Raw genomic sequence first — 144,179 nt, forward strand, 5'->3', positions numbered from 1 at the left:
TATTTCAGGCAGAGTGTGCTAAGTCGATAAGGTCATAGAAACTTTACAGAAGTGAAAACAAACTTGTAAGATTATGACATGGGGAGCAAGACTAAGAGAATTCAGGGCCAAATCCCATGAGGCTATATATATATATATATATATATATATATATATATATATATATATAAGAAAGTGAAGAAAGTGAAGCCTCTCAGTTGTGTCCGACTCTTTGCGACCCCATGGACTGTAGCCTACCAGGCTCTTCTGTCCATGGGATTTTCCAGGCAAGAGTACTGGAATGGATTGCCATTTCCTTCTCCAGGGGATCTTCCCGACCCAGGGATCGAACCTGGTTCTCCTGCATTGCAGGCAGATGCTTTACCGTCTGAGCTACCAGAGCAACTATATATATATATTATATATATATATATAATATATATATATATATATATATATATGAGGATGTGTGTTCAAAGAAAATCTTTGAGACTTTTAATGAAGGAGTTAATCTGATGAGATTTGCGTTTTTAAAATAACATTTTAGTTGCTGTGCAAAGAAGACTGGAGGGCAAAAATTAATGTAGGAATGATAGGAAGTATTGTCAGGGAGAGATGACGATGGCTTGCACCAGAGTAGAAATAGATATAGTGATTGATTTTGAGATAGGATGTAGAATCAAGAGAATTATTTGATTGATTAGATTTGGGATAAATGGAGGCAGCAATTAAAAAACTTTGTAAAAATCTGGCTGTGAACAGAAGTAGAGAAAAAGGGTGGTAGCTGGAAGAAGATGTGGTTTCTAAGAAGGCTTTTATTTTTTCAATTACTATTTATTACATGAAGACTTACTATTACATGAGCGACCTTACTAATTCTTTGTATTCTGATGGAAAGGGGCAAGTATAAAGTGAAAGAATAAAGATAGAGAAAAAGAAGAATAGTATTAAGTGCCTGATACTCCAGAGGATGTTGGAGCCATTGCAAAGATGGAATAATTACTTTAGCTATGTGACACCACCAGCATTCTTTCAGAAAGGAATATACAGAGGATGAGTACAAAAGCAGATTTGTAGCATTAGTGGTTCAGTATTATGGCTTGTATTTTCTTAATGAAATAAGCAATTTATGTAAAATTGGGGAATGGAAAGGATGATAAGCAGATGCTTAGAATGAAGACAGTTTGAAGGAATTCTCACTGAGTCAGCTGACTAGTGAAAAGGAGGATTTCTGTGGCTACCACACTAGTGACAGAATTTACAGTCCGTTAAATGTTGTATATTTTTTTCCAGCTTAACTCAGCAGCCTTGGCATAGACATGGAGAATACACTTATTTAGTTCATCCAAATTTGAGGTTATGTCAGGCAGGAAAGATGGCAGGGGTGTCTAAGATGTTGACAAGTGAGTAATTTCACTATTAGGTGGAAGCTAGAGATCAAGGGAATTAGTGATTTCTGAAGTGACTGGTGTGTGACAACAATGGATGATAGTACAGAAGAAGAGAAAGTTATTGTATAGATCTTAAATTGTATTTTCCACGGACCAAATTCCAGACCACAGGCAGAATCAAAATTTATAAGACATTTTACAACTCAGCCAGTGTAAGTTATAAAATTTTCTTTTTTGTATGTTGGAGAATCGGCAAGCCTCTCCTTCCCATTTGAGTTTGCATACCAGCTAGAATTTTTACACAGACAGTGGAACCAGCCTAAATTCAGATGACTGTTTATCTTCTGATAGGAAACCAGAATTTTTTTAAAAATTGAGAATTAAAAAAAAAATTTTTTTAAGACTGTATTCAACAGCTGAGAGAAATTTACGCTAAAGAGAAGCAGAAACAAAGGCTCTGATATAACAAAGTCAGAGTATGTGTATGTTTGTTAACTATATAATGTACTATTATGCAAAACAGCAAATTTGTATAATGAGATAAAAATTTTATGTGCATAGGCATGCATACAATGTCTGTTTCTTTCTGAACCTCAGCAATCATCTGTTACATCCCACTTTAGAGAATTGGCACATCGTGCTGATAATCCTTTAGGTCAGTAAATATTTCCCTTAGTCCTGGACCAACAGCAGTGTTACTGGTGGGTAAATGCAAACAGATCAGTTTGAGTACATAAGGAACTCTACTGACGTGCCATAATTTAGAAACCACCATGCTTGGAAATTAAAAATCTTCCTAGATTTTTCAATTTGCAGACATTAGTGGTGGTATTTGGTATCTGAAGATCTTGGAAAGCTGTGCTCTCCCTTTTTGCCACTCAAGAGGAAGAAAGAAATCAGCAATGTTTTCCAGGTCAACTACTATGTAATAATGTCATTAAGATGGATGATTTGTTAAAATGAAAAGTAATGCTTCCAAAAATTAGAAGTCTTGCTAGAGTTCATATTTTTATTTGCCTCCAAACTTAGGGGCAAATGGAGGGGAGAAACGGGGGGGAAATGAGAAATGAGTTTTAGTCAGGGTCAAGACTCATGACTTCTCATAATCACTTTTCATTCTACAAATGTTGAATGCCTACCTACAGAGTGCAAGAAACAGGCATTGTAAGAAACTGAAAAAAAATTGAAACCATGACCCCTCCTATGGTCTCATTGGGTAAGCAAATTAAAGCTATGACACATAATTATGCACAAATAAATGTCAGTTATTCTTGGTAATATATAGGAGCATTCAAGAGAATGTGATAGATGAGAAGGTGTTATAAGGAAACAAGATTTAAATAGCTAAAGTAGAAAATGAAGGGGTTTAGAACATGCCACCCTGAAATATGCCACAGCAAATACATGAAAGGCTCTCTGACCTCCCACCTTCACTTAAAGGTTTGTTGTAAAACTTCCCATGAGAAATGTGCCCTCTTTCTACCAGGAAGAGAAGAACACTCTTATTACCAGAGATGGGACTGACACTGAAATGGACCTGTATAAACAAACCCACTAAAATAACCCTTATTTTCCATTAGTTTATTCCATATGTTTAATAGTCACCGTCATACAATTTACTGCTCTTAGCCTAAGCCCCTTGTTTTGTCTCATCCTCACAGTTGATTGTTCTTTGTGTAAAATGACATATAAATTTTCGGGCCTAACGAAGTTTTGGATCTTCATTTTTCTTCTGAAGACTCTCATGTACATGTAAAAATAGTAAATGAATTTGTATGTTTTGCTCCTGTCAACCTGTCTGTTAATTTCATTGTTAGCCCCAGCCACAAAATCTAATAAGGTATAAGGAAGTTTTTCCTCTCCTACAGGAGAAATAAACATTTCAAATTCAGGAACCTCCACAACTGCCTGGGATAATGAGTCATTTTGATGGAAGGGTGAGATAATCAATTTGGCTGAAAAACAGGATTCACATTAGATTGCATTTACAAGTAAAATAAAATTATTAAAGACTATGTCAACTATTGTCTGCAATGGTATGTCACTAAAGATTTGTTTGGTCGGCAGTAACGTACAGTGTTTTAGAAAGGTTTACCTGGCTTCCTTAAGTGTCTATTGATGTAGTCTTTCTGAATACACTAAGGGTTGAATGAAGAGCTGAAAAAAATATAGATGTAAAAAATCTTTGTTAAGTGAGAAAAGGACATGAGAAAGGAAAGAGCAAACATGATACCTGACAGAATCATGGAACCAACAAGGACATAGAGCAGGAAACAGGATTACTGGAGTTTTTAGTACCTTTGGGTTAGAACTGACAGAGGTATGTAGAAATATCCAATATCCAACAAGCAGCTGAAAATGTGAACCTCGAATTCACAGGAAAGGTGCAGATTTAGGAATAACATTCTCAGGATACTGTGGAAAGAAAAACAGCAGAAGAATCAAAGACAACCTTTAAGAGTGAGGAGACTGGGTGAGTAAAATAAGTTCAGTGTTCTAGAGGCTAAGAAATCAAAGGAAGGAAAAGGAAGTGGTATTCAATGATGTCAGTTGCTATGGAACTGTCAAGTTCTCTTATAATGACAAAGATCATTTGTAATATCTACGTGCTTTGTAACTTACCATTTCATCCTCCTAAGGGTAACTAGCAAATTAGTATCTTTCCACCACACCTTGGTCTGTAGCTGGCTCCTTTTGCACTTCTATTTTCAAGGATCCCTTGGATTTCAAGGAGCTCAAACCAGTCAATCCTAAAGGAAATCAACCCTGAATTTTCATTGGAAAGGTTGACGCTGCTGCTGAAGCTCCAATATTTGGCCACCTGATGCAAAGGTGACTTATTAGAAAAGACTCTGATGCTGGGAAAGACTGAAGGCAGGAGGAGAAGGGGACGACAGACGATGAGATGGACATGAGTTTGAGTAAGTTCTGGGAACTGGTGAAGGACAGGGAAGCCTGGCGAGCTGCAGTCTATGGAGTCGCAAAAACTGGGACAGGACTGAGCAATTGAACTGAACTTGGTGATCTGTGGAAAATAAGTTCCCCGAGACCTCATTCTCCTACCACTTACTGTAGGTTTTCCTTCAATGTGCAAACAAGCAATGCACCAAATAAAAAATTATAGACAGTCCTTAAAAGTACGGTCTTCTGAATCAAGAGCCAATGAGAGAAGGTTGCTCCATGTCTGCATATGTAGAAGCTTGATGTACACAGATAAATGAGATCTCCAGAAAGCTTAAGGATCCTTGATTCAATCCAGACAAGTCACAGTCCGAGGGTAGCTCGCATGGGAAAGCCGAAAGATGATTAAATTAGATCAGAGACCGACGGACCTGGGCTTCTAACCACGGGCAATCTGGAGCTTGCTGTTCAGTATGTAACACCACCCCCTTTAAATTTATTCATCTACAAGAAGAGGTTTCAAGATAACGGGCCCTTAAAAAAAAATAATGAAATTTATGCACCCTCCCCAAACAAATACGTTTTCTTGCTTGCGTGTTCTGGGAATCTTCAGGGTTCCGCGATCTCAAAGCAATCTCTATTCAAGTGCAGAGGTCCAGGACAGCTGGAACTCTGCACAGACGCAAAAAGCACCCGCGGGGAGTGGGCCGGGGCTTATTGCGCAAATGCGCGCTCCCTTGTCGAAGTACCTCCCCGGAAATCCCGCGTCACCTAGCGTCGGAGTCTTGGGAAGTGCTTCCGGGAGCACAGACGCGGTCACAAATCATGTGACTGCAGCTTTTAGAGGAACCTGTCCCAGAAGTTGTCCCTGAACAACTGTCCCTGACAGTTCAGAGAACCAGGCAGCCCAGAAACCCAGGTAACTGCAGCCACTTTGCCCGGTGGCTTAGGCCGCAAGTGGTGAGGGCGGTGAGACGGAAGAAAAGACGCCGCTTTCGCCTCCTGGTTGAGCTTGGCTTTGAGGGGTTAGAGGGTGGAGTGGGCTGTCAGGCATCTCGATTACCCGCCTGAGTATTTGGGAACTCCGACTCTAATCAGCCTCCCTGGCTGGAGCCCTGGAGCCGTGGATCCTTGCCTGACCCAGCGGAGAGCTGACATTGTTTATTAGGTTGGGGGTGGGGTGGGAGAGGAAGTCTTGAGGGGAGAGTCACCTGGAGTTTCTCTTTCAGGCGTGGAGATTGATCCTGCGGGAGAAAGGGGTTCATCATGGCGGATGTGAGTTAACACCCCCACATAATAGGAAGGGGAGAGTGGAGAGTAGGTTTAGACTACTGGGTGGGGAGAGGTAGCGCTTCCCAAATAGAAATTTGTTTCGTTTTACCGCTTCCCTCCAATTACTTTGTCTAGGATCTGAAGTCAGAGACTAAAGGAGTAATTTTCGGGGCCCTGAGCATAAGAAAGGTTCTGCATATTTACCATTTCAGTTTCTAAATGATGGTTTGCTGCTCTGAATCTTTTTCCAATTATGTCTCTTTGGTTCACTATAGCAATTTCAGATGATTTATAACCATTGCCTTTTTAACACAGCAATACAACTAAAATTCTACATTTAGGAAACTTAATTGTACTAGTTTCTGAAAACAACAGGGAATTAATATTATTAATATTTATATTTGTTTGTATTTTACATGCTGTTATATTTTTACATACTGTTATTTTGCTTATATTGGAGAAGGAAATGGCAACCCGCTCCAGTATTCTTGCCTGGAAAATTCCATGGGTGGGGGAGCCTGATAGGCTACAGTCCATGGGGTCACAAAGAGTCAGACAGGACTGAGCGACTTCACTTTCTTTCTATAGTTCCTTTTGGAGAAGGAAATGACAACCCACTCGAGTGTTCTTGCCTGGAGAACCCCATGAACAGAGGAACCTGGTGGGCTGCGGTCTGTGGGGTTGCAGAGACAGACACGACTAAGCAACACTCGCACATTTTGCTTACATACATGCTAAATATTCTTTGGAACATTGAACATATACTCATTTAATTATTACAATAACTTTCATGAGATATGCACTGTTGTTATTATCACTGTGTTAATAGATGATGCTAAGTCACAGAAGGATCAAGTAACTTCCTCAGATTACACAGCTAGTTTGTTGCTGAGTCAGGATACCAACCGAGGCAGACTCCAGAATCCATGCTGTTAACTACACTAAATGATTATTCAACAGCATGAATCTGATTTTTCTTTTAGGTTGCAGGATTATGTGTTTCAACATTTAGCAATTTTTTATGTCTTTATCCCTCCATTTTTGGATGTCTTCCAGTATATTTTTGAGGCCTTATTCTCCAGGCATAATCAAATCACTAAATTCTTTTGAGCATCTCGCTTGAAAAGATTGTTCTGATAAGGGCTGTAGTAGATATAAAGATAACTAAGGTATAATTTCTCCCCTTAAGGATTTTTAAAGGTTAAAAAAAAAGTACAGTAGGCAAGTGATCATAGATATGCATACATTATTGCATGAAAACTCAGAGAAGAGAGGGATTACATCAGTTTGTCTTTATCAGGGAAGCCTGTTTGGAGTATTTGGTGGTTGAGACTAGCTCTAGTTGATGAGTAGCGATTTTTTTTTAAGTAAGATCCAGAGGGTATTACTATTAATAGTTGGAATGAAAGCACTAGCAAAGTTAAAGATAGGAAACAGAAAGATGTGTGTTGCAGAGCTGTGAATAGTCCATTTCATCTGGGGCTGAGGGAGTGGTAGGAAGCAGGACTATAAAATGAGTTGTAGACTATCCATATTGTAGAGAGCCTCAGATATCTACAGGATTTGTACATAATTCGGTAAACAGTGCAGAGCCATTCAAACATTGGTTCTTGATCTTTGCTGCATGGGGAATCCTCTGGGGAGCATTTCCAATACAGGCGTCAGAGTTCTTTTTATACTCTGCTGGTGTTTTCCATAGCCAGGGTTGAGAGTCACTGCAACTGTCCATTTAGTGAAGGAGAATTATATGATTATTAGCATTGTGTAGAAATGTGTGAGATAGAAGTGGTAGACTGTCATACCAATTGGGAGGCTGGTGTAAGTCATAAGTATTAAAATGAACCTAAATTGTAATGTCATCCGAAAAGGAGAGAAGAACATCAGTTTAAAAATACTTGACTTCACAAGTGGTTTTTAAAGTGACATATATGAGTTTAAGGTTATTATATTACCTTAAGTTTCAAAGCTAAGTAACAGGGAATAGTGGTGCCATTAGTGGACACAGGAAGAGATTGGGGAAATCTAGATTTTGGATGAAAAATGATGAGCTGAGTTTTGTGATTTTGTGTTTAAGATGAGAGCAAAGGTAAGCTGGTGGTGATACCATGAAATAAAATGAACATTCAGGTTTGGAGAGTAGTAGGAATTAGAGGGTCAAAACAACGTGTATCTGATTTGTCTATGTAGAGCTCATGATTGCTGCCTGGCTTGTCAGTGAAATTCCCCAGATGAGAGAGTGTAATGAGACAAAGTAGTCTTCTATTTTTTTTTTAAGTCATAATTATGTTCCATGCTGAATACTTGACACACATTGTCATTTGTCTTTAGTCATGTAAGAAAACTGAGTTTCACGAAGTTAGTCAACTTAGCTCAGATCTAAAAAGTCTGTGGATGTGGAAAAATATAATATATTCTCAAGTGAACTCAAAGTTAGCAACAAGATGTACAGTAGTATGAGACATATGATCTAATATCATAGCTAATATGTATTTGTGTTTCTGCTGCTGGATATGCTAATCACTTGACATGAGTGTTCTCAATAAACTTTAGTAACAGTCTTATAATGTAGGTTCTTTAATTATGCTTACTCAACACATAATGAAACTGAGGCTTAGAGAAAAAAATTAGTCGTTGCAAGTTACATCACTCCTTAAAGCATCAAAAGCAGAATGAGAAAGCATAAGCAAGAATGGTTGTGAATGAATACTTAAGGTATCTGAGATGTGGATAGGACAGTGTCTAGAGAACCAGTTCCAGGCATATTATAATATAATTTTTATACTCTCTTTCAGGATCTAAAACGATTCCTGTATAAAAAATTACCAAGGTAAAAAATTACTCATTTGTTATTAAATAAATTCTGCTTAACGTGTTGATTTTGTTTAGTATTTTGTTTCTGTTTATCTTAGACTAATATTATGTTATGCTGTTATTTAGCACTTTCAAATACCTAACATAATCTTAGGTAGCACAAGTGATACAGTTTGAGTTTACAGATAAACAACATGAACCCCAGAGAAATTATATGACTTGTCTCAAATTAAACAGCTAGTGAACGTGAAGTGCTAGAACCCAGTTTCTTGCCACTTTAGAGTTCTTTCATAGCAGTTTACTGGATTAAAAAACCTAAGAACTTGCCTTTATTTTTAATACTGCTTTTAAGCCTAATTGCTGTGTCTGCATGGGGATATACAGTATAGTGATTCACAATTTTTTTGCAATGCAGGAGACCCAAGTTCAATCCCTGGGTCAGAAAGTTCCTTTGGAGAAGGAAATGCCTACCCACTCCATGGCTACAGTCCATGGAGTCACAGAAAGTTGGATACACTACCACGTTTTGAGTAGGCAATATATTTATAAAGTTCAAGATTCAGACGTTAATTGAAGGACACGGAGTGAGGAGCTTCTTATCCCTGTCCTCCAGCCACACAATCCCTGTCTGAGACACCCATTGTTACCCTCAGAAATATTTTATGCACCTGCACATTAAGTTAATAGTAATACTCCTCATTCCTAAGCTAAAATATTAAGTTAATACTTCTCTTTCTTAAGCTAGTAACAATCATCCGTTTATTCGGGGATATAGTAGGAACAGCAAATGTTGCAGTTTGCAGATATTTTAAGATACAGGCATGCCTCAGAGAGATTGTGGGTTTGGTTCCAGACCACTGCAGTACAGTGAATATTGAGATAAAGCGAGGCACAATTTTTTTTTGTTTCCTGTTACATATAAAAGTTATGTTTACACTCTACTGTAGTTAAGTGTGTAATAACATGATGTCTTAAAAAACAATGTACATTGTTAGGTAAAAAATACTTTATTGCTAAAAAGTGCTAACCATCATCTGAGCCTTTAATGAGTCTTAAAGTTTTGGCTGGTGGAGGATCTTGCCTCAGTATTGATGGCTGCTGACCAGTCTGGGAAGTGGTTGCTAAAGACTGGGGTGACTGTGGCAATGTCTCTTGCAATAGCAGGTGGATTCTTCCACCATGTGGAAACCCGGTGTAAATGATGACGATTTGAATGTTTCCGTATTATAATTTTTAACATTTTAGGGCTCTAGGAATTCTAATAACTTCATATTTAAATTGCAGGGACAAATTATGTTATTCTCAGTGTGTATGGATGACAACATTGATTAATTCATATTTTTGAATATTGTGTACCAGCCACCCTCCACTTTGCATGCATCATTGTATTAAATTTCACAGTAGCCAAAGGCTCAGCAATAAAGAATCTGCCTGCAATGCAGGAGACCCTGGGTCAGGAAGATCCCCTGGAAGAGGGCATGGCAACCCACTCCAGTATTCCTGCCAGGAGAATCCCATGGACAGAGGAGCCTGGCGGGCTACAATCCATGGGATCACAGAGAGTTGAACACGACTGAAACGACTTACACACACAAATGAGTATAAGTATCCCCATTTTCATATTAACTGAGGCTTAGCGAGGTTTTGTAACTGATGCAAGGTAGCATAAACAGTAAGCAGCAGAGCCTGAACAGGAACTCAGGTCTGTCTTACTTCAGAGCTGTGGTCTTGACCATTCTGTTTACTTCTTGTGCAGGCATGCTTGAAAGGATTGCCCTGTGACCTCCATTCTTTCTGTCCTGTTCTCTCAGCTTACAGTGGTCTCCCCACTCCACTTTTTTTATTAGCATAACGTCTCAGCTGAGGTACCACTTCCTCCGGGAAGCTTTCCCTGACCCACCTATCTGAATCTACCCCTCCTTTTGTAAGCTCTCTTGTAGCCTCACACATCTCTTAATGGCAATTCTCACAGTAGTTTTACATTTGTGTGAGGTAATCTGAATGATAGCCACTCTCCCTTTAGATTGTAAGTTGTGTGAAGGCAGCAACTGGGTCTCTTTTTGCTTCCTATGGTTGAAGAGTTTGGCAAACATGTTTTAGGAGCTTAGGTCAGTGATTGAGTTCTCATGGTTTTTCAGAAATATACATGAGAATTATCATTATGATTTTGAAGTTACATATTTTGAGACAATGTTTTATAATATATTAACTTTTTCTTTCTAGTGTTGAGGGGCTCCATGCTATTGTTGTGTCAGATAGAGATGGAGTGCCTGTCATTAAAGGTAAAATGCCGCAATTACATGTCAGTGCCATGTTTGCTTTTGAATAAAAATGTATTTATATCTGAGTAATACAGAAAGCAAGCAAAAAATAACCCATTTCAATACATTAAGGACATAGTTTGGAAGAAAATGTTTGATTTTGTGTGTTGAAGGTTAGGTTGGAATCTTAACTTATTATATATCAACTATATCATGGTAGCATGCAGAGTGTAAGCAAGGATTTATGGAAGGCCCAGTTTCCCATTAAAGACATTTTATGTATAATATAAATGATTATTAAATCTGAGTGATGAGAATGAGCATATATGCAGCTAGCCATATTATACCCACGGACTCCCCCAGCATATATTTTTCATCAGTATTGCTGGTGGTTTTAGGATAGCCAGCCATACATTTGAATTAACATAAATTTATTGTTTTGTTTACTATTTCTTGTTCTTCCTTATTGGAAATAAGATTTTGAAAAACTTTTAACCTCCCAGTTACTTTAGTTAACCAGAATTTAGCAAGAATTTTTGCCTAAAGAAAAGTTGGCTAACCTAAAAAAAAAAGGAAAGAAAAGGTTTCCTTTTGCCTAAGGTTTAGCTCTTTTTTTTTTAAAGTATGTGTGATATGACAGAAAGGTTAAATAACGTTCTGCATATTTTGTTTACAATATATTCTCCACCTGGGGTTATCATATATGTGAGATAATTTCAGACTTTAGAATTCAACCAAAGTTTAGAAATGAGCTAATGTAGTTCTTTCATTTTATTAATGAAAATGGTCAGATGCAAAGAGTACATTGTCAGCTCCAAGTTGCTCATGAGTCAGGGACAAGATAGTCATAGAACCCATCATCTTCTGATATGTGATCCAGTGTGCTTCCTAACCCAGCACAGAACATAGGTAGCCATGGGCAAATCACTTCCTTTTCTCAGTCCCATAATGAGGACTTTGAACAAAATAATCTCAGATTTTCCAGCTCCAGTGTTCTTTTTGAGGATCTCAGTGTTTAAAACCTTAAGCTCAGCACATATGGTACAACCAGCTCCACCTAGACCTTTCAGTGAGTGTACAAAACTTAAATCAGTGGCCAGGTGTAGAATTATCATCATCTACAAATGATGCTTCTGTGGGTTTCGTAAGAGCAAAGGTTTTTGAAGTTTTTTTTCAGTATTCTCACTTTGCTCCTAGTTAACCAGAATATTCAATTTATTAATTGTGCTGATAATCATGACCTGTTTTAAGTTAGATATTAAGAAAATAGAAACATTTAGTATTCATTTGAAATTTTTTGAAAAATTGTGAGAAGCAGCATTTATTCCCTTAGTTGTGATTATTCAACTTCTGATTGAATGGTTTTTCTCACCTAAATTGACAAGACCCAATTAGTGTTACGAACTTCAGTGCTGTGAAGCGTAACTCTTGTGCTGGTTTTTTTCCCTACAAGTTTATGTTTTTTGTTTTTTTTTTAATCTCTTCCCATTGTATATCCTGCATAATTTTTACTTAAATCACTTGTATTTCCAGTGGCCAATGATAACGCTCCAGAGCATGCTTTGAGACCTGGTTTCTTATCAACTTTTGCCCTTGCAACAGACCAAGGGAGCAAACTCGGACTTTCAAAAAATAAAAGTATCATCTGTTACTATAACACCTACCAGGTAAGTTCATAATTATCAAATGGTTTGCTGATGATTTCAACTATTATTATCTCTTCTGTCTAGAATAGTTTGTTTCTATAATTCTAAATTTTGGTTTCCAAAGTGATGGAATTTTAACACCTTAACCTTCAAATTGGTTATGTTAAACTGTAGTGATTTTTTTTCACATTTTACTTCAGGAATTAATTAATATGAGTAATTAGATTAAAAGATTAAATAGTAAAATATATGTTATCCTGAAAAGGGTAAGTCAGGTCACTGTTATTAATACCTCCAGTAGATGGTGCCCTTAGCTTATTTAACAGCTGTGATTTCTCAAATGACGCACTGTTGTTGTTGTGACAGATACAGGATTTTCCTTAAAGTCAAATGATAGTTATTTGTTATTGCTGCTAATCCCATCATTTGGCTTGAAATATATAAATATATAAAATAAATGAGGTTATTATTTGTGGGAAAGAAATTAGTTGCTACAGATCTCTTGATCTCCAGCTGTATTTTCTTTAGAATAAATCAGTAACTTGTTCACAGTAGTAAAGAATCTGCCCGCCAATGCAGGAGACACAAGAGACACTGTTTCGATCCCTGGGTTGGGAAGATCCCCTGGAGTAGGACATGACAACCCACTCCAGTCCTGAGCGACTGAGCACGCACTGCTTTAAAGTGGTGTTTCCCAGGGTGTAAGTCATCCACCACCAGTGACACATGTTGATATTTTTTTATTTTAAAAGTTATATATACTTAATATGTATTTATAAAATATATAAATATATACACATGTGATACTTTCATTTTAAAAGTTATATATTTATAAAATATCAAATTTAAAAGTTACATATTTTAAATGTTATGTAGTGTCTATTAGGCAGAAGATAACTAGCTCATCTAACCTTTAATTTAGTCAGTAAAGGTTAGGTTTAGGCTAAATATTTTAAAAAGATAGCTGATTTAAAGTTAACTTAAATGTAAATTAATTTAAATTATAGTGGCACAGAGGAGGCAAAAGATCATGATGTTATAACCACTTGAATGACTGAGAAATAATGCCTTTAGCTCCTTAATTATCAGATATTTATTGAGCCCTACTATGTAATTGACACTCTGCAGGGCTTTAGAAGATAAAAAAGATGAGGAAGACACAGCCCCACCTTAGAAACTTTCCAGGCTAAGTGGTATTAATGTCTCTAAGAGAAAATTAGTACGTCTGTTTTACGGAAATAATTATTTTCAGCTCTTTCATGACATAATACCATGATGTCAAGCTAGTATCTTACACATTTAAAGTTTTTAGAAAGATTAAGATATTTTATTTGAATTCTACCGCCTTTTCACTATACAACAGTATACTTTAGATCTTTTTCTCTTTTTAGGTGGTTCAATTCAATCGTTTACCTTTGGTAGTGAGTTTCATAGCCAGCAGCAGTGCTAATACAGGTATGTTTTAATTACCTTAAATACAGCTTTTAATCTTTATACTACCGGATCTGAACAGTCTAATATGATAAAAATACAGATTCAGAGTAAGAAAACCTTAATGCATGGCCCAGCTCTACCATCTATTCCTTGTTTTCTGGAAATATAACTTCTCTGAATTGTTTATATATATATATATATATATCTGTATAATGGAGCTAAGAACTGCTTTCTTGATCTTGATCTTGTGCTATTGTTTTTTAGTTCAGATGAGATGATGTATAGGTAAGTGATCATTTAAGATAGAAAGGAAAATTAAATGTTATTTTCACCTCTTTAATACAGTATCTTGCTCACATTACAACAGTTTCAGAAAGCAAAAAGAAAAAAACAGTAGAGAATATAACCAAACAGAACATAAAAATGATCACGGATGAATTCATTTCCATAAGGACCAATCTATAAAATCTTGAACAATAGTGGGCAAGGTAAATGTGTTTGGGAATATAAAGAGTGTGACTAGGATGAATATACTCAATTCTTTTTCAAAGTGGAAGAATTTGAGGACAAACACTTGGAAGCGGTACTTTCTAGAGAGCATTGTAAGATCTCATTATATCCAGTGGTCTTCACTGGATATTTTTGTGTAAAATCATAACAGTATTCAGTATTCAGTTGAATTACAATTTTTTTACTGTTTTAGTTTAAGTGGAATTTTTTAAAGGTCTATCTCCAGATTTCACCACTGTTAGAACTGCTTTTCTTTCCTTTTCTGTTTTTTTCTTCCCAAGACATTTGAGCCAGTTTTGTTTCCAACTGTGTCACTGAGACCTATATTTAGATTGCTCATCTTTAAAATGTGGGGTTTAGATTTAATGAACTGTTGGGTGTCTTTCATTTCTAAATGTTTTCAAGCTGTAAAATATTGTATGTGAAAACTCTTTGTAAATAGGATAGTAGTGGTGTTGGTATTTTAAATATGTTAAACCTCAGTTGTGGTAAATCACTATCATACTATAAAATCATCAGTTGTTATAAATTATGATAATCTCCAGAATTGTATTCTAGTAGTAGAGCATTCCTTGTGAATCCCAGGTGCTTTGAATGCTGTGTGAGACAGGAAGATCTTTAGTTGAGCAAAAAACAAGCAGTATTGAAGATATACAGCCTTCTACCATAGGAAACTAACAAGCTGGATGTGCTGATTACCAGATTAGCTTGCTTCTTTCACTGTGTGTTTTATACTCCTATGAGGCATCTTTAAAAATTTTTGCCTTTGAAATATCCATTTGTGCCTTAGCTTTACTGAATTCATATAATAAGTATCATGATTATTTCTTTGCTATCTATCTTTGATAAAGTTCATTAAAATTGTCTCAGGAAAAAAGTCTTTTTGTTTTTTTAGTAAAAATCATGTGTATTATTCCTGAATTGGTGCAAATTTTGAAATGAGGTTTAAATGAATTAAAGCTTTTCATAAAACTCCAGCAAAATTATAGCACATATATAATTCATTTTACATCTTCTAATACATATAAATAGTTTTATTTATTTACATTAATAATAGATGATGAAAGTAAACTTCATAATAAGTGTGGGTTTTCAATTGTTTTGTTCAGAATTACAGTATTTTGTTTTAAGTGTAGTTATAGAAAATGAACTATGTCTCATTTACTTTTTAGTATACAAATTTTGATAAGCATTTTTCTGATGTTCAAATTTCTTAATCTCTTTGCTTTAGGACTAATTGTCAGCCTGGAAAAGGAACTTGCTCCATTATTTGAAGAATTGAGACAAGTTGTGGAAGTTTCTTAATCTGGAATTTTCTTCATCATATCAGACACAATATCAATCCAGCAATCTTTAGGCCACAGCGACACTTGTATCCATGTACTCAAGGACCCCTCTTTCCACCTTGCTCTAGAAAAAGAGCCTTACAGATAGAATTTATGGGCAGGTTGATGGTTATCTTTTTTGTGTAGGGCTGTTTCTTATTTAGTGAGATTTGGGGATACCACAGAAATGGTTCAGTCTATCACAGCTCCTGTGGAGTTAGTCCAGTCACCAAATATGCATGAGATCCTATTTGGTGGCTCAGAATCAAAATGATGCTTTGATCCCCTTGAGCCATGAAGTGCTCCCTTTTATACCATATGCCAGGCCTGCAGAATGAGGCAGACTCTTTTTATTGTGAATAATGAGGACATATTTTTCTTCATATTATTTTCTTTGCATTGAGCATGAGGAAGATAAAGTGGCTTAGGAAAAGTGAATAAAACCAGTACAATCACTAACTTCGGTTTGTGTATATTATTGTGTACTGTAGGTGAGTCTTAATGACTAATTTGTTTCTTCTCAGAGGGTGCTGCTCTTTAATGGAAATGAAGATGACAGCTAATGGTTTTTTCTTCCACTCTGCTTTCTATAACCAATCAGTGTTTTTTTTAATGTTTGTTTATTCTTTGTAAAATTTATGTGTGATTCATTATTGAATTCTGTTTCCAATATTGGTATGTATGTACACATGGTAGTATACCCCTTTTTTCATACATGAGGATAAATAAAATAGTATTTTTAAAGGTACAGTTTGAGCACTATATAGGTTTTTCCCCCCAGACTGTTTTCAAATGTTTAAACTCTGTAATTTAATTCACTCCTTCAACCACATATATGTGTTTCTTGTCTAGTTTGGAGACTGTTTTACCTAATATAAGTTGTCAGTTGGAAAATAAACCTCATCCAGGAGCTTAATTTAATCTCTGTGTAATTGGTATCACAGTTCTGGCGTGTGCTTTTCATTTTTAGGAATGCAGTCCATCATTCAAGGCTTTAATTTCCTCCTGGGTTCTTTGACAGAGTTCATCACTGGTCCTGGCAATGAGTAGCAAATGTGTGCTGATCACTAGAAGTACCACACTGCAGAATTCTAAGGAACACAGGTGTACATCATATTTCTGTGCTCCAAGGATGCATTTTACATGGCATATGAGTGAATGGGGTCCCTCATGTTGTGCAATGAGATTGGCTGGGCGCTGGGCCTGCCTCCCTCCTCCTTCCTCCCTCCTTCTTCCTCCCTCCTTCCCTTCTTCCCTCCACTCTCCTCCCATCCTCTACAAATAAGAGACTAAATTGTGGTACCTGTCGTTAAAGAATGTACAGCTCAGTAAACGAAACAGGCATAGGAAGTGTTGCAATGAAGCTGTGTACAGGATGCTATAGAAAACACAGTATGAGGCATTAAAATTTAACAAGGACAACAGTCTTTACAAAGAAATAAGGACAAGAGAAATGTTTTACCTGCAGCAGGCTATAAACAGTTGTTACAACCTAATGATGCATTAGACATATCAATAAAATTCTAGAATTCCCATTATCCCGATTTGTATTTAATAGTGTCCAGGAAGTTTTTGCCAGTGCAGTGATGCATGAAACAAGAAAGTCTTTTATAAATGAGGTGACCAAAACTGTGATTTTATCTATATATCATATATTTTGTACACACACACAATGTGCATACATACATACCCCCCAGGAGAGAGAACTAATAAATGGAGATACTTAACCTTTGCATAGTGAATAGTACTACTATTAAAATTTCCATTTTAAGAGGTATAATAGATAAATTATTCTATAGTTCATCTGGAAGGTAAAACACTTAAGGAATTTTTGAAAAGGTAATATAAAACTAGATTATTTTTAAAGATAGTATAAACCTACATCAGACGTATGACTAGACAGATCAGTAGAACAGAATAACCCAGAAACAGACTTTAGTACATACATATAAGACTTAAAAAATTGTAAAGATGACATCATAAGTCAATGGGGAAAGATTCAGAAAGCACAGACATTTTTTATTCCCCACTGATGGAAATGTGAATTATTATGCCCTTTTAAATTGGACAATTTGGCAATCTATACCAAGCTCAAATGCACATTGTATTAAGATTCTCCAGAGAAACAGAACCCACAGGCACAAAATGTTTAATTTGGGCACCCCATGACTGGTGAAGTTGACACAAAAGTCCCCAATTCCACTTCTAGATATTTGTGTTGCCAGTCCGTATGGACGTGTGAGAAGTACATAGTTACAAGTATATTCATTGCAATTTAGTAATATTAAAGGTTAGAAACAGCTGAAGTATCTATCAGATAAGGTGACTTTTTTTTTTTAAACACTGTCAGTTTATACCTGCTGTTCTTGGTGTAATCATTCGTGCTCCTTTCAACTCTCAAGTGTCCCACTTTAGATAAATTATATGTTCACCCTAACATAGAGGATTGGTTAGAGAAATTTCGTCATTGGCTCAATGGAAAAAAAGAATGAGGACAGTTACTGAGATGGAATGACCTCCAAAACATAATATTCAATGAAAAATAGTGTTCAGTGAAATTGTTCAATGCTGCAGTTTATGTATAGGAAGAAAAAATACGTGTGCGTGTTGATACTTGCTTGTATTGATATGATGGTGTCCGTGGAGATACACAGAGTGGGGTGTCATTGATAACCTCCCTGGAGTGGAACTGGGTACTTGGAGAACAGAGATCCCAGAAATGACCCTTTTCACTGTAAACTTTATTGCACTTCTTAAATTTTTATTCAAAAATAATAAAATACTTTAGCAAATAATAACAATATATAATAAAATGATGATGAGGTACTTGGGAAAGGAAGTTGTATCACTCAGGGTTCACCAAAGAAACAACCAGTAGGATATATATGAACTAGATTAATTTCAAGGAGCTGGTTACCTTAGTTTGGAAATTGGCAAACCTCAAATCTGTAGGGCAGGCCAGAAAGCTGGAAAATCTCAGGCAGGAGCTGAGCCCGCCATCTAAAGGGGGAGTTTCTTCTGTATGGAAACCCCACTTTTGCTCTTAAGGTCTTTTAACTGCTTGAATGTGGCCCACCCATGTTATGGAGGGTAACCTCTTTTATATAAATTCAGGGGACTGTAGATGTTATTAAGCACATTCATAGCAACATCGAGATGAATTCTTCCTCAAGAAGGCTCTGGTCTCTTTTCCTTGGCAGTCCACTGCTGTTCTGTTTGTTAGTACATGACAAGTTACAGAAGTTGAGAGTCAAGGGTATAAAAAACAGATATACTATGTCTATTGAATTTTTTAAAATATTTTATCTATTTTTTTGGCTGCACTGGGTCTTAGGTGCAACCCACGGAATCGTCCATCTTAGTTGCGGCATGTAGGATCTAGTTCCCTGATCAGAGATTGAACCTGGGCCGCCTGCATTGGGAGCTCAGAGTCAGCCACTGAACCATCAGGGAAGTCCCAAGTCTATTGAATTGAGTTTTAAAAATAGGATTGTGATAGTTGTATTTTTTTTCTTCAGTTTTCGACTAGCTTAACTAGATTTTACAAAATCCCAGTGATCATTAAAAAAAAAAAAAAAAATCTGGCCCTTTTCCACTGCTAATTTAAGAAACTCCTGAATCGGTGGTAAGCAGTGTGTAAGGCTGGATGTGGCTGGAAAGACGGGCAGAAATACAGGTTTGCTGCAGTTGACCTGACGTAGCAGTAGAGGAAGGGAGCAGAATTTATATTCACCCTGTAATAATTCTCTTGCTCTTTCCTGAAGTCGACAGTGTAACTCCCTAAGCTGCACTCCCAGCGTGAGTGAGGGGAGAGGATCAAAGAGCCCAGTCGTGCGTGTGTGCCACCTGGGGATGGATGAGAGGACTCAGCACTAAGTGTTCCGCCCAGCGGCCCTGGAATAAGGGCAGGTTTCCCTGGAGGCAGTTACAGCCATTCCCATCGTTGAGGGGGGGCTCCCCTCATCCAGAGGCAACAGTGCTGCGTGGGGCAAGATTTTCCCCGGAGGAATTCTGAGAACAACTGCTGATCCTTCGGCCGGGTCTTGAGGTACTTCCTTCACAACGAGCTCGTACTGTTAGTGACAGAGCTTGACACAGACAGCTATAATCTCAAACAACCCCACTTGTCTGCCATTGGCACGAAACATCCTCCCTTGTTCGAGGCCCTTTTCCTGATGTCTCTCAGGAGGTGAAATCACGACCACTTTCCAGGGTTGTGGAGAGCAGGTAAAGCGTCTGGGGTAGGACTAATCACATAGCATGTGTTAGACTGCCCTTTTCATGTCAAAAGCTTTCCAAAGAATGATTTCCTCCATGCTGAATCCTAAAGGAAATCAATCCTGAATATTCACTGGAAGGACTGATGCTAAAGCTAAAGCTCTAATACTTGGAACACCTGATGCAAAGAGCTGACTCATTGGAAAAGACCCTGATGCTCGGAAAGATTGAAGGCAGGAGGAGAAGGGGACCACAGAGGATGAGATGGTTGGACGGCATCACCGACTCAGTGGACAGGAGTTTGAGCAAGCTCCTGAAGATGGTGAGGTACAGGGAAGCCTGACGTGCTGCAGTCCATGGGGTCTCAAACAATCAGACAAGACTTAGTGACTAAACAAGAACAATCATCCTGCTAAAGCACACCCCATCATCTAGCTTTGCCTCACTTTCAGCATGTATCGTGTTTACTTTTATGCATTATTATGCATGTATTTCTTATCTTGCCCATATTCAACTAAAAACTGTTTGAGGACAGGGACTATTTCTTCAACTCTGAATCCTTCAATCCTTAGTAACTCATAGTGTAACCAAAGTGGATTCTTCATTGCTATTTATGATATTAATCAACTGTATTTCTTTTAAATTAGATACTAAAAACACTTTAATAGCAAAATATTACAGACACAGCAAAATCATGCTCTTTTTGATACAACCGAAGGATATAAATAAACAACATATTTTACAAAACATAGAAACAATGCTACCTACACAAACACGTCTGAATCTAAAAAAAACAAAACATGAAACTACATCTGGGTGAACATTTATGTCTAACTTCTTACTTTGCGAACTTGACACAATACATTTTAACTTGACATTTGCTTTATCTCATATGATACAAACATTACAAAATACATTAAAAACCTTGTTGAAACATATAAAATGTATTTTTGAGCCTTAGATGTTCAAATAACAGAAGAAATGTATTCAATCAAAAAAGCTGCCCTTTGGACTGCAAGAGCAATGTCATATTATAGCTTTGCCCCACAACATTTTTATTTGGTTTCTTCCTACACTTTCGTCTCCCTTCAAACTTCAGCCTATTAAAGCATTATTAACAAAGATTCTAGAAGGAGTTAGAATCTACTTAGGAGCTCTGGATGATGGTATCTTATCTCCCAATTTCAACCCCCTTAATCTGGCTTGAAAATGCTGTGTAACAAACACATCATTACACTCCATGTGTGGATTAGTGTTGCTCCCTCAGTAGGCAAAAGAAGTTGCCCTTGAATAAGGCGTAGGATGCTCCTTGCAGTGCAAGATACATCTTATTCTCTTGGGCCAGTACCTACCACTCACATTTTGGAAGGCATTGTTACAACACACTTTCCTTGAGAAGTCTCTTTCAGGCTGTTTGAGAAGTGTGGGATGAAGATAACTTAGTGCTTACAAGTCCTCTCTTATTGTTACAATAATAATTATCATGATGATTATTAGTAAACTAAAAATTACCTATGACTTTATCACTCTTCCTCTATTTGTTTTCTCATTCTTTATAAAATTTCCCCCAAAATGACTAAAAGAGGTGATTTTTTAAGATTGTACCTCCTGTCATCTTTATCATTCTGCCTCACAGCCCACAGGAGATTTAGTTCTCACAGGTTTATCATTAGAAGGGAAAACAGGACCCAGTAGATATCTGAGCTATTTACAAAGAGAAAATAAATATTACAAATATTTTCCATTTGTGTTTTGGAAATTGCTTTGTTTTTTGTATAAATGAGGGGAAAATTAAACAAAACAAAACACTGCCCTCCCACCAATCTTGGACATTTGCTAGTCCAATATACCTTCTGAAGAAGCAGTCTTAAGCTTCAGGCTACATATATAGCCATTTCCCTCCTGGTTAATAGCGCAATCTGGAACTCAGATGAGCTGACTACGTTGCAGAGTGGGACTAATGTCAACCAGCTTGGGGACAACAATGAGAGAATACAGAACCATCTCCTACTGCGTGTTCTAAGACCCAGCACGCCTGGTTGCAGTGGTCTGTCCATTCCCATCAGAACGAGGATGCTTCAGTATTCTCAGGGAGATGGAAAGATCCTGAAGGGCAGGGCAGCAGTTTGCCACGAGTCAGCAAATGTGGTGTCTTCTGGACGGTCCAAATCTGCATCTGCTTTTGATTTGTTTCTACAGAAAAACCCTCAGTCAGTTTTCATATGAAGTGTGCTGTGGATCCCAGCAATGGGAGCATTCCACCCTGCTCCTGAGTCAGGGTCTCCCTCACCGAGGGAGATCCATCTATTGAAAGATGAATGACCGAGATCGGACTGTGCCATCCCCTTGATCGAGCTGTTTTCTTATTTGAGACTGTAAGAAAGCACACCCACCTGTATGGACTATTGAGCAACTTTAAGATAACAAACTTTGGCTTTTAACAAATATTAAATACGAAATCCTGACTGGTAGGAAAACTATGCAACAACAAGTAATTATCATGTCCCCACTTCCCCAAGTTTTATTCTTGTTTTCTGTTTTTTTCTCAGGAGAAATACTATAAAGTGGTTGCTAAAACATGCACAAATTGGGAACTGGCCTAGCACTTTTAGTAACAGCAACACTATTTAATGAATCAAAATGAAGATATAAATCTAAATTTATTGATATGGGAAAATGTTCATGATATATTAAGTGAAGTGAGCAGATTAACACTACAGAATGATTAAATTTTGTCTTAAATGTTTATATGCAAAGGGAGAAATCTGAAATGTTCATTTGCTGTTTTTACTTTAAATTTTCTACAATGATTATGTGTCACTTTCAAATTTATGAAACAGAAACAATAAAAAATAATTCCTATTCAAGCAAAGACTTCATATGGCAAAGTATTTCTCCACTGAATATCAAATACATTGGAACTATCTCAAAAGGAGGGCTATAGTTCTTTGGATCTAAAACTGAAAAGACAACCAAAAGCAAAAATCCCAGTGTTTAGAAAGGACTATTTAGTAAGATTCTAAATATAAGCTAATTTCCTTTTGAAAATTGGAGATTACTGTCTATAGTTGAAAACATCAAGGGATTCAAAAGATGGTATTTATATGACATTTGAGAAAGCTTTGACAAGTTCTTGGTTAACAACTCACTAACTTGCACACACACACATGCACAAAAATTGCATGAGACTAGTATGTTTTTAGAAGCACTTTGTCTTCCTCCCAGGAGGTATATGGAAAGCATATAAATTAAAATACCTTTTGTCCTTGACCTGCACAAAGTAATGATTATACAGGACACTAAGCTAAGTCTTTCTGGCAAGTCCACCTTCTCTGACAATATAAAAGGACTTTTTACCATAGAGTTATGTCAGTGTCCCTCTATCTGTCCTTCTGGTACCACACGTCCTCCTCCAGGCCAACTTGGACCACCCACACACTAACAGGAAGTCTGATAGATATCAGACGTCTGATAGACACTAGGCTAGGCTCTGACGATGAGACCCCAGTGCAGCCTCATTCTTCTGCCTTTACTCCTTTCTTCAACCCTTCCATGTTCAAGAAGAATGAACAGACTCTTCCACAAGCCTGCGTGTTGGCTTCCTATTGGTTTTCAGGGGTTCCCTGACTCTTCCAATAGAAATAAGTTTGAAATCATCAACATGTGATTTGTGAGTACTAGGCATTCAGAGACACAAATAACTCACCAGCTTCCAGCGTAATATCTTGATCCACTCATCAGCTTCTACTCCTGTCTTTGCACAGAGGTAAAATGTCCTGAATGGAAATACTAAGCTGATAAGACAAAAGAAAGAATGTAAGATATTCTAGACAGTTGAACATCTATTAGTTGAGCACTCACTAAAGTATTCCAAGTGGAAAAAGAATTGACATCTAACCTGGGTAAGAACCTCAGGAGTTGGTATATATAGAGCTAGTCCTGCCGGCAAACTGCAGAAATGTTGAGGATGTTGTAGATTCACATTATTATTTTTACAGGCAGATTTGTATATTTTAATAAGTCCAAAGGGTGGGATGGGGTGGGGAAGAGGTCCAGGGCAAACCCATATCCTTTTATTGTTCATGATCTAGGCTGAATACACACATGTGTCTATTCCACTGATTTGTTAAATGACCCAGAACTTGTGCTACGATTCAAAGAACAAGCAACACAAATATAAGAGTTTGCAGAAGGAATTCATTTGTGTTAGCTGGCTGCAACAAGGAAGACAGTGGCCTCTGTGAATGAAGGCAGTTTTAACTTTTCAGAGCAGGCAAAGGAGACAATAAATCTCTTCAACTATTCACTTTGCCTCCTTCTTGCCATGAGTTAATATTTGCTGAAGGGAAGACAAACTTGCCTACTGGCATGAAAGACTGTTCTAGGAATAGGATTAACTCCTCCTTTGACTGTGTCTTGTGTTATACAGACTTCCCTGGTGGTCCAGTGGTTAAAACTCCCAGCTCACAGTGCAGGGGGACCCAGGTTCAATCCCATATGCTGCAACTAAGAGCTTGAACACTGCAGCTAAAAGATTCCACAAGCCACAAATAAGACCTGATGCAGTCTAATTAATTAATTAACTTAAAAAATCATCTGATTTATATCTTACCCATACTTCCTGTCCTAACAGTTGAGACACAAAACTTTAAAAAAAGTTTTTTGTTCTTTTCGTGAAAAAAAAAAGAAAGCCTTGAACTGAATCCATAGTGTTTCTACACCCTAAAACCAAAGTGACGTATTTTGTCTACACCAGTAAATAATATTGAATAGACAAGAGGTAAGTCTCTGTGTATGAAAGGTTATCCTTGATGTGAAGTCTGATTGGGCAATTAGAGAGGAAGTTGGGGAGGGGGTGTGATATTGTGCACACACTGAACAAAACTGATTGCTGGGATTGTCATTGTTTGGTACTCCTTGTGAGAAACATGATTAATTGCCTGTTAATACAGATCATTTTTCCTTTCTTCTTGCTAACAGAACCCCAGGCAATAAATTACGATTAGTTGGAGCCAATTATAAGCATGTGTGCATGCTCAATCACTCAGTCGTGTCCGACTCTTCGTGACCCCATGGACTGCAGCCTGCCGGGCTCCTCTGTCCATGGGATTCTCCAGGCAGGAATACTGGAAAGCGTTGCTGTGCCCTCCTCCAGGGAATCATCCCCACCCAGGAATTGAACCCGTGTCTCCGGCATTGGCAGGCAGAGTCTTTACCACTTGAGCCACCTGGGAAGCCCAATCATGATCATACTAATACCCTTTTCTAGCTTCCCTTCCTGCTGCCGATGGCCATGGAACACAGTCTTGGCCAATGAGATAGGAGGGAAAATCTGATAGAAGAGTTTCTGAGGAAACATCTGCTTTCCTGATAAAATGGGCAGACCTGGCTTATCCCAGCCCAACATCTTTCTTCATGGCTTACATGAAAATATGAGAACTACAGCTGGACTAGCTCTCTTGGACCCTGAAGTAGTAAGCATGAGGAAAAGACCAAAAGAACTGTATAGATATTGGACATGACCTTGTCAATGTAGCTGCCTGCCTCCCAATTGCTTGTTATAAGAGAAATATAAACCCCTGTTAGTGTGTATGGAAACCTTATGTGAATTTAAGAAAGATTTCCATCATTGGCTGATACTATCCAATCATTAATTAACAATAGTTGAGGTTAATTTTCTTAGGTGGAACAATGATATTGTTCTATAGGTGATATTTTTATTCTTAGTAGATACAAATTTAAATATTCACAGGGAAAGTGCCATGATGTCTGCAACTTACTTTCAATTGGTTCAACAAAAGAAAGTGAATAGATAGAGATAAAGCAAATACGCAAAATGTTAATGATTGATGCATCTAGGTGAAGGGTATATGGGTATATAAGTTTCAACTTTTTTTATTCTTTTTTTTCAAACTTTGTATTTTGTATTGGAATATAGCTGATTAGCAACTTTATAATAGTTTCAGATGAAGAGCAAAGAGACTCAGTCCTACATGTACATATATCCATTCTCCCCCAAACCCCTCTCCCATCCAGGCTGGCACATAACATTGAGCAGCGGTCCATGTAAGTCTTTCAAATTTTATATGTTTAAAAACTTTAAAATAATTGTTTGTGGGAAATAAAACACTTTTTTCTCAAGACACTTTACTCCTCCCAGTTAGAAAATTATCATGTTACACTGACTGTGTTAGAATAAAACACTTTTGTGCCATCTGCAAGAATTGTCATAATTACACAAATCACTCATTCTTGGAGTCAACAAAATTATAATTAAAATTAAACAAAACATCTCAAAGGAATGAAAGCTGCCTAACGTGTGATTGGCATCCTGTCATGGGCATCATACTTGTTGCAGTGTACAACATAAAGAATCAAACCCAGCAGAACTGCTTATTTGTTTATACTGCTTTAAATGAATATAGAGCTTCCATGTGGCTCAGTAGTAAAGAATGTGCCTGCCAATGCAGGAGATGTGGGTTTGATCCCTGGGTTGGGAAGATCCCCTGGAGAAGGGAATGGCAACCCCCTCCAGTATTCTTGCTTGGGAAATCCCATGGAGAGAGGAGTCTGCTAGGTACAATCCATGGGGTTACAAAAGAGTCAGATACGAGTTGGCGATTTTCCCAACCCAGGGATCAAACCCCCGTCTCTTATATCTCCTGCATGGCAGGGAGATTCTTTACCACTGTACCACCTGGGAAGCCCAACTTAGAGACTAAACAACAACAAAGGAGATTTTATGTCACATTCAGCTGAAAGGACTCCTAATATGCATGTACTGCCTCAGATCAAAACATCTGTATACATTAGACATACAATTTTTTATTCTGCTAAAGTAAGTGTCTGGCAAGAAGATTAAAAAAAAATTTCCTCTGTAAAACAACTTACCAGAAGCAGTTTACCCTTTCCTGTGAATAATCAAATTGTACAGCTGAACATTCAGTCAAATCTAGGATCCGAATTGGTTCTGGTGACTTAAAACAAAAGGACAAACTAAGTCATCATAAAACACACACACACACACACACACACACACACACACACACACATCTGTTCGCCACTTATTCCCCAAACAAGTTTCCACTATGAGTAACTGTTAACTTTACTTCCACTACAGGAATTGATAATAGAAAAACTTCCTAAGGGAAGCCATATGCTTGTCTGGGGATTGGCTTTTCATGAAATTGGACATTAGGAAGATACTTTCATTGTCAATTCAAATTTGGTGGAGATGGATTTTTAACACATAGAAGAGAGTCATATTTTTCTCCCATGTTTTTAGACATCCACTTTCTCAGAAATTTTGTGTAGGAAAAATGAGAAGAGATGAAACAATTTTAAATTTGCTTAAGGAGTTAGACCTGATAAATAGAGGAGAATGCTGCTGCAGAGACAGTCCACCCAGCATGGTAAGAGAACAATCCCACCACTCTAAACATAGCGGGTGGCATGCCCCAGAGAGCTAGAGGTTAGCCAGACTGAGAACAGTGTCTGCTATACAGGTCTCATTTACGCAAGAAAGCTCTGCTCATATCAGGAATCAAGAACTCCGGTCATTTATAGATGTTTCCTATAAATTTCAGGGATTTTAAAGGCAGATACTCCTTTCGTTTAGAGAGCTCATTTTTAAAGGGAAAATATATGATCATGTTTCTTACCATCTGGTCTTTGAAGTATTTCAGTTCATTCCTGTGCAAAGTAAACCACCGCGTTTTCCAGGTCTGGAAAAAAAAAAAAAAAATGAAACATGTAGGCTTTGCATACACGACTAAAATATTTGGACTGGATAATTTCCTTTTGTGGTAAAAGTACCTAAAAGATTAGATACAATGAAATATTCTTGTGGTGTTATTTCTGAGAAAAAAAACTTTCAAAGTGAACCTTAAAATTTTAAAGTTTAAACAATTAAAATGATTCCATGCCTTAAGCTCATAACAGAGGCAAAGATATCATTAACATTTGTAAGCAAGTAAAAAGAAATAACCTATTATAAATATTCAAGGTGATTTGCATTACAATAAAGCACTAAAATTTCCATCTTAGTAAGACTTAATAATCTTAATAAAACTATGGTAAGAATAGATATAATTTTTGAGCATCTATTGAAAACTTCACACTATCCTTGGAGGTTTATATACATTATAGACAGTCCTCATTCAATGCCAAATATTATTATTTTTGTTTTACAAACAAACTGAGGTTTAGGAACCTCAAACCACATGCTATTCTAAACCTTGCCTAGAAATTCCAGGGCATTGGTGGAAAAATGTTACCCACTGTCTTGTTACCCACTGTCTCCTTTTTTTTTTTTTTGGTCTCCTTCTTCTGTACTAACTGAATGCTCATCATCTTTGGTGGCAATGTTCCCAATTAAATGAAGTAACAATGGATTTGAAAATAATGCTATGAACATGAATACTTTCTCTTCCCAGGAATAATCCACTTGAGTCAGGACAAAATAACTAAATATTTAGGTTAAATTCAAGCAGGCCAGTGCCCTTGAGAGATTCAGTGCCCTGACACTTTAAATGAGAAAGAACAGACACTCCATGAAGGTCTTCTAAGCCCATGAATATGAAATTGAGTAACTTTAAAGGTACAGACACATAGACAGGAAACAGTTGGACACCTCCCAACTAGTAAAGTCCTAAGTTTTGTTTTCTTCAGGATTTTATAAGATAGTTACATTAGTACCATTGAGATGGTTGGACTTTTTTTTTTTTTGTCTACTGTTAGGTAAACATTTCATAAAATTTTGACATTTTTTTTACTAAAAAAAAATCTTAAGCAAAGGTATGTACTAGACATGGAACTCTGCTCAATGTTATATGACAGCCTGGATGGGAGGGGAGTTTGGGGGAGAATGGATACATGTATATGAATGGCTGAGTTCCTTCACTGTTCACCTGAGGCTACCATAACATTGTTAATTGTCTATATCCCAATATAAAATTAAAGGTTTAAAAAATGATTAAGATGGTAAAAAATTACTGCATTAAAAAAAAAGATATGTGCTAGAGTTAACTTGCTACTTTAATCCTCAATTATTGCATCAAAAGGATTTTAAGTTTTGAGTATTATTGTTAGGTAGGCTATTTTCATACATGTCACTTTGCCAAAGAATAGTCAAGATATTTTATAGAATTTTGACTAACATTAGCCATCAAGATGAGCTCTGTAAATGTTATAACTGGGTCAAAATGAGTAGGCAGTTCTGCTTTTTAAAAGTCGAAATGAGGACTGAGCCCCCAGGATGCGTTCTCTCTCTTTGTGGCTGATGCTGGAGGCCAGCACTTCCTTACCTTGACCAGACCACCCTGTTTGGTGAGGTAACCTTCTTTGGTGCCCAGCTGAAAGAGAAAGAAGCACTCGAGTGAAGCCCAGAACTATCACAACTTGAATTTTGTCTATTTCTGTCCTATTTTAAAATGAAACAAGAATTTGCCTTTGATCTGTAAGTAATCGCCTTTCCTTCTTCATCGAGGCACTTGAAAATCCTTCCCATGTGGTGGAGACTGTTTTCAGACCAGATTGTCCGGTGTGATTTTGCAGCAACAGACAGCAGTGCACAGACTCTCCTCCAACGTGAGTTAGCGCTTTGCAGTCAACCAGGTTATGTAAGTTATGCCACTTATAACAGCCTGCATTGGGCAAAGGGCATCTGTGCATCCCAGCTGCTCGGATTGTTGCTGGGGTGTTATGTTCATAGACGTGGCCACACACACTGCCATAAGGTCAATACATGGGCAACTTTGGATAAAGCAAAGAAGAGGGATTTCTGCACTTCCCAGAGTCTGTATTCTGCTAAACTGCTTTGTGAATTAGAAATCGCATTTTCTACAATTTATCATATAATTCTCCAACCCCACCCCATTGTTTTTTCACAGACTATCTCTTGAGACCTATATTCCATGGGATAGACTCTCAAGATTGCATATCTATTTGGACTTGATTCATCCAGAAGGGATTTAAAGTGAGAATGAGTCATTTCTTTTATCTCACCCATTGATAATTCAACAGTAACAATACGACACATAACTGGCACCTATGAAGTATAAGGAATGGTGGGGAAGAGTATGAATAGCAATTTGCATAAAACCAGGACCCTCAGGTGAAAAAATTTCAAAATTCATACATTCCTGAAGAAATTAGATTTGTGGTAGGCTATTTTGTTCTATAATATCATAATACATCTTCTATTAGTAAGAAAAAAATGAATAAAAACTGGGAAATGATTTGGTTGATGTCAATGTTTTTTTCATGGGAGTTTCCACACTATTTGTTCCTGAGATGAATTCTCCCTACCAAATAAAAAGAGGAACAGCAACCATCACACCTATGAAGTATAAGGAATGGTGGGGAAGAGTATGAATAGCAATTTGCATAAAACCAGGACCCTCAGGTGAAAAAATTTCAAAATTCATACATTCCTGAAGAAATTAGATTTGTGGTAGGCTATTTTGTTCTATAATATCATAATACATCTTCTATTAGTAAGGAAAAAATGAATAAAAACTGGGAAATGATTTGGTTGATGTCAATGTTTTTTTCATGGGAGTTTCCACAGTATTTGTTCCTGAGATGAATTCTCCCTACCAAATAAAAAGAGGAACAGCAACCATCAAAATAAAGATTTAAAGCCAGAAATAACATATGACTATGACCACTTCCTTTAAAATTCTTAGGGCATTGAAACAACAATGAGATTCCCAGGTATTCATTTAAATAATGTTTAATAACATTGGTGAATTTGATATTGAATAATCAATTTGATTCATTTTGACATTAAAAGAAATTGAACTGGCTGAATTGAGTTTGGATATTATATTATGGAAACAGAAAAAATTACCACTTTGGATTACTGAGTCTACAGAGGCAAAATAAAATAAAGGTAAGTTATTTTTTAGAAGATACTGATAGAATTGAGATCGCACTAAGGAATCATGCTACTGACTCCATCTTACCTCCATCCAAACAATATATGATGAACCTAGTATTTTTCTAAGGTTTTGATAAATAAGTGGAAGGCTGTGGAGAAAAGGGCTGAGAATACCAATTTTATTCAAGGTCTCAGGAGGTAAGAATGCAAATATCTATATAGCAGCAGATTTATTTTTTAAATCTCCTCATCTAGGAGAAGAGAGTTAATAGCCCCAAATTGGAAACAACCTAAATATTTTAAAATTAAAGCATTAGCCTGCCTATCATCCTGTCTATCTGCCTGTCTTGTGTGTGCTCATGCCCGTCATGTCCAACTCTTTGCAGCCCTATGGACTGTAGCCCTCCAGGCTCCTCTGTCCAAGGAACTTTCCAGGCATGAATACTGGGGTGGGAAGCCATTTCCTACTCTGGGGAATCTTCTCTGATTTAGGGAACGAACCAGCATCTCTTGTGTCTTCTGCATTGTCAGGCAGGTTCTTTACCACTAGCACCACCTGGGAAGCCCTGCCTGCCTTAATTTTAGTCAAAAGCCATCGGGTGGGATAAACTGAGGAAGTGTTTCAGAATGAAGACTACTCAAGAGGCAGGACAGATAAAGGCAACTTGTGATTTTGGATTGCATCCTTTTTGCTCTAAGGAGCCTTACTAAGAAAACTGATGACTGATGCCTAGATGAGATCTGTGGATGGGAGTGTGGTGCTGCATCAATGTTAATTTCCTAATTTGAATGTCTCTGGGTGGTCCTGCAGCAAATGTCCTATTAGAATCTGGGTTTTTCTTCTTCTGTTGATGATTGTCATGATCCCCCTACTACAGGATGAGTTCAGTGAGGGTAGAGCATTTGCCTAATTTATTGCCAACCCTCCAGTGCTTAAAACAGTCCTTGGTGCATTGTAGGCACTTTTTAAAAAAAGTTTTCTAAACAAATGAATTAATTAAATTCATCCTATCTCAGAAGCCCAATCCTATGTTGTGTATGAAATATATAAACAATCATTTCCCCAAATGCAGTTGCCAAAGGATGGTAAACAGTTTTACAGAAGCATCTACATTTCTGGGCAATAGGACACCTATTTTCATTTTCACTTCAAGCAAGAGGTTCTTTTTCCTGTAAATAGTCTATACTTATTTACACTGCCAGTGCCTGTGCAAGAAGGGCATCTCCACAAGAGAAGGCAGAAGCCCAGAAGCTTGTGCAAGAAGGGTATCTCCACAAGAGAAGGCAGAAGCCCAGAAGCCCTCAATCAAAGCTGTGAACACCTGTGTTCAGCCAGGGGCGACAGCCCTGATAAGACGGTAACTGTTCCCCAGCTGGCTGGTCCATCTATTCTGTAGTGAGGAGTACTATGACACAAGAATCCACTAGAAAACCTTTCTAGTTTTCTGTCCATATCAATGCACAAGAAATATCATGGACTCCTCATTATACAGTGTGAGTGAAGACATTTTCAACTTATCCACTCACCATTGTTTCATTGTTTTTAATTAGTTAATTTTGGCCTTGTCCCTGGCTTGCAGAATCTTAGTTTCTTGATCAGAGACTGAACCCAGCCTGGGCAGTGAAAACGGCTGAGTCCTAGCTACTGAACCCCCAAGCTGCTGGACTCCCAGGGAATTGCACCCTTGTTTTTAAAATGCCGTTATGCAGAACCTTCTGCGCATGTTCATTGCTGGATCCTTGGGCAGGTGAATCCATCTGACGCCTGGAGTGGGCAAAGAAGGCAAGCAATAAAGCTTGCAGAATTTGGTCCTAAGAAGGCTGTTTCCACCTAAGTATGCCTGTGTCTCATGCTTGCACCAATTCCACAAGTTCGGTCTTATCCGCATTCTACTATTGAAAAAGGACCGCACGCAGTAGGGTCTGGTTTGATCGACCTTGAGTGGAGATCTTTAGGCGACGGTAACAGAGAAGAATGTAAAGTAAAACTGAGAATACAAATGAAAATGATGGTGAAGTGATTGGTGGTGGGGTAGGATGGTAAAGAGGAAGGACAGGAAGAGTATAGTCGACCGGAAAACAAAGGCTTGGTTAGATCTTGATGTGTTCTCTGGTCTCTTTTGACTTGAGATTTACTGTCTTGCGTTCCTAAGTTTCCCTAGTTCAGAGGTCTTCTACTTCCCTCAGTAACAAAGCTAAAACATCGTCCTCAGCCAATTTCCAGGATTTTTATTTTTGAGTGGACGTAGCGTAGTAACAGTGTAATGTGTCGTGAACCTGATTAGCCTATAAAGCTACTGATTATGATTCCAGTCCCGGGCAAAGTCCCAGGCTCCTGGGAAGGACGGACTCTGTGCAGGTAGCCAGCCTCCTGCCCGATGATTCCAGGACAAAGGTGAGCAGAGCAAGGACAGAGGACGGGGGTGTTAGAGGAAGCTAGAAGGGGTCAAAAAGGCTTCCTGGAAGAGACTGATCCCAGATGCGAAGCTCCAAGGATGAGGGAACAGCAGAGATGTTGGCAGGGTTTCAGATGCAGGAAGGAGAGGAGGAGCATTCAGAAACGCGGGGTCCTCCAGCGTGAATGTGGGAGAGGCATAAGGGCAGGCCAGGGAGGGGAGCAGGATCCAGGCGGATAAAGACAGTGGGCATCCCATGAGACAAGTGCTCGGGCCTGGTGCACTGGGAAGACCCAGAGGAATCGGGTGGAGAGGGAGGTGGGAGGGGGGATCGGGATGGGGAATACGTGTAAATCTATGGCTGATTGATATCAATGTATGACAAAACCCACTGAAATGTTGTGAAGTAATTAGGCTCCAACTAATAAAAAAAAATTAAAAAAAAAAATAAATTACATCACTCTGACTCAGAAAAAAAAAAAAAAGACAGTGGGCATCCACCAAAAGCTGTTAAGCTGGAAGTCATGGTAAATCTGCTTCTCAGGAGAGATGTCTCTGGTGGCAGGGTAGAAAAAAAAAAGTATGACCGCAGAGACAAAAAGGTCATGCATGTTTTTATTTAATCTGTAGCGAAATATCTTCAAGTATAATGATTGCTATCTAGAACTAGCGCTTGACATTTCACTTAGGTGGGATCCTCTTTATCATGAGGACACAGCCAGATACCTTACAGGAGAGCATGCAGCCAGTGAGAAAGGAAAAGAATCAGGGTGCCCTGGGCACAACGAAGGGAAGAAGGTGCTGGAGAGGAACCTTTGCAGGGTCACAGCTCACAGAACAAACCTCACTGGACTCCAAGGAGAGCAATGAAAGGCCCCGTTGCTGAGTGAACAGTGGTTCACACGCTGCAAAGGAGTCCAAATGTCTTCTGTCTGGACCCCTCATTCAGTAAAGGAAAAACATAAATAATAAAAAGGCCAGGGAAAAAAATAATATCCTGAGAATTTATAGTAAAGACGGAGAATCTTTTTCTTCCAGAGAAAGTTGAAATGTAAAATAACTTTTTTTTTTAATTTAATGAATTTGTAGAATAACCATTTAGACAACTGTGTGACCATAAACATCTTTGGCACATTCTACCATGAACTTGTTTGGTGAAGTAAGGACAGGATTTAAGTGCCATTTCTGAAGTCTTTAAAATCCTATCACTATCGCATTGTATTTTTTTTTTTTTTTTTTTTTACAATTTACCCTGGACCAGATGAGCCATAGGCTTAGAACTTTACGTTCCTTTTCTAGTTTTACATCCCAAGGTAGAATTTTATGTGAACAGATGTACTGTAAAATGTGTGTAACTTATTGCACGTTCTTGCTTTTAGACAGTGAGCCCGGTGGGCAGATAGATGGCCACTTACAGAAGGGGCAGTGGGCACCAGGTCGTTTTCTGTTCTTCCCGTCTGCATTGCTGTGTGAACCCGGACGGATTCATAAATGGACGGTTCTTCCACTTTTTTGGGATAGGGGTGTTTCAGAACAATCAGAGTGCCTGAATGTAGACAAAAAAAAAAAAGTCAAATATAAGTCCCAGAAAGGAGTCCGAATGCTAACACCAGATCACTGTGCCTGGATCATAAAGTTTCTTGTTTTTCATGGATTCACTGACTCATTGTCTCAACATTTATCAAGTACAAACTACATTCCAGGCTCTTAAACTGGACACTGGAGATATAAAGTGTTGTGAGATAATTTCTGCCCTCCTAGTCTGGGACAGAATTAGCCATGAATACAGTCATTTAACTGAACAGGGTGATAAGACCACTGTCGGCAGTGTGAGCCAAACATGTTGGCTATGCATGTGGTAACTCTGCTTTCTAGGAGAGATGTCTGTAGGTGGCAGGGTATAAAAAGTACCGCAAAGACAAAAAGATCATGCATGAGAAGTGCAGTTCTATGCAATGCTTTAGAAGTGTTTTCCTAGGGGAGGCAGACACCATTAGCCTCCATTAGACCTTAGCAATAACTGTTGGTTTTCCAGGTGGGTTTACAAAAGTTGTGCAAACAAAACCATATAATGTACCAGGTATAGGAGGATTTATTCCACTGTTCTACTTTGTACTATTTTCAGAACAACTTGTAACAAACCTGTGAACCTAAAAAATATGAGCTTATAGCATTTTCCCTACTGTCTCCTACCACCCCATTGACAGCTGAAGGAAAAGAAGGCTCTGCTTTTCTTTGGTGGATATGAAGTGAATAGGCTGAGGCCACTGTGTAATTACCTTCACTTCCAAGTGAAGGAGGTGGTTCAGGCAGAAAAAGCCCACCCCACCCCCGGCCTGGGTGGGCCAGGTATTGGGGGTTGAGAGCTTTCAATTCAACACTGATATTTCCCCCTTCTGCATCCTTCCCTTCCCCTGATCAATCAGTCAATCAGAAACTAGAAAGTGACTACAAAAAGAGTAAGTTAAGGGTTTTCTCCCCTTTGCTCTGGCTTCTTGTTTGTTTGTTTTTTTTTTTTTTAATTTTTTTAATTTCACTTGGGTCTTTCATTTGGAAGGTCCAGGATTGTACCAGACACTAGGGGAGATGCAAAGATTTCAGTAGTTGATTCAACACATATTTCCTGAGCTCTCCTGAGTGCCAGGCATTTGTCTAGATCCAGGGGATATACCAGCAGACCAAGGAGACATAGCATTCACTCTCATGGCTGCAAAGACAGAAACATTTTGGAAAAAAAAAGAAAAGATAGGTGAGAGAATTGTTATGAAAACCCTAACAAAGCAAAGTGAAGGAATGAAGGGTGAAAAGAGAAAGGGGTCTGGGTAGTGTGATATTTATATCAGGTCAGGGAAATCTTCTTTGATGGGGTGACAGAAAGCTCATAGAAAGTATAGACTTTGAATTGGAGTGAAAAAGAGGCAATGAGGAAAGGAAAATACCTCCTCTGCAGTTTAAAAAAAGACCCGTAATAATAATGATAAACCCACAAACAAAGCAAAATCTTTCTGTGAGGTTTGAGTATAGACAATGAACTGACTGCAGAAACGAACAGTGCCTTCTGACACGGGGCCCAGTAACGCCCTGCTGGAAAGTGAAAAGGGGCATTGCGGAAAAGGGGCTCTCTTCTTGGCCCCCAAACTGTGGCCTGCTCCTCGCTCTGCACCCAACTCATCTCAGGAGCACTGGGATCACAGTGAAAAGTGGCTTTTGCTGTTCTCAGAAGGCCCAGTCCTGCTCTTGCACACGGCCTGCACCCGCTTTTGTTGAAGCGATTCTTTCATGAGGACAGATCCAGTCATATTGGGACCAGGGGCCGCTTACAGGCTTACAGTCATAATGAAAACAGCAACACCTAAACCAAGAGCAGCCGTTGTGCGGGCCCAGGGGCCATATGGATGCAGCTGTGACACGGCAGATGCTCGGTGAATTTGGGACCAGTTTCTCAGTGACCTACGCGAGAGAAGCACTTTCTGGCAGCCACCCTGGCTTTGTGGAAAGAGCCACCGTGGCCACTCAGCCCCTGTTCCTTTGGACATTCTACTCCAAGCATCTCTTTCTTCCTCTGACAAGTGGGAATGATTACCCTTTCTCCATGAAGCTGTTTTAAGCACCAAATAAAGAAGGGCTTGTGAAAGGATTATAAAAATGTTAGATGTTGTTACGTTCTGATATATTTTTAAAGTCTTAAGTGAAATGCCAGTGAGCACCATCTTTGCAAACATGGATTTTAAAATTAGGTAAAAAAGACCTAAATGTAACTATGTGCTAAGAATAACAATGGCAGTAGTCTGGATAGTCACTGACTATAGCACTCAGACAGACAAGTGCCTCTTAACACTTCCGTCTGACAATGGAGAAGAAGACCGGAGCTCAGGGCTCAATGCAGCTCACAAATTAGAAAAAAAAATGTGAAACCTTGTGCCTCATCTTGAAGTGAAGTGAAGTGTTAGTCACTCAGTTGTATCTGACTTTTTGCAACCCCAGGGACTGTAGACTGCCAAGCTCCTCTGTCCATGGGATTTTCCAGGCAAGAATACTGGAGTGGGTTGCCATTCAAATTCAGAGTTGATGCTAAATTATCATCCTATTCATATGCTTAATATGAAAATAATATTTTAAATTATGCCCTAGAAAGATGCCCCTGGTCAATCCTCTGTCCTTTTGCATAGAACCAAGCATCACCCAGGTATATAGTTGCCTACACTAGTCTCCTATAATGTTAAAGCTGAAACTCCAATACTTTGGCCACCTGATGTAAAGAGCTGACTCATTTGAAAAGACCCTGATGCTGGGAAAGATTGAGGGCAGGAGGAGAAGGGGATGACAGAGGATGAGATGGTTGGATGGCATCACTGACACAATGGACTCCAGGAGTTGGTGATGGACAGGGAGGCCTGGCGTGCTGCAGTTCATGGGGTCGCAAAGAGTCGGACACGACTGAGCAACTGAACTGAATTGAAGTGATTGCTGCTGTAACAAATCATCACAAACACAGTGATGTAACTTGATCAGATTATCCTACAGTTCTGGAGGTCAGAAGTCTGAAGTGGCTCTCATGAATCTAAAGGGAAGGTATTGGCAGAACTGCTTTCCTTTCGGAGGCTCTCGGAGACCATCCATTCCCTTGCCTTTTCTGGCTTCTGTAGGCTGCCCGCATTCCCTGATTGGCAGCTCCGTTCCTCCATCTTTAAAGCCAGCAGCAGTGGGTCAGGTCCTTCTCATGCTGCTGTCTCTCTAGGTCTCCTTCCCCTGCTTCCATCTTATAAGGACCATCGTGATCATAGTGGATGCTCCTGGGCAATCCAGGATAAGCTCTGCATCTCCAAGTCAGATAAGCAGTAGCCTTAATTCTATCAGCAAACTTAATTCCTTTTTGCCAGTAACACAGCGTTTACACTTCCAGGGAGGGATCTGAACACCTTTGAAGTGGGGAGGGGTCATTATTCTGTTTACTGAAGTATCAGTTCCTGGGTGGTAAGCTTAGCCACAGGGGCTCGCTGTGCTGCAGTGTAAAGATCTCTGGGCCAGGGCTGCTGCCTGAGCCTGCCGCACTGTAATCACTTGGGACCATAAAGCCGTTGCCTTTTCAACACATTTCCAAGCCCTGTGAGTCCTTTCAGAGCAGGTATGGTGTCAAATTTATCTTTGTATTCCCACCTCCTGATAGAGTTTCAGACATAGGGAAAGCTTAAGGAGTGAATGAATGAATGAACAAATGCCACAGTAGTTCAGGTGTAAGGCAGGAAGGGAAAGCTTGAGGAGTGAATGAATGAATGAACAAATGCCACAGTAACTCAGGTGCAAGGCAGGAAGAACATGAAATGAACCAGGCTTCCAGGTCCACAGTTACCTTGGCCAGGGCAAGGACAGGACGGGATGACAAACCCAAGTTCAGCTCTCCAAATCCCCACTGTGCTGTGCTTAGCTGCTCAGTCATGTCTGACTCTTTGTGACCCCATGGACTGTACCCCACCAGGCTCCTCTGTCCATGGGGATTCTCCAGGCAAGAATACTGGAGTGGGGTGCCATTCCCTCCTCCAGGGGATCTTCCCAACCCAGGGACTGAACCCAGGTCTCCAGCATTACAGGCAGATTCTTTTACCAACTGAGCCACCGGGGAAGCCCAAGAACACTGGAGTGGGTGGATTATCCCTTCTCCAGGGGATTTTTCCAGCCCAGGAATCAAACTGAGGTCTTCTGCATTGCAGGCGGATTCTTCACCAACTGAGCTACCAGGGAAGCCCCATATCTCCACTGGGAGCACTCAAATTCTATTTTGAAATCGTCCTCTGAAGTTTAATCAATAAGTAGCTAAACTAAGGTAAATGATACTGAGTCAACCATGAAAGTAGAACTGACATGTTAATTTTAACTACTAAGACCATGCATGAGGCTAGTTTGAATGGTGTCATGAAGAAAATAACAAGCTACTTATAAAATGCTAACTTTCATTGATAAAAATCTGGTCTCCTGAGAGAGGTGTCTCCTTAGCCAACCATTCTGCCCAAGGAAGGGCCAATATATGGACTTCTTGGCATAGCTGCTAGGCTTACAATGATTTCCTCTTTTCTAAACACCATCCCATCCCCTAACACAGAGGTAGACCCCCAGAGATCCTAGCCCTCCCCCACCTGGACTCACTCATTGGACTGACCCAGGGATCTGCTTAGTCACTTCTCTGGAGAGACGGTTCACTAACTTCAGTTTCTGAGTTCACAAAGGAGACTGTTGTTTCCTGCCTTTGACATGAAAGCTGGTTTCAGAAACAACTCCATGAAGGCACAGTTTTGAGTTGATCAGAGCATGAGAAAGGCAGGTATTTCAATGTGCTGCAAGCTTCAGAGTAGCCTCATGATCACCTGGCTGATTCCTTGTTGTCTCTTTCTGTTTCTCTTGCCCCTAAATTCTGAATGGGAATATCTTTCCAAACAATTCCCACTTTTCTCCCCATATCTTTTTTTTTAAAAGTTCAGCTAGCTAGGGTTAGTTTCTGTCATTGGCAATGGAAAGAAACTCATCTAAGGTAGACACCACAGACTTATTATTAAGTTAGAAGGTTCAAGGTTCATGACAGCATGCTGACTCCATATGAAAGAACTCTGGGTTAGCAATATTCACAGCAAACAAAACTCCAGGACTTGGTTAGAAGATTCTGACAAAAGGCAACAAACAGAGGCAGGGGCTGGTAGAGAGAGAAGAAAGATCTGCCACTACACGTTGGAACCCTGGCTATGTTTCACTTCAGTTTCTGAACTACATGAAGGAGACTGTTGTTTCCTGCCTTTGACATGAAACCTGGTATCAAAAACTCTTGGTGGGGGAATATTTTTGAACTGTAACTTACAGACACCTACTCAGTGTATAGTATTATGAGATTGCATTGAAAGACTCCTTATCATATATTCCAGCAGGAATTCAGAAAATAAGTAAGGACAGTCTCAAGCCTCAGGCACTGGTTTGATATCTAAACTAGAGTGCAGGGCACACAGCTCCTAAAAAGTAAACTTTGTTTAGAATATTTCTTTTTTGCACTGAAGCGAGTGCTGCCACCAGGTTCCCCATCTAGACTGTAAGATGGCTGGAGGGCAAGGATGATACCCGTTTCATCACTATATTATCAGTGGCCAGCAGATTATTAATTATGAATTAAATGAAAATAAGATCATATCCATCTATGTTTTATTATTGCCCTCAGGTTCAGAAAACAAGCTTTCCTACTGCATATGCATGGTAGATTCCTCCATTTCCTCCTGCTAATACAGGGTTACTTTCTAGGGGAGTTACAAGAATATTGAAGATCTTTCTGTTTTCTTCTTTGCTCTGCAAATGGACTTGAACTCATCATAAAATGGTGCTAGTAAAATCACGTTTGTTTACACATGAAGGAGTTTTAATATTTGATTTCTAGTCTCATAGGGAGAAATACACTGAGTTAAGAAAAGCAGACCTGACAGTCAGGGCAAGAGAAGATTCTGTTATAAACCAAGTCAAATCAGATCACTTTTTTGGGAGTACTTGATTCTACCTTTCATATGAGTGCAATATGGAACTGACTTAAAATTTGAAGAAGACATCACAAAGATTTAATGAAAACATTAATCCAATTGTCTCTAAACCAACTCTTCATGATATGTCAAAAATATATAGCTCTAGCATATAATTATTGGAATGAATTACCATAAAAGGGCTTCTTAAAGTAACATCAATAATGATTAGTTCTGCCACGCTAAGAATTATTATAAATATCACTATCTTACATGCCTAATCTCATTCAGTCTTCACAGCAAGTCATTAAGGTATCAACTAGTACCATCAGCTCAATTTTATAAGATGATACTGAAGCTCAGAGAGGTTACATAATTTGCCTGAAGACACGCAATTGGTACATAGCAAAGGCTGGAGTTAGACCTGAGGTTCATATGTTTACACATCATACCGTCCATTTTTCTTAGCCTTGGTGATAATCACCACCATGGAAACTCTCTACGGCATGTGAAATGTGCTTTGGCTATTGTGGGCAAGAGAATCACGTGTATCAATCAAAATTTGATGAAATGGATTCTTCAAGAAGCAGCTTAAGGAAAGAAAATGAGAGTTTTTACTTCAACATTTCTCACCAGACCTCAGTTTCTTCATTTATAAAGGAGTAATTAAATGGTCTCTGAGCTCCCTTCCAGTTCCAACATTGCGTAAATCTAGTTCACTGCACAAGCCCAACTGAAGGTGAAGAAATATTAGTATGCGTAGTAACCAAATGTTTATCCTGTCTCAGTAAATGTGCAATATTCATCTGATACACTTCTGTCCTGATGTCATTTTATTTTTGCCTCTCATGTTTCTTTTCCTCCCCCTTCTCTTCAAACTTTAAATTTTATTTTACTTTATTGTAGTTACATAGGCTGTTTTATATCCTTTCTGGAGAGGTATGCATGAGATGGGGCTAAGTATTTGGGGGTTCTGTTCTAGTCAACTTTTTTTTTTAATTATTTGATTATTTTATTTTCGGCTGCACTGGGTCTTTATCGCTGATCCTCTAGCTGCTAGGGTGAGCTTCTCCTTGCAGTGGCATCTCTTGTTGCAGAGCATGCGCTCTAGGGTGTGTGGACTCGGTAGTTGCGGCATGCGGACTTAGTTTCCCCCAAGGCATGTGAGATCTTAGTTCCCCGGCCAGGGATTGAATCCATGTCCCATGCTTTGCAAAGTGTATTCTTAACCAGTGGGCCACCAGGGAAGCCCTAGTCAACTTTTTTTGTGTTTTATGATTTTCTAGAATAATTTCTCCAGTAAAAATTCATGTTAGTAAATTAAGAATAACAGTAAACACAAAGTTCAAATTGAGTCACATTCTTTAGAACAAGGGTTTTATATCATATCAAAAATATTATTATAGGCTTTAAGGAGACTGAGGACTAAACCATGTACTGTAGGCCTGCCATACCCTACAAGCATTTTTTGCATCACGTGGCATGGACTGTCTCCATCCTAATCCATTCAAAGCCATGCTGTGCTGTGGCAATATTGCCCGTAGTGTCACTGGGACACCAGTTTTAGGAGAACACAAAGTGAATGGAAAACACACAGACTTTAAAACCAGGTTAGCCTGGATTCCAGTCTCAGCACTAATGTATTCTCTGTTTGCAACTTGGGCAAATAAATGAAAATCTCTGAGTTTTTATTTCCTAATCTGAAAATAGGACCACTTTACTCATGATTGTGGGTGGTCCAGAAGATTAAATAACTTGGTATGTGTGAAAATATCTAATAGCGTGCCTGGAACTTAGTAAAACTTCGCAAAGATTTGTTTCATTCTCTTCCTTGCCTGCTTTTTACTTTTCTAAACATGCCTCATCTACGAATGAAGATTTGTATTTCTGGCAAACATAACCTGAAGAAGTGACTGCTGGGCTTCCCTGGTGGCTCTGTGGTAAAGAATTCACATGTCAATGCAAGAGATACCAGTTTGATCCATGATCCACGAAGATCCTACATCCCTGGAGCAGCTAAGTCTGTGCACACAACTATTGAGCTTGTGCTCGAGAGCTCAGGAGTAAGCAACTTCTGAGTCCACGTGCTGCAGCTACGAAAGCCCATATGCCCTGGAGCCTGTACTCTGCAACAGGAGAAACCACTGCAGTGAGAAGCCTGTGCCCTGCAGCTAGAGAGGAGCCCAAGCAGCATTGGGGACCCAGCACAGCCAAAGATAAATAGATAAATAAAAGTATTTTTTAAAAAAAGAAGTGACTCCTGGATGTGATTTGACAACATTCCAAGTTATCGCCAATTATTTTCAGAAGTGTCACATAATTCTCAAATTAAAATTAATTTTAACCTCATCATTTTAAAATGTCACCTAGATGAAATGGCTAGAGTCACAAAATAAAATAATAATAACTGTAGCAGTTATCAAAAGGTTGGGAATCCCCACATCAGAACAAAAAGAGAAGTGGAAATTTGACATTTAACAAAGAACCAGATAGGATCTTCAAAACTGAGAACCAATCACTATAAAGGGTAAGCATAAACACAGTACTTATTATTTTTTTTCATGCTAGTTAGGTGATTAAGGTCACAACACAGTGATTTTTATAATAAATTGTACATGACAATTTCATGTACAAAATTATTGCAATACAGATAAAAGGTCATGGAAAAAGCAATTTTTATTTTAATACTATCTGGACACGTAAGCATAAAGATAAATGCTGGGTACATTTTCCAAGACAAATCTTAGTCAAATACAAACTGCTGCTGCTGCTAAGTCGCTTCAGTCGTGTCCAACTCTGTGTGACCCCATAGACTGCAGCCTACCAGGCTCCTCTGTCCATGGGATTTTCCAGGCAAGGATACTGGAGTGGGGTGCCATCACCTTCTCCGGAGTCAAATACAAGAGGATTCATTAAAAATTAATAATGAACCAAACACGTCCATACTAAAAAAAACTCTCATATTTTCAAATCTATTTGAGTTGAATTTAGAAGCCATGTACAAATATGAGTAAAAGATTCACATAACATCTTACTATTTTAGGGCTTCCCCGGTGGCTCAGATGGTAAGGAGTCTACCTGCAGTGCGGGAGACCTGGGTCCAGGTTCAATCCCTGGATTGGGAAGATCCCCTGGAGAAGGAAATGGCAACCCGCTCCAGAATGCTTGCCTGGAAAATCCCATGGACGGAGGAGCCTGGTGGGCTACAGTCCATAGGGTTGCGAAGAATCGGACATGACTGAGCCACTTCACTTTACTATTACAAATGAAATGTGGAGTCTGAATTTAATAACGACTGAACATACATACAACACAAATCATTTTCAAATTATGCTTTGTACATATTTTGGAAGTAAAAATTGCCAGCAACTTGCTAGTTGTTACGTTGCCTCAAAAGCTGCAGTGTGGACGTTGGTATTGGTATACTCTCTACGGAATGCTGTGGGTCATGATTAGCATTTATTCTTTCAGGCGATGGGACATAACAGGGAAAGAAAATGACAAGAATCCTTCTTCTCATAGAGTTTATATATGAGTGTGAAGATGTTTAAAAAATAAGTGGGTTAAAAATAGTTAGGGGCTTCCCTTGCAGTCCAGTGATTAACCCTTCACCTTTCAATGCAGGGGGTGTGGGTGCAATCCTTGGTTGGGAAGCTAAGATCCCACATGCCTTGTGGTCAAAACATAAAACAGAAATCATACTGTAGCAAATGCAATAAAGACTTAAAAAATGGTCCACATTAAACAATTAAAATATCTTATAAAAATATGTTGAAAAAGGTAAAAGGGCATTGAATACAGTAAAAGCAAATGGGTACATTGTATATCTCTGTGATATACTTGGGAGATGATTGGGTTTTGGGAAGGAGAAGTACCTTAAGAGTGAAATAAGAAGAAATTACAGTGAACAGAAACTTTAATGGTGATTAGAGAGATTACAACAAGGGAAAAGGAGAATTAAGGAAAAAATAATAGGAAAAAAAAAAGAAGAATAGAATCCTGAAGGTTATTAGGAGGGTTAGATCTTGTTCACAAGAATTATCATTCTTTATTAAGGAAACAGAAATGCTGGGAGTTTAAATAAAATAAAATAAGAATAAAATAGGGGAAATAATCTTAAAAGACTATATATCCCTATAGGTTAACCCTTTTACCTATCTTGAGTGCCAATATTTTCTGATGACCCAGAACCAAGCATTCTGGTTTCACTCTACCGAAGACATTATATAGACAGAAAGCTGTAAAGCAAAAGCTTACAGCTGTTGGTTATTTGATTATCTTTCCCATTGCCCTCAAAGATAAAGTCTCTCTTAAATAAATTCACTCCCAGGCTCTACCGAGTGAGGCTGGCCTGAGTGGGCTCTGGACTGAGAGGCCTGAAATACCCAGCTCTAGTCCTTTCCATTCCAGAGATCTGGATGTCAGGACCCTGACAGGGTCTCATTCATGAGGCAGGAAAATGCTTCCCCAGGTGATCCTTAACCAAGCAAAAATTTTAATTAAAATTTGCACTTTATCTGATAGTGAGCAAGGAATCATTAGCTAGAGGTCTCTTGATCACTGGAAGCCAATTCTTTTTTTATTAATTTAAAATTTTTTTATTGAAGTATAGTTGATTTATAATTTGTATTAATTTTTGCTGCACAGCAAAGTGATTCAGCCATATATATTCAGGCATATATATATATATATATATATATATATATATATATCCTTTTTATATTCTTTTCCATTATGGTTCTATATTCTTTTTATATTCTTTTCCATTATGGTTCATCACAGGACATGGAATATTAGTTCCCTGTGCTTTAGAGTAGAACCTTGCTGCCCATCCATTCCATATATGATAGCTTTCATCTGCTAACCCCAAATTCCCAATTCACCCTTCTTCCACTGCCCCCTGCCCTTGGCAACCACAAGTCTGTTCCCTATGTGAGTCAGTTTCTGTTTCATAGATAGGTTCATCTGTGCCATATTTTAGACTCCATGTGTAAGTGATATCACATGGTATTTGTCTTTCTTTTTTTGACTTATTTAACTTAGTATAATGATCTCTAGTTGCATCTTTGTCACTGCAAATGGCTTTGTTTCATTTTTTGTGGCTTAGTAGTATTCCATTGTGTGTGTGTGTGTGTGTGTGTGTGTGTGATATACATGTATATCACATCTGTATCCATTCATCTGCCAATGGGCATTTAGGCTGTTTCCACGTTTTGGCTATTGTGAATAGTGCTGCTATGAATACAGGGTACATGTATCCTCTTGAATTACAATTTTGCAGGAGCCAGCTCTTAAATGAACAACAAGAGTTTGGTTTTTAGGAGATGGAATCCCAGTTTCTGTTCACTGCTGTTCATAGGTCACAGTGCTGCCTCTGTGACTTCCAAGGATCAGCTGGGTTTAAGAGCCGTCACAGCTTCAGCACGTCGGGCATGTTATCTTGTCTCCTGAGGCCTATTACTCCCAGAGGACAAAACAGGAACACTCATAAGTTATGGGTTTTGCCTCTTGTTCCCAGCTTTACTGGCTTTGCCTTCAGCTGGCAGGGACAGATAAGAGGAAGTTTTACAGTTACTGGAATATCACTCAAGGGTTGGAAGCCAGACTGTCAAGTGCATATCTATCATCACCTGGAGTCTATAGCAGAGGTTTAAATAGCAGCAAATTCCCAACTTGGTAATGAATGAAAGAGAGGAGAGGCAATGGAGAGTATGAAAATTGCAGTTTCCCAAGTTTTATTGCAATAAATAAAATAAATATTATATTAATGACAAGAGATACAGCAAGCTTTAGATTTGGAGAAATCTACTATAGGAGTCTAGGTTACAAATCTTTGTAAGCCCTATTGTATTAGCCACAGACATTTATTCAGATGACTGTATTTGCTGGAAAAGCTTAACATTGTCCCAAGTTTGTCCCAACATTGTCCCAATCACCTAGTGATTGGATCAGTGCCAGAAAGGTTCAGCCAGAAAGTACTGCAAAATATCCATTTCAAATAAGACACACATATATGCACACAATGAAATACTACTTAGCCATAAAAAATGAAATCTTGCCATTTGCAGCAATATGGATGGAGGGCATAATGCCAAGTGAAGTAAGTCAGACAGAGAAAGATAAATACTGTATATCACTTATATGTGGAATCTATAAATAGAACAAACTGGTGAATCTGCCTGCCATGCAGGAGACCCAGGTTTGATTCCTGGGTTGTGAAGATCCCCTGGAGAAGGAAATGGCAATCCACTCCAGTATTCTTGCCTGGAAAATACTATGGACAGAGGAGCCAGGTGGGCTACAGTCCATGGGGTCGCAAGAGTTGGACACAACTCAGCGACTAAACCACCACCACAGTGAATAAAATAAAAAAGAAGCAGGCTCACAGTTATTGAGAACAAACTAGTGGTTATCAGTGGAGAGAGGGAAAGGGGAGGGGCAGCAGAGGGGTAGGTGATTAAGAGGTATAAACTATATGTATAAAAATAAGCTTCATGGATAATTATATAGAACAGGGAATATAACCAATATTTTATAATACCATAAATGGAGTAAAACTTTAAAATTATGAATCACTATATGCACACATATAGTATTATCTATCAACTACACTTCAGTTTAAAAAAACCTTTAAAAAAATGATTTTTGAAATCTGCCAGTATGCAGAATATGTACCTTTTCCTAACTTGGAGAAAATCCAGACAGGAGCATGGAGAATGACCAAAGAGATTGAAAATAGAATCTAGAGGGACAGTTTAAAAGAAGGAAGTCAGCTTTGCTTGGAGAGAGAAAAGAAGGCTGAAAGTAACAATGATACTGGCTTTGAAGGACACAAAGAGCTGCAGCTCACAGTCATCATTCATTCAGCCACTCATTCACTCATTCACTCACAGTCCCAGCACCTGGGAGACAAAGAGAAGGACAAAAATCAAAGTAGGTGAAACAGAATCCTTAGCTTCAACATCTACTGTCCATTGCCAGTGCCCAAGAATTGACAAAAATAAGTGTAGGCTGGGACACAAGTAGGAAATAAGCCTGAAGGGAAGAGATTTAAGAAATTTAAAAACTTTCCAGGAGGTGGCAAGAGTGAACACCAACATCTTAGAAATCAGTGAACTAAAATGGACAGGAATGGGAAAATTTAATTCAGATGATCATTATATCTACTACTGTGGGCAAGAATCCCTTAGAAGAAATGGAGTAGGCCTCAAAGTCAACAGAAGAGCCCAAAATGCAGTACTTGGGTACAATCTCAAAACTGACAGAATGATTTCAGTTTGTTTCCATGCAAACCATTCAACATCATTGTAATCCAAGTCTATGTTCCAACCACTAATGCCAAAGAAATTGAAGTTAAACGGTTTTATGAAGACCTCCAAGGCCTTCTAGAACTAATATAAGACAAAAAAAAAAAAAAAATGTCCTTTTCAACATAGGGGATTGGAATGCAAAAGTAGGAAGTCAAGAGATACCTGGAGTTACAGGCAAGGTTGGCCTTGGAGTACAAAATGAAGCAGGACAAAGGCTAACAGTTTTGCCAAGAGAATGCAGTGGTCATAACAAACACCCTCTTTTAATAACACAAGAGACAACTCCACGCGGTATAGTACCAAATGGCCAATACCAAAATCAGATTGATTATATTATTTGCAGCCGAAGATGAAGAAGCTCTATATAGTCAGCAAAAATAAGACTGGAAGGTGACTGTGTCTCAGATCATGAACTCCTTATTGTCAAATTTAGACTTAAATTGAAGGAAGTAGGGAAAACCACTAGATCATTCAGGTATGACGTAAATCAAATCCCTTATGATTATACAGTGGAAGTGACAAATAGATTCAAGGGATTAGATCTGATAGACAGAGTGCCTGAAGAACTTTGAATGGAGGTTTGTAACATTGTAAAGGTGATGGTGATCAAAACCATCCCCCCAAAAAGAAATGCAAGAAGTCAAAGTGGTCGTCTAAGGAAGATTTACAAATAGCTGAGAAAAGAAGAGAAGCAAAAAGCAAGGAAGAAAGGGAAAGATAAACCCATCTGAATGCAGAGTTTCAAAGAATAGCAAGGAGAGATAAGAGGGCCTTCTTAAGTGAACAATGCAAATAAATAGAGGAAAACAATTGAATGAGGAAATGGGAAAGACTAGAAATCTCTTCAAGAAAATTAAAGATATTAAGGGAACATTTCATGGAAGGATGGACATGATAAAGAAAAGAAATGGTAAGGACCTAAGAAGCAGAAAAGATTAAGAAGAGATGGTAAGAATACACAGAAGAACTGTACAAAAAATGTCCTAATGACCCTGATAACCACCATAGAGTGGTCACTCACCTAGAGCTGGACATCCTGGAGTGTGAAGTCAAGTCAAATGGGATTTAAGAAGCATTACTACTAACAAAGCTACTAGAGGTGATGGAATTCCAGCTGAGTTATTTCAAATCCTAAAAGATGATGCTGTGAAAGTGCTGCCCTCAACACGCCAGCAAAGTTGGAAAACTTAGCAGTGGCCACAGGGCGGGAAAAGGTCAGTTTTCAATTCCAATCCCAAAGAAAGGCAATGCCAAAGAACGTTCAAACTACCACACAATTGCGCTCATTTCACAAGCTAGCAAGGTAATGCTCAAAATCCTTCAGCTAGGCTTCAGCAGTACATGAACCAAGAACTTCCAGTTGTACAAGCTGGAATTTAGAGAAGGCAAATGAACCAGAGATCAAATTGCCAACATCCATTGGATCATAGAAAAAGCAAGGGAATTCCAAAATAACTTCTGCTTCATTGACTATACTAAAGCCTTTGACTGTGTGGATCACAACAAACTGTGGACAATTCTTAAAGAAATGGGAATACCAGACACTATACCTGAGAAACCTATATGGAGGACAAGAAGCAACAGTAAGAACCAGACATGGAAAAATGGACTGGTTCCAAATTGGGAAAGGATTACATCAAGGCTGTATATTGTTACCCTGCATATTTAACTAATAAGCAGAGTACCTCATGAGAAATGCTGGACTGGATGAATCACAAGTTGGAATCATGATTGCCAGGAGGAATATCAACAACCTAAGATATGGAGATAATACTACTCTAATGGCAGAAATTAAAGAGGAATTAAAGAGCCTCTTGAAGAGGGTGAAAGAGGAGAGTGAAAAGGCTGGCTTAAAACTCAACATTCAAAAAGCTAAGATCATGGCATCCAGTCCCATTACTTCATGGCAAATAGAAGGAGAAATAAGTGGAAACAGTGAAAGATTTTATTTTCTTGGGCTCCAAAATCACTGCAGATGGTGACTACAGCCATGAAATTAAAAGACTCTTGCTTCTTGGAAGGAAAATTATGACAAACCTAGACAGCATATTAAAAGGTAGACACATCACTTTGCTGACAAAGGTCAGTCTAGTCAAAGCTATGGTTTATAGTCATGTAGGGATGTGAGAGTTGGCCCATAAATATGGCTGAGTACCAAAGAATTGATGCTTTTGAACTGTAGTGTGCTGGAGAAGACTCTTGAGAGTCTCTTGGACTGCAAGGAGATCAAACCAGTCAGTCTTAAAGGAAATCAACCTAGAATATTCATTGGAGGGACTGATGCTGAAGCTGAAACTTCAATACTTTAGCCACCTGATGGGAAGAGCCGACTCATTGGAAAAGACCCTGATCCTGGGAAAGATCGAAGGCAAAAGGAGAAAGAACCAGAGAATGAGATGATTAGATAGCATCACCGACTCAGTGGACATGAATTTGAGCTAATTCTGGGAGACAGTGAGACAGGGAAGCCTGGCGTGCTGCAGTCCATGAGGTCACAAAGAGTCAGACACAACTTAGACAGTGAACAACATTGCTTCCAGTGAACAGCAATGGAAATAAATTCATCCCCACTTGCCCTTTATTTATGAGAGCTACTGCTGGTTAAATGGTAATTTTCAGGGTTGATTAGGAGAATTTCCACCAGAAAAAAGAGAAAAAAAGATGATCACTTCAGTCTTACGGTTTGGAATATTCTGTTACAGACCTTGTACGGTCAGTATAAGGTAAGGCAAATATTTTGTGGTTTCCGTCTCTGCTCAACACTGTATGATTCATATCAGGGTCTGTTCAGGCCACAGAAATAGCAGAAGAGGAAAAGGCAATCGTGGTATCTCTCCCCAGAGTGGTTAACAAAAAGCCCGCTAACCAAGTTTACCATGAACATGAGTGTGTACAAATTCTCAGCAACTGACTGTGTTATTAACACTTGAATTCCTTTTGTGCTTGGTTCTTGGAATTGTCCAACTTTTGATTAACTGAGAATTATCATCATTTAGGACACAAAAAATTGTGATTCTATTAAGACAAATACAAAGGAAATATTTTACTTACTTTAAATAGTACAGACAAATGAGTTAGATAATTAAAAAATCAAGATAGTATGCTTTGTTTTTAATTTGAATGTTCTGGTTTCACTCTAACCACCTAAAAAGGAAATTTCAAACTTTTTCAGGCATACTTAAACCCCATTTAAAAATTTACAAGAAACCAAGACTCAGGAGAACAATTTTTAGTCAGTATTTTCGCTGTTCCATGACCTTTGGGAAATTTAAGTGTAAATTTCATCTTTAACAATGCTCAAAAACTGTTCAAAATGACCATTTTGTGTCTCCCAGATATGCAAACTGCCCATACCTAAACTTCTGATGAATCAAAAAGTTGTTCTTTCCTCTGTTCTTTCTTTGTTTATTGTATACATCATTAGACCATTAAAAAAAAATGTGTACTTTTAGTCAATCCATTAAATAATATATCCTGAGAAAAATACCTATTTTGTACAAAGCACCTTGTTTTCTCCTAAAGATAATACTGAAATGTGTATATATATATATATATATACACACACATATATATGTAATTTATTTATGTAGCATATGGCACAGTAATTGAAAAATATGTTTCTAAACATACCCAATTGTATATAGTATGCACATAATCCAATAGAAGTGACAACAATTTACTTGAAATCCATTTTGTCCCACCTCCATTCTGAAATAATATCTCTCAGGTCAACTGTATGTGCATAGCTTACCTGTCTCACTTCCAATCAAAGGCTGATTTGCAAAATGCTTGACAAAATCCTTCAAAGATGGGAATTCATTAAAGCCAAATTTAAATGAATATCCAGTATATTCAACATGAAAGTGTTTGACAGAGTCTTTGGCTCTAAAAGAAAAAAAGGGGGGGAAATGTAATGCTATTAAAGAAACAAGTATCTTTTTTGAAGGGAAATATAACCTTAGGCATTAGTATCATCATGAAGCCTTTCTCAAAACAGAGTTATGACACAATCACCAAAACCACTGGCATTTAAAGAATAGCATTCCTCTAATAATTAGTAATGTTGAGCATCTTTTCATGTGCTTATCTGTATGTCTTTTTTGGGGAAACATTTATTAAGGTCTTCTGCTCATTTTTCAACTGGATTGTTTGTATTTTGCTTGAGGCATAAGTGTAAGAGAGACAGGAAGAGAGGTGATAGAAATGGCAGTCACCCTCTCCCCGTATCTCTGTGCCTGGACCTCCTTCCTTACTTGGGAGTCAGTACAAATTCTGCCTCTTTTCACCTAATCAGTTATGTGAGCCCTGTCCTTTGCCTCCCACCCCTGCTCCACTCCCTGCTGAATAAAATACCAACTTTCTTACATTGCTGTTTTTGGAATAAGGCAGAAAATTAAATTTTATCTATATCTATAACCATATACACACACATACACACATGGCCTCACTTCCACTGTTCTTCTCTTTCAGGTAACTTTCCACCTTTAGCAAAAATAAGAAGTCAGAATCACCTAGAGGGTGCAGACTTCTGGGCCTTACCCCCTGAATTCCTGATTTAGTAGGTCTGGGGTTGAGCCCAAGACTTGTATTGCTAACATTCTCCGAAGTGATGCTACTGGTCTGGGGACCACGTCTTGCCAACTGCCATAGGCCAACCGGCTGTACTATTCTCCTAGGAGCTTCTACCTTTGTCCCTTAGCCTGTACTGTTCCCTTCACCTGTGACTTCTTCCACTTTGTTTTTGATTGTGTCCATTCAAATGCACCTTACTATCAAATATTGCACGATATTCCAGCTTGAGTTACTTGTTTTTTCTCTTCTCAACAATCCACACACTTACCTTGCTGTCTTTCATGTCATTTACAGCACTCTCCTTTGTAGTAAGGTATTTATATATGGCCTTATTGCCCCTGTGAGGCTAGACTTCCTGAAGACAAGGTCTTTGAATCTCCTACAACACTTATCAAAGTGGTAGGCACAGAGTGGATGCTCTGAAATATTATTAAGGAAGTGAATGAACAAATGAATGAAAAAAACCATTCTCCTGAGCTGGTCTGTGGTTCTTCTTAATTTTGTGGTGGTTATTAATTTTTAAAACATTTCCAAGTGCTTGTAATGGAAATTAACAATTTATATTTTAAATTTGTATATAGATGTAATATATGTATTATCTCTTTGTAAGGCTTATGAAACATGTAAAAGTGAAAAGTTAACTTTCTTTGAGTCAACAATTCCACAGCTTTGTCTGAGATTTTGGAGTGATCCATGCAATCAAGGATCAATGATCCAACCTTTAATATAATTTTAACATTTGCTGTTGATTCAAGAAAGCACAATTCCTGCTTCAACCCAGAACTGAATTCCTACATCAAGCAGAATTCCACTTTTGATTAATAATTTCCCCAAAGATGTTGTTTAGAAAATTGATAAATGAAATAAAACAATAATGGTTTGAGGTTAATGAGTGGGTGGCCGAGGGCAATTTCGTGGAGTCCTCATATCCTAGCAACTGCCTGTGAACCCAGTGAGACTTGCTGTAGGTCAGTGGAAGCCAAGGTGACAGATGCTAGCAGACAACCAATGACTGCCCCTGATTATCAGGTGGTTAGGTCACCTTCTCTGAAAGGGAAGTCAGCCAGGGGAAAGTGTCGGGGAGAAATCCTGAAAGGGCTGGCCAATCACTGTTTTGGGCCAGACATATCTGGTGGGGACTAGATTAACTTTCTTAACAGTTGGGGGAAATGGAACTTTGAGAAATTCTGTTTATAGAAAAAAATTAAAAGTTGCATGTTGCCTGCTTGAGTTTGTGGTTATGAAAGTTGCATAGCCATAAGTCATTTTGATTTTCCAGAGGAAGCAAAGAACAGTGAAAAGGGTACTGGGCCAGGCTCCAGGGATGAGGATTCTGGTGCTGTTTCTAGCACTGTTTTGTTGGGTGGAAGACACTTTACCACTTCAGGCTTTAGTTTCTTCATCAGTCAAGCAAGAGTTTTGGATTAAATAATTCATAAAATCTCCTTCAGCTTTAACTTTTTTTTTTTTTTTTTTGATTCCAGCTCTAATAATTTTCTCCCTGCTAATGGAAGGAGCAGCCATGTTTTTTGCAGTCTCTCCACTCAGAGCTTGGCATCCTTGGACCTGCTGATCTAACAAGAATCAAGAGAATTCCATTTTCTGGCAATCTGCATGTGATGCTGAAGTCAGTGCCCATATAAGTAAGAGTTGGGACCCCACTAGATTCACAAAGTTCTTATGAATCCTACCTCACAGAGAGAGAGTAGAGCCCAATCCTCTCATTGCTGTCCCGCAGAAGGTAGCTCCCATCACATCCGTTGGAGAGGAGCAGTGCCTCGGCTGCATGGCGGGTGAGGTTGCCATGGTACCACCTGGGGAGGAGACAACAGCACTTTCACTCAGAGTGAACTACTCGGGGACTCTTCCTGCACTGGGTTTTCCTCTCAGAGGTTACCTCAGCAATATTCTCCACCCTGGTAGCCCTGAGACCAAACTCTGAGCCAAGACATCAAGAAAACGAAATTGCTGGATGAGGCTGAAGGGTAAAGGAGGGATTTGCCTTATCCCAGAGTGTTATGGGCTGAATTGTATCCTGAACACTCTTAGGTTGAAGTGCTGAGCCCTAGTACCTCAGAATGCTTCCTTATTTGGAGACAGGGTCTTTAGCAAGTCATAATGAGGTTCTTAAGGTGGGTTCTAGGGGTCTCCCTTGGTGGCTCAGATGGTAAAGAATCTGCTTGCAGTTCAGAGACCTGGGTTCGATCCCTGGGTTGGGAAGATCCCCCTGGAGAAGTGAATGGCAACCCACTCCAGTATTCTTGCCTGGAGAATCCCTTGGACAGAGGAGCCTGGTAGGCTACAGTCCATGGGGTCATAAAGAGTCACACACGACTGAGTGACTAACACTTCCATTTTCAAGGTGTGTCCTAATTCAATAGGACTGGTGTCCTCTCATAAAAAGGGGACTTTTGGAGATAGACTTGCACTCAGGGAGAGTGCCTTGTGAACATTCTCCCTAAAGACGGCCATCTGTAAGTCAAGAAGGGTGAGCTAGAGCAGATCCCCCCTCATAGCCCTCAGAAGGAACCAACCCTACTTGGGGTTGACACCTTGATTTGGGGCTTCTCATATCCAGAACATGAGACAATCAGTTTCCTCTGTTTAAGCCGCCATTTTGTGGTACTTACTCATGCAAGTCCTAGCAAGTCCACACATTACTTTGAAGACAGAAATATTTTTCAAATTTCAAGTCAAAAATAACCATAAGAATAGGCTTGGGCCAATTTTCTCCTTTCTTTTGATCTATCACACTCTCTTTTAAAAGTGTGGTACCATGTTTTGTAATGTGTAAAACCACTGAGTTGTTATACCAGAGTCCATTGTCATGAGGGATATGAAGCCGAAAACAAGGAATTCAGACGTTTTATACAGAGACGCAAGCCCCGTTCAATATTGTTTAAAACTCACAAATACCTGCAGAGTTGGGGAAGTCCCAAGGATATTCAGACTAATGTATGTGTTTAAAAATAAATAAATAAATAAACTCCAAAAACACATTAGAAAAGGTAACATATATCTATGGTAGAAAAAAAAATCTATATAGTTCAAAAGAAGGCATAATTAAAATGAAGCTTTTTTCTCCCCCTTTAATCCACATCACCCCTGTTCCTTTCCTCAGAGGGCCCCAGTGTTACCCATTTTCTGTGCTTCCTCCTGAGAGGAATCCTTTGTGTCCAGAGGCATCCAGGCATGTCCCCAGTCCCAGCTCTATGGAGACAAGAGCATCCCAGGCACCCTGTTCTGCACCTCATTCCTTTTTCCTTTCCCGTTCTTTTTAATGAGTCAATAGAGACAGTCCAATGTGGTGATTAGGACTGTGGTCTCTGGCGTCAGTTTGCCAGAGTCCTGATCCACGTGAAACCCCTTACAGCTGTTAACACCTTGGGCAAGTTGTATAACCAATCTAAGCCTCAGTTTTCTCACCTCTAAAATAGAATTAAGAACAGCAGTACCTCATGGGCCAGCAGTAAGTTCTGCTTGCTGTAACACACACAAAATGGTCAAAGCAGTCTTGGCAAACAGTTGAGCTCAAAACACATTAGTTGTCGTGAAGCCGTTGAGATCCCCAAAGCCATAACTTGTGATGTTGCCTCTGAGGTGTGATTTTCTTCTTGCTCAAATATACTTGTTGATTACTGTCAGCTTCTTTCAGATATGGGAAGCTAGGTTGTGGTGGGTAGCAGCTGCTATTAGGAGCTACAGTGCAGGGCAGCAAATGGGAAGGAGACAGGAGCAGCTACACAAATATTGTCGATCGTGTCAGTGAACTCAGTACTATTACAGGGGTGTGAGTGGTGTACACGGAAGTGCCCTGCTCTGAGAGTGATGGATCTGCTGGGGTGTCCTGTGCAATGATATTTTAGCCTGATAATAAAAATTAAACATAAGACCAAAGACAGAGGGAGTTTCTACATAGGTCTCTGAGCTGTTTTCTAAATCAGCATGTCCTAATGTCTGCTTCTTTAGCACATTTCCTCTTTGGGGCAGAGATGCCTCCATCCTGAGTTAGAAATGCACTTGCTAACTAAAAACAATGGCAAGGAAAAGCATCTTTATAAGAAATCCCATTGAGTTATTTACCCCTTCATTGGACTAATTCCCAAATGTGCTCAAATCTTCTCAGCACCAAATTCTTTAAATATTGGAACCTATGACAGAGGATGAGATGGCTGGATGGCATCATCGACTCGATGGACATGAGCTTGAGTAAACTCCAGGAGTTGGTGATGGACAGGGAGGCCTGGCGTGCTGCAATTCATGGGGTCACAAAGAGTCAGACACGACTGAGCGACTGAACTGAACTGAACTGAACACTAATATGCTGTATGTCAATGATATTTGAGTTAAAAAAAAAAACAAAGGGAAATTGGAGGAGCTAAAAGAGAGGCTATCAAAAACTTCAGGTTTGGTTACAGGCAGAATACTAATTTTTTTGATAAATGAAATCTTTATGAGGTCACAAGTTCTTAAATGTATGTTGCCAATAATTATATTTTGAATGGACATTTCAGTTTAAGTCAATAGATTACTTATCTGAAGCAACAAAATTCTAAAATGTAAAGAATTTGGACATTGGAATTCTTTTCAACAAGATCTAATGATGTCTGTTTAAAGTATTTATAGAATTCTGATAATTACAGCTTGACAGCAGTTTTTATTGAGGATTTTTTTTTTTTAATTTCTTGGTTGTGCTGCAAAGCATGTGGGATCTTAGTTCCCTGACCAGGATTCCAACCTGCATCCCCTGCATTGGCAACATGGACTCAACCACTGGACCACCAGAGAAGTCCCAGCTGAGAGCTTTTTTATGGTAATCCCTTAAACAGTAACTATATATCATAAGCACATAGGAAATCCTTGAATATAAAGCATTACACTGTGCTTAAATTTGGAGCATCTCAGAGGTTGTTAATTTCTTGGTAGGGTAGTTAATTTCCTGGTAGCAGCTTGGTAGAGTCAGCACGACCATCACAGGTTTCATAGAGTTCTGGACCCGGGCAAATCTAAGACAGAGCCTGCCAGGCAACCACCTATACTTCACCATATCTGCATAGCAACAAGGCTCTTCATTCCCCAAACAACTCTTCCACAAATGCCTAAACTTCCTCTCCTCATTGAGCTAAGCATCATTTCCCAGAAACTTTAGATCAGGTTATCTTTCAGGGAAGTGACTATAAAGCCAAACAGCATTACATATCCTTTGTAGGAATATGTCCATCTTTGGTAAGGATGGTTCAAGATTGTGTTCATAAAGAGTGAAAGGTTGGGGACTTTCCTGGTGTCCAGTGGTTAAGAATCCACCTGCTAACACAGGGGATGTGGGTTTGATCCTTGGTCCAGGGAGATTCCACACGCTGTAGGGCAACTAAGGCTGTGTGCTGCAGCTACTAAAGCCCATGCACCCTGGAGCCTGATCCCCACAGCAAGAGAAACCACTGCAAAGAGAAGCCCGTGCATCGCAATTAGAGAGCAGCTTCTGCTCGTCACAGCTAGAGAAAACCCATGTACAGCAATGAAGACCCAGCACGGCCAAAAACAAACCAACAAATAAATAAATAACAATTTTTGTTTAAAAAGATCAAAAGATTGAAAATATAGTCTTGGTCAGTCAGTAGTTTTCCCATAGTCAACCTTTTCTCCTTTCTATCATTTGACTTTATAAATATTTATCTATTGAGTACAAATCTGTGCAAGGCATTGTACTAGGCAGGTCAAAGGGAATAAAAACTCAGGCTGGGCTTCAAGAAACCATTAATCTAGTCAAGAGGGTAAGAGAAATACTTTGTGAACTACACCTAAGAGAGAGTAAAGATCAAGGCCATTTTTTGAAAGGCCCAATATCTAAGCAGGCCTTAAAGAACACACAAGTTATTTTAAAACTGTGCTTTTTTTCTGGTAACAAAGCATTGTAGTAAGAATTAAAATATGTACATATACAGAGGAGGAAATGAAAGTCATTCACGGAAGAGAAAATATGTATTTCAAATAAATAGTCTCACAATTAATCAGAAATGCAAACTAAAACAATAATGTAGTATTTTTTTTAATCCACCAGACTGGTTAGTATGACGTATTGGAGAATTTAGGGGCAATGGATATTATCATCTACTGTTGGCAGGTGTTTAAGTTGGAGGGGAACTTACATATCTAGTATAACTGGACATGCCCACATGACCAGTGACTCCATTTCTGATGTCTGATTAGTGAAACATTCACAAGTACGCAGAAGGAAGTGTGAATGAAGATGTTTACTGTAGAGCATTTGTGAGAATAAAAATTAGGAGCCATCCTAATTTTCCACCAACAGTGAGATGATAAAGTTAAGTGCTCAGAGGATGAGATTTTGTTAAAAGTTAATCAGATAATGAATGAAACTGGGTCATTTGCAGTGATGTGGATGAGTCTAGAGTCTGTCACATGGAATGAAGTAAGTCAGAAAGAGAAAAACAGAAATCTAATATTAACACATATATATGAAATCTAGAAAAATGGTACTGATGAACCTATTTGTAGGGCAGTAATAGAGATGCAGACATAGAGAATGGACTGGTGGCACAGTAGGGAAGGGGAGGGTGGGATAAACTGAGAGAGTAGCCCTGACATATACACTATCATGTATACAATAGACAGCTGGTGGGAAGAGGCTGTATAGCACAAGGATCTCAGCCTGGTGCTCTGTGATGACCTGGGAGGGGTGGGATTGGGGTGGGAGGCTCGAGAGAGAGGGGATATATGCATCCTTATAGCTGTTTCTCATTGTACAGTGGAAACTAGCACAAAGTTGTAAAGCAATTATCCACCAGTTTTTTTTTTTTTTTTAAGCTATGAAAAAAAATAAGTTAATCAGAATTTGAAAAGGTGAGAGCGTGTTGGTCACCAAATGCTTGGGGAAGAAGGTCAGGTGCACCCAGCACTTCATGAGGGAATGTCAAAATGCTTACCAGCCTGTGAAGACTGATGTAGTTCTGAACAACTGAGAAATGTCACACTCAGAATGCCAGTGGCACCCCATGGGAAAACACGGACTGCTTATGTCCACATGTGGCAGAGCGGACATATCCCAGAATGTTCTATCAGGTACAGTATGAAACCACCCAAAGAAAAATCTCTCTCATCTCCTCCAAATAATACAAAACATACACATATAAAAGTGCATAAAAGCACAAAATAGGAAGTGGATAAAATATACTCCAAACTGATAAGAATGGTCCTTAATGGAAAGAACCATGATTGAGAGTATTGTTAAGAGTCCTTAGTTTGATTACATTTTCCTAATTTAGCTTTATTGCCTGGAAAATCCCATGGATGGAGGAGCCTGGTAGGCTACAGTCCATGGGGTCGCAAAGAGTCGGACACGACTGGGTGATTGAACTGAACTGAGCTGAACTGAATTAAAAAAAATACATACATATATTAATTGAGTAACTATAATTTGAAAAAGAGAAAACAGTATTTCTACCTTAATCCAACTTCCAGGGCCTTGTTAATGCTTATTGTATTTAATTATTTTATTTTATTTACCTATTCAACTACTGTTTATTGAATTCTGGAAGTGATCTAGTACTTGGATGGAGAGGGGGAGAGAGAGACTTTTTCTCTATTTAAAGTCTGGTGGAATTTGGAGCGACAATTGTTCAGGGAGCTCTCTGTGCAAAGAGAATAGCAGGAGCAAAGGCCAGGAAGCAAGCAGAACCCAGGTACGTACCAGGTCAGAGCCCTGCATAGAGGGGCGGGCATTATCCAGGTGAGTGCCCAAGGGCAGCAGCCAGGCGTGGTGAGATGAAGCTGGGGAGATATTGATGCTATCTTATACTTGGCTCTGGATGCTGACTGTTTCTTGGCTAATGTCTACAGAGCTTTTTATGGCTTAAAATGCATACACAACAGCTCATTACATAGAGTACTAACTGGCTGGGCCAAAATTCCTGTAACTGGGGCTGTGTTTAAAGTGTTTTCATTTTGTTATTCTGACTTTAGATGGAAGATTCAAATTTTAAGGGACTTGAAGCTTGTAAAATTTGGGAGTCTCTTTAAGAAAAATTAATATTAAATTATCAAAAGAGAAAAATTATTTAGAGTAAGAGATCATAATAGATTGCAAATTTTAAAAGCTGACATCAACAAAATGAAAAGGCAACCTGCTGAATGGGAGAAAATATTTGCAAATCATATATCCAATAAGGGGTTAATATTCAGACTAGATAAAGAACTCAATAGCAAAAAAAAAAAAAACTCCAAAGCAATCCAATATTAAAATGGACTGAAGATCCGAATACACATTTTCCAAAAAGACAGATGGCCAACAGATATATGAAAAGATGCTCAACATCACTAATCATCAGGGAAATGCAAATCAAAACCACAATGAGATATCACCTCACACCTGTTAGAGTGGCTGTCATCAAACAGACAAGAACTAACCAGTGTTAGTGAGGATGTGGAAAAAAAGGTTGGTGGGAATGTAAATTGATGCAACCACTATATAAAACAGATTGGAGTTTTCTCAAAAAATTAAAAATAAGACTGCTATATATGACCCAGCAATTCTACTCTTGGGTATTTATCTGAAGAAAATTAAAGCACTAATTAGAAAACATATATGTTAAAAAAAAAAACAAAAACATGTTCATTGCTTCGTTATTTACAGTAGACAAGATGTAAAAATAACCTAAATGTCCATTGATGGATAAATGGATAAGGGAAATGTTATTAAGCCATAAAGAGTTAAATCCGGCCATTTTCAACATGAGTGGACCTTGAGGGCCTTGTGCTAAACCAAATGTCAGACAGAAAAAAGACGAATACTATATGATATCACTTATATGGGAAACCTAAAATACAAAACAACCAGCCAAACAGAACAAAACAGATTCATAGATCCAGAAAACAAATGTATAGTTTCCAGAAAGGAAAGGATTGTGTGTGAATCAGGTGTAGGTGATTAAAGGGTACTAACCTCTGGTTATAGAATAAATAAGCCACAGGGATGTAATATACAGCATAAGGAATATGGGTGATCATATTGTAAGAACTTTGTAGGCGTCAGATGGTTGCTAGACTTATTGTGGTGATCATTTCATAATGTATACAAATATCAAGTCACTATGTAGTACTCCTGAAACTAACCTAACAGTGTATGTCAGCTATATGTGTGTGTGTGTGTTCAGCCGCTTAGTCATGTCCAACTCTTTGTGACTCCGTGGACCATAGTCCGCCAAGCTCCTCTGTCCATGAAATCTTCCAAGCTCCTTTGTCCATGGACTCTCCCAGGCTCCTCTGTCCATGGGATCTTCCAGGCAACAATAGTGGAAAATAAAGGGTACCATTTCCTATTCCAGGGGATCTTCCTGACCCAGGGATTGAGCATTGGCAGGCAGATTCTTTACACTGTGCCACCTATATTTCAATTAAAAAAGAATGGAATACACCAACATTTAACTATGAAAAATAAGAAAAAATAAAACAGCAAAAAACAAACAAACAAAACACCAAGTTCACAGATATAGAGAACAGATTGGTGAATGCTGGAGATGCATGTTGAGGGGGTAGTAAAATGAATAAAGAATATCAAAAGGTACAATTTCCTCTTGAAAGTTCTCATCACAAGAAAAAATGTTTTGTTACCTATGTGGTGATGGATGTTAACTGAACTTATTGTGGTGGTCATTTTGCAATATACATAAATATCAAATCATTATGTTGTACCCTTGAAACAAATATAATGTTATATGTTAATTATGTCACATATTAAAAAAATAAAAAGCTGACAAAGTGAGAAAACAACTTATATTCATTAAACACCTGTTTAACACACCCCACACTTTTTTTCTACACTTCTGGCCAAATCATCTCTAGTTATTTTTTCATGTAAAACAATGTTTTACTATAATTTTCTATAGAGAGAACAGAATAATTCAGTCTTTTACCTATAATTTTTTAAATTATTGATAGCAGAGAAAAGTTATTTTCAACTTCATAATGTGATGTTGATAATGATGTTTTTAGGATTGTTGGAAAATTTGAGAACCTCTGTCAAATTTCTTTCATAAATGAGCTGTAAGGGTATTTAACATTTTAATGCTCAGGGACTAATCTTAAATATTTTTCCAATTGATGCATTTATTTCAACTACATCACTAGGGTCTGTACAAGACAGAGGCCCTGAAGCTGCAACTTCATTGGCTTCACAGCAAACTCACTTCTGGTGATTATAAAAGTCACATCTGCTTTTTTTTTTTTTTTTTTAGAGTAAACATTTAAAATGTCTGACTTAGTAAATAAAAGCTACATTTAATCCCTAATCACCAACAGCTTGGTTTATATTTCTAATTTTTGTACAATATGTGAGTAAAGTCTAAACCCTAATAAGATTCTTATCCAATATTTGTTTACATATTGCCAGTAACAGGGAACTCACTATTTGTACAGGCAAACCTGTACATACTTCTATGATTTACGGCCAGAAAACCCTTGCCTACATCAGTTTACTGTTTCCCACTGTACAGCTTTCAACAGACAGTTTCAAAGCTACTTCTCGGAGTTATATAGATGTCACTTACACAAATCGTTAAAAGTATTTAAAATGTTCTCGCTTTTGTTTTCATCATCTTCAACTTCTCCTTTTATGACACACTTTCAGTCCCTTGATCACCCAGAGAACTTATCTCCTCTGAATACTTTCCAAATATTTAAAATCTATCTTCAAGGTAAGACTTGATGTGCAAAACCCAAAGCCCAGAGGATCTCCCTATTCCGGCTGTCAGGTACATTGCAAGGCAACCCGAGATTGCATTTGTTTCTTAGTAGTTGCATCACACTGCTGAATCACGCTGGACCTGCTGCTGATTAAAACCCCAAAGTAAGTCATGTTCCTCTGTGGCTCTCCCACATCTCTGCCAGCTGCATTAGATGACGCTTTTAGAATTAAGGGCAATAAAAGACCTTTTTACTGCTGGGAACTGCCAAGTGAAAAAGAATGCTAATAAGCAGTCAACCTGGCTCACAAACACCCATGCAGTATCTGTGAAAATTTTGTGAAGCAAGAACACGCCTTTTTCTCCACTCACTTCCTCAGTGATAAGTCCATCTGCCCCAGTGACTTCTGACACATTGGTTGTGACCCCATGCAAGTAGCAACCTCCATTTTTCTCATCTGTCAAGGTGACTAATAATAACACCTGGTAGGAAAACCCTCTTATTTTCATGCTGAAACATTGACTTCTATAAAAAAAAAACCTCTTATATGATTCTTTAACTTTTGCGGAAGAGAGCAAGACACAATCTCTGCAATTTATACAACATACATTGGGGCTTCCTTGGTGGCTTAGTGGTAAAGAATCCACCTGCCAATGCAGGAGGCACATGTTTAGATCCCTGGGTCCATAAGATCCCCTGGAGAAGAAAATGGTAACCTACTCCAGTATTCTTGCCTAGGAAATCCCATGGACACAGGAGCCTGGAGGGCTACAGTCCATTGGGTTGCAAAGAGTCAGACACAATTGAGCGACTGAACAACAACAGTTATGAGTATTCTAGACATTGTGTTGGTTGCTGGGAATACAACTCCTCTGCTGTTTAGGATAAGGTTCATTTTCCAGAAACTTGAAAAAAAAAAAAAAAGTTTTGTCTCATTGTCCCTGAAGAAGTGAAAAAGAGCCAGAAACTATTCTTTACAACAACATATTTGAAGCAATGTTGTATTTTCTTTTTTCCCAAGGTCCCCACGTTGTCATAAATAGCTCAAGGGTAATAGAGTCAACAAAAGCTTATCAAACTTCCAAAGAATATTTGTCCTGGGCTTACTAGCTTGTCAAACCCGCAGCTGGCCTTGAAGGAAACTGTGGCATTATCCCTTCCATGATACATTAACAAATTAGGAAACATCCACCCACTAAAGACTTTTCATAGCTGCCTACCAGTGAGATACAGGAAATAAGCTCAACCACAGACAAAACAGACGAGCTCCATCCAGAAACCCCGTCCTCAGCTCTGCCCCTTCTTTCATTCCACGCCCTTTGTGCCAGAACCTTCTGGGAACCTGCCCCACCATACTGGAGTCTTCATGGTTTCTTATCCCTTTGAGTTTAATTGTCTTCATTACTTGTTGATACAATTATTTCTCATTCTGCTCTGTCCTTTCAAAGAGAAGCTTTCAAGCTCTTTGAATTAACCAACAACATAAAATATATTTTGTATCTCTGTGTGTGTGCGCGTGTGTATACACAGTTACTTTATTAACATACATACAAAAAGATCCCCCAGAAGTGTTATAGGAAACAATACTATCCTTTTAAATGCTATTTACTATTTTCAATTTCTTTTTAACAAATATTGATTGTGATCCACTAAATTAACTTTAAGGACATGCTTGGGTTGTACCTGATGTTTGAAAAACAATGAGAAGTCTTTTGTCATTCAGAACCCTGAGATTTAGTTAGGAATTCACATTAGCACATTCACATTCCTAGACCCCTTGAATTATAATCAGTTTTCATCACGAGCTATACATGATTGATATGAGTTTAGAGTTTGAGAAGCACAGATTGAAGGACTCTTGGTCATAAAAACTGTAATTCACTTCAACAATCTTGATGGTTTGAGTGTACTGTATGTAGTATTAAAGAGGGAGACAAAGAGAGCAAAGAACATGCTAAGTGGCTTCACAGTACTTAGGAAGAAAAGAGAAGGGTCTGTGGCTAATTTAACTTTAAAAAATCCCCAGATAGCTGCTATCTTAGTGATATGGACAGTAAATGATATAGAAGGGGGAGCTCCTGAGGAAATGAAATGACCAAGGAAAGCTTCATGGAGGAGGAAGACTATGAGTTGGAACTTGAAGAATAGACACAGAATTCATTAAGTGTAAGAGAAAAGAGCATTCCAACAGGGGCAGTAGCACAAGCAAAGGCACTGGGGTTGAAATATGCATGGGTCTACAGAAAACACAATGCTTACCTAGAACAGAGGGTCTATATTGAGGGAAAATGCAAAATAACAGGGGAAGAACAAGTGGACACAGGAACCAGTCTTGCATGTTAAAACATGAGCCATACATCCGGTTTTGATTATACACATCTTGGGGAGAAAATTTCTTCCTAACTCACGTCTACAGATTATTCACATATTTAAACACCTATTTTCCCCCTTCCTGCCAAAAAGAAGTGACATAGAAATAAGATTCTGTCCCTTCAGACTTATGAGGACCTATATTTTAACCCAAAACAATAACAGAAATTCCTACTTGTATGAAAACAGCTTATAGGCTCTGGAGTTGAACAGCCAACAAAAGCACTCTTCTTTAGAGAATTTTCACTTTTTATTCATTTTCAAAATTACACTCACTTTTTTGTGTGTTCATGACAAGCATTTTTTCTTTAGACAAAAAGTAAGATGGCAAGCCTTCTTAATCAAAAACTTAAATATATTATATTTGAGAAGCTTTAGAATACAAAAGAAACAGTTCTGGAAATTATTCTCACTTTTGAATGGCACTGACATGCTTTCTGAACTCTCTAGACCAAACATCGCACATTCATAACATATGATGCACTCCCCTTTTCTTTCTTTCTTTTTTTATATTTATTTGGCTGTGCAGGTCTTAGTTGAGGCCCTCAGGATCTTCAATCTTCGTTGCAGCATCTGAAATCTTTAGTGAAGCACACAAACTCTTAGTTGTAGCATGTGGGATCTAATTCCCTGACCAGGAATAGAGCCAGCCCCCTGCATTGGGAGCACGGAGTCTTAGCCACAGGACCACCAGGGAAGTCTCTGCACTCTCCTTTTCTTTCATCCATGGATAACATAGCTCATTGAAGACACTTCCTTGCTAAGCTTATGCTTGGCCTCAGAATCCTTCTGAACACAGTGATGATAGAACAACAAAAAAAATGAATCCATTAGGCAATCTCAATCTAAGCCATCTTAACTCAGGCTATTTCATCCTCAGTGCTTGAGTCACTGCATGGGATTGCTTTTGTATTCATTTTTTCATAGGGTTAGTGCTAGATACTTTGATTTCCTGAAAAAATGAAGCACTTGGCCATTAGAAATCGTGGGTTAAGGAGAAGGAAATGTCTGATGAGCTCAGAAGATGTCAGTAGTGAAACTGGTACCATAGTCAGGCTGTGGCATATTTTATGTGACAATGTGGTATGGTCCACATGAGCATGTTAAGTCCACTGTGCACAGACATGCGCTCATCTTTCCATTGATCGTAGCAAAGGATCCCATCCAAATAAAGAGAACCAAGCAGAGGCTTGGCAAAGAAGTTTGAAAGTTCTATGTATCATAGTGTGATACAGGGGGCAGTTGTAGAAAGACTCACCACCGTCTTTCCAATCAGGAGTTTTCTGTGATGGAACCAGCTGGTCTGAGGCACTGTCCATTGCCATTCTAAATGCCCACATTTACAAATGATAGTAGCAGAGCTAAATGGGGCGGCCAGCTGTCCCAGGCTTGAGGAAGCATACCTGAGTGATGACAGAGCCAGAGTAGGTATCTGTCACACAACGCACTAAAGGTGGGGCCTCAGTGTTTTTTTGTGGAGTCAAGGCCCAGCTGAAAGGAAACAGACTGAAGGGGTGTGATAATTCTGTAGGAGTTGGAAACCAGGCTAAACCTGTTCTTGAAGGAGCCCGAGGAGTGAGACAAGAAGTCCTGAGAGGTGGAAACACAGAAAGAGAGACAGAGACTCAGAAATCCAGAGACACAGAGGGACACAAAGGCCAGAGAGAGACACATGAGCCAAGAACTGTAGAAAGAGAGATATAGGACCTGGAGACCAAGAAAGGCACATTAGAGGCTCACACAGGTAGCCAGAAACACATAGGGACTAACAGAGACCCACCCAGAGTGATCCGGACACAGGAGTGATCCAGGACACAGAAGTAGAGAACCCCAAGTGCCAGAAGGACGCAGACCCACAGAGCCCGACGTGGGTCAGTGGACCCAGGAAGGTCAGAGGCATGTGAGACCCTAGGGCAGAGCCACCAGGAGTGGGGAGGGTGGGGGATGAGGGCAAAGTGCATCTCACCCCAGCGGAGATCCTGCCCAGTCCCCAGGTCCGCCTGCAGTGTGCACAAATGGCTGTAAAACTGAAAGAGCATCGTTGTTCTCCCCGTGGCTGGGGATCAGGGAATGTGTGATTTGGACCGGGAGCCAAATTTCAGAGACTGACTAGAAAAACTACTTCACGGATAAGAGCTTGAGGGGGACTTCAATGACTGGGCAGACCTCCCAAACCAGAGGCTCTTTCAAGAAGGCTCATATCTGAGTGGAAGCAAGCTTGACTCTGCACTTAGTCTGGTTACCCTTAACAACCTAAACATCATGAAATGCTGCTTCAGGGTGGGTAATTGTCCTCACACTGTAGTTGCCATTGACAACCTACCATTGTGGGCTGGGACAGGAGACAGAGACGGCCACTTTCAAGAAGCTATATCTCTAGGGAAAAAGTCCCAAACTTTGGGGGAATGTAAAAAAGAAAGATCCTTGTTTCATTATCTCCTGTCTATTTCATTGTTTAGATGATGCCTCCAACTGAGGTCAATTTTTCCCAGCAGATAAATCATTTGTTAAGAGCACTGAGTGAGTCTGAGGGTAATATATACAAGTACATCACCAGTGTTGGTGGGGAAAACTGAAGTCAGGGACCTTGAGTTCTTGTCTTGGTTTTGACCCAACTTGAGACAATTCAGATATTTAGGTATCTGCTTTTTGTCAAGTGCTGGGCTTGGATGGAAGCCCAGGGCTTCCAGCCCAGGTTACAAAGATGTGTAACCTACAGCCCTGCCCCTAAGGTGCTCATTGTCAAAAAGTGTACTCAGCATTCAGCCTGGAGCAGCTGTCCAAACCTCTTAGGGCCTTAGGACTGACATCTGGAAAAGGTTCTAAGACTATGTGGAGAATTAATCCAAAACATAGACCAAACTGGTGGTGAATCAGAATCCTATGAGCAGTAAAATGAGACCCAGGCAACTTTAGATTTTTCTAATGATAGAGCAAACAATGGATGAATTAGAAGACATTCATGACATTAAGACTGTCAAATAAGACATAAGACACAAGACTGTCAAATAAGACATAAGACACAAGACTGTCAAATAAGACATAAATAAGAATAAGACTGTCAAAAATTTTTTGATTTTGAAAAACTATACAAAAGCACAACTCATTCTTATTTGGATATGAATCCCTTATGTTTTTAGCTCAGTGGAATTACTGGCTTCCACCCCTGTTCCTTCCTTACTATTCCCAGGTCCTCACTCTAGTTTCTTATTCACAGATCTGTAAACTCCCTCACTGGTTAGCTTTCTTGGCTCTGAACTCAATGTTACGCATCATGCTCAACTCCCAGGTTAATCTATCCCAAAACAAAGCATGGTGGCCACACAATTCCATGTTCCTGTAAATGTTCAATATTTCCATACTGTCAAATGAAATTTGACCAAAGTCCAAATTCCTAATCTATTTAAGGCTTTCTGGAATTTGGACCAGTCTAAATATTCAGATTTTAAAATAGAGAAACAGGCTGCCTGAGGAAAGACCAGACCCAGAATCCACTTTGAGAAAGAACAAGTAGATGAAGAAGATATATGGTAGCAGAAAGCCAGAGCAAAATTATATACCTGGTATGACCACAATTCCATCTGTGTGTGTTTACAGAAAACTGCTTTTAAAAGACTGGAGAAGAGTTGAATAATATGTCATTTGGGGGTCATTTTGGGTGCTTTTCTTTGTTCCCCAAATTTTCAATAATTAATGCATTTATTATTATTTTAAACTGTGATGAATAATATCAGATATATAAGAAAGTAGAAAAACAGTATAAATAATACCCACATATTTAAATAATATCCATATTTTAGGTAAAATAATTTTTAACTTTTTGCCATATTTTCTTCCTATGTTTTTGGGTGAACATTTGAAAGTAAATTACAGAAATCACAACACTTTAATCTGAAGTAATTCGGCACGTGCCTCCCAAAAGTAACCTTGTCTGACATAGCTATATTTTTCTTAAAACAAATTGAACTCTTGCCATTATGCTTTTTAAACTTTAAGGCTTTTTAAACAGAGCAGTTCTAACAAGAGACAATGGGAGCAGACCCTAGTGGGCAGGGAGTTGGGAGGACAGGACCACAGAGAGCCTAGAGGTGAGGAAGCGACAGCTAAGACTCAGCGACCCGGCCGCGGTGGGTTCAGATACGGGCCCGCATCAGGGAGAGCAGGAGCCAGACTGTGTGGGCTCAGACCAGGACTTTATCCTAGCTGATGGGATAGTTGTGGGGAGGGAGTTGGTGGGAACAAGAAATTAACCCAGGTTTGAAAAAAAAAAGGGTAAGGTTATGACACTAGAAGCCAGAGGAGGACAGCCAGGTTAAGTGTTCTCATAGAAAGTAGCTGAAGGTGGAGTCTTTCAGAGGAGGAGACCAGAGTCAGGCTGAACGCTGAGTAATGACTGGGTCCCAGGGGCTAGCAGGGTCTGAGTCCGTGTGGATGGTTTTCATTTTCTGAATATTCACATGTTTTTCCACTTCTACTGTGTTATTCACGACATTTTCTCTTTAGAAACTGTCTCTCTGCCTTCAACTGACAGAAATCCTATGGATCTCCTTCCTTCAGGCCATCTGCTGCGTGCCTTATGTAGACACAGTGATGACCCCCGGCCCGCTACCCTGCCTTCTAACTCCACCCACACCAGCACTCCCTGTTCTCTGCGCTGCAAACTCCTCCAGGGAATAGCCACTTCTTACGGCCAGCATCTCCCACACTGCCTTGCCTAATGTCATCATTCAACAGACGGATCTATGAAGACATAGAAGGGAGAATGAGTGAAACAAAGTGACCCCACTCAGTGTGGAGAACCTGTGTGGCCAGACTTCCACATGTAAGTAGGAGGAAGTCACCGTTACCCATAGAGGAACAGAAACACAACAACCGAAGAGGAAATTCGATTTCTTCAAGCAGAGATCGAACTGTGCACTACAAGTTACATACTCTTGCTCAGTCACAAGAGAATCACCCTCATTTTTAGAGCCCAAGATTACAGAATTGTGCCAGAAGAGGAACAAGCTTCATTGCTCTACTTGGTATCAAGTAAACGGGTTCCTTTAAAGCTTTGACTCTACCATATTTTTCTTAGCCTACTCAATTTGTCTAGCCTAGATGAAAGGAATCTACCCTCAATTTTTAAAAGTTCTGATGAATTAAGTTATTGATCTGGCTTTGTGTGCATATTTATTATATGAAGAATGTGAAAGAGTAATGTCTTTAGTAAAAAACAAAAATGTTTTGGTGGTAGTCATCACAGAACTTTTTTTTTTCTCTCACTTCTCACTAGCACTAACAGTGCAGGTATAAGAAGAGAGAAGTTTGACAGAAATTAGGAAGTGATATTAGTGGAGAAAAATGTGTGCTCTGGAGCCAAACTCCTGGATTCAAAGTTTTGTGAGCTTGTAAACTTGGGCATGTGATATTAATAAAAGCTCTGTCCTTCATTTCTCCGTTTGCAAACAAGAATGACATGAGTGGTAGTATCTATCTCACAGTGATGTGTGAATTTAATAAGTCACACAAACAAAGGGCTTAAAATAATGCCTGGTATATGGTGAGTAACCAGCAATGACTAATTGCCATTCTTAGAACATTTACCTTCTTTCATCACGTGAAGGACTAGCAGCTTTGGAGCAAGTTCCTAGGCAATGTCAGGGCACCAACCATGACGTCTGTGACCTAGAGACAGTTCACTTGACTGACTTGAAGTCATCTCCTGCGTTTATGAAATGAGCACAACCGCACTCTGCTGATGGTGGTGTTGTGAAGGTCAAATGATGTGAATGGCCTGGGGTTGGCACATGACTCTTAGAACAAGAGAGCAACCTGGTTCCACAGGATAAGCATGGACCGGGGACCCAGATTCTCTAGGACGCCAGGCAGCCTGATTGCTCTGCTGATGAGTCTCCTTGGATGTAGAGCTGGAACATCAGTATCATTCAAAGACCAGAGCGAGTGTATGCAAAATGCCTGCCTCGCCGTAAGAACTGGCTTTAGTTGTTATTACTCATTCCCTAAGTCAGCAAGTCATCATCTGAGGGCCAATTCCTGCCAAGGTACAAGATTTTGTTTCGACTGTGAGCCAAGTGGAGTTTTATGCTTAAACAGTTGAGGGGGAAAAAAAAGAATATTTTGTGACTCATGAAAATTATATGAAATTCAAATTTTAGGGTAGGTCCTTAAATAACATTGTGTTTGCACACCAGCACAGTCATTTGTTTTTGTGTTATCTATGGCTGTTTTTACCCCACAGGGGCAGATGTGAGTAGCCGAAGCATAAGTCATAAAACCTGCAAAGTCTAAAATATTTATAACCTGGTTTTTGACAAAAATGTTTACTAACCCTTCATCTGGTCTGACCTTCTTTTAGAGGTGAGAAGTGAGAGACTTTTTAATGAATTTATTTTAATATCCAGAGCTTAGAATCTACTTTCTTGACTTTGACCAACACAGCCAAACACAGATACTTTCTTATCAGATTTTAGAAATGGGAAAGTATATATAAGAAAAGAATATTTTTAAAGGAATATTTACTATATTTCTCACTTGAAGGAATATGTATGACTAGATAATTTGAATAGTTTTTTCTTTTCTTTTTACATTTTGGCCCCACAGCATGTGGGATTTTAGTTCTGCAACCAGGGATTGAACCCACGACCCCCTGTAATCTCTGGACCACCAGGCAAGTCCCCATGAATATTTAGTTTTAAAATATCCTAAAATATTTTTATTTCATTGTATCCCTTTTGTGTCTGTAGTTATACCATTTGCAAGGGTGCATCCTTAAACAAACTACACACCTACACCATTCCTACATTGTTTTGTAGGAACTTTTGTTACAATAAAAGAATTGCAGGAATTTTAAATGGTTAAAATGAAAGTGAAACTGTTAATCGCTTTGTTTGTCTGACTCATTTCCACCCCATGGACTGTAGTCCACCAGGCTCCTCCTCTGTCCTTGGAATTCTCCAGGCAAGAATATTGGAGTGGGCTGCCATTCCCTTCTCCAGGGCATCTTCCCGGCCCAGGGATCGATCCTGGGTTTCAGGCATTGAAGGCAGATTCTTTACCATCTGAGCCACCAGGGAAGCCCTTAAATGGGGAAGATCCCCTGGAGAAGGGAATACTCACTCTTGTATTCTTGCCTGGAAAATTCCACAGACAGAGGCGCCTGGCAGGCCTACAGTCCATGGGGTCCCAAAGAGTTGGACAACACAAAACTGATTAGCAATTCTAGCCTAGTTTGGTCCTTAGGTGGTATCTTAAATAGTCATTATTTGTTTCCTTTCCCCGTCACTTAATTTTGAAAGCCTCACACAGCCTGCCCTCTGCTCCCTGTCTGCCTTCCCCTTCAAGTGGACTATCCTCCAGGGCCCTTGCCCCTCCCTTCCCACCTCCCCCCACCCCCTTTCAGCTGGTGTGTAAGTGAAGTGAGCAACCTTTGCAGCTTGTGTTATTTCCCCTTTGCTTCTGGCCGTGTGAACATGTTTAGGATAAAAAAAAAAAAAATGCTTTTAGGCTGACACTCGACAAATGAGACGCAGAGCTGCATCCAAGTTGCTTGATTTAGGTACTTTAGAGAGAATAAACATGTCTTGTGTGCAAGTCGTGTGTGTCCTAGAAAGGCAGGGGATGGAGCTGCTGCAGTTCAAGGTTTAATTTGCAGAGCTGACAGATTCCAGAGCCCGGAGGAAAATAGGGACCGAAGAACAAAGATGCATGACATCTCTTCCATTTAACCATCACCTTATCTGTTTGTCTATATCAAAAATACAAACATTAAGAATCTACCTAACTACAAATAATCCTTTTAAAAACAACTTTTAAATGAAGGCAATAAAATCACCATTTTTTTAATCTATTAAGTGCATTAAATCATTTTGTTTTTAGGGAGCATTTGAAAAACTGAATTAATTAGAAGTTTAAGGGTAGCTTGATTCCCAGGTGGCACAGTAGTAAAGAATCTGCATGCCAATGTAGGTGATGCAAGAGATACAGGTCAGATCAATCCTTGAGTCAGGAAGGTCCCTTAGAGTAATATATGGCAACCCCTCCAGTATCTTGCCTGGAAAATTCCAAGGACAGAAGAGTCTGGTGGGCTACAGTCCATGGAGTTGCAAAGAGTCAGACATCACTGAGCCTCCACATTCCACTTGAGGGGTAGATTCTACCTAACCAGTAGCTTATGGGTTCAAAGAAGAAGTTTCATTTTATTCAGAATTCCGCCAGAGACAACAAGTTATTTTCAAGTTTTCTCAGATCCTATGATCCACGAGAAGTGTATCAGGATTGTCCTAGAGGGACAAGAGCTCAAGTCCATTATTAAATTCTCAGGGATTTTGTAAGCTTGCTGTTAAACCATCGGCCGCTTGAAAATGCCCATGATCAGAGTATTTATACCTGGGAAACAGGACCATCCATCAGCCAGGTTATGTATTAACCCAACACTGAGTATTAAAAAAAAAATGCTCTTGTGGTTTCTTATCAGGATGATGAAAATGTTATAAAATTGGTTTATGGTGATGGTTGTAGCACTCTTTAAAGCCACTAGAAATTATTGAACTGTACACTAATAATGAGTGAACTCTATGATCTGTTAAATAGATCTGTAAAAAACTGGTAAACAAGTGCTCCCAAAGCCACAAATGAAATGTCAGTATCTATTTATTCATGGCTTTAAGATTCCTAATGTACATACTCAACAAATGAAAAACAAGGGCACATTGACTCAGTGCTTCTGACGGATTTCTGTTCCATGCAGTGATTCTCAACTTCAGTCTCCCTCTGGAATCGCTTGGAAACTTTACAAAGAAAACGCTCACCTCCCAAGACACTGATGTCATTTGTCTGATGGGTGGCCTGGGCAGGGAATTTTTTTAAACTCCTTAGGTTATTCTAGTTCATGGCCAAGGTTAAGAAACGCAACTGTAGAGCAATTTCCCTAGATAACTGTAGCTGGCCTGTTGTTACAGAAACCATCCTCCAATGTTTAAGACATTTCCAGGCCTCCTGAAATAGAGAGGTCTGGACATAAAAGCACCTTTTGGGGGTAATTGTGGGTTGTAGTGGATGTCCATCTCCACACGTAGAGGAAAGACACCTGTTTTCTTGTGGGTTTTACCTGCAATCATTTCCTGCTATGGGCGCTAAGGTGGGGAGAAGAGACAGCATTAGCTCATCTTTGTCATTGAAGTGAGTGCCAAGGGTACTCAGTCACAGAGCCTAGGTTCAAGGATTGTTGAAATAAGGAAGCAGAGCGAAGTATTTCCTTTGTCTCTTCTCCTTTGGGGCTTCCTACCAATCATGGGCTGGGAATCTAGATAACCCATCACATAAAAAATGATAATTTAATAAGTTAATAAAGATCTAAGTGAGAGCTCAGCTTCTAGCTTTCGTGCCTCGGCTTTGTGATGACTGTTTTGTATGCTCAGGGGGCATTTTACCTCTGCTGCTTGGGGATTTGGTCCAGGAGGCTAGAAGTGTCCTGGAGCTCTGACTCCACTCCACTTTACTGAAAAGTCTAGCTGTTATGTCTGATCTACCTTATGAAGGTAGATTTCCATTCTGAGACCTCAATTTAAAATCTATTAATAAAGACAGGACTTGTTGAGAACTCTTCTAGTAATACAACTCCAAAAGATACAATCTCTGCGGTCTTCATGGAGAGAGAGTTCATCCCTACTTTAGTTTTTCTCTGATTAAGAACATAGACCTGGCAGATTGGAAACCTGACTCGTAATTGATGGGTGACCACTGGAACTTATCTGCCTTTGTAAGATGGAGACAAGTGAAGGCCTTCTGTCCTTGGGTGTTTGTGAAGATCAGAGCTGTTTAGCAGGACAGCAGGTGCAGGGCTTGCCTCTCTGGAATCACAGGTGTCAAAACCAGCCTCACCAGTCTATTCCTGGTGCATCCCAGGAAAGGAGCAGTTTCTCTAGGAAATCCCCCAGCCTTCTCTTGTGCAATACTAGCTTCTTTTGTTTTATTTTATTTTTTTCTAGCTTCTTTTATTAAGTATCCTGATGAACTGTCTCATCTGGTCCCTTTCTAAAGATGGGACTGTGATGACTTCACCTACTTAAATGTACAGCCTGTTTGGAGCAGAAAGTTTATCCCCTTCCTGACTTGTTAGTATTTGAATGGCTCAAAGTTGCCCTTCCAGACATGCATGCATACAAGAGGTCACAAGTGCAGTGTCGGGAGAAAGAAACAGATATGGGACACGGCTGCACACACTTCCTCATTCTTTCTCTTTTGAAAAAGTCCCTGTCCCTTACAGCAGGGTCTAGGCTTTCTGTTTATTTCACAGCTTGGAGCTCAGAACTGTTTAACAGCACATTTATTTATAAACCAGATCAATAACAACAAGGAAACCCAGCAACATCAGTGACCACACCCCAGTTCTGTCCCTAATCTCAAAGAATCTCCAATATTTTATTTTTGTCCCATTTTCTCCACCTACTTATTTTTAGATCTACAAAGATGATACATGCTTTCACAGTGGAATTGGCCCCACACAGAGATGAGTATCTACTGTCCTTTAAGTAAAAAGGATAGAAGACTGGGGAGGCAGAGAGAGACAGTACTAAGGATAATCACTCATCAAGTTGAGCATTCAGGTAGAAGCAGTGAGTTAAGGGTCACCCAAGAAGCACTTGGAGATGGGGACCTGCCCTCTTACCCCAAGTCCTGGAGCAGCTCCGCTTCTCCATACGACCTGCTCCACAGATCTGAAGGATCCTGGGTGCTCATCTTCCCTTCTGGAGATTCTGCTCTGCCCATTCACGCCCCTCACGTCCACGAAGCCCCTGCCAAGGTGCTCTGGGTAAGAGGCAGAGAGGGACGGTTCTGCTGTTCCTCACAGTCTCCCCTCCTTGGTGAGACCCAAGCCGGCTGTAGCTGCAAGTCTCCAACCAGCAAGGAAGTGAAACTTGGTTACTCCTCCCACTGACACTCACCACCCCGGCCCTGAGGCACTGGCAGGACTGTTGTGTCAGTCAGGAAACATGCAAAGTTAGGTAGCCACCCCGAGGACACCCACACTGCCTCACGCAACACGCAGTTTCTGTCAAGGGAAATAAAGATGAAAGTACTCCAACCGAGATTGACGAGTAACTCCGACTCTCCTTGGGAGGCCAAAGCATCGTTTTTCTTAATGCTGTTTGCCTCTGGTTTATAGAGGATGCATTCCATCACCCCTGCCTTCTGTCTCACACAAGGAGCATGGAGGTAGCTTCTAGATCAGAAACATCTTTCAAGGGGTTAAAGGAATCAGACTCAAACCACTAGCCTCTGTCCTGAAGTCTGATTTTTATCACTTTCTCAATATTTCTGCTTCCATCGTTCAGGCTTTCCAACATACACTTGATGTTCAGGTTGAGCGTGATTCAGATAATTATTGTTCCTCCATGGAAGAAGGATGAAGTGAGAACAAAGTAGAAAAGCTGCAGGGGGCCAGCCAGGTGCCCAGCTAAGAGGGCAGGTTAGAGCTCCCAGAATCTCTGAGCTCCGATTCCTTCCCTGGGTGACTCACGTCTGGTATTGCTCTCTGTCCAGTCTCACGGGCAGAGAACGACAGCTGCCTGAAAGTTCTAAAGGGAAAGTGTCATCACTCTGAATCCTGGGCAAGTGGACGAAGTACTGTAATAAGGGAACAAAAAACAGATGTTGCTCCCCGAATACTCTCTATAGGAACCTGCAGGAAAGAGTCTCTCTCTCTTTCTCTCCCTTCCTCTTGTGACACCGGACTCAATCAGGGTTCGTCAGGGTGCTCTATAAACCCCTCCTCCCAGTGCTGTCTGAAGACCAGCAGCATCACCAGAAGCTTGTTAGAATGTAGCATCTGGGTTCATCCCAGCGCTTCTGAACCAGTATCGACATTTGAACAATATCCCTAAGCTGACGCTGGAGTGCCTTAAAGTTTGAGGAGACTGCTTTATAGGACACCAAGATAGCAAGAAGGGCTTCCCGGTGGCTCTGTTGGTAAAGAATCTGCCTGCGGGGGCTTTCCTGGTGGCTCGGTGGCAAAGAATCCACTTGCCAATGTAGGAGACGCAGGTTCAATCCCTGATCCAGGAAACTCCCACATGCTGCAGAACAACTAAGCCCGTACACCGCAACTACTGAAGCCCTAGCATCCTACAGCCTGTGCTGCTCGTCAAGAGAAGCCACTGCAGCGAGAAGCCAGTGTACCACAACCCGAGTAGCCCCCACTCACCACAGCTAGAGAAAGCCCATGCAGCAACGAAGACCCCGCACAGCCATAAATAAATTAATTAAATTATTAAAAAAAATAATCTGCCTGCAATGCAGGAGACCCAGGTTCCATCCCTGGGTTGAAAAGATCCCCTGGAGAAGGGCGTGACAACCCACTCCAGTATTCTTTCCTGGAAAACTCCATGGACAGAGGAGCCTGAAAGGCTACAGTCCATGAGTCGTAAAGAGTCAGACACGACTGAGGGACTAAACCACCACCACCAGCAAGAAGAGGTCAGTCTGTACCTGACATTATTCTAGCTTTCCCCCCAAGGCCTTCCCTCTGGCCTCTGCTCATCCCTGTTGTCTGAGATCTTGACTTACCCTGCCTGCCGCGGAGGGATTCCTGTGTGTCTAGAGATCGCCTGGGGGAGACTAAGCTCTGATAACACATCTATACTTAAAATTCCTTTAGCTACAGTTGGTTCAGAGAGAAGCACAGTGTCCACTCGGAACAGAGGCCAGGCCTGGCCAGGGAGGCGCTGGATGTGAACACTGCAGAGATGGGGGACAGTCGGGCAGTTCCTGTTCCCTTTCGACTGCTCTTTGTTCAGGGTTTTAGAATCTATTCTGACCCCATTTTAACAAATTCTGGTTTTCCTTTCACTTAATCTTTTTTTTTTTTTTTAATTTTTAGGAAAGTAGCAGCATTCACTAAGATGACTGTCTTCCTCTTTTCACTCTCCCTTCCCCTCTCCCTTTCTGATCTTACTGTCCCATCCACTGCTCTTGCCTTTGATGTCATACTTTTTTTGGTCACGTATCCCATGTCCTCCAGGACCCCTCTCATCCTTACCATCCCCATGCTCCACTGAGTTGGCATTAAGCATTGTAGGGAGACCAGTTCCCCCAGCATCACTAGATGGTTTCAACAAAATACTGAACAGTCATAAAATATTTGTAATTTTTAATATTAAATTGGTCACATGCCATATATATAGGCTTACATATGTTTGTATATTTATATATATATTAATAATATATAATATATATTTGGGTTTCCCTGGTAGCTCAGTGGTAAAGAGTCAGCCTGCCAATGCAGGAGACATGGGCTCACTCCCTGGGTTGGGAAGATCTCCTGGAGAGGAAAATGGCAACCCACTCCCGCATTCTTGCCTGGGAAATCCCATGGACAGAGGAGCCTGACGGGCTACAGTCCATACGGTCACAAAAGAGTTAGATACGATTTAGCAACTAAATAATAGCAACAACATGCATGTATATTTATTAAAGAAACTGCGATTTTTGCTTTCAAACACCTTCCAAACAGGCACAAAGAATATTTTTTATTTTTTAATTTTTTTCCATTTATTTTTAGTCAAACAGGCACAAAGAATACTTTTTAAAAGCGCATAGCTCACTTCATATTTATTTCATTATTCTCTTTTCATGATGCTGGTCCACAGAAGTGAATTCTTTCCACACTGTATTGGACATAGAAATGGGCACAAACAGTCTTGAGCTGTTTTGACAATTTTGGAACATCTTATTCTTTGACCAAAAGTTATTTTCTTTATCAACCTTCATCGGGATGACTATCACATTCAAATCGTCAATATTCTCATTAAGAGGATTCAGAGAGAGTTAGTTTGTCCAGATTTGAATTCATTTATTAGAAAAATAGCTTTCTAACAGTTGGGACTACTCTTAAGAAGTTTTTTTAAAAGAAAAGACTCCATGTGGTTGAGGAAACTTTTAAATCTTCCCTAATCTATTTTTCTCTACAGAAAGCTCAGATGTCACAATGCTGCTTTGCACCTGGTTACTGGCAATAGCAGCCCTACCCATGCTCTTCAGAGTGCAAGGGGAATGGTCCTTTGGTTCCTTTGTTTGATTAACTGTTACATAAGCATGATCTCTTCATCTCCATCATTTATGTCAGTGGGAAATAAATAACACATTCTGGAAAAGGAGACAATATATGGGATTACTATGGACTGAGGTTACCATAGCTTGGGCTTGAGGGACCCTAACTATTTCTTGTTGGCTGTTCTTCCCACTCATGAAAAAGAAGAAATTATCATTTCATATAAAATTGGAAGAGAGGAACAGTAGAGGAAGAAAAAACTAACCATTGGTTTTTCGGCTGCAGGCCAGCTTTCCAACAGGGAAGGCTTCTCACTCTCTTTCTAACTCTGTGGCAAGCTCAGCGCTGCCATATTGCTTTTAAAACTATGTCAGTCGGAGTTTTATTTCAAGCCACCATCTCTGGGTCCTCTGCCACAATTGTGTGATCACTTAATACAATATCAAAGGTCATGTGAATTAACTGGGACCCTTTCACTTTCTTCTCTTGTCTAGATAAGCAGTACTAGATTCTTTGTTGGATAAAGCTGTCTGTAAGTGGCTGTAACTCGGGCTTCCCTGCTGGCTCAGCTCCACCTTAATGCATGAGGCATAGGAGACGTGGATTCGATCCCTGGGTCAGGAAGATCCCCTGGAGAAGGGCATGGCAACCTCATTCAGTAGTCTTGCCTGGAGAATCCCCATGGACATAGGAGCCTGGCAGGCTATAGTCCATGGGGTCACAAAGAGTCAGATACAACTGACACGACTGAGCACATGCATGTGGCCATAACTCACCAACATCAAGGTATAAAATTCACTCTATCCCTTCTTTCTCAGGAGATCAGGAAGCTGGAAACAAATAAAAAGTGCTTTCTCTTGAAAGGGAAGGGAAGAATATAAACATGTTGGATTTTACTTTCCTAGTGTACTCCTAGAGAAAACATGTTTTCCTGGGTAACTTAACATTCTGAAAAAATAAGATCAGCAGACCCATGGTGTGGGCTCCAAGTTGCTTAGGAAATATTACATAGAGATAAATTTTAGCTGTTGAGAGTTACAAAGCAGGCAAGTGAAGATGTCAGCTAGGCATGTGGTGACACTGCATGACTTTCGAGGGGCGGTCATCAGAAGCCTTGCAGCTTCAGCCTAGTCTCTCGAACACCCATTCTCCAGACATCCTTCCCAGAGTGTTCCCTTGTGGAACCCAGCAGTAACACTGGGAGAAACGTGAGTCAGGAAGCCCAAATGCTTCATGATTGTGGTCTGTTTACAGTCCCAGGAGACCCAGCTCAAGCTATCTCAGTCCCAGTTCCAAACAGTACTGAAGAACGTCCAGATGACCCCAGCCTCCACCCAACTGTCAGTTCCAGGGATCTGTGTCTCGCTAACTGAGTCCCAGATGCTGATGAGCAGAGATAAACCCTCCCCTCTACTCCTTGTTTGAATTTCAGATCTAAGGAACACACACACATGATAAGAAGCCTGCTGTTTTAAGCCCCCGAGTTTGGGGTGGTGTGTTACCCAAGGATCAATAACTGAAACCCTTGTTTACCCTCTGGGTCACTGCCCAGAATGTGATCTCTGTCTTCACATGCATGTGAGCTATACATCTATGATGGTTAATTTCATGTGTCAGCATGAATGGGCAACAAGTTGCTCAAATATTTGGTCAAATATTATTCTGAGTGTTTTAGTGAGTGCATTTTTTTTAGTGAGATTAACATTTAAATTGGTGGATTTTGAGTAAAGTAAAATGCGTTTTCGAATTTGGCAGGCCTCATCTAATCAGTTGAAGGTCTGCACAGAACAAAAGCAAGACAATTCTCCAGCAGATTGCCCTCAGACTTCATACATAACAGCATTCTCCCTGATTCCACAGCAGACAAACTTCAAACTCAAACTGGAATATCAATTTTCCCGAGTCTCCAGCCTGCCAGCTCATCCTACAGACTTTTGATTTTCCAGCCTCCAATATCAGGTGAGCCAACTACTTAAAATAAATCTCTTTATAAATATAGATAAGTAGATAGATAAATAGATACAGATATATAGATATATACATACATATGCTATTGACTCTGTTTCTCTGGAGAATCCTAATACAGTGTCCATAGGCCTTAAAACTATGGTTCTCAACAGGGGCAATTTTGCCATCCAGTTTGGCAGCATCTAGGGATGGTTTGATTTCACAACTTGGGGAACTCCTGGCATCTAGTGAGCATCAGTGCATGAGACGTGCCCCCCCCCCCCCACACACACACATAACACACACACAACAAAGTATTGCCTCACCAAAACATCAAAAGGGTCCACCTCATTTTTTTTTTCTCACACCAAGAGTATCCTATAAACAATGAAACCACAGATCCACTGAAGGTAGTTATGCAAAGTCACTTACCTAACAAGAGAGCTGAAATGCAGCCAAAAGCCAGCCCTTCTCACCTGCTTCTGTCCACTTTATTAATTGCCTCCAAAGACCCAGACTGGCTTAGCCAAAAGTAGTGTTCTGGGGAGCAGGCGGAGTCCTGTGCTACATAGAGCAAGCTTAAGGAGGACGAGGGCTAAAGGGCTTTGGCAAAACCCTTCCACCAAGAGTAGAGCAGGAGACTTGGTTTCGCAGGTGTAAGCTGATGTTTCTGGAAAGAGAAATAACCGTGGAGGATGTGCAGGGATAAAGGCTAAGGCCCCGCCCCTTCTAGGAAGAGCCGGAGAGAGAGACTAGAGGTGAGTAGATGTCAGGGAGCACTACCCCGGGATACTACAGTCACTCTTCCTTCGTGTCCACCATGTGTTCTGTGCCCAAGCCCATTCATGGCTTTTCATGAGCCCTGCATGGTTACAGGAAGCCAGTGTTCAATGTCAGTGAGGTCTGGTATAAACGAACATTTTTATGCACTGTTCTGGGTATGAAAACTGGCCATTTAGTAGTTTATTTTTAATTTCCAAGCTCAGCTGGTAAAGTATCTGCCTGCAACACAGGAGACCCTGCTTCAATTCCTGGGTTGGGAAGATCCCGTGGAGGAGGGCATGGCAACCCACTCCAGTATTCTGGCCTGGAGAATTCCATGGCCAGAGGAGCCTGGCAGGCTACAGTCTGTGTGTGCGTGCTTAGTCGCTCAATCATGTCCGACTCTTTGAGACCCCAGGGACTGTAGCCCGCCAGGCTCCTCTGTCCACGGGATTCTCCAGGCAAGAAAACTGGAGTGGGTTGCCATGTCCTTCTTCAGGAGATATTCCCAACTCAGGGATTGAACCCAAGGCTCCTGTGTCTCCTGAATGACATGTGGATTCTTTTCTGTTGTTATTGTTAGCAACTGAACTGAACTGGACATCTGTTTATCTATCTGACTCTGTCAGGTGTTGCGGCTCGCAGCATCTTCACCGAGTCATGCATGGTCTCTCGCTGTGGCACAAGGACTCTCTGGTTATGGCATGCAGACTCAGTAGTTGCCGCAAGAGGGCTTAGCTGCTCTGCAGCATGTGGGATCTTAGTCCCCCAACCAGGGATCCAACTGGCATCATCTGCATGACAAGGTGGATTCTTAAACACTGGGTCCACCAGGGAAGTCACTGCCGTCAGATTTTTTAACCACTGAGCCATTGGGGAAGCCGTCGGGGAAGTTTTGTAAACATTTCTTAATGATCTTTGACGCAGTATTTCCATTTCTAGGAATTTCAGCCCAAATAATGGTTGAAAATTTGGTTCAAATTTGGCTCAACCCAAATTTGGTCTATGTGGTTATTAACACATAGACCAAAATAAACAAATACAATAATAATACAGTAATCTTCATCTTATAAGACAGACAGGCTGGAAAGAGCCTAAATGCCTATTATTAACAGAATAGTTAAGAAACGTATGGCCCAGCCATAGAGTGGATTTTTATATAGTCTTTAAAAATACAGTTTTCCAGGGAGTCTTTAGAATAGATATACAAATAATACTAATCATTTAAAGAAAAACTTGATAGAAGGAAATGTAGGAAAATTTTCCAAAAGGTAGGCTGGAAACAGCTATGAATGTGTGAAATTGTACATGATTTCTTAAGTCGTTCTTAATATTGTTTGTATATCTTCTAAGATATAAAATACCATGTTAATAATTAGGAGATCAGAAGTTGAAAACCCATTTTTAAAAAATTAGAAAGAAGTGTGCTCTGAGTTGGACTTCCCTGGTGGCTCAGTGGTAAAGAGTCCTCCTGCCAAGCAGGAGACAGAGGTTCCACCCCTGGGTCAGAAAGATTCCCTCAAGAAGGAAGTAGCAACCCACACCAATATTCTTTCCTGGAGAATTCCATGGACAGAGGTGCCTGGTGGGCTACACTCCATGGGGTCACAAGTAGTCAGATGATTTAGTGACTGAGCAGGCATGCATGTGCTCTTCAGTTCAGTTCATCCACTTAGCCGTGTCCGACTCTTTGCGACCCCATGGACTGCAGCACGCCAGGCTTCCCTGTCCATCACCAATTCCTGAAGCTTGCTCAAACTTCTGTCCATCGAGTCAGTGATGCCATCCAATCATCTCATCCTGTCGTCCCCTTCTCCTCCTGTCTTCAATCTTTCCCAGCATCAGGGTCTTTTCCAAGGAGTCAGTTCTAATCGCATCAGGTGGCCAAAGTATTGGAGATTCAGTTTCAGCATCAGTCCTTCCAATGAATATTCAGGATTGATCTCCTTTATGATGGACTGGTTGGATCTCCTCGCTGTCCAAGGGACTCTCAAGAGTCTTCTCCAACACCACAGTTCAAAAGCATCAATTCTTTGGCGCTCAGCTTTCTTTATAGTCCAACTCTCACATCCATACATGACTACTGGAAAAACCATAGCCTTGACTAGATGGACCTTTGTTGGCAAAGTAATGTTTCTGCTTTTTAATATGCTGTCTAGGTTGGTCATAGCTTTTCTTCCAAGGAGCAAGTGTGTTTTAATGTCATGGTTGCAGTCACCATCTGCAGTGATTTTGGAGCCCCCAAAATAAATTGTCTCACTCGGGTTTATCACTGTTTCTCAATTCTTATCCTCGGGGCTAGATCGCTCTCACTCTCTCCTTCACTCTGACTTTGTAGCTACTGATAAAACGATTCTTAATGTTTGGAGGAAATCGCTTTTAAGATTCCTTTGAACTTTGAGATTTTGTGACTTTCCCACAGTCCCACAGAGTTGCTGAAGCTCTCCTGCCCACGCACAGTACATATCATGCTTTGCATTGAAGTCGGGGACCATTGCATTGAACCAAGCACTGCTTATCACAGGGATCAACATACCTTCAGATGGAGCAGTGTTTGTAATAATTTGAAGAAAGCACATGTCCGTGTGGTTTAAGAATAGTGCTTTGTTTTGCGTGTCTCCTGATTTCCTAGAACTGCAGTACAATCTTTTTCACAAGTGATACAGGCAGATTAAATGATATTAAACTTTCTTCAGCAATGCCTTTACTTCAGCACTCACTGTACCTTATTAAAGTCTCAAAAATAAGCAAACATCTGCATTTGAGGGTTAATGTGATGGTGCTATTTGCTTGTGAAGGGTGGCGCCATCTATACAGAAAGGCCATGCTTAATTGTCTTTCCATTGATTGCTGAATAGTGAAAGCACGACTGAAATGAAACCTTGAGCACACCGGCTTTTGTTTTTCAGTTTGCAAAATTAGCTGCTAACTCAACAAAATGAAACCATGTCAAGTTACACACCTTCAGATCTTGGGGGCCTTATATTAATCCTTTTTGTCTTCTTGGTCTGAGTTTACTTGAAGAGATTGCTATATGAACCAATAGGTGCAAACAGCAAAGAGGAAAAATTGCCGAACCAGCTGGCCAGCTGAGATATTTCTGAGATATTCTCATTTCTCTGGAGGCTCCAGGATAGAACTAGGTTATGAAAATGGGTCAGCCTTGAAATCACCCATAATAAGATGGGGGTGGAGCATGCCGAGGGAATGGAGCAGGTCAGCTAAAATTTCAAAACGTTTGGTCCCACTTAGGGAGGAAATGAATCAACAGGAGAGGTCTTAGAAATTTCATGGAGAGCATCTTAAGATGCTATTTCAACTCCCTGTTTAACAGGCTGGGCAAGTAGGTTGGCACATCATAAAGTTCTTGCCTGAGGTCCAGCAGTTGGACCTGAGCAGTCTTGCCTCAGTCCAGCCTGAAGTCAGTGAGTGGATCTGACTTAGCTCATAGTTCTCTCCTTACCCATTCCAGCTTTTTTTTTTTTAAGTCACAAAGTGTCTTCATGGCTAGAATTAAATTCATAGGGATTTATATTTTATAAAGGTATATCTTATACACACACACACACACACACACACGTATATATATGATATATATTATTTGTCCATTTGGAGCCTGTATGAAATAAGATAAACTCCCTAAGAATGAAAATCAAAGTTTACATGTCCTTATATAACCCCCTTTAAAACTATATCAATAAAGACGTATTTCTTAAAATAGACCTTAAAATAGAAGCTGTAAGAGCTGACATGGTAGAAAGTTTAACTTTACTGTAGTCACCTGATGCTTTTAGCTTGCAGATCAGCCCCGCAGTCAGGAAGCTTTCAGCACCCAGCTCCTCGCCGTCCGCTTGGCAGGACGCCTGTGATGAGGATACTCTGCCACTAGGTGGCAGTCATACCGCACTGGTTAAGGGAAAGAAAGCGAAGTCGCTCAGTCGTATCCGACACCTGCGACCCCATGGGCTGCAGCCTATCCGGCTCCTTTGTCCTTGGAATTTTCCAGCAAGAGTACTGGAGTGGGTTGCCATTTCCTGGATCGGGGGATCTTCCCGATCCAGGGATCAAACCCGGGCCTCCCGCATTGCGGGCAGACGCTTTACCATCTGAGCCACCACGGAAGCTCTATCTAGTTAAGGGGCTCTGCTCCTTTATCCAGAGTGGAGATTGGCTCCGTTGCTTCTCCTCATCTATAAAAGCACGTATAAAGAAAGTAGAAAAAGCAGGTATAGCTCTTTATTAAAGAGCTGAATTTAAGGACTACTACCCAACACCTCATTTGTAGAAGATATATTCAAAACCGTTAAATGATTCAAGTATCATTCACTGTCTGTCTCATCAAGCTTTAAATGGCCTAATTCTTAATTCTGCTCTCCTTCCTTTTAAAGCTTTCTGACCTTTACCAAAAGGATTTGAATAAGTAAAAAGTGATTTGAATCTAAGATTTCAGTTTTTATCTCAAAATGATTTTTGTCCCTGTGATTACAAAATATTTTAAGAACTTACTTCCCCCCTCATTTAGTAAATATAAATCTTCAAAACATTTCATTTTTCATTTAAAATAAAGCATGTAGGTGACAAACTGCTAAAGCAGAAATATTTTTTTTTTACTACATGTTAACTGTGAAACTACTAGAGCAGACTCCTTTCACTGAATGAAATTTCATTTAGTAAATATAAATCTTCAAAACATTTCCTTTCTTCACTAAGTGAAATCTCATTTCATTTCCAGTCACCATCAGTAACTGAGAACAGGGACAACACCTTTAAGGTTCTTAGTCTCACAATGAGAGCAATTTGAGGGCAGTCCCCCCGCCCACCGCCTTGACAGAGAACATGATTTGGCCACAGCAGCAATTCTGAACTAGATTGCGTGTCACTGCTCCTTCCTGGCCTATAAGTTAATCATATAAATATGGAGTTTGGGGTGTTTTAAGAATTCTAATGATAACAAAGAGAAGTTTCCTTTAAAATGTAATTGTGTTTTGTGTTATTTTGTTTTTTGTTTTTTTTTTTTTTTGGCTTTTTTGGTCTACATTAAGGGGACTGTTATGAAGTTGAATTTTTTCTAGAACGTTAAGTGGAGAGAGGAAGCAGGAGGAAGGGTGGAATTATGAGGAACGAGAAGAGGGTTTTAGGGGGGGAAAATGAAGGGATCAGGGAAACTAAAGAAGAGGGCCCTGGCTAAGCTGATGAAATAAAGTTTAGTCATTTGGTCACATCCAACTCTTTGTAATCCTGTGGTCTGTACCTGCCAGGCTCCTCTGTCCTTGGGATTCTCCAGGCAAGAATACCGGAATGGGTTGCCATTCCCTTCTCTGGGGGATCTTCCCCACCCCGGGGTTGAACCTGTGTCTCCTGCATTAGCTCACCAATTCTCTACCAGTGAGCCACCAGGGAAACCCCAAACAATAAAAGACCAGAAGCAAAAGTGAGGAACCTGAAGGGAATTTAAGGAGCCAAAGGCCATGTAGAAGGAAAACTGAGTGGCTCCCTTCAGAAGACCCTGGAGGGTGGAGAGCTTGTGCTCGTACACTGGATAACCGAGACCAAGCGCTAGAGCTGGGCTTCTCCAGGGTGTCCACAGCCCCAGAACCCCAGCCGCACCCAGGGCCCAGGACCGGCACCCTTGACTGTCACCCCTGGTGATTCGTACGCCCTCCAAATGTTGAGGACACTTGGAGATGATGGACAGGCCTGCAGACCAAGAGTGATATGGCAAGAGATTTGGGGACTTCTGGGTAAAGGATGCATGCCATAAGCCTGAAAGAAAGAAGCTGGCCATGGTGTGACCTAACCTCCTGTCCGTGTTTACATGGGTCAACACTGAGCACCAAGGAAGGCTCAGTCATTCCCTGGAAACATCTGTTTGTGCTGGCTGGCAGGGAGCTGGGGATGAGGAGAAAGGAGAAGTTCCAGAAACAGAAAAGGCCAGCCCTGTTTTCTTGGCGGCAGCTAACATGAACCCAAGGTCTCCTGTGCCCGCGTCTCTCAGCGCAGCTGAATCCTGCAGGTGTCAGGATGGGTTGCCTCCCCATAGAGATCTTCCCCATGTGCTCCAAGCCTTCCTGTGGATCAGGAGTTACTCAGTATCACTGATAATTCTGGGGCCCTGAAGACCCATGAAAAGGAATTTGAACTTTATCTGGACTTAGGGTTCAGACACACACATGCCTGACAGGGGCAGAAGCTGAATTTCAAGGGGTGAGAAAGGGGGTCCTCAAGGGCAGATGCAGGCAAGTAGCAGTGGTGTTTCCTGGCCTCAACTCAACCTTATCTCTCTCACTCTCCTGAACCTTCATGTGCTGGAAGGAAAGGGCCCAGGGATACTCAGCGTGTAACTGTTTCCTAGGTGATCCAAGTCTGTCTGGGGGACACTCATTCCTTTAAAAAAGTAATTGTTCCAGGCTTTCCCATCCCATTGCTGTTGTTCAGTTGCCAAGTCGTGTCCAACTCTTTGCGATCCCATGGACTGCAGCACGCCAGGCTTCCCTGTCCATCACCATCTCCCAGAGTTTGCCCAAGTTCATGTCCACTGATGCCATCCAACCATCTCATCCTCTGTCGTCCCCTTCTTATCCTGCCTTCAGTCTTTCCCAGCATCAGGGTCTTTTCCAATGAGTCAGCTCCTTGTATCAGGTGGCCAAAGTGTTGGAGCTTCAGCTTCAGCATCAGTCCTTCCAGTGAATATTCAGGACTGATTTCCTTTAGGATGGACTGGTTTGATCTCCTTGCAGTCCAAGGGACTCTCAAGAGTCTTCTCCAACACCACAGTTTGAAAGCACCAGTTTTTCAGTGCTCCCATCCCCTATTCAGTGACAAATCCAGTGATATCCCGAAGATTTCCATGAATTTGGAGCACTGACACTTTCATAGTTACTGTTCTCTTCCATTTTTGGCTTCCGCTGAAATGTTCATCTCTTCTGCCTTCTCAGGCCAGTGACACCTTCTCTCAACACCACTCCCACCCCCCTGCCCCTGACCTCTGGCTATACTCACCCCACCACCCCACCACCCCTGACCTCTGTCTATACATGGTCCTTCAAACCTCAGCTCTCCTGACAAACAGCTGGAGACAGAAGACTTTACCATAGATTTGCTTGGAGAAATGGAGGGAGGCTCATACTATGGCCTGGCTCAGGGAAAAAACCTTTGCTGAACTCTAGTCTATGCTGAATGTCTTCTTCAGCACCACTCCAGAGCATCACCTGGGGCTGAGCTGAGCCAGATTCTCCACCATCTTGCATGAGGCTCCTTCCTTCTCCCACCCTTCTCAGTCCCTGGCCTCCTCTCCAGGAAAGAGGTGGCCACTTGGAGGAAGATGTTCTTAACCTGAAAAAGGGGTGAGTATCTGAGACCACAAAGCAGATGGCAAGGCACTCCAGGTGATAGCAGAACAGAGCGCAGCCGCTCTGGGCTCAGAGGTCCGGAACACATCCGCTTTCTCTGAGGGTGGTTGGAGACATGTTTGCAGCAGCGTTAAAGCTTCAGGGCTCAGACACAGAGGCTGCCCCAAAGCCAAGCAGCAGCTGGAGCAGCAGGTAGAGTGTCTGTGAGGGAACCCCTTTCCTTTCCAGGACCCTCAAGACAGACACGAGAATGAAGAGTGACTGGGACGCCGACATTGGCAGGTGGAGGATGTGGATCCAGCAGGCCCGGGGACAAACTGGGAAAGGGTTTTGTCTAGGGCGGCCAAGCTGCTGGACTATGGAGACATTCAGGTAAATCTATCAGGGTTTACTTGTGTCTTCATATCTACCAGGATATCTACCAGGCATGGGGACAAACTGGGAAAGAGTTTTGCCTAGGATGGCCAAGCCGATAGACCATGGAGACATTCAGGTAAATCTCCCAGGGGATGGAATGAGGTCCCATTTCTTGTGTCCTCATATCCCCTTTCAACCTCCAGAAACAGTCCGTTGCCTTTCTGACTTGCAAACCTAGAATAAGTCTACAATAAGATGTGAGTCAGTGCTTCTTAAACTTTAATATGCAGATTTGTTATCTGTGGATCTTGTTAAAATACAGACTGCAATTCCGAATCATCAATATTTCATTTTTCATCAGCCTCCCATGAGATGCTGATGTTGCCGGCACACAGCCAGAGTTTGAAGTGAAGATACAAGCAATCTGGTGTTCTCCTCGCCTCCCCGCAAGCCCCTACATTTGCAAACAACAATCGAACTATACACTCAGGGAAATAGACAATTCTTATCCCAAAGGGCTGGGTGTTCTTGGTGGATTGTAAAGCAGGGGTGGTGGGAGCTGAGCAGCGGGAGTAACTGTCCTGAGACTCCTCCATGGATGTCCTTGATGAGAAAACCTATTTTAACTTCATTGATCTGGCCCAGGAAAAACACATTCATAAATTCCCTTCTCCAAAGCTTTTCCTTCTAAGGGGGCTTCTAAGGCCGTGCAGTCTCCGATGACAGTCCCCTGAGCAATCAGGTGAGGCTCTGACTTTAAAGTGCGAAGCACACAGCGTGACTTTAGCAGGGGTGTTTAGATTCTACACTTGACCTTTTATTATGGATTGAAAGGCTTGGACCATTTTCAGAGAACGAGGTAGGGGAATTATTTCAGGGGACTCTTTGGTGCCCCTAAATCAGCTGGGAGAGGCAGCCAGCTTTCCCCGAATCAATGGTCCTGCCATCTCCTTCCTTGCACCGGTCTCCTTCCAAGCACCCAGGAAAACACAGCAATGTATTCTAGTGAACTTTCCCCCCAGGGTTGTTGGTTGGGGCACTAGCTGTGGCAACTGCGTCCAGCCCCAAAGTGACATGTCTGTTTAATCCCTGCCGGTGTGTCTGGCCACCCGTCCAGCTCTTCTATAGCCCTGTGCAGAGCAACTCCCCAGAGAGTCATAATTAGAATTTTTAAAAGCACATAAACAAAATTCAAGCCAAAGATGTCTACCCATCCCACCCCCCTAGCTTCAGAAAAGCTCAAAGTCTCAGAGTAAAAGCTTTTTCTTAAAAAAAAAAAAAAAAAAAAAAAGAATTTATAGGAAGAAAACACAAAGAAGTCGACTTGGATGGAAATAACAGTCAAAGAGAAAAGGGGCCAACTCGTGGGGGAAAAAGGCTATTTGTTTATTGCGGATTATGTTTAAAAGCAGGAGTGTGGGAGGCGAGAGCGGCTTTGATGAACTGGGAGACTCGGCTTGTAGGCTGTGCCTCTGGAGAAATCCCTCAGCAAAAAATGGTCCCACTGAGTCCAGTGTTGATCGACCAAGAGTTCACAGAAAACTGGGGAGTCGGTAGGCTGGGGAAGCAGAGAACATGGGTTCTGCTTTGGGGAAAGCGGAACATGCATGTGAAAATATGCAGGGCCTCCAGTGGCAAACATACCACAAAGAGCCAGTTCGGTACAGCTGGGCCCCGGCCCTCTTACCTTCTAGCAAGGAAAGAAATTCATATTAGTTGGGAGTCAAAAAAAAAGAGAGGACATTTGAAATACCAATGCAGAAGAGTGTCTCTTCCCTGTGTCTCTGGTAGTCATAAAGTAAGTTATTCTCCGGGTGTTACCCCATGGAGCCACAGCCATTGTAAAACTAAGGCTGTCCCCCATACTCTATTGCCAGTACCAGACCATGTTTTACCAAGGGGTTTTCATTGCACTAAAAGCAACTGCGATGACCTAAATTGTTCAAGGTGATTATTTAGATGCTAAGCAAGGACTCCTGAAGGCGGACTGGTGGCATGATGAGCCAGACCCTTTGGAAATCACCCTGCTGACCTCACGGCCACTGTTTGCAGGCTGGTGTTATTATTTCCAAGGTAGAAACGAATAATCCAAGGCTTGCATCTGGAAACGGCAGTGCGCATGAAACCCTGGTTCCAAGTCTAGGTTTCTCTGGCTCCAAAGCCTGCTTCATCCCCACCCTGTTCCATCACCCTGCTGTACCCAAGGAGGTTGGAGCTCCCCAGGGAGTGGAGAAGGCATCTTGCTGGCCCAGCAGTGGGCTCACTTGGCCCGGCGTGGGGCTGACACCCCACATGTCATGCACACAGACAACTCCATGGGTCAGGCGGACTGACCCTCAGAGCCCTGGCAGCAGTGAGGAATCACAGGTCGACAGAAAGTAAAGGACGTAGTTGTCTGTTAAGACATTTTTTAAAAAGAAGAAAAAAAATTCAACTTTCAACATCACTCCCCAGCAACTCATGGCATGTACCTCCTCCAATTTCCCAAGAATAACCCACCTCTTCCTCCTCCTCACCACTACCTCTTTTCATGCTGACTTTTCTAATGATAATACAATCAACCCTTGGAGTTAGACTCATTGAAGGTTTATTTTTAGGAGAGCTTTAAAAGAACTATGCAGCCCACCTGTGGCAATTAAGGATCCTAGAATGCTCCTATGAGTCTGGCAGCCCCAGCACTGGCTGTCCTCCAGTTCAGGTCGCTATATTTAGCCTGACTCAAAGTTCTCTCCTGCCACGGAGCCTGAGGCTACATTTTCACTTCCAGAGTTTGCCTTTGGGGTGACCTATTTCTTTGGGGGCCCTCCTGTCCTCTGAACCTGACTCTGCCACTGCTCTGTGAGGGATTTTCAGACTGCAAGTCATTCAATCCTGGGGACTCAGCCTGGCCATCTATAGAGTAGAGTGATTCATGGACCTCTGCCATGAAAAATAGTGAATTCCTGGCAAGTGACTCTGGAAGCCTGGAGTATTACATGTCAGGAGCGTCCTCCAGCAGGGAAGATGGGAAATAACATGTGCAGATGCTAAGTTTCCACCAAGCATAGGACCTGGTGGGGCTGGCGGATTTAGACAAGGCTCCACAAGGTTCCACATGATGAACAACCATAACCACATGAGAGGGGGAGGCCTGGGGCAGAGAGGACTGGATCTGAGAGGGTATCCAAGGCTCTGAGAACCGGCCTGCACCTTCCATTTCTAATATCACACTGCCACTGCACCATGGGAATTTGCGTCATGGCTAGCTATAATCACCCAAATTCATTAGTGACAAGATGGCATTGTTACAAAGAATATTATCATCTGTTTTCCCTTGCTAGGGAAGTTTGTATCTCGAGAGTGTTTGGTTTTAGGGCCAAATAAGGGGCAAAACTCACTCTTGTTAAAAAACATATTCTTTATATATATATATATATATACATGTATATATATGTCTCTTTCTTTTGTAAGAGAAACAGCCACAAAGAAAAAACCCCATGTCAGCTTTTTGGAAACTACCTAAAAATCAAAAAGAGGCATAGTGAATTTCCTAAGCACATTTTCCCTTTCAGATGACGTTTTCATCTTCCTCAAACTGTAAGGTAATGATACAGGACAGGAATCAAGAATTCTTGTGGGGCAAAGATAGTTTCCCATATGACTAATTTATACAACTTTTCTTCTGTAAGTTGAGGCAAACCTCAAACACACACACACATGCATATATACATACACTCACAATTACTTTGAAATCCAAGGCTATGAATACTTCTTTGCAGACAACAACAATCATAAATGTCAATTGCACCAACACACTGCTAAATTATAACTATGAATGAATGTATCAAAATGCTTGCATCTAGGTACCAAATTTGCTTTATGTTTTTGCTTTTGTCATTCAGGAATGTGTTTTGCAAACCTGTTTTACAGAAGTGTTTTGGAAGAAATGAAAGCAATTGTTATTATTGAAGCTAAGATAATATCTAGATGCTGAGCAACATAATTTCAAGGTATTGATTCTAGTAATCTGAATCTTTCCAAAGTTTTCAATCAATAAATACTTCAATAATTGCTCTGGAAGTACTGGGGCACATTAGCATTACTCTCAGAGCAATCTGAAACTCATCTACATGAATTCTATCAAACTGCTTTACTTCCCGCTGCTCCTGAATAAGCTCTTTGGTCAAAGGGTCGCTTCTCCTTCTGTTCCTGAGGCAAAGCCTGCAGGCTACTCAGAACACAGGGGTGTTCCTGGGGGACCACCTCTCTGGAGCTCCCCAAAAACAGAATTCTGCTCCTCAGGATCTTTGGGAAAAAGGAAGTTCTAGGATTTGATTCAGGAGAGGCATAACCCATGATAACTGGCTAAAGACAATTGCTTATGTGGATAAGGGTCTTAATAGATGGAATTAAAATAAATGAACCTCATCCTGTGCCTTCAGGCCAAAGGCCTGGTCTCCCCTCTTCAAAGACAAACGATTAGGACCTTTGTAGCTCTGTTAACAAGATTTCCCATAATGTTTGCTTCTATACTCTGCTGAAGTTTTCCAGAAGAGATTTGACCTCAGAGTATTTTCTTTCTTCTTGTTTTTAGTTTGGGAGATTCACCAGAAATTAAACTTACATTTATCAATATAAACATATTTATAAATATATTTAGACTTCTTATACAGTTGACTTTCCAAGCAAATAAATGAATGAAAAAACAAAACATCATTCTAAATGTTCTGAAAATTTCTGAAATAGCAGCCATCACCTCGATCAGGTCCTTGTACTACGCCATCTTGAAACTGAACTCCCCAGGCAATTTGATCTCTGGTTCCTCTGCCTTTTCTAAATCCAGTTTGTATGTCTGGAAGTTCTTGATTCATGTACTGTTGAAACCCAGCATGGAGAATTTTGAGCATTACTTTGCTAGCATGTGAAATGAGTTCAGTTGTGTGATGGCATTGCCCTTCTTTGGGATTGGAATGAAAACTGACCTTTCCCAGTCCTGTGGCCACTGCTGAGTTTTCCAAATTTGCCGGCATATTGAGTGCCTGGCATGCCACAGCCCATGGGGTCGCAAAGAGTTGGACACGACTGAGCAACTGAACAACCATAACACCTCTATCCATTGCTGTGAGAGAATAAGTGAGCATTTCTAATCAGCGCTGGATGGTCACTACCCTGATGGCCACCTGGCAGCTGAAGACCCAGTGTGTCCGTCAATGTCTTCTTTCATGACCTGGTTTTTGAGATTTTCCTCCTCCTCATTTACAACTATTTTATTCTCCCAGTTCCTGGATTTGAAGTCAGCTCCTTGGCCAGCCTTCATCTTCTCATCACTAACTGTGGTCTGGGAAACTCTAGAATGTCTGTAAGTTTGTTTCTTTGCTTGCGAGGTTGAGGTCCCAGCTATAGAGATGCTCATGAAAAGTGTGGTGGAGGATGGCATTCAGACATCAACTCCAGGTGGACTCAGAGCCTTGTTCTGTTCCTCTCTGGACCTTGGCCCACACTGCGAACCAGCCTCTCTTGTAGGCCTTCTCACTCTCTCTGGACCAGGTCAGGCCTCCACTGTCTCACTCTAGGAATAAGGTGATCCCTGGTCCTAACTGGCCTTTTTTGTCTCCAGTCCATCATTACCGCTCCCTGTAGCACCTGTAAGGTAGGGGAAAGTTAGTTCTTTCCTCCCATCTTAGGTCTATTGAATGGGGCCCTTAAATTAGACTGACAAATAGCGGGAGGGTGGGGACTTTTTCTCAAATCTGCTCTTTCTCAATTACCTTCAGTTCAAAACAATCCATATGCCAAAGTGACCTATTTTGGGGTAGCCTATGCTGCTATCTTTCATACACTAATATTTACACATCAGCTTGCTATATTCTCCTGCTCAAAACCTTCAGTAACTCTTTATTATTTGTATATAGGAAAAAAAAAAAAACCTATATCCTTAGCCTAGCATTCAAGTTCCCCATCATCTAGCTTCAACCCACTTTTAAAAACATATTTTACATTATAGCCCTTCTAACCACAGTGGGTTACTGATTGTTTTCAAATACACCATGTGTTTGCATATTCCTGTACCTTTGTCTACACACTTCTGTTATGGTAGAATGTTTCTCTTCCCAATCAGAATATTGTCTGTTTTGACAAATACAAGTAAAAAGATACGTATGAGGTGACAGTCCAGAAAATTTCCCTCAAAATTCACCATGCCATTCCCTGTCTCCTCTTGGTGTATTCTGTGCCAAAAGTTGAATGGAAGTTGAATGCCAGGCTAAGGAGATAGAATTTTTTTCTATATACAAACAATAAAGATTTATGCAAAGTTTTGAGACTTATTCTTTCCTATAGAGCTACCAAAGTTCTTAACACTGTGTGAAGATATAAGTTTCCTCAGTCACCTTTTTGCACTCAGCTTTTCTCTCAAACATGGGGCAGGGAGCCTTGCACAGCGTAAATGCTCAGTAAACATGTTTGGACAAATTGAAAAAGTAATAATGCAGAAGTAAGTTACACCTTTGCCTGACTTCGAGTTACATGGGAGCGCAGAGAGACCCAGCATTGTTCCAGAAGTCACTGAACCCAGGACAGATAGTCTGGAGTCACTTTCTCCAGGCCCTACACTCAACGGTGGCATAGTATTATAACTCTGTGTCCCTTTGGGGACAGAGCATCAGGGTTAAATGTAGCCATAGACTGTGACAGTTCATTAAGTAGAGGTGTCCTCAGAAGCCATCTGCAGAGAAGATGATCTTGGGCCTGCCGCATGCTCTCTAATCCCTGGGGTTGCAGAGGAGGACTGTGCCATTTTAAAACAGTTTGGCTAGCAGAAGCTTTGTTTAGACACCTGCTCCTCCTCAGTAACCAAAGGTAACTGATATCTGTGTGCTTGTACGTGCCCAGACAGGCTTCCAGTTCCAAAGAGTCAACTAAAATTATCCTTCTTGGGGGATCTATTTGAACCTGACATTTGCTCATTTATTTTCTTCAAAATCTAATGGAAAAGTCAAGAGACTACTCATAGCTATTCTGGGGATAGACATCAAATAAATGTCTTCTCTCACTTGACACACGTGGGCTTAAGTCTTCGTGTGTCTTCAGAAACTCATGGGGCAGGCACTCAGACATCTTGGAGGAAGGGAGGAAAGGACTGAAGGCTGGAGACTTTTCTTCTCCATTGAGATTTCCAGGAAACATGTCCATGCTTTGCCTGTGCTGTTTTGCTTGACTATAATGCCCTCCTGAAACCTTTTACCTCAGATTGACACTTGAAACCACTTGTAGGACTCAAATCCAATCAAAACCCAGTTTGGGACTTGAACTCACAAGGCCAGGACTTAAACTTGGTCAAAACTGTGCTTGGGATTTGAACCCACATAGCAGGGACTCACCTGCAGTGCAGGAGACCCAGTTCGATCCCTGGGTTGGGAAGATCCCCTGAAGAAGGAAATCGCAACCCACTCCAGTATCGTTGCCTGGAAAATCTCATGGACAGAGGAGCCTGGTGGACTACAGTCCATGGGGTCGCAAAGAGTCGGGCACGACTGAGCGACTAACACTTACTTACACTAGCAGGGACTCAAACCCAGCCAAACCCACGCTCTTCCAACTGAGATCACAGACCTGGTTTCAGGACCTAATGAAGCTCTGGTTCTTAATGTCTCATCGCAGAAAGAATTCAGAGAGAGATAGTGATAGATAAGAAGTGGATTTATTCAGAGAGAAATACACTTCACAGACAAGTATGGGCCATCACAGAGAGTGGAGTGTGGCCTCAAAATGTGGTGTGGTTAGCTTTTATGGGCTGGGTAATTTCAAAAGGCTAACGAGTGGGAGGATTATTCCAACCATTTTGGGAAAGAGGTGGAGATTTCCAGGAACCGTCCACCGTGTAGTTTTTGGTCTTTGATGGTTGGCCTTGGAACTGTCATGGCACCTCTGACTGTGTCATTTAGCTTGCTAAAGTGTTACAGTAAGCGTATACTGAGAATCAAGAACTAGCCAAAGTGGACTTATCTGCCACCTTGGACCCATTTGATTCTAATCAGTTTAGGTTGTGTTCTCAGGCTATGTCATTCTTTTCAAAGGTTGTGCCCTGCCCTCTTCCCTCCTGGTTCACTCTTGCCTACCTCATCAACCCTAGCACTCCTAAATTCAATCTAAAATGCTGCCTCTTTCCCTGAGGCCTACCCTGATTGTGCAGACCCCACTTCTGTCTTTTCCCTGAACTGCTCTTACACTTCTCATCAGTACTATCCAATTTGCATTTTTGGCCTCTCACTGTTTTAAAGATGTTAGTTCATTTGATCTTCCCTGCCAGAAAGCAAGCATTTTTAAGGCTGAGATTATGCATCTCTTCTGCCTCCCACCATGGTCTCACTTGGCAAATACTTGTCAGAAGCCACTGAAAGCAAGTGAAATTAAGTCAGAAGCTTCAATGGCTAGAACAGTCTCTTGATAACTCTGCTTCCTAAACTTCCTTTAGAAACTGAAAAGAAAGCTGAAGTGTTGCTTAAAAACATATTTACTTAAAGACCAAAAATATTTCAACAATGACTCTTATACCAATGACAGCTTAAATAATTTGTAGGCAGTTCCTTACCCAACGTGAGTAACAGTCATAGACTCTCGATGGGGGAGACTTTAGGGAAGATACCGTTTTTAATCTTGTGAGTCACATGATGGAGAGAAAAGTAGCCATCAGAGAAGTCCTTCAAAAAGGGCAGAATGAGGACTTCCCTGGTGGTGCAGCAGATAGCAATTTACCTGCCAACGCAGGGGACACAGGTTTGATCCCTGGTCTGGGAAGATTCCACATGCTGTGGAGCAACTAATCCTGCGCCATAACTAATAAGCTTAGGTTCTAGAGCCCACAAGCCACAGCTAGTGAGCCCACGTGCTGCTACTACTGAACTCTGTATGCGTAGAGCCCATCCTTCACAAGAGAAGACTGCTCACCACAACAAAGAGAAGCCCCTGCTCACTACAACCAGAGAAAGCCTGTGCAAGCAAGAAGACCCATGCAACCAAAAATAAATAAAGTTTTTTTTTTTTTTTTTAACTAAGGGCAGGATGAGCTCCAGGGGCTTCTAGGATATACTGAAGATGTTGAATGCTTAAAATCAATCTGAAACTTTTCCAGGCCCTTTTATATATATATATATATATACAGCCTTTCTAACTTTCATCAAGTTTAGAATGTGGTTCAACCTTCAGAGATTAAGAAATCTCTTACTATTTATCTTTAGCAGCTTATTAAAGTATAATGGTTTTAGTATTGTTCGGAATTTCTTTTCATGTAGAAAGCATGACTGTATTACTAGGGAAGTAAACATTGTACATTGGCCACAGCAAGGCAGTGAGAACTTTGATTACTAGTTCCATTGGGATAAAACCAAAGAATATGGTTGTAGCAATTCAAAATTCTGTGAAGAAAGAATAGATGTGCAGGAGAACAGAACTTTATGGCCAGAACAAACATTGTGAATGGGGAACTCTGGAACAGCAAAGAAACTAGATTTGCTTTAGATTTATTAGATTTATTTTTATCAAGGAAAAGGGTTAATAAAAAGAGCTATTGACCATTACAAAGGGGAAAAAAATTCTCATCCTCTTTCAGAACTGATTAGGATTTTTTTTTTTTTTTGGAGGATAATTGCTTTACATTGTTGTGTTAATTTCTGCAGTGTAACAATGTGAATCAGCTGTAAGTATACATATATCCCCAGCTTCTTGGACCTCCCTCCCACCCCCTAACCCCTGATTTGAAGTTTCAAATGGTATTAAGCTATGGTTAAATATAGTGTGAAAAGTTAATAGCAACAGTAAAACTATCAGACAAAGTTTTACATTACAATGTGCTGTAAACTGTGGAAAGGGAAGGATGAAGTCAATCATATCACTGAAGATTTATTTAGGAAGAAAGAAACATTCTAACTTATAATAAAATTTTCTTCATTCATGAATTCACTTAGTCATTCAAAAACAAATTATTGAGTACCAATTATGTATTAGGAACTACAGATAAAGGAGTGACTAAAATAGTCAAAATCCCTTGCCTTCAATAGAACTTATTCTAGCCGTGTGACAGACAATATTAAAATTAAAATATCCTATGTTGGAGACTAAGATGCGCTACAGAGCACAAGAATGCAGCCAAGGCCGATAGAAAGTAGGATGTGAGGAGTTGTAAATTTAAATCAAATGGCTGGGAAGGGTCTCACTGGAAAGGCTGTACCTGAGCCGGGTGAAGAGCCTGGGAAGAGTGCTCTGAGGCAGAAGGCCCAGCAGTAACAGGGGAGGCCAGAGAGGGAGTGATTGGAGGGCTGCAGGACAGGATGTTGGGAAGACAGGAGGGAGTGTGGATCACTCTGGCGATGGGGAGTTTTAATAGAGAAGAGATGTGATTTGACTTCTTGGGGCCTAGGGCAGGGGGCCCACAAATACACCACAATGGCATGTTGATTATTTTGACTTAAAGTTATTTAAGAAATGGCCAGTGCAAGAGGGACACTCTGACCCTCCTCCATATCCTTGAAAGCAGGAGACAAATCTCTCCAGGGAAAGTTGCCCTCCCCTGTACCCGGAGGCAGGAGGATACCCTTATCACCAGAAAGGGAATTCGGGCTGAGAAACCTGTATAAATAAGCTTTGCATGCAGGCCTGCTAAGTTGCTTCAGGCGTGTCCGACTCTTTGGAACCCTATGGGCTGTAGCCCTTCAGGCTCCTTGGTCCATGGGGATTCTCCAGGCAAGAATGCTGGAGTGGATTGCCATACCCTCCTCCAAGGGATCTTCCCAATCCAGGGATCAAACCCATGTCTCATGTCTCCTGCAGTGGGAGGCGAGTTCTTTACCACTAGCACCACCTGCGAAGTCCAAATCAGCCTGGAAACTTCTTTAATGTATTCCCTCAAGCCCATGCTCTGTTTGCATTCTTCACTAATTGGGTACTGCAAACCTAAGTTTCTCAGTCCTTCATTCCTCAAAAGTATTGTTTCTTTGTCTAAAAAGTACAAAAGTTTCCTGCTTTGGCCACCTCTCAGGTCCCATTTCTGTGAGACCTCTGTGACATGAATTAAAATTTCTTTTTCTTCTGTTCATCTTTCCTGCATCAATTTTGTTATTAGTGCCACCATAAGAACTCACAAGGGGTAGAAATCCCCCTCCCAATAGACTCAGGATTTTTTTGTTTGTTTTTTAGAATTCAATGACAGTTTCTATTTCCTTTTATTTTCCTTTCTTTCTTTTTCCATATCCCAACAGACTCATGTTGTCACAGAGTTACCCTGCTGCTCTCTTGAACAAGGTGAATGAGGGTGTATGAGTCCTCTCAGGCTGCTGTAACAAAGCATACAGATTGGGTGGCTTAAACAACAGAAATGTATTTCTCACAGTTTTAGAGATTAGAAATCTGAGACTAAGGTGGCGGCATGGTTGGTTTCTTCTGAGAGCTGTGAGGGAAGAATCTGTTCTAAGCCTCTCGACTTGGTTCAAAGAAGGTTGTCTTTTCCCTATGTAATAAAGGTCATATGAAAAGTCTGAGATGAAATATTTCTTTAAAAAGTTATTTCTTTGGCCCATTTTTTGATTGGGTCATTTATTTTTCTGGAATTGAGCTGCAGGAGTTTCTTGTATATTTTTGAGATTAATCCTTTGTCTGTTGCTTCATTTGCTATTATTTTCTCCCATTCTGAAGGCTGTCTTTTCACCTTGCTTATAGTTTCCTTTGTTGTGCAAAAGCTTTTAAGTTTCATTAGGTCCCATTTGTTTACTTTTGCTTTTATTTCCAGTATTCTGGGAGGTGGGTCATAGAGGATCCTGCTGTGATTTATGTCGGAGAGTGTTTTGCCTATGTTCTCCTCTAGGAGTTTTATAGTTTCTGGTCTTACATTTAGATCTTTAATCCATTTTGAGTTTATTTTTGTGTATGGTGTTAGAAAGTGTTCTAGCTTCATTCTTTTACAAGTGGTTGACCAGTGTTCCCAGCACCACTTGTTAAAGAGGTTGTCTTTTTTTCATTGTATATCCTTGCCTCCTTTGTCGAAGATAAGGTGTCCATAGGTATGTGGATTTATCTTTGGGCTTTCTATTTTGTTCCATTGATCTATATTTCTGTCTTTGTGCCAGTACCATACTGTCTTGATGACTGTGGCTTTGTAGTAGAGCCTGAAGTCAGGCAGCTTGATTCCTCCAGTTCCATTCTTTCTCAAGATTGCTTTGGCTATTCGAGGTTTTTTGTATTTCCATACAAATTGTGAAATTATTTGTTCTAGTTCTGTGAAGAATACAGTTGATTTCTCCAAAGAAGACATACAGATGGCTAACAAACACATGAAAAGATGCTCAACATCACTCATTATCAGAGAAATGCAAATCAAAATCACAATGAGGTACCATTACACGCCAGTCAGGATGGCTGCTATCCAAAAGTCTACAAGCGATAGATGCTGGAGAGGGTGTGAAGAAAAGGGAACCCTCTTACACTGTTGGTGGGAATGCAAACTAGGACAGCCGCTATGGAAAACAGTGTGGAGATTTCTTAAGAAACTGGAAATAGAACTGCCATATGACCTAGCAATCCCACTTCTGGGCATACACACTGAGGAAACCAGATCTGAAAGAGACACGTGCACCCCAATGTTCATCGCAGCACTGTTTATAATAGCCAGGACATGGAAGCAACCTAGATGCCCATCAGCAGATGAATGGATAAGGAAGCTGTGGTATATATACACCATGGAATATTACTCAGCCATTAAAAAGAATTCATTTGTATCAGTTCTAATGAGATGGATGAAACTGGAGCCCATTAAACAGAGTGAAGTAAGCCAGAAAGTTAAAGACTAATACAGTATACTAACACATATATATGGAATTTAGAAAGATGATAATGATAACCCTATATGCAAAACAGAAAAAGAGACACAGATGTACAGAACAGACTTTTGGACTCTGTGGGAGAAGGCAAGGGTGGGATGTTTCGAGAGAGCAGCATCAAAACATGTATATTATCAAGGGTGAAACAGATCACCAGTCCAGGTTGGATGCATGAGATAAGTGCTCAGGGCTGGTGCACTGAGAAGACCCAGAAGGATGGGATGGGGAGGGGGGTGGGAGGGGGGATCAGGATGGGGAAGACATGTAAATCCATGGCTGATTCATGTCAATGTATGGCAAAAACCACTACAATATTGTAAAGTAATTAGCTTCCAACTAATAAAAATAAATGAAAGAAAAAAAAGTTATATAGTGTTAGGTAGTTAGAATAGGGAAAAGGAGTCCAAAATGGCGGTGGCTAAAAGACAGGAAGGGAAAAGCCCATGAAAATAGAGCAGAGGAAGGTCAGAGGAAGGTCCGAGGACCAGAGTGAGGACTTCAGGTAGAGCAGCGCTCCTGCCTAAGCCCGATTTGCATAGGACAGGCCCAGGGGGGAGGAAAAACCTATAAAAAGAGGAGCCAAAGGGCTCTCTCTCCCCCTCCCTCCTGCGCGATGGGACACTCTTCTCTTCACATCTTTGGATCGACGTGCCCTCATGCCTCAAAGATGGATTTTCCTGCTATCTTCTGAATAAAGTAGAGCTGTAACACTGATTTCTCTAAGAGCTATAACATGGTCTGTTTGAGACCTGAGAGCTGTGACCCGCCGAGGGGGCTTTAATGTCCGTCACTCCAAATCTTTGTTATGAGGAGACAAAGAACCAAGGAGCATACACTCGCCTGACAATAGGATTCCACATATATATGTTAATATATGATATTTGTTTTTCTCTTTCTGACTTACTTCACTCTCTATGACAAACTCTACATACATCCACATCTCTACAAAGGACCCAATCTTATTCTTTTTTATGACTGAGTAATATTCCACTGTATTTGTGCTGCAGAGGGAGCTCATCTCAGTGCTGTGATTACCTAGAGGGGTGGGATGGTGGAAGTGGGAGGGAGGTCCAAGAGGGAGGGGATATATGTATACATGTAGCTGATTCACTTCACTGTACAGCAGAAACTAACAACATTGTAAAGCAAACATACTGAAAAAAAAAAAATTACATAGGAAATAAGTTCCATGAAATTATGGGAAAAGAAGGAGGAAAGTAAAGTGAACCAGAAGGAACATGAGAGCATTTAGAAATTTTACTGGTGGCTCAAGAGGAAAGAGTTGAATTAATTGCCATCATTGTAAATTAGGAAGTATAATTTAAAAGTATAACTTTCTGTCTCGCCTTAAAAAATCCGATGATCTGGAGACTAAAGCGTGCTCCCACATGGAAGTGTGGGCCCTTGAGTCCTCAGAGAGACTCCACCACTCAATGATACAGTGCTTCTAAACGTGTACTCTGCACAGACCAGCCTCAAGCTCGTACTGTGCATGCGCCCCTAGAACAATATGGTCTAGGACCCGTGGCCACTTCCATGCATCATAGTTTGCACCGTTGTGTTTCTGACACATAGCATGTCTCACTCCCTTTTGTTCACCTGTTTGGTCCTGTAGACATTTGAATTTACCCTAATTTTGAGAAATTCATATAAAGAAGGATTAAAGAACGTAATAACAGATTCTCCAGCAGAAATTGGAGCTAAGATGTGGCAAAGAGAAAAGGAAATAGTCTTTAAAGTCAGATAAACCAGGTTTGCTGTATGATCTTAGGGTATTTATCTAACCTTGTCTATAAATGGACATAAGTGATACCACCTGGTTTGGTTGTTCCAAAGATTAAATAAGATAATGTATGGAAACAGAGTGATGGATCAAAGCAAGCCATCAGTAATTATGGGAGAAGTAACTATCCTTATGATGGCTCACTCCTCACTTGTAAAATAAGGATGGAACCACATGCCTCATAGCTTCATTGTGAAGGTTAAATAAGACATTTGAAAAAGCACCCTCTCTTCTGACCTAAGAGCCAATTGATAGGCTTTAATTTCCTTTCTCCTTCTCTAAAATAAACGTAAAAGTGAGTTTGACTTTGGAGTATAGTGTTTGTCCTGTTTATCATACAATAGGACTTAACTATGTTACAGAAAGCATTCAAGTGAGATCAGATATAACAAAAAGCTGAAATCAAATACTTCAGATCAACTTGCATAAATAGAGGATTGAAGAATATAGCAGTAGACAGGAATATTCTTCCAAAAAAGAGTAATCATCATTAAGATTCATGGCATTTATGTGCCTAGAAGAATAGAGATTATGAAAGATGCTGTACTTTCTTCTTCTGATCCTACTGTACTAATAGAAGAAATTAGATTCTCAAAGGGCTTCCTTGGTGGCTCAGATGGTAAAGAATCCACCTGCAATGCGGGAGATGTGGGTTTGATTCCTGGGTTGGGAAGATCCCCTGGGAGAAGGGCATGACAACCCAGTCCAATATTCTTGTCTGAAGAATCCCATGGACAGAGGAGCCTGGCGGGCTACAGTTCATGGGGTCGCAAAGAGTCATACATGACTGAAGAATGAAGCACAACATCAGTCATTTCAGTCACGCAGTCTTGTCTGACTCTTTGCAACCCCGTGGACTGAAGCAGGCCAGGCTTTACCGTCCATCACCAACTCCCAGAGCTTGTTCAAACTCGTGTCCATCTAACTCGAGTCAGTGATGCCATCCAACGAGCATAGTTTCTCAAAAAGTGGTAATTTGGACAAAGGAGAGAGGGAAAAAAAATTATTGTAAATTAAGAAAAATGTTGGAACAAGAAGATATGAAAATATGAGAGGGAACATAACAAAATACTCAAGAGGATGGATTTTGTAGTCTGAATATCAGCTCCATCTCTTATTAGCTGTGTGACCTTAGGCAAGTTACTCAGCCTCCCTGTGCCTCAGTTTCCTCTTTCCTCCATACCTCATTTCCATCTTTAAAATGTGTATAATAATAGTATATATCTCATCAAATGTTTCAGTATAGTAATTGAGTTAGCATAATATAGATAAAGTATCTAGAATAGTGCCTAGAACATCATACATATTATGATGACATGCACACATGGTCAGTCATGTCCATCTCTTTGCGACCCGATGCACTGTAGCTCACCAGGCTCCTCTGTCCGTTGAATTTTCCAGGCAAGAATACTGGAGTGGGTTGTCATGCCTTCCTCCAAGGGATCTTCTCAACTCAGGGATCAAACCCACATCACTTGTGTCTCCTGCATTGGCAGGCAGATTCTTTACCACTCCACCACCTGGAAAGAGATATACATACAATATAGGCTATTACTATAAGAGGCAAGGTCAATGGAGAGAACTCTGAATTAGTTTTTCTAAATATCAGAGACTGATACTTTAAAACATGCCAAAATTTTCTCAAGTAAAAGAATCAGTAGTGACCCTTTGGTGCAGAAAATTCTAAAAACAAATATTTCCCCAACTTCCAAACACAGAAGTGAAAAAATAGAAAAAATCTGCAGAGCAAGCCAAAGATAACTGTGGGGACAAAACAGAGCTGTTAAAAGGAGCAAATGGTCTCTGCCCCTTGGTGCCACACCCATTATTATCCTCTAATGCAGATTGAATGTGTGACTTGCTTCAAACAATGTGGCAAAGGTGATAGGATGTCACCCCTTTGATTAGGTTACATTATGTGGTGAAAGTCACGTGATCATGTTATATCATTTAAGACTCCTGTTCGGCAGACTTGAGCTAGAGACTCTCCTGCTTACAGAAGTAACTGGCCTTGTTGGAGAAGCCATGAGTCAAGGAACTGACATCTTAGACCTGAAGGTAGACTCCAGTCAACAACCAGTAAGAAGCTGGGGTCCACAGTCCTGTTGCTGCAAGGAAAAAAACTTCTTCCAACAAACTGAGGGAGTTTGGAAGCAGATTCTTCCCCTATCAAGTCTCTAAATGAAAATGCAGCCCAGTCGATGCCCTGACTGCAGCCTGGTGAGGACTTGAGCACAGGAGCCGGGCTAAGCTCTACCTGGACTCCTAACCCACAGAAGCTGTGAGATAATAGTATACACATGCTGTTCTAAGCCACTAAGTTTATGGTGATTTGTTACATGGCAATAGAAAATTAGTACAGATGACCTGTTCTCACTCTACGTATGAGGAAAGTGAAATCTAAGAAGTCAGTAACTTGTTCAAGACCTCACTGCTAGAAAGTGGTTAAGTGTGGGTTCAAGTGTATGGTTGTGTGCTTAACCACTGTGCTCTCCTGCCTCCCAAAGCAAAGAGTCCAGGGAATAAAGGAGCTTCACGTCATTAAAGCTGTACAGGTGGAGGATGGTTTAGAGAATATTGATATGCCATTCAGAGGAGATGAAGGCAACAGAAGAAATTCAGAAATCAAAACCTGAGAAAAAATCCTGGGGAAGAAAGAGACTGATCAGAAGAGTTTTCAGGAAACAAGATAAAGTTGGTCATGTTATCCCTGGAGCCACATCTCTCTCCCAGTGGCCAAGTTTGGCTGGGTTGTAAGGACCACAGTCTATGGGGGGCATCTTATTTTGACCCCACAGTAGAGGACAGTTGGTGGCTCATGTACCCGTGTGTAGGCCACCAGATGATAGCACTCTTTTATTTCTAAGGCAACAGATGAAAACAAAGAAAGCAAGTTTTTTAGGTTCCCCACAAAGGTGTGTGTTAATCTGGGAGCTCTGCTCACAGAGAAAGGAACTTCTATGAAAGGATCCTAGGAGATGAAAGAAAGACAAGGGTGAAAGTCCCTAAAGAGAAAATCAGGGAAATGTATCATAGAAAAAGCATTAGGATCCCAGCTATCATGACATTTTACTAAGAAGCCTTTCTTGACCACTTTTAGTAGGTCTGCTCTTTTATTTTCCTCAATGATCCTTCATTATTTCCTTCCAGGAATTTAACCCAATTGCAAGAACATTTGTTTACTTCCTCCAGCTCCATGAGGACTGTGATGATGTCTATTTTGTTTATCACTGGATACACAGAGATAACACACCTGTGCCCTGCACACACTATAAGCTCAATAAACAGTATTTGTCAGATGAAGCAATGAAAGGAGATACAAATACCTGTTTTATATAATATAAAGAAGAGCCTTAGAAGGGAGTGGACTTGAGGATGAGGCATGAGCTCAGGAAATAGATGGGCTCAGACAGCAGAAATACATGGAAAACTCAAATACCCCTCTGCTGGCTTCAGGCAATGAGGCCTTCAGGGCCAATAGCACATGGACCAAATGATGGAGGGGGCTGGAGGAAAGATGACCTTGCAAGGTCTCTGAATTCTGTGAATAAATTGGTTAGATGTGAGCAAATTGAAGGAGGAAAGGATACACACAGAATCACATTTGCAAGAATGAGACTGTAAGTCTAGTGGAAATGCCTAAGTCAGAGATTTGTAAAGATCCAAAAGAGCCAACTGGGAGAATAGGACGACACTTTCAGTTGAACTAAAAGGGAAAGGAAAATAGTGGAGACTTGAGGACACTGTGGCTATAGGAAATGGTTACTATACACCTATGGAAAGTTCTTGGTAATTGGGAAATGTACAAGTGTGGTCATTTAATAAATTCTTTGATATTACAGTTTTCATATTTAAATCTGTAATTATAGTGTAATTTAATTCAAACTTAAATACAAGTTACATATTTAAATCTGTGTAAAGATGTATGTAAAATAACTTAAAGAACAGAAATGTAAGCAATTTTTTTTTTAAATCCCAGTAGCACAAAAAACCTATCATTAATGTGAGCACCCCCAGAAGAAGATGAAATGCCCTTGCCGGCTGAGCAGCCTTTAGGCATGGATTATCTTTCTCACAGAAATACTCCAAGTGAAGCAACAAGGTACTCAGGAAAGGAGGGGCTCTGTAGGAGGAGAATATAATAAAATGAAGGGCCAATTGTCAACACATTGCTTCCCTTTTTCCTGAATCTTGCTTCTAATATTTTTCTTTTTTTCTGAACCAATTTTTATACATGCATGTTCAGTTCTTTTTCAGATATACTCCGTAACTACCTGAGTCAGTATTTATGAAGCTCTTAAAACAGTTCCTGGCACACAGTAAACAACTCCATAAATAGTTAATAAGTAAATGCATGATATTAAAGTGTCGACTCTCACCATCTGAATTTAACCCTACATATGCTTTTCTTCTGGAGAAGGCAGTGGCAGCCCACTCCAATGTTCTTGCCTGGAGAATCCCAGGGCCAGGGGAGCCTGGTGGGCTGCAGTCCATGGGGTCGCTAAGAGTCAGACACGACTGGGGACTGAGCGACTTCACTTTCACTTTTCACTTTCATGCATTGGAGAAGGAAATGGCAACCCACTCCAGTGTTCTTGCCTGCAGAATCCCAGGGATGGGGGAGCCTGGTGGGCTGCCGTCTATGGGGTCACACAGAGTTGGACGCGACTCATGCGACTTAGCAGCAACAGCAGCAGCATGCTTTTCTTCATTATATTTGAAATCAATTTGGCTAATGATATGAAATAGAACTCATGGTTTACAAAACCAGTGAAGATGGGTATGTTAAGGGGATTGGTACACTTACAAAAAGAGCTAAATGCCTCATTTTTTCATAATAACATTTATGCTATGCTTCTCCACGTTCTCTTCTCCACTTGGTGTGATCTATTAAGGGCTTAACTAAACACAATGGGAACTTTATTCTGAGACTTTTAAACATCTCAGTGCTTGTATATCTACAAAAGTAACCATTTTCTTTTCATTTGTGACAGATAACTTCCCCCTCCTCATCCTTAAAAGAAACCTCATAATAAAGTTACCGTTCATGTATCTATATTTACTTCATTGTTCTAGAAATACAGGATACAAATGGAAGAAAATGGAGTCTGTTTTTCAATATTGCTTTGTCAGTGGATGTCCCCAGACCAAATTCAGGTCTCTTCAACTGCAGATCTCTAAATGACTCCATTAAAATCCTTCTGGTGAGCTGCGGGAAGCTCAGTTTTCCTTCTCAGCGGGTGCTGCCTGAACTATTTAGACTCTGCAGCCTGCGCCTCTCACCTTGTGCTCCTCCTCTACCCAAATGCGGAAGAACTGGACCCAAGGAGGAGGAGGGATGCAGAGGAAGGACCATTCCGTCTGCCCCATCTGGATGGCAGGTCCCAGTGCATCCTCCCCTGCCTCTCTCCTCACATCTCCAGCTCTGAAGGTTCTGCACCCTTATCCCTTAGCTTGTCTCTGAATGCCTGAAAGGTAGGTGATGAGGGAAAGGGTGAAAGCGGGGGTGGGGTGGGGAGGAGAGATGGGGGACCTAGGCATGTCCTGGGGTATAAGAAGAGTGCATAAAAGTGCAGATGTCCCACTTCTGTGAATCAATCATAGTGACTCTATCTTGGAAAACCATGTTACTTACTGTATGGGACTTCCCTGTAACTCAGACAGTAAAGAGTCTGCCTGCAATGCAGGAGACCTGGGTTTGATCCCTGGGTCAGGAAGATCCCCTGGAGGAGGGCATGGCTATCCACTCACAGTATTCTTGCCTGGAGAATTCCATGGACAGAGGAGCCTGGTGGGCTACAGTCCATGGGGTCGCAAAGAGTCAGACACAACTGAGTGACTAACACTGCTACTACTACTTACTGTAGGTGGCACAAGTGGTAAAGAACCTACCTGCTGATACAGGAGACCAAAGAGATGCGGGTGTGATCCCCTGGAGGCGGGAAGATCCCCTGGGGAAGGGAATGGCAACCCACTTCAGTATTCTTGTCTGGAGAATCCGCTGGATACAGAAGCCTGGTGGGCTGCAGTCCATGGGGTCTCAAAGAGTCGGACGCAACTGAAGCAATTTAGCATGCAGGCAATTCATTTACTGTAGGAAAAAATTTACACAGTACTTCACATTTTAACATAAAGTTGGTCATTGAATTAAGGAAGAATAATTAGTAATATAGGACAAAGGGAATTTATTTCAGAGATAATAACAGCAGAATGCTAAAAACTGTATTTTATTCAACAGTGAGTGAAAGGAGGTTCAGAGCTATTTGCTGTTTTTATTATTGTTGTTTAGAATTATTATTATTTGGAATTACTGTGGCAATGTATCCAGTTCATTCTTTGGCAAGTTGATTGCTAATTCTCTTTTAGATTGATTGCTTTTCTCTTTTTAAAAGACGATCCAGGCTGTATCTCAAGATTTGGATTCTAGCTTAAGCAGCTTTTCAAGTGTCATTTAAATTCTCGGGATTTCAGCTTTCTCATTTGTGAAATAAAGAGTTTAATCTAGATCAGAGGCCCTGGAGAAGGAAATGGCAACCCACTCCAGTATTCTTTCCTGGAGAATCCCATGGACAGAGGAACCTGGTGGGCTACAGTCCATGGGGTCGCAAAGAGTTGGACACGATTGAGTGACTAAACAGCAACTAGATCAGTGTTGAGTAAACTTCTGTAAAGGACCAGATAGGAAATATTTTCTCTCTGTTGTCTCCATAATCCATGTCACTCATGGATTAGTAACTCATGGAGCAGTAACTTTACTGCTATAGCATGAATGCAGACAATGAGTGTGTGTAGCTATGCTCTAGAAAAGGCAATGGCACCCCACTCCAGTACTCTTGCCTGGAAAATCCCATGGACGGAGGAGCCTGGTAGGCTGCAGTTCATGGGGTCGCGAAGAGTCGGACATGACTGAGCGACTTCACTTTCACTTTTCACTTTCATGCATTGGAGAAGGAAATGGCAACCCACTCCAGTGTTCTTGCCTGGAGAATCCCAGGGATGGGGTCGCACAGAGTTGGACACGACTGAAGTGACTTAGCAGTAGCAGCAGCTAGACTCCAATATAACTTTATCCAAAAGCAGGTGGTGGGGTGGGAAATGACCCACAGGAGGTATTTTTTGACCACTGGTCCAGATCAATCATTCTCCAAGTGTTCCTCAGAGATTTCTGGGACAATCTCAAGGAAACAAAAAGAAGTGGGGAGCCTGAGCAAGTGAGATTCTGCATCTTTCACCCCCATTTCAGCCAGAACAAGTCTTTTTCATATGTTGGCCTTCCAAGTAAGATTATTTTTAAAGCCTCCTCAGTTAAAAAACATTTAAAGAAAACATAAGATCTCTATAGTCCCAGGAAAGCTGCATGCTTCTAAGTAGTGTCAACCTCTCTCATGTTCTGAATCCCCCTGCCTTATCTGACACCCTGACCCCTGATGATCTGACAGTTTCCAGATCTTCAGTTCCAAATCAGAATCCTTCCTGGATTACACTCCTATACTCAATTTCCTTCTCGATAACTATCTCAAGCACCTCATAACCCAAATATACAAAACTCATTGTTTTCACCCCAGACCTGCTCCTTTTCTCTCTCTCTCTCTTTTTTCCTGTATCAGTTAATGGCTCCAAGAGGCTTCCTTGGTGGCTCAGATGGTAAAGAATCTGCCTGCATTGCAGGAAATCCAGGTTCCATCCCTTCCAGCATTGGAAAAGACCCCCGTGCTGGGAAAGATTGAGGGCAGGATGAGATGGTTGGATGGCATCACCAACTCAATGGACACGAGTTTGAGCAAACTTCAGGAGATAGTGAAGGACAGGGAAGCCAGGTGTGTTGCAGTCCATGGGGTCGCAAAGAGTCTGACACGACTTAGTGGCTGAACATCAACACCAATGGCTCCAAAGTTCCTCCTGTGAAGCAAACCAGGAACCTGGGATTTTCTTCTCTCTCATCTTCTCCACTGAAAATTAGTCACTGACTCCAACAGATTTTCTCTTGTGATTACATGTTTGCTCCTCTGCGCTAGTACCTCAGTCTTAGTCAAGACCTCTGCTATCTGTTATCTAAGCTCTGACCAGACGGGAGAAAATGAGAGAAGCTGGAGATGAAGGGTAAAGTGGTCCTGGCCATCTTCTTCATCTGAGAATAGTGAAAATAGTCTGTCTAAAATCTGAGCTGGAAACTCACCGAGTTACAATTCTTCATTACTTTCCCACCCCAAGCCAGATGAAATGAAAATTCTTCCACCAGGAATTAGTGCAAAGTTGTCTGAAACTGACTTTCCTGATCGTTGGTGGAACCATATGAAATTGTCATTTCTGTAGACCAAAATGCTTGACTCTAGCAATGTTTTACAATTAATCTAAAACTTCTCTGTCCTCACCTACTGTCATTCCCTTGTGTTTGACTCTTTGAGATCCCAAGGAATATAGCCTGCCAGGCTCCTCTGTCCATGGAATTCTCCAAGCAAGAATACCGGAGTGGGTTGCTGTGCACTTCTCCAGGGGATCTTCCCGACCCAGGGATTGAACCTAGGTCTCCTGCATTGCAAGCAAATTCTTTACCATCTGAGCCACCTGGGAAGCCCAACTCACATGTCACACATGGGTAAATTACTTTGCTGGAAAGTAGATGTCCACCCTCTCCCCTAGCCAGGTCAATTTCTACACATCTTTCACATTTTAGGTCTGGTGAACACTTCCTCCAGATATCTCTAAATTGTTCAGTTCAGTCACTCAGTCGTGTCCAACTCTTTGCGACCCCATGGACTGCAGCACACCAGGCTTTCCTGTCCATCACCCAACTCCCCAGCTTGCTCAAACTCATGTCCATTGAGTGGGTGATGCCATCCAACCATCTCATCCTCTGTTGTCCCCTTTTCCTCCTGCCTTCAATCTTTCCCAGCACCAGGGTCTTTTCCAATGAGTCAGTTATTCACGTCAGGTGGCCAAAGTATTGGAGTTTCAGCTTCAGCATCAGTCCTTCCAATGAACACCCAGGACTGATCTCCTTTAGGATGGACTGGTTTGATCTCCTTGCAGCCCAAGGGACTCTCAAGAGTCTTCTCCAACACCACAGTTTAAAAGCATCAGTTCTTCAGCACTCAGCTTTCTTGATGGTCCAACTCTCACATCCATACATGACTACTGGAAAAATGATAGCTTTGACTAGATAGACCTTTATCAGCAAAGTAATGTCTTTGCTTTCTAATATGCTGTCTAGCTTGGTCATAGCTTTTCTTCCAAGGAGCAAGTGTCTTTTAATTTCATGGTGCAGTCACCATCTGCAGTGATTTTGGACCCCAAGAAAATAAAATCTGTCACTGTTTCCATTGTTTCCCCATCTATTTGCCATGAAGTGATGGGACTGGACACCATAATCTTCATTTTTTGAATGTTGAGTTTTAAGTCAGCTTTTTCACTGTCTTGTCTTGTTCCCTTTCTGAGTTCCCATGGCAACTAGTGTGAGGCATCCAGTTGAAATGATGTGGTTGCCCTAGGAGACTTTCAAGTGTTTGAGAGCATCTTTGTATCCCCTCTGCCTGGCTCAGCACATTGCACTTGTTGAACTGAGTGCAATGGAACAAAACTAACAGATCCTTAACAATTAATGATACCCTACCAATTAAGCCAACTTTGGATTTTAATGTCGTGTTTGAGTTTCATAAGACTTTGGGGATTTCAGCCTGGCCAGTGTTTTCATATGCTAATAAATGTGACTTGAAACTGCCTCATTAATTAAATGAACAAATACTTTTGAGACTTGGAAGAAAGAATAAGCCAAAGGCTTGTACTTTTAGTCACAATATTTATATCACAGTAGATGATTTGAATAAAGGATTTCTGGAGTTGTATTATGGAAGAAAAGCATTTTTATGGTATAAATAATGCAAACTTTCATTTTCCAAGTTCTCTGAATGGGCAAAATTACTTTTTCCTGAATCTCTGTACATCAGATATGCATAGATTAAGAGAAGATATTTCAGCCCCCTTTTCCTAAAAAAAAAAAAACACACTTCTAAGAAGAGATTGTAGACAAATAGTAATGTTAATTTAGATCAAAAACAATTCTCTGTTATCATTACAGCAACCCAGCTGTGAAACTGTAAGTGGTGAGGGCACAGACACATATATTGGAGGAGATAAGTAATATTTTACTCACTCCAGGATAGAATGTTCCCCAATAGAGCTCTCCTGCCTAGCAGAGAAGTAGACAACAATCTAGCCTGCAGAGATGTCTGCTCATCGGTCAGATAGTTGGTTCCCGGAGGGGACAGTCCAGAGCCTTTCACCCATGCACTCATCATGGGGGCCAGGACCTGCCTCACTGTAGACCAGAAACAGGCGACAGCTCCATAAATTCAAAGAACTGCAGTGAAATAAGAACAAGAGCAGGCTTAAACCAGGGGCAAATATTGAACACCTCTCCTAGATCCTGTACAGGAGGGACCACTTGCCCAGAGAAGGCCTCACTGTGGCAGCTCACCTTTCCTTGGAATGTCCATCCTGAGTGGTAAGCCATCTTGCTCACCTATGTGTGTCTGGAGCGTTGTCTCCAGGACAGCATCGGCCACAGGCGTCAGGAACAGCTTCTCACTAGTTAAGAGGGCCTTGCACAGGAAGAAGAGGGGATGAAGAAGGGAGGCCCTGTGCAAAAGCAGCGTGAGAACACCCAGGCTGCAACGCACCCTGTGCTCAGAGGGGGCTTTGTGCCTGGATGCTGAAGCCACCTCTGTGGAGGATGCTTATAGGACCATGGCCCTTACCACCATCAGGGGAAAGTCTAAATATAGGGGATGCTATTTTTTCTCCTCTTCCTCCCCCTCCTTCCCTGTTGCTTGTGTGTGGCTCAGCAGAGGAAACAGGATGACCTTTCTAAATTCAGCTTCATGGAGTTTGATTTTACTACCATGCCAGGTTCTATATCTATACTGATCCCATATACACCCTCATTTTCCTTTGCCCCAAGTTCCTTGGTGAAGGAAAGGGGAGGCTAAGTGGTAAAAAAATCCTCCTGCAATGGATGAGACTCAGGAGATGCAGGTTCAGTCCCTGGGTTGGGAAGATCCTCTGGAAGAGAAAGTGACAACCCACTACAGTATTCTTGCCTGGAGAATCCCGTGGATAGAGGAACCTGGCAGGCTACAGTCCATAGAGTCACACATGGCTGAGCAACTGAGCACGCATGCACGCAAAATTTCCTCAAGTGTCCGGTTGCTCTATCTCCCATCTTCGTTTCTGGCTCTCACCCATTATCCAGGCAATGACCTCTAACAGCTTCCTCTAGGCTTGGACCAGGTGCAGCTTTCTAGTTTTCCATACAATGCCTTTTCTAATAATGGCGATGTTGATAATGATGATGATCTGTTTTGTTTAGCTATTGTTTACTGAACATCTATTCTATGCCATTTGCACATTATTTACTCTCATTTACTCATTATCTGACTTTTATTCTCCAGACATCTTATTTAATAGATGTGACCATCTCTACCTTTTAGATGCTGAAACTGATGATGAGAGAGATTTGGTCACTTCCAGTCATCTTATCATCAGTAACTAGCAAAGCCCCACTATAACTTATGTTCTGTGTGACCTCAAAGCTCAGGCTACTCCTACTTGACAGCTTTCATGGCAAATGGTGACATGTGGTCATCTCTTTTACTTCCTCTTACATCTGAGTTGGCTTCATGGACTTTTGTTATCTGCTCTTAACACAATAAATGGAGAAGAAAACAGCAACCCACTCTAGTAATCTTGCCTGGAAAATTCCATGGACAGAGGAGCCTGGCAGGCTACAGTCCATGGTGTCACAAAGAGTTGGACACGACTGAGTGACTAACCAACAACACAATAAAAAAAAAAGAGGTAATACTTGAGTCTACATAGATTTTTCATGGGGTGCAGATGTGCCCAGGTGCTGACTTATAGGAGTACAGCTGTTCTTAGAGCATCATTGATCTATAGAGGCTAGGATTGGGAAGAAGAGTCCTCTGAGAATGAGGATCCCAGTGGCCAAAGACTATATAGTCACTGGCAATGGAAGACTTTATCCAAAAAGTCAGATAAGACTCATTGCACCTCAGGGATCAAGGAACACCTGAGACTAGCCACTCCGCAGCAGAATATGGCAAGATCTAGAGAATTCTGCATGGATTCATGTCTTACCCACCATCCCTTCAACCGTGAGATCATGTGAGCCAGAGTGCCCTCCCATAAATGTGAGGCTATCTTGAAAATGACCAAAGATAAGAAAAGACACTAGAGCGACTAAGCAATCCTAATTATGAAATCAACTCAGACTCATTAGGGAAAAAAATTACAGATGATCCGGACAAAAAGAAGAAAACAACAAAATTCACAATCCCATACAAACAGAAAGAACAGCTTTTAACATCTTGCAGCAGATAATTTTTCTGTCAAAATATTTTGCCCATTTTTATTGTTTATTTTCTTTTTTATTGGAGCATTAATGTTGGGCTAGCTTCTGCTGTACAACAAAGTGGTGGAGTATACATCTATCTCCACCTTCTGAACTCTCCCTTTCTCTCCCTCACTATCTTTTCTGTGGTTCTGCTGTTTACTACCCTTATGACCTTGAGAACATCCATCATTTGTAAAGTGAAAGTAACAGTAATATCTACTTGATAAAACTATTTTAAATACAGTTTGCTGTTTTAAATACAAATACAAAATATAAAACCTTTTAAAAACAGTTTAAATACAAAACTGTTTTAAATACAGAAGATGCATGGAAATGTTGCTATATGTAAACACTGAACACATTTTAGCTGTTGAGTTTTTCTTTAATAGTGTGTAACGTATATTATTTTTAAAGTTAAGCATGTAGAGTGAATATTTTTTAATTTCAGTGATATTTTTTCTATGACTTCCCTCTGAAGAGTTGGATAATACTCAAGCATATGGCTGGGCTATAATTGATTTAATCAATCCTCTATTGTTGGGCATTTAGGTTATTTCTGACTCTTCATGCTTACAAATAGTTCTCCCACAAATATTCTTAGAGGTATGTATTTGGAACAAAGCTTTAACTGTTTCTTTAGGTTAAATTTCCAGAAGTGAAGTTTCTTGGTTGAATCACAGGCATATTTTTAAACTTTGAGTACCTATTTTCATATTGCTTTCCAATAAGGCTAAACTCAAAATTGAGATGCTTTTTAACAAGTTCAGCAAAACATATCTGAGTATGTATCATGTTTCTTCCTTGACAATGTTAAATGTGACTCAAGACAAGATAAAGTTCTGCTGTAAATCAAAGAAACTTCCCCTGGAATAAGAGGTCTGACATTTATCTTCCCAGGTACAGTGAAATCTGTGAAAAGGGGGGAAGAAGGGTCTCACCTACTCCCTGGTCTTTGATTACCATATGTCATCATTTCTTTACAAATGCAACAGACACACCTGTCTTTGTAAATCATTTGGTAAAGGTTCTTGTTTAAAACATACCTGCAAGTTTTAATACCTGCTAGCATTCTTCATATTGCTACATTCTAACATTAAAAAGAAAAAAAAACTATTACCCTGAAAACTTCTCCAGCCTTGAGTTTTAGTTCTCACCCCCGCATGGATCATCATGGCTATAACTTCCTTAGGGCTTACTCACAGGGGCAAGAACAGTCTGCTTGATGCAGACTGAAACCCACTAATCTACAGAACTTAATTTAGCAACAACCTGCCAAAGATGAACTATTGAAGGTTAACTGAACCCTCCCTGGAGGTAGTTCTCCTGGCTTAGCTATAACTCCGCAAAGCCTTTCTTTTGCATCTGTTATACACAGGAGGCCAGAGAGAGAAAGAAGACCAAACTGAGACAAATAGAGTCAGCCCTTCTTCCCCATCCCTGCTGCACTACTTAGGAAGGGAGTGTGGGTTCATCTCAGAAATGAATGCACACTTTCTTAAACAGATATTCACAGTCCTCTCCAGATTAAAGCCTCATGGGATAGTAATTATTAGACTCAGTCCATTTAACTGTGTATGACAAACCTTGATGCAGAAACATATTGATCTGTAAAATAATAACCTCTTGATCATTTGATTCAGATATTTTGATTTAATTTTCTAATTTTAGATTTTTCTAATTTTCTAACATTAGAAATTTTCTAATTTTAGATTCCTCTTGTGATGTAAGATGTGCCTTGATAATATTAACATTCTTAAATACATTTTTTAGTTCAACAAATCCTTCATAAACATTTCTGATGGACAGAGTACATTTAAGCAATGCAACTACTTTTCTCTCAAAAGAGCTGAGTCTGAAATAGGCAAAATGAAAACAAATAATTAAAATGTAAGGTAGAGGACACTCTTGCCACAAGAGACATATAGATTAAGTATGCCAGGATGTCAGAGGAGAGGCAGATAGCACCCAACAGGATGGACTCGAGGAGAGTTTGAAGGAAGAGGCATTCTGAGTGTATCTGGACACAAGCAAAATTGTTTACTAAGCACAGATTCCCTTTGAGATCCTTTCAAAAGCCTCACCTACTTGGGTTTCCTCCCTTCCAACTTCTGATATCACAGCCCCATTGACACCTTTTCTCCCATCCCCTCCCTTATTCTGTATCCTAATGGAAGGGTGGGGCAGGAATTGAATTTCAAAGTATCACTCCTAGGTCTCCATTTGTACTTTGTTCGTATGAGCACTTTTATGAGTCTTTTAATGCGGAAATGTGGGCCTGGAGCTGAATTGGAGAGTATGGACAAAAAAGAGTTTGATTGAATTAAGACAGAGAAAAATCTAGATTAGAGCAGTAAAAGGACTCAGTTCTGGACGGAGTGTAAAAGGAGAAGAAATGGGAGGGGAGAGGGCCGTTCAGAATCCAGCCGCTGAGAAATTCCCAATGGAGGGCATCTAAATGACTTCTTAAATTAATTTTTAAATTTTAATTTTGTGAAAAATAAAACCATTTACATAATTCATAAATCAAAATAACATAGAGGACAGACTGAAATGTCTTAGTTCAACTTTTGTCCCTATGCACCCACCACCCCACTCCTACCACTCCCACGAGGTGATTCCTTTTTTACTTCCTAGTGTTTCTTTCCAGTGTTTATGCAAATATAAACCAAAATTAATTTATATTTTATTTTCTGCCTTCCAAATATATTTTAATAGTGATGTCTAGTATTCAAGTTATTTGAGCTGTGAAGCAAATTCTTGAAATTTGGTAAACTCTGCTTCACACAATAGTGTTGTATAAGGGTGTGGTTTTGTGTGTGTATGTGTGTCAAGGAAAGGGACTGAGTCCCACATCTGGGCTGACATGATGTGGAACAGTAACAGGTGAGGGATGGAGAGGTAATCCATGGGGCTTCCCTGTGGCTAAACTGGTAAAGAATCTGCATGCAATGCAGGAGACCTGGGTTTGATCCCTGGGTTGGGAAGATCCCCTGGAGAAGGGAATGGCAACTCACTCCAGTATCCTTGCCAGGAGAATTTCGTGGACAGAAGAGACTGGCACGCTACAGTCCATAGAGTTGCAAAGAGTTGGACATGAGTCTCAAAGAGTTGAGCACTTACCCTGACTTAACTCAGCAAAGGTGAAATGAAGCTAGAGGTAATTGTGGGAACAAAAACCTACCAAGAATTGGTAGGAACCTTGGGAAGGATGTTGAATCTTCCACAAAGTTGTGAAGTAGTGGTTGGAGTCAATCTTATTCAGCCTTTAAGGAGCAGAGCAGCCTCAGTTGATATCTGAATTATACATTATTGCCTTCAACTAATCCCTAATCAATTATTAACCAGTATACTGGGCTTGGTGATAAAGCAGGATCATTGCCAAGATGAGAGGCTTAGGTATCTTCTAGAGGCAAATGAGGAGTCATTGAATGGTTTTGAACATGGAAATGACAGAATCAGACCTTTATTTCAGGAAGTTTAATTTGGCAGCAGAAAAACTAACAATGCTATTCCTGGATTGGGTACTGGCTCTCTATTGCTACATGACAGATTATCTCAAAACACAGCATCTTAAGCGAGCAAGTGTTCTTTATCTCATAGTTTCTGTAACTCAGAAATCTGGATGGAGTTATAGGCAGGATTCAGCTCTTCATAGGCACATAGACTGGGAATCTCAGTTCCTTGATGCCATTGGCACAGAAACCTCCTTTATTCCCCCACCCCTGTGAGCCTTTCCATTGTCGTTGTTCTTGTTTTGGTTGCTAAGTCAAGTTGACTCTTTGTGGCCCCAGGGACGGTAGCCCTCCAGTCTCCTCTCTTCATGGGATTCTCCAGGGAAGAATACTGGAGTGGGTTGTCATGTTCTTCTCCAGGGGATTTTCCTGACTCAGGGATCAAACCAGCATCTCCTGCACTGCAGGCAGTTTCTTTAACTCTTAGCCACCAGGGAAGCCCAAAAGCCTTTCCATAGGGCAGCTCATACATGGCAGCCAGTGTCCATCAAAGCCAGTGTGGGAGGGAGCAAGAAAGGGCAAGTAATATGGAAACCAGTCTTTTTGGTAGCCTAATCACAGAAGGCTTGATTTCCTACATGATCACATGTAGGAAATCACATGATTTCCTACCCATGTGCTATATTCTATTTACTATGCATTATTCTATTCATTCAAAGTGAGTTCCCAAGCCCAGGCCACATGCAGGTGGAGGGGATTATTCAATGGTGTAAATATCAGCAGGCAGGGATCATTGGGAGCCATTTGAGGGGTTACTTCAACCTAGTAAACTAGAAATAGGGCAGCATTGCAGTAGGTGGTTTCTGTCAGGCAGAGACAGGGGAGTGATGTGAAAATGAAGACAGGGTTAGAATTGCCGGAACTTGCAAGCAGATTGGATGGGGGATGAATGGAAGAAAAGCATCAAGCCTGACTAATTGGGATGAATGCCAGGAGAGTCACAGAGAGAAAGACATAAGAAGAAGCAAATTTGGGAGAAATGTCTATGAAGGAGAATAGAATTTAACAGACTCAGCCTTAAGGAATCAGAAGAGAAAGAAATGAGAATCATTTTAGTTCTGCTCATTTGCAGTAGCTGATGTTGAAGCAACACTGTGTGGACTGGAGTCAGACGTACAGGCTTCAAATAACAACTCACTCCATCATCTCAAGTCCCAGCCTAGTGGACAAACTACTCTGAGTCTCAGCTGCTGTTCCGTTAAATGTGGAAGCCAACTCTTAGCTCTTCTGTTTGTTTTCAGACCTACATGAAATCACCTCTTCAAAATCCCTAGTACAGAGTAGGTGCTCAATAAACAGTACTGAGTGTGGTTCTCCTACAAATTCTCCAAAGCAGGTATGAAAATACTCTATCAGAATCACCTTACAACCATCAAAAATGCCCTCCCTCTTATATCATATTACTCTAATTTGAACAACTGTCATGAAGTTAACTTCTGCATATCTGTACAGCTAAAAAGCATTTTATAGGTATAGATTATATATATATATATATCTTAATCATATCCTACAAATGCACTCAAGTGAGGGTACCTAAACAGTTAGACTGTGTATCACTAGCTTACTATTCCTCATATGCATAATTTAATGTATTGCTTTCCTTCTCTTTTTTTTTTTTTTGAAGTCCTACTCTAATATCTAGGTATAATGTTATTTTTAATGGCCTCTCTTTTTATTGTATAGATAGACAGTTTAGTAGATATGTATATTTAAGACTAGACTGCATTTGAAGGCCTGGCTTGAATCCTGACTATCCTTTTCATCAGCCACATATATTTTTGTGGGCTCCAACTTCCTCATTCATAAGAACAGGGACAGTATGACTTGCCTTCTATCCCTACAGAGGAAATGGCTGAGAATTATGGAGGTGGAAATTGTCATCAACTTTGTCTTCATCATAGCCAATCAGAGGGCTGGGCTGAACTATGACATCTGAGCACCTAAGCATCGGGGCAGAGTGAGTTTGGCGAGGCCTTGGTATCGCCCACTGAGCAGTATGATGGGTGAAAAGATGGGGCCCAACCAGTGCTCATCACACACACCACCCTTCGAATGCAGCAGGGAAGAAGCACAGCAAACAAATGACAATCATCATCTTTACACCATTTGACCAGTGCTTCCAATACTGTTTCTGACTTCCTCCCATTTTTAACATTTTCAGATAATTATACTGAGTCCAGGAGTTTCGGGACAGGCAGAAAGGAAAAAAGTATTTGACTGATCAGTGGAGACAGAGATGGATATTGATGCAAATTTTATTCTTTCTTCTTTAACCAGAAATCTTGAGCCCTGCAAAAATCCAAGAGGCTTGGAATTTCACATGTAAATTTTGCTAGTTTTTCAAGCACTTTTATGTAAGTTTGCAGCTAATTGCTAACATTAAGAATTCAAACTGTGCTAGGTGATGTACTTTACATTTATTAACTTGTCTAACCTCTGCAACCACCCAGTCAGGTAGGTATCATCACCCCCTTTTACAGCTGAGAAAACTGAGGCATAGGCTGACCTTCTGGGAGCCTGTGGGAAGTGACAGACCTGGACATTGATATCTATGCAGCCTTGCTGTGGAGCCCACACTCTTAGTCATTAGGCTAAATTTCAAGTTCCAAATAACTGTTTGAAAAGAGTGATCTGCCCCTTCTTGGCCTCAGAATAACCGACAAGTCTTCATAAAACACTAAAACATAAAGAATATAATGGAGTTAGTAGCCATTCCCTTCTCCAGACTGACCCGCACTTCACTCCTGCTCAGCTGAATTGGCAGCCTAGAAATCTGGTGAGCCCTAGAAATCTGCATTTTAGCAAGGATTCACATTATTTTGATGCAGACTAAAATTTAAGAACCACGGTATGGAATAATGCACAGCCTCTCACTTTCTGTGGGTCAGGAACCATCGGATGCTGGGTCCTGCTTATTTTCTCCACCATCAGGACCACTGATGGACCCTTGTTGAAAGCTCAGTCCATGCAGTCTCCCAATGTATTCCTGCAGATCTTTGATTTAATGGAGGCAATGGCATCCAGTCTTACTACCCCAGGTCTGCTCTGACTTTAGGCACCAGGAATATCACCATTTCTGCCTTGCTTTGTGACATTAATTTCAAGCAGACTATATCCCCCCTTACTCATCTTGTCTGGTCTGGGGTGGGCTTTCTGAGAAGCTACTCTTCTCCTGGCAAGAAGCTCTGGGCTCTGTGTGAAGGGAAGTTTGTCGAGACGTTGTGAGTTTAGCTCCTGACCCTTATTTGCTTCGTGTTCACTCTGGCATTAGCTTCTTGATACTCCTGTCTGAGGTCTCCTCTGCTCATCTACTGCCTCATCCTCTCAGCTCCTGCGCCACCTTGCCTCTCAGGGTCCCCTCTGCCTCTCCTGGTCCTCCTTGTACCAGCACTTTGATGAAAATGACCGCTTCTGATATGAACAAACGAGAGACCTCCCATCTTAGATGCTACCCATGTTGGCTAGACCTCCCGCCCAATATCTATTTTAACCTCATGATTCCTGTCTGGAAGACTCCAGGGCTGCACCTTCCTTTCCCTCTCTTTGAGCTTTCCTCCCTCCCGAGGTTGCGGTCCTACCCCGTTGCCCCATCTGGACCCTGCACTGGGTTGCCATTCTCTTTTCAATCTTGCCGCCTCAGTGTGGCATGCATAGCTCTGGACACCTTTCAGCTGCTTTGGGGGACTGGTTCTTTCTCGCTCCAGGTTCATCTCTGTTCCCTGTGCTATACTCATGGTCTGGAATATTCTCTGTCTCCCTGTCTTTCACTTCCAACTCCTTCTAAAGCTTTGGGGCCACTGTTACTTCTTTTCACCCCTCTTGATCTTTAATTCTTGGTCAAATGTTCCCCTTATGAAATCTCCACCACCCTGTGTTCTATCACAGACCTCCTCGCATTATAGTGACCTTTTCACTTAGACACAGTCCCTCCTGATTCTAAGTGCCATGATGTCAGGGAGTCACTCTTTGCATTGTAGCCTTAGTGCCCATAGTTCTTTTTTTTTTTTTTAATTCAATTACTTTCTTTTCTTTTTAAAAAAATTTTAATTGGAGGCTAATTACTTTACAATATTGTGGCAGTTTTTGCCATACATTGACATGAATCCACCATGGGTGTACATGTGTCCCCATCCTGAACCCCCCTCCCACCTCCCTCCCCATCCCATCCCCCAGGGTCATCCCAGTGCACCAGCCCTGAGCACCCTGCCTCATGCATCGAACCTGGACTGGTGATCTATTTCACATATGATAATATACATGTTTCAATGCTATTTTCTCAAATCATCCCACCCTCGCCTTCTCCCAGAGTCCAACAGTCTGTTCTTTACATCTGTGTCTCTTTTGCTGTCTCGCCCATAGTTCTTCAGTAAACACTTACTAAATAAGTGAATGATAACTATTTTCCCAGATGCTGCTCCATGCCCATTTGAATCAGAATACTTCCTGCTCCGACATGAATCATGGCCATGTTTTGATGCCTGATCTGAGCCCTTGTAACACTACATGCATGGCCCTCTACATCTAGACGTGACATGGCTGACACGCCTTCCAAATTCTGCATTTGGCGAGTGGGACATCCCCAAAGGACATTTGTTTTGTCTCCTTGTGGTCTGTTTGGTTCTCTGATGCACCCTTCCCCCGTAGGCCCCTCCCTGTTCTAGTTTACTGTCCTGTGGTAGGAGGCCTCCAAGGTGGCCCTGGACGACTCTCATCTCCTGACTCATGCCTGGGTTATACTGAAGAGAGCTGATCCCCTTACCTTTCACGGTTCTGAGCTGGAACAAACTTCTGACCCACTGAAGCATAACACAAATGCCAAAACAGGGTAAAATTTTGCTCTAAAGGAAACACAATAAAACACAGGATTCATGTTCAGCTTTTCAGATGCAGTGCTAATTCTACACCTCAAGCAAATCCACTAGTCAATTGAAAAAAAAGAGGCAAGAGGACTGTAAATAGCTACAATAATAAAGGGCATCTATATGAATCAGATATTTCTCAACCTAGGAAGGTAAGGGTTGAAAGGAAATATAATGTAAGTCTTTAATATCCTTCCGGAGCTGGACAAGTTAAAGAGGAATTGTTCATCTGATGATAGTGTGAATGCTTAGGTGTTTAACAAGATGGTCTTTGTGGATGTCTTGTCCATATTTAGAATATAAAAAAAGCATCCACACCAAGAAATAAATGTTTTTTTTTTAATCATACAGATGTTTCAAGTCAACAACATAAATAAATACGTGTAAAAGTTGCACAAATTATAAGCTTGGAAGACAATGATGTGAAAAGGTAATATCTCATCCTCTCATTGACTAGCCCTTAGTCTTAGGGTATTAGAGCGTTCTTAAATTCTTGCAATATCCTCATTCACATTAGCCTTCTAACTAGTGCTCTCAGTTTCACCCATGCCCCTTTTCAAGACAGCTGACATGTTTGTTTTAAAATATAAACCAGATCATCTGTCCTTTGCTGAAGCCCTTCAGGGCCTTCTCCCTGTCCCTGCCATAACGCACAGCCTCCTCACTGTGACTGACAGGTCCTGCAGCCTGGATCCTTCCTCCTCTCCCGCTTCATCCCCCCACCTCCCGTCTCTTCCGCACACTTTCCTGTGCTCCTGTGTTCTGGCTTTGGCACTGGGAATGCCTCCCAGGGCTGACTTATTCTCCTTCTAAGACCTCCTAGAAAGGCCTCCACGGAAAACTCCCGTCAGAAGTATCCCATACAGGTTAAGTGCCATTTGATTACACAATTGTTCTCCTTCACAGCTTTTATCTGAAATCCTTTTTCTTACTTGTTTATTGTCTGTTTACATCACGAAGCTCTAAGTTTCAAATGTCTTGTTCCCCAGTGTACTCCCCACACCCCGCACACTGATTGACGTTTATCAGTATCAACAGCAGAGTCATGAATGTGATGAAATGGACGACTTAAATGGCAGGTATTTCATGGAAAATTTCCATAACCAGCACTATTTCACAAACTCTTCCCTCCCTCTCTGTCTTCCTGCCTCTGTCCCTTTCCCAACACTTTCTGTCTTTCATTTCTCTGTGGCTTGAAATGTGTAAAGTTTCAGCTTCAAACTGGGCGGCTCACGGAAAGCGCAAGACACTTGTATTCTGCTCTCAGCTCCTGATGGAAAGATTGCCTGATGTTTACTGCTGGCTCCTCACCTCCCTTAGTTTCCCTTTCAGGGTCATGAGCACGCATGCTCTACTTGGTACTTCTTACTGTATTTAGTTCAGAGGGGTTTTTCCTGTTGCAGAGTACTATTAATGCGTGACAGAAAGTGCCAAGTGGGGGACGGGAGGTGCCATGGTTGGCAGCACTATTAATAGACATTTGGGAAACAGAGCTCCACAGGGTGAGACTCATGTCTAACCCACCAGAGCCTTCTCGCAGCACTGCCATGGGAATGATATTCACTGAATTCTCTTCCCTTTTCATTTTGCCAAGCTGCAGGTTGACATGACCCTAATTAATATAAATAAAACAACAATATTTTATTTTATATATAAAATTGTGTTGTCTTTATTTTGATAAGTTTTCATAAAGCTATTCTCATGAAATTCATTATATGTAAAACTAAGGGAAAGAAGGAATTCATTTCATTTTCCATTTATACTTTTCTCATACACATTACCTGGGATAATACATTTTGCATTATAATTAAATATTAGAATCAAAATTAAGGCCTGAAAAAAAGGTCTACTGTGTTAACTTTGAAATTTGGAAGCCAGAAGACTAAATATTAAGAAAAGACCTTTTATTTTTTTTAATAAAATGTCTCTCAAAGGGTTAATAAGTATTCTTAGGCTTATTTAGCAGATTTTACTTACCTATCACTTGATTTATTAACAAATTATCATTAGTTAGAATTGAGCACACATACATGATTATACAGTCTTCCCTTGTAGCTCAGCTGGTAAACAATTCACCTGCAATGTGGGAGACCTGGGTTCAATCCCTGAGTTGGGAAGATCCCCTGTAGAAGGGAAAGGCTACCCACTCCAGTATTCTGGCCTGGAGAATTCCATGGACTGTATAGTCCATGGGGTCGCAAAGAGTCAGACACGACTGAGTTACTTGCACTCCCATGATTACGTACCCACAATTCTCACGTTAAAATTGGTATAAAAACCAAAAGAGTTTCTGTTTGTTTGTGTTTGTGGCAAACTCATTTGCCAACAAAATCTTACCTGAATTGATGTGATGCTGTTCATTATATTCATTTATTTCACCAAGTGTGAACAGCTAAACATTTTACTGGAGAAACATTAATGTGTTTAATTTGAGGATGCTGCCTCAGCACCCTTGAAAGTGTTATTTAAAATGTTTTATGCACTTTATTACCTTTGAAAGACAGAAACACTTGAATTCGGGAACACATGCAATCTCCAGGTTTGAAGATAGATCAAGAACCTGTTATCATGGAATCATCAGTCAGTGTTCACATTGGAAGGTGCATGGGTGCTCAGTCACTCAGTCGTGTCCAACTCTTTACGACCCCACGACTGCAGCCCACCAGCCTCCTTTGTCCATGGAATTCTCTAGGCAGGAATACCGGAGTGGGTTGCCATTTCCTTCTCCAGGGGATCTTCCCAACTCAGGATCGAACCTGAAGCTCTTATGTCTCCTGCATTGGCAAGCGGATTTTTACCACTGCGCCACCTGGGAAGCCTATGAGATAATACATTCCAACCTCATTTTGTGAATGAGGACTCTGAGTTCAGAGACTGGCAGCGACCTGCCAAAGGTCTTACTACTCGGTTAGCAGCGTAGATAGAAATAGACTCCACTTCCAAGGTGCTCAAATCCTGGGCTCCTTCTACTCACAGCCTTTTAATGAGCTCCTCTGTGGTGGCTGGGATTTCTAGACAAATGAAATGTACATGAGTGCATCCTGTACTCGAGACTCTCTCTTGCCATGCGCGGGGAGACGCGGGATTGTGCACATACCTATGTATGAGAGAAACAAGGTCCCTCTTCTCTTCCCAAATTGATCCCTTTAGAACTAATCTGCTAATCAGCAGAAGCACAGTCGCCACCACAACCGTCCTGATTTGTTAGGCACCATTCCAAACTCTGAAACAGGCAATGTCCTTGACCTTACACACCATTTTAACTTTGCTGTCTGACTGGTTTCTTTTAAAAGCATTTCAGAATGCATATAAGCTTTCAGTCAATCACCAGGAATTTACTGGGTTTCTCCTCTGTGCCTAGGACAGCAAAGTGACTAAATCACTGATTTTCAACTGGGCTGATCTGCCCTCCAGGGAATATTTGGAATGACTGCTTGCATATTTACTTTCCACAACTTGGAGAGCATTACTGACCTTAGTGGTCTAGTGGGTGGAGGCCAGGGTTGCTACCTAACACTCTACAATGCACAGGACAAATTGTGGCTAAGATCAAGAAACTCCAGGACTACATACACACTATTATCATCTGCTTCAGAGAATTTATACTCTAATTGCAAACCAGCAACCTAACACTCATGAAGTTATGAAAAATAATTAAATACTAAATTCAGTGCCCTGAAGATTTAGAGTCAGCAGACTAAAGGTCAAGCCCCACCCCACCACCTATTTCCCTGTGACCTTTGGAAAAGCAGTCAGCACTTGGGGCCTCAGTTTTCTTATCTCTAAAACAAGGCTATTGATAACTAACCTGCATACTTTGTTGGATTGCTGTGTCAGAAGAGATAGTGTTTTTGGAAATACTTTGAAAATTACAAAACATTATATACAGTTAGCCCTAGTCCTGCCATTCTTTATAACAGTCTTTTACCCAGTGCAGACGGATGTGTTCTGCACCTACCAGCCTAGCACTGAACTTGTAGAAATGCCCATCGTGAGCACAGTGAAGGGCCCATTACCCACTGGTGATCCATGTCAGGAAGCCCGCATCCTTCTGATCCCTTTTCCCGTCTCATTTCCCAGTCAGTCACTGAGTCCTGGGTCATCTATATGTTTGTTTGTTTTTTTCTTTTTTAAAGGGGGTAAATACAGGAATAGAATTAATCCAGGTACTCACTGATAGGCCTAATGTTGAATCACAGACTAGTGCCATGACACTTAAGTATGCTTTTTTGTCTTCTTCCTAATCTTGCATCTTGCTTTCAGCCCCTTGAGATTTCTTCCCTGATTCTTTGGAAGAAAATATCTTCCTGGAGACTCTTAGAGTGGAAATCAGGAGGTAAATGAAGGCGTGTGAGGTTGTCATTGGAAGTCTAGTAAAGGAGGTTAGACCTTTGGAATCTTTGAGGACCTCTCAGACATCTTTCTAGAAAACAAGAGCTAGTTGGCCAAGCTGAGAACACCTGCCATATGTAAAGAGAGCACCACAATCTATTACCCTGTGTAGAACAGTTAATATTATGCACAGCATGTATGAACTTTTTATGAGAAAAGATTTACAACAGTTTAATTATTTACCTCCTAAAAGATGTTTTTTCCCTCTGAAATCATTCCTAATAGTGTAATCGAACCGAGGTCTCCCTCATTGCAGGCAGATTCTTTTCCAGCTGAACCACCAGAGAAGCCCAAAGCATAGTAAACTTGCGTTGCATTAGTCACTCAGTCGTGTCCAACTCTTTGTGACATATGGACTGTAGCCCACCAGGCTTCTCTGTCCATGGGATTCTCCAGGCAAGAACACTGGAGTGGATCGCCATTCCCTTCTCCAAAGCGTAGTAGACTATCTCATAGCAATTAAAACATATTTTGATTTGCAAAAGTTTTAAAGGCACATCTCTTATGACATGTCAAGTGACACATACAGGAAGAAAGAAAAGGATAAATGGCCCATCCCTGCATGAAGAGAAGAATTGTACCTGTATATATGAGAAAAGAGAAGGAAAATGACTTTTTTCAAACACTGATCGGTACAGATCAGTTCACAGAACCAAATTCACCTTTTAAATGCTTATAGTATGATGGTTTAGTGTGGGTACAAATAAATACAGTGACATGATTTATTTTTATTTTCTTTCCCTTGGTGTTTTAATCTCATGGTAATATAAAATCTCATCACACAGAGGTGTTTAGATGAAATGTCCTTCACAAATTCCCAGTGTCACTCAATAGAATATAAATAGTTATGATACAATTAAATTATATTACTGGCTTGGTATTAAGAAAACCCTTCAAGTTTGTTTTTTGTTTTTTTTTTTTTAACCCTGTGTCACTCAGAAGTGCTGTATTTTTCCCATGACATGCACATTTTCCTTATCACACAGAATCCTGTACGTCCTGATTTGGCCCCACCCGCAGAGCAAAGAGGACAGTCTTTCCTGGTTGGGCAGTTGGCTCAGCCATCATGCCCCCATCACACAGAGCCAGACTGGAAACTGCCTTTTAACTGTAAACACTCAGTGGCCTTTCTCTCTTCAGGCTGCATGTCTCTTTGACTAGTTTTCTCCATTTGGGAGGTGGTCGTGTGGTTCACTGAGAAGCAGAGAAGTGGGATGAGCTGGATGGTGGCACAGGGGTAAAGAACCCACCTGCCAATGCAGGAGATGAAAGAGTTGTGGGTTCAATCCCTGGGTTGGAAAGAATCCCCTGGAGTAAGAGATGGCAAACCATACCAGTATTCTTGCCTGGAAAATTCCATAGACAGAGAAGCCTGGCAAGATACAGTCCATGGGGTCACAGAGAGTCGGACACGACCGAACATGAACACACATGTAGATAGATCTCACTTTATAAATTATGAGGACTCTGTGTTTGCTCATATACACTACACCCTGTCATACAAACTAGATTATTCTATTAGGTTTGATATCATTTCCTAGGGCCTTATATTTCACACTTAACAATTTTCTCTCTGGTGTTCATGCTCTTGGGTTTGCACTAAGACATTAATGTCATACAGATGTCTGCTGAGTTTACATTACTGAGGAGGTTTCCCCTGTAAAACCATATACCAGAGTGAAACTTGCCCCCTTCACACTTCTAATACTATTTCCAGGAAAAACCTCTTTCTAACACAGAAATAGCACATTCTCTATTCTTTCTTTCATTGAGCTCCATCTAATGGTAAATCCGTGATTTTCAGCATGGAGGGAAATTCCTGGTCTCCAGATAAACGGTAAACTCCCCTAAAGAGATCAAGGAAACTGGGCATGGGCTTTTCTCAGTAACAATAAGAAGCCTTGGGTTTTCTCATCTGCTTTATCAGGGTTGACCTGATTGGGCTGACTGCTGCTCTGAGCAGAGAGAGCCAACACAGAGGAAAGCATATGCTTTCACTTAACCGTGTCATAAAGCAGCACACCCCCCATGCACAGCTCCAAGCAATGTTTGCCAGGGATTGGAGCTATCCAACTGTTCTAAAGGCCAAGTCAGATCAGAAAATTGCAGACTTGAGACTGGAGACTGCAGGAGGTCTCTCTAGCAGCACTTTACTGGGTTACTTTATAATAAGGAGGCAATGTAGAAACATACAGAAAATGCGCACAGCAGTGGACATGCATGTCAAGACGCAAACAGGAAGAACAAAGACAGGATGCCTCGCCGATCACTCTGCTGCTTAGAAGAGTGCAGAGACCCACAGCTGCAGCTCGCAGGGTATCATCCAGTAGCTGCTGGAGGCACTCTCTGCTGAGTCACTGGCCTTGGCAACATGAATTGGCCAGACCTGGAAGGCAGGTGATGGAGAGGAAAAAAAAAAGCCTGCTCTGTAAGTAGCAAGACCCTTTCCTAAGACTTTTTATTTAGTCCAATCCTTTCTTCTTTATGTTTCTTATATCTGAGCCATTCAGAAAATACTGTAAATATATTTATTTATAAACATCTCGCATGATTGCAAATATGTCAGTCTCCAAGGAGAAGGAGGCTTTTTCTTCCCTCTCATTTTCCATTCTCTCCAAACATACAGGATAAATGCACGCAGACACACACACACACACACAAATAGCTTCTCAGAAAGGATTTATGGTTATGATTGAAAAAATTATTGAAGACTCCAACACCGGAAATGACATAATACAGAAAAAATGAGCAGGACTCCATCCTCAGCACCCTGGTCTCTTGACTGTGACCACAGCATCTGATGTGCATAGAAGCACCCTTGTCCTCAGCCGGGACTCGGGTTGCATGTGAGGTGGACCCCTCCGGGAGACTTTGCCAGCTCTCATCTTGTGCCTTTATGCTTGATTGGAAAGACTTTCTATCCCACGGGTGAGCCAAGAACTGTTTCCGCTGAAAGACTGTGAAAGGTGGGAACGCTCCATCCGGAAGCAGCTGCTTGAGTTCCTAAACACCCATCAGGCCAGCTGGAGTCTCTTTATTATCTCTTTGTCATCGGGATGAGGCGGCTGCCTATAGAGGATCCTGGCTCCTGAAAGGCCTGCGTTTCCAGGGTCTTTATTTACCTGTAACAGTGGGACTCTGCTTCTCCAGGCAAAAGTAAATGATTGTTACAAAGATGATCTAAGGACTGAGGTGACTTCAAAGGAGAGGCAGGAAATGCAGTCCTGTCACTCTATTTCACATCAACCCCTCCTCTCATCCAGGACTCCCTACCAGGGGTTTTGGCTTTCAGCTACAATTTATTTATTTGCTAAGATGGAAATTCTTGTCCCAGATCACCTTCTCTCCAAGGGCATTGGTGACAGTGTCTGAAAGGAAATCTGGATTTAGAGAAATAAGAAATAAACGCCTTCTGTATCCTCCTGTGGTCTTCCCCGGTGGCTCAGATGATAACGAATCTGCCCGCAATGAAGGAGAGCTGGGTTCAATCCCTGGGTTGGGAAGATCCCCTGGAGAAGGGAATGGCAACCCACTCCAGTATTCTTGCCTGGAGAATCCCATGGACAGAGGAGCCTGGAGGGCTGCAGTTCACAGGGTCACAAAGTGTCGGACATGATTGAGCAACTACAAACACACACATCCTCCTGTAATGATCATATTGCCTCCCTGGGAAGGGCCAGATTGCTGCCCTGGAGGTATTTCATAGCACAGTGGGAACTGACCTTCATTTTGAACTTCATTTCTTTACCCCTCCCCAGAACACACCCCCAAATGGATTCATTCACACACAGGCTACTTTGCAACAAACACCCACACAGTGTCTTTGGTATAACGGTAATCATATGGCCCATAATCCTCTTCCTTCCCTAAAACAAAGGAAGGTGTATTTCCTCAATTCTTCTCATTCATCCACCCACAGAGAAGATTTCAGGTCGGTCGGGAGATAAAAGGCTCAGGATATGAAACATCAACATTTAAGCCCCATCATTCTTCCGGCAGATAACTGCCACTCTTCAACTGGGCTTGCCTGGCTGTATTGTCAGAACTTCACTCAGCGGCAAGTAACAAAGAATTGGCCCCCAAATGACTTAAGAGCATAAAGACGATCTCCCAGAAACCTTTAGTTTATATTTTATTGTCCATGATGGTGTGGCTCTGCCACCCTTAATTCTGAGACTCCACAAAGCTGAGACTTTCAGTTCAACATGTTGTTGTTGTTGTTTAGTTACTCAGCTGCGTCTGACTCTTTGTGACCCCATGGACTGTAATTCACCAGGCTCCTCTGTCCATGAAATTCTCCAGGCAAGAATACTGGAGTGGGTTGCCATTTCCTTCTTCAGGGGATCTTTTCCACCCAGGGGTCAAACCCACATCTCCTGCATTGGCAGGTGGATTCTTTACCACTGAGCCACCAGGGAAACCCAGCACATTGTTACCTTGAACAAAATTAATAAGGAAGTAAGGGGCAAGACAATTGGATTTTGAGTAGGACAAAATTAGTGACGGCTGCAATCTCAGCATCTATCATTGTGCCCAGAAGATAGTAAATTGTACATTTTTGTTGAATGAAGTCTTAATATGTTAAGAAAAGGCATGGTCTAACTCTAAAATAATAAACTCTTTTCAAGGTCACTAATATTTGTGACTGTGAAATTTTCATGATCATGGAGGTAAGCATACAAGGCAAAAATTGATTTAATTCTTTTTGAATCTTGCCCTTCTTGATGAAATTGAAAGAGAACTCAGAAGGTCCTTAACATACTTCAGCTCTCCCTTTAATAAGTGTAACTCTCAGAGTTGCAAGGATCTTGACATCAGCTCTTCCCTCAATAATTTTTATGAATCCCAAGGACAATGACTCTGATAAGTCTCCCAGTTGGCTCAGTGGTAAATAATCTGCCTGCTAATGCAGGAGATGTGGGTTCAATCCTGGGTTGGGAAGATTCCAGAGAAGAAGAAATGGCAACCCCCTCCAGTATTCTTGTCTGGGAAATCCCATGGACGCACAAACAGATCTGAGGTTGTTTCTGTAATTTTAAAGAAAATTGTCAAAAAGACAGAATATCAAGTGTTAGCATTATCTTGGGACTGTCTTTTTTTTTTTTAGATCTTGATCATGGAAGAGTTTTCATAAAACAGAGGTGTCCAAAGGTGTCTTTGACTTCAATAGAGTCTTGAAAATCCAACTCAATAAGGAGTTACTTCCCCTGGATTCCAGGGACTGTGCTGGGCTCTGAGAATGCACAGAAGAATCATATACTGTTTCTCTTCTCAAGAAGTGTATAAGCCAGTGTTGAGAGACATTTCTGATGTGTTGCGTGCTATTACAGATGGACAAACATGATGCTGCAAGACACTTGAGAGGATGGAACTAGATCCACCTGGAGAAGGTTCTTCAAGGTTGTTAGAGGGCTCTGAGTTGGGTGTAGAGTAGGACTTTATCAAGTAGAGGGATGTGATGGAAAATTCGATCCTTTTGCCCTTGGTTCATATTAAAATAAGTACAACAGCACAAGGCAAGAAAGAAATTAAGCGTGAAAGACTCAGTGTTTGGGAGAGCAGAAGTTCACATTTGTATTAACATTATACTTTTGGAGAAGGTTATTAAAACTGTTCTAAGTTATAGTTATGCTTAGAAGAGTGGAGAGACCCACAGCTGCAGCTCACAGAATATCATCCTGGCACTTCACTGCCATAGTCCCTGGAAAAAGGAAAAAGACCGGTAGGGATTTTGTAGGCAGCGTGAACATTCTTTTTTTTGTTTTTTAGTTCTACCACTTTATTGCTACCAACCCATCTCCCTCCACCCTTGTGCACACATGCTCAGTCCTGTAATCCCATGGACTGCAGCCTGCCAGGCTCCTCTGTCCATGGACTTTTCCAGGCAAGAATACTGGAGTGGGTTGCCATTTCCTTCTCCACAGCGTGAACATTCTAAAGACCAAAGAGTTACACCTTTCCCCCCCTCCCCCGACTTTCCTTTTCATTTGATAAAAAATTTGGGCGTTCAAAGTCACAGGCAACTTTCGCTTAACTTTGTAATGGTGGGTTGGGAACTACCGTCGGCTCCTTGGAAAACAGAACATCTCCCAAACTAAGGATTCTCAGAGTATAGCGCTAAGTGATTTCAAAATATTTGAAAGGCTATTTAAAAATAAATCAGACTCAAGGGCAGAGGGGGTTAGAAAGGGTGGGATGAATTGAAAGAGTAGCATTAAAACATATACATTACCATATGTAAATCAGCTAGCTAATGGGAAGTTGCTATATAACACAGGGATTTCAATGCAGTACTCTGTGACGACCTAGAGGGGTGGGAGGTTCAAGAGGGACGGGACATATGTTTTCTTATAGCTGATTCACACTGTGGTATGGCGAAGCCAACACAAATATTGTAAAGCAATTACCCTCCAATTAAAATTTTTAACAAGTAAGTCAGCGTAGCTGTTTTCTGTAGTAATGACAAACACCCAAATGTTTATAGGATTCAAATTTGAAAGGCTGGAAAAAAGGTAAAGAGCACTGTGACAAAAATTTTCAGACTGAAGTCCAATCCCTGCTAGAAGGGAATAGCTGTTTCTCTGAGAGCCTGAAAAGAAATTCAGGCTCCCTCCAGCCTCAGCTGTCATTCCTTTTCCTCAGCGGGCATCAGGGGAACAGAAGGGAATGGAGCTCAGAAGTCACACAGAGGTGGATATTACAAACATCCCAAACTGTAGTCAGTCAAGGCATCCCATATGGTTATAGGTGACCGATTAAACTGGGGTTTCAAATCATTGGGGCGCTTTGGCACTCCACATATACTAGTTTGACGTTTTCTTCCTTCCTAGATGGGCTTCCCTGGTGGCTTGGTGATAAAGAATCTGCCTGCCAATGGAGGTGATAAAGGAGATGTGGGTTCAATCCCTGGGTTGGGAAGGTCCCCTGGAGAGGGAAATGGCAACCCACTCCCATATTCTTGCCTGGGAAATCCTTTCTATACACTCCATGTTGTTGTTTTATTTTTTTAAAAACGTCCATCAGTTTGGATTCCTCAGGGTTTTTTTTGTTTTGCTTTTCAAAGCTCTGGTGTGTGTTCCAAATGAGAGGCATCAAATTACCATGTGTTTTTCTTGAGAGGGTGTGCTTGCTGTGTTTTACAACATATTTGCTGTGATATTACTTTCCTTTAGTCGTGGTTACGACATTGTATGGCCTGTTTTTTTTTTTTTATGTTTAATTTGATTGTATTTTATTCTCTTGCTTTGGTCCTGTGAAGGAAATTGACACCCAAGCCAGAAAAACAGCTGTTTCCTCAATAAGAGTAGCTCATACTCTCCTCTGGGAATGTAGGAAATGGAGCAGCCCTGGTCTCTCTGAAAACCAATCAGGTATTTGCAGATAACCTGTGCAAGAAATGGATTCAAGTCTTTTAGGTTGATAAGTCTAATGAAGTTGCAGCCTTGACTTTTTAATTGGAATCACTGAAATGGTCTGCCCTCCTTTAAAGTGTTAGTCACTCAGTTCTGTTCGACTTGTGCAACCCCTTGGACTGTAGCCCACCAGGCTCCTCTGTCCATGGAATTCTCCAGGCAAGAATACTGGAGTGGGTTGCCATTCCCTTCTCCAAGGGATCTTCCTGACCCAGGGGTCAAATTTGGGTCTCCCACACTGTGGGCAGATTCTTTACCATATGAGCCGCCAGCTAGGCCCTCCCTTAACTCGTTGCTTTATCAGAAGCTAATCTATCATAGGGGTGACAGATTCAGGACAGGGGCCACCTCTGGCTCTCTCCAGCAGTCCCCTGGAGGAAGGACCCCACATGTGGTTGTTCATGCACTTGAGCTCATCAGTACCTAAAGATTCACAAGACTACACCAGGCCAGGCTATAGTCCTGGCAACAGAGGGTGTCAGGTAGGGAAGAGGGAATCCTTCTTAATAGCAGCCATCTCTTCTAGAGGCATCTTACTGCCTCTGGTGATGTGGACACTCTATTTTGTCATGGAGTGTGTAGACTGCTCTTTGAAACACAAATTTTCTCTTTTATTGAGATTAGGAATCAGGTGTTCATGAAAAAATTGAAATCTGCATCCCAAGAGATGATTTAAAGATTTATATAGCACAAAATTAATGTAATTTCAGTCAACATGGTTAGAAACCCACTCATCCTAAGACATTCAAACGTTTGCTTGCTACAGAGATCTCTTGAATAGAAACATTTTGCATTATATTTTCTTGTGATGTACAAAAATCAGATATGGATCAGATCAGACAATAATCAACCAAATAGCAGATTACAATACGTTGCTACTCTATCTTAAGTTGTTTATTTGAATCAGGATGGTATCATCTTTAGGAGGTACATTAGATTGCTAGGATGGCCATAACAAAGTAACATGGGCTTGGCAGCTAAAACAACGAATTTTCCCGTGATTCTGGAGGCTGTGAGTATGCAGTCAAAGTGTCAGCCAAATTGGTTTCCTCTCTCCTTGGCTTGCAGGTGGCCATCTTCTCCCTGGTGTTCACATCACCTTCCCTTTGTAGTTGCGTGTATCCTAATCTCTTCCTATAAGGACACCAGTCTTACTGGATGAGGCGGCATCCCTTATGGCCTCATTTTTATTTAATCACCTCTTTCAATATTTTATCTTCAAATAGTCTCCTTCTGAGTTATGGGGGTGGGGGTTAGGACTTCAACATATGAATTGGGGAGGGTTGGTGGTGGGGCACAACCCACTCCATGACAGGAGATATTAGCAAGAACATATATTCTCAATGCGCATGAACGTATTAAAGCATATTATGTGCCAGGCAATGGGACAACTGTTTTGCACACATTATTTTTCATAGACTTCTCACAATGATCTTAAATCTAGATTGTTAGAATCTCTATTTAACAAATGAGAAAATATGAGCTCAAATATTTTCCTAAGCTATAGAGAAGGAGTTGTCAAAACCAAACCTGTACACTGTGTCCAGACACGCACAGGTGAACATTATGCTCCTCTGTGATGTTTCCAAGGTCACAGAGCTGGTTGGCAGCAAACTCGGGCCTCCTAATTTCCAGGGCCGTGTGCTATCACACTCACATGCAAGTGATATTAGACTAATGCACTTTATACTATTCTGATTATTCAACATGAGGATATCATTTTGCCTTGCACTAGCTAGGCTGTTTTATTTTTCAAGGGATAGTATGATGAGAACTTAAAAACCATCAATGCTTTGCTTATTAACTCAGTTAATTAGGGCTATTGAAAGAGTGTATACAGTTAGGTGGCCTACCATCCTGGTTTTACCTGGAACTAAGGGCTTTCCTCGAATTCATGTGAAACCTGAGACAGCCCCAGTTTTGGAAACAGAAAGCATTTCAGAAACAGAAAATATAGGGAATAGTCTCAGCAACCATAGAGTCAGATACTATAGAGAACCGGATTATCTGTTCAGACACAAATGCTAAAGGTTTCCTGTGAGATGGAACTTAAATGGACAATGGCCAGACCACCTATTAAAACAGACTCATGACCCACAACCTGCAGCAACCTGCCCAGGAAACCAACCCCTTGTCTGCAATAAACAACCCAGGAAACCCATCTGCTAAAAATCACACTTGCAGGAAGCCTGTTGCTATCTCCAGCAGCAGTTTAGGAAGCTAAATGATAACCTTTGCAACAATCAGCCCAATATGCCCGGAATCTGATTAATAACTGACAGCTTCCCTAATTTTTGTCCCTGCTTCCAACTTAGAACCAATTAGAGACAGTCAAGTGTGCACCCCTAACCAATCACATAGGATGGCCCACTTCTATGAATAGTTAACCCGCCTACAGCTTCTCCATGCCATAGCCTCCAATCAGAGCCTAGCTGAAGCCTTTCTTTTTTCCACTGTGAAGCTTTCCCACACCTCTGCCTGCCTTTGAGTATCTGCCAAAATGCAAGTGACAGTGGCAAACTCCCTTGCTACAGCACGCTCAGAGTAAATACCCTTTGCTAGCTCTCATTGGGTTGTCCTTCGGTTACGTCCACATTCCATCAACAGGACACATCTCTCGCTGTCTATCCCAGCATTCCACCATTTTGGTGACTCAGCATTTTGTCTCTGCTGCCACTGACAGCCTCTACCATCCTGAGGTCTTAGGCTTCTTCTTTTTTTTTTTTTTAGGTCTTAGGCTTCTATGTAAAGCTTTACTTCTGCATCCTTCATGTTCTCTTCCTTTCCATCTCTCTTTAAGTTAAAGCCCCTGAGAGAGAGCAACTGACTGCAGTGTGCCTGGAACACCTAGGGAACAACCTTATCATGCATCATTTTGGCTCCAGCCAACTCATAAGCTGCTGATCAGACTATAGATGACTGCCTTTGGCTCAAAGGCCTGCCCTTGACCAGTTAGTTGTACTCATGCAAACACTGTCATGTGATACAAAGCATAACTTATGCATAAAGGATTATTTCATTCAAAACCATCTGTGGTTATGGCTTCACTTAAAGTGTATAAAACTGGCCAGTAGCAACAATCTCAGCAAGGGTTATATCTGAAAAAATGACATTCGATCCTCACTGAAAAAGTAAAAATTCAGAGATTGGGTTTAGAAAACTATCCCAGGAAAGAGGCCCTCGATGAATAGGGGGCAGTTAGGCAGGACTTTGTGTATCACTCATCCTTCTGCTCAAGAGAACAAACTGTTTCAAGATTTCTATTATAAATTAAATCTGTATATCTTTTATGAGGCTTGAGGTAGAGTTAAGAAGAGTATTACCGTGGGCCACTGCTCTGTTCACAAAGATGTTGCTTATATAAATTCTCTTTTCATCCTTGGTGTGTGATGGTAGAGGTAATCACTGGAAATCTCTGGGAGCTTTCACACTTCCCACCAGCTACTGAATGACCAGATTAAATACATCAACATGTGTACAGGGGAAGTTCCAGACTGGGCAAGGGTAAACACCCTCAAGCAGTCCTGATTCTTTCCCTCCTGACCTTCACCCTTCCTGTTGCTATACTGCTGTCTCTTTCCAGCCTCCTGACTGGGATGGCCCCTGTCACCTGCACAGAGCATCCCCAGCACATGGTACCCTCCTCTCCTCATCCTCACTGTCACCAGGCTGGAGAATGACCTCATCTTTTAGTCCATCTGGGGCAGGGGTCCTCTTTGACTCTAGCATAGAATTGGCTGACACAGAAAGTGGAGATTTCGTCCCTTAATCTGACTAAAGCGAATCCCACATGTCTTAGCTAGATAATCCAACTTTTAAAAATCTTATTATTTTTATTTTTAAAAATAATTCTATTTATTGTTTTTGACTGAGCTGGGTCTTCACTGTTTCGTGGGCTTTTCTCTAGTTGCGGCGAGCGGGGGATACTCCCGAGCTGTGTGCAGGCTTCTCGTGGTGGCTTGTCAGCGCAGAGCACAGACTCTAGGGCACACGGGCTTCAGTAGTTGTGGTTCCCTGGCTCTGGAGCACACGCTCAATAGTTGTGGTGCATGGGCTTAATTGCTCCGTGGCATGTAGGATCTTCCCAGATCAGGGTTTGAAGCTGTATCTCCTGCACTGGCAGGCGGATTCTTTATCACTAAGCCACCAGGGAAGCCCTCATCTTTTTCTTTTTGTCCCTGATCCCACTCCGAGTTGGCTAGGGTAAATTACACACATTTGGATGAGCCCTACGAAAATGTGGTGATCGTCTCCCCCACAGTTGATTCCAAATGGCATCCCCAGGTTTGGGTCCCCGGCAGCTCAATCGCCCTGTCCTCTGTTCTGCCTTCTCACCGGCCCCTGGGGAGGAAGACATTTCTCAGGGTCTGTATGCCCTCGGGCACTCTATCTTGCGCCATCACCACTACATTAACTCCACTCAGCAAGGGCTCTGTGAACTTGGGGCCCTAGATGTTCCACCTCAAGCCCTCATCCATACTCTCAAACTTGAATGATTTATTTGACACGTATTCACTAGATAGTGATATGCCAGGATTCACTTCACCCTCAAAATAAGCTTATCTTCCTCACCTACTATCCCAAGTTAGCATCAGGTCCTCGTAGTATCATCTATCTGCCTTTAATGACTTCTTCCATCTATTCTCCTTTCAAATCTATATCAGTTACTTGTAACAGGGAAAAGCAAAACCTGTTTTTTTTCTTTTCTCTTCTGGGTCTCCACTAAATTCCCTATTTCCTTTCTAAAGGAGGCCTTTAAATCTTAGCTTATCAGGAAAGAGAGGCTCTCAATGAGTGACCAAACTCCTGTAAACAGCTCCAGGTTCTGCTGGGTGACTCATTACTGGGGAAACTCTGAGATGTCATTTTCTGGAATCCTCTAATCCCCACTGTTTTACAACAGCAAAAGGAATGATTCAGGGAAAGTAAGATCTATTTTAGAATAGATTGGACCTCTGGCACACAGTGTTGGCATCATTTAGACATTGCACCTATTTAGTGAATGGGGTTTAATTTACCCACAAGCATGATCTATAATTCTAAGATTTATTTTCTTTTGGAAAATTTATTTCTCTGGTCATTTATGTTTTTGCAATTGGTTTAATTGAAGAACATTCTGTATTGCCACATTATTTTCTTAAGAAAGATTAGAGGCTCCATATTTTGAGGAGTCGACATAGCCAGTTAGCCAGCCAGAACTGATTCTGTGTCCAGCAGTGTCAGCTGTGATGAGGGCAGCCCTGAGCATGAGTGCAGGGCAGTGGTATTCAAAGGACATGTGTGGCATGCAAATGGTTAAGGGATACTTTCTAAAGGTAAATAACATGAGTAGCCCTCTTATTTCTGCATCAACAGATAATAGCTTCTTGGCCATACCAGCAGAACAGTCCTTTAATTTTACAGGAAACATGACTGTCTACCTTGGTTTAACATTTGGATTTTCTCAGGAAACAGTGGGATGAATCAAACAGATTGTAACTGAAAATAAAGGACACGATCTGTTGAAGATCAGACAGGACAACGAATTTAAACCGTCTCTCTTACTCTACACTTCTTCGAACTTCAAAGTTATTTTCAGTTTACAATGTTTAAAATGGGAGTAAAGTGTTCAAGAATAGACATTGTGATTCCTTAAGGAATGATATCCTGGGGAAATTTTTTGAAGGTCTAGAAATGCCAAAATTAAGATTAGATTTTCTTCTTTGTTTAGGCTGGTGGTTTTGAATCTTTCCATCCCTCCCTTTCTACTTCAGTCTCTTCCTTTCTTTCTTTCTGTTTTTCTTTTTTTTCAAATATCAGAATACAGGCCTAAAGAAATGAAATTAAATCTTTTGTGACTGCTTATTATTGAGAATAGATGAAATCAGGAGAGCTTCATCAAATGTGTGCTTCAGGGCAGAACCCTGTAACTTGCCTTGAGATGGCTCCGGAAGTGCCTCTGTGGCACCCTCTAGGATTCTTTGAAATATACATGTAAACGGGAACTTCAGGTAATGAGGAGTCAGTAATGGATTTTTGAGCTGAGAAGGCAAGATTTTTCCTAGCTGTGAGCCCTCTCTGGGGCTTATTTTCTCCTTTGTAATGTGGAGATAATAAAACCTTCCCGAGAGGTTGCAACGATTAGAAACAAAGGACTTGGTAGAGTGACTGGTGTGTAGGTATTCAAATAAATGTGATTGCAAAGTCAATGACCATGACAATGATAACAAAAACAGAGGATGTCCACAGGCACTCAGTTACAAATTCCCAAACTTCTTATGAGATCTGTATTTGAGGTTGGATTCTTGGCTGATTCCATACTCTACAGCCACTATGAGGAGTCGCCAGCTGGGTACGCCTGACTGGTCCTGGGTACCTAAGGATGCTTTTCTACCTGAGGCCTTCCTGAGTTGTGAGATAAGCTAAGCTTGAGGCTGACTCTCTGCAGGTTCCCTGGCTTGCCTCCATTCTGATCTAAACCTAGTACACCTGAGGACGAAGAAGCATCTACCTTCTCCCCACACTCAGCATGCCTCAGCTCTAAGTATTTTTTACTCCAGATGGATCCCCACAGCCAGATGAGTCCGCTCCAGCTCTGGAGCTCTGAGAAAAGCAGCTAGTTACACTCTTATCCCTAAGACTCCCAGGTGTCATTTTTATAGATAAAATATTTTTGAATTGTGTCCTAGCTGTGTGCATGTTATCTGTGGATATTTCCCTTTTGTGAAAGGGTGGACTCATTTACCGTTCATTTATTTATCATCAATACAACAGAGAGGTGAGTGCCCAAGAGGCGCCAGGGGTCTTCCCAGGTGGCGCTATGGTAAATAAAGCACCTGCCGATGCAGGAGACGTAAGAGACCTGGTTTTAGTCCCTGGGTTGGGAAGACCCCCTGGAAAAGGGAATGACTACCCGCTCCAGTATTCTTGCCCGGAGAATCCCATGACAGAGGAGCCCGGCAGGTTACAGTCCATAGGGTTACACAGAGTCGGACACTACTGAAGCGACTCAGCACACAGGCAGGAGCCGTCAAGCGCTGGGTTAGTCAGGTACTGAAAATTC

General features: G+C 40.9%; 2 protein-coding genes across 9 annotated transcripts; one reads left to right on the top strand and one right to left on the bottom strand.

Annotated features, from left to right (window-relative positions):
* Positions 1–5,054: 5,054 nt before the first annotated feature.
* Positions 5,055–15,989, top strand: LAMTOR3 (late endosomal/lysosomal adaptor, MAPK and MTOR activator 3). 6 transcript variants are annotated; one of them, XR_009696497.1, is made up of 7 exons: positions 5,055–5,190; positions 5,501–5,546; positions 6,132–6,204; positions 8,336–8,370; positions 9,756–10,636; positions 12,149–12,282; positions 13,653–14,205. XR_009696497.1 is itself a non-coding variant. In XM_061164343.1 (7 exons), the coding sequence occupies exons 2-7, from the start codon at positions 5,538–5,540 to the stop codon at positions 15,508–15,510; spliced, it is 375 nt and encodes a 124-aa protein (XP_061020326.1). In that variant the 5' UTR covers positions 5,055–5,190; positions 5,501–5,537; the 3' UTR covers positions 15,511–15,989. The 6 variants fall into 6 exon arrangements, 1 of the variants encoding a protein (XP_061020326.1); XR_009696499.1 differs by having other exon boundaries at positions 9,797–10,636; XM_061164343.1 differs by lacking the exon at positions 6,132–6,204 and adding an exon at positions 15,437–15,989 and having other exon boundaries at positions 10,578–10,636; positions 13,653–13,716.
* A 4,376-nt stretch (positions 15,990–20,365) lies between these two features.
* On the bottom strand, positions 20,366–76,396 carry DAPP1 (dual adaptor of phosphotyrosine and 3-phosphoinositides 1). Of its 3 annotated transcripts, none has more exons than XM_061164342.1 (9): positions 76,130–76,396; positions 54,084–54,206; positions 51,572–51,705; positions 34,442–34,572; positions 29,054–29,101; positions 27,410–27,472; positions 26,640–26,725; positions 23,455–23,542; positions 20,366–22,141 (listed from the first exon to the last, which is right to left on the bottom strand). In XM_061164342.1, exons 1-9 carry the CDS (start codon positions 76,228–76,230, stop codon positions 22,112–22,114), a joined length of 804 nt encoding a protein of 267 aa, XP_061020325.1. In that variant the 5' UTR covers positions 76,231–76,396; the 3' UTR covers positions 20,366–22,111. The 3 variants fall into 3 exon arrangements, with proteins under 3 accessions (XP_061020325.1, XP_061020323.1, XP_061020324.1); XM_061164340.1 differs by having other exon boundaries at positions 20,368–22,121; positions 76,130–76,393; XM_061164341.1 differs by having other exon boundaries at positions 20,370–21,941; positions 76,130–76,394.
* Between the last annotated feature and the right edge of the window lie 67,783 nt (positions 76,397–144,179).

The sequence above is a fragment of the Dama dama genome, chromosome 17, assembly GCF_033118175.1.
Source record: "Dama dama isolate Ldn47 chromosome 17, ASM3311817v1, whole genome shotgun sequence".
In the NCBI taxonomy this organism is placed as follows: domain Eukaryota; kingdom Metazoa; phylum Chordata; class Mammalia; order Artiodactyla; family Cervidae; genus Dama; species Dama dama.

Excerpts from the sequence above, each read along its gene's own strand:
- DAPP1 (XM_061164340.1), bottom strand. The coding sequence starts at position 76,230 with ATGGGCAGAGCAGAATCTCCAGAAGGGAAGATGAGCACCCAGGATCCT. Across the intron at positions 34,573-51,571 it reads TTTGATTGGAAGTGAGACAG|GCACTCTGATTGTTCTGAAA; the intron begins GTAAGCTATGCA and ends GTCTACATTCAG. Across the intron at positions 29,102-34,441 it reads TGGTGCCCACTGCCCCTTCT|CTGGGCACCAAAGAAGGTTA; the intron begins GTAAGTGGCCAT and ends TTTCTCTTTCAG.
- LAMTOR3 (XM_061164343.1), top strand. Across the intron at positions 8,371-10,577 it reads CTGTATAAAAAATTACCAAG|TGTTGAGGGGCTCCATGCTA; the intron begins GTAAAAAATTAC and ends TTTTCTTTCTAG. Across the intron at positions 12,283-13,652 it reads GTTACTATAACACCTACCAG|GTGGTTCAATTCAATCGTTT; the intron begins GTAAGTTCATAA and ends TTCTCTTTTTAG.